Raw genomic sequence first — 121,467 nt, forward strand, 5'->3', positions numbered from 1 at the left:
CAGGGAGAACCGAATTGCATGTAATATTCCAATGGTGACCTAACCAATGTCCTGTACAGCCACAATATGATCTCCCAATGCCAATATCCAATGTACTATCCAATAAAGGCAAGTATATCAAATGCCTTCTTCATTAGCCCTTCTACCTGAGACTTCACTTTCAAGGAACAATGAATCTGCACTCCAAGGTCTCTTTCTTTGTCAAGCTGGTTATTGATTGCTGTGTAGACTCAAACAACGTTGTTTGAATATCAGGCATTGACTTCATGGCAACAGATTATGCTCCATAGTAGGTAGTTTGTGCTCACAGCCTGCTGCATCCTTTGGAAGTGAAAGAACAAGACCGATGTTTAACATTAGGTTATACTGACATCTTTGGCCCTCCTTGTACAACAGCCCCTTTCTTTTGAATCGGTGTCCAAAAACACTGTCAATGAGTTGTTCAGTAATGTTTTTGGAAAACAATTGCAACCTCTGGCATATGAGGTTACCATTCCCAGTGTGGTCATTCACTGCCCCAACTCCAACTTGAGGGCAGGGTGCTCCTGACTATGGATGAAGCCCTATATGAACCATTCATGATCTACCATAACCCTCCCCCCTGCAAAAACTATTGGCTTCTATCACAAGTGTCATTCCCTCACCAAATACCAATTCCCCCAAGTCTTTAACCCTACAGTCCATTAAATCTAATTCGTTGGGTTACAGTCCTTAGCCAACAGTCCTCTTTTAACTCCGCCCTGGTCCACCTCCTCAACACCTTTGTCTTAGGTTAGGCAGACAGAGCCGATGTACTGAATGCAACCTATTGCCTTGATCAATTTAGCTGGATGAGAAGTTATCGAACTGCTGACTATACATTGTCCTACACTTCTCCCCCAGACTGGCCACTGTACAGGTACTGGACTGCACATGGTCCACTTCCACAATTGCCAGAAGCACAGACTCCATGAAAAAGAACAGCCTGACTAAGTGCCACACTCTGGTAAATCCCTTGGAGTGATACATTGGCCAATTTTGCTGGGATCCTGTTTGGCTACTCCCTTGACTTTGGGAGATAGCTGCTTTGCTTGCTGTAAATGCAAAGTATTTTCACATACACGTGTGGAGCTATTGGGAAATTAATATAGTGGACTGCTAGCGCAAGATCTCCAATCTCTTGATGGAGGTCTGCTGACTAACAAGGCTGCTGCGTGCTTGAGTAACTATGCTAATTGACAAGGTAGGGCTGGCTGCGAAATGCAGGTAGGCACTGAACAAGCAAGCGCTAAGACAGCTTTGCCTGGTTTAATCATGAGCTGGGTGATTATCCATAAATACAAAGTATTCCTGTTGCCCTCCACCTCTCACCATCTCCTGGGTTGAGCGCCCCGTCCATCCCGAACCTTCATCTGTCTCTTGCTTCCTACTCTAGTGTCTTCCTCTCTAACCAATGCTTTTTCCTTCCCGTCCCTCACCTCTACCATTCGCCCTCACTCTGACAGCTCGTTTCCTCCTCCTCCACTTAGTGTCTCATCTCCTCTCTCACCACCAACACCCCCGCCTCTCCACCCCCACCCTCACGTTTCCTTCTCCTCTCACCATGATCCCTGTCGCCTTCTCCGTACCAGCCCACAAAACCTATCTTGTCTTGGGCCGCAGCTCCCCAAAACCGTTTAATCTCAAATGTTAGCAAATACAGCCTTTAAACTCTTGACTAATCTGTTATCACTGATAACATCTTGGTGAACACTGTGTGAGCTATTCAATAGCAGTCTGTTCATGTTCTTCTGTGTATAATCTCAGTCCACATTCGCATATGACCATCAGCTGTCCTATACTTGTTTGTTGATCAGTCTTCTGCATCTATCTTTTGTAGAATCCCTACAGTGGGGGAAACAGGCCATTCGGCCCAACAAGTCCATACCGACCCCCCCGCAGAGGAACCCACGCAGACCCATTCCCCTACCGCTCTCCCTTTACCTGATCTACTCTATCAGTTTACACTCACTCCATCCGCAGCAGCCAGTCAATAATTCAATCTAAATCCAAAATTACCGCTCACACGCTCTTTCCGTCACTCATAACCTTTAATATGTACTTCCGGCGGTGGGTGCTGACGTCGGTTCCGGTGGAGGGGGGGGGGTGTTTGTTGGTGTTGTTCCCGGATGTGTAGCGGTTTTTGGTGAGTGTCATCCACAGGCCGCCTCGGAGGGGGAGGGGGGGAATGGGACAGAGACCGACACCGGACACCACCCTCCCTCCCCTCCGTCAGCAACCCCCCAGACACTGACCCCAACACACAGCCCCTTCCCCCAGGCACGGCCAGTCACTGACTCGTCAGCACATACCAGATCCCCCAAATACGGCTGGTCACTGATTCTTATCAACACGCTGCAGATTCCCCGGATATATCCGGTCACCAACCTATGTCAACACTCGAGCAGCCCCCAACTGCATGAGTCCCTTCACTATCCCCGGTCACCTCTTCAGTCCCACTTTCATGGACACGGCCGGTCCCTGACCCCCATCATGACCAGTCTCTTCCTGCGCCTTTACCCTAGTCATGAAGATCAGTCAATATTATATGAATGGCCAGAGTAGTCTACTCTTATTTTCTATGTTTCTGTAATCACCCCGCTTCTTTACTAGGAGGTCAACAACCTTACCTTCACCAATTGGCGTAGCCACTCATTATCTCCCAAACCCTATCAATACACTAACTTCTTGCTGTGATTAGTCACTAACCCTGATCAGCCACCTTCATCCACTCCCAGCTCCAGGCACAGCCAGTCATTGGAGTCGTAGGTAAATATGGTAGTGAAGAAGGTATTTGCTATGCTTTCCTTTATTGGTCAGTGCATTGATTATAGGAGATCTCACATTGCAGGAGAAGGTTGGTCACTGATCCCCATTAATTCCTCATCTCTTGGACTTGGCCGGTCATTAATTCCCAAACACCTACCCCTCCCCTGATATCACCAATAAGTTACATATTTCAAACCTCTTCCTTACACCAACCCCGTCCCTGAGAAACTCTAGTGATGTTCTTGTACAGAGCTAATTGGTCTCCAGCAACCAATTACCATCTTTCTTTGTCTTATGTATGCTTCCAGCCAGTGGAATTTTTTCCTGATTCTATTGACTACAGTTTTGTTAGGGCTCCTTACTGCTATAGTTGATGAAATGCTGCCTTAATGTCAAGAGCAGTCGTTGTCACTGCCTCTGGGATTCAGCTTATTTGTCCATGTTAGAACCAAGGTTACAATGAGGTCAGGAGCAATGTTTCCTCTTAAGTTTGGTATCTATGTTGTTTATAGTATCAACTTCTACTTCAAGAATTCGCTGCCGCACAAGGACCTTAGAGGCCCGTATGCAAGTAAAACTGTTGGTAAGGAGCTTGGGTAGCCCTGACAAAACTCAAAATGAATGTCACAGGGCAGCCTGTTGCTGAGTAAGGGCCCTCGATAGCATTGTTGACAACCCCTTCAATCGCTGTGCTGGTCACCAAGAAAATGATAGTTCCCAGTTAGAATTTATCCTGCTTCTTGTGCACAAAAGAAATATCCTAGCAATTTTCTACAGTACTGCATCAACACTAGTGTTGTAGCTGTGCTGGAACAGCTTTTGCTAGGAATGCAGTTTCTACATTCGATTTGTATACTAATTCTGAGCTCTTTAAGTGAAGCTGCAGTCATCCAGGAAAGCGAATTGTCAAAGACAGAAATGGGAAGTTGAGTGTGGACCCTGTGGAGATTGAAGAGGTGCTAAATGAATATTTCTCATCAGTTTTAACTCAGGAAAAGGGGAATATGGTAGAGGAGAAGAATGAGATACGAGATATTAGACTAGAAAGGATCGAGGTTGGTTACGAACAGGAGTTATCAATTCTAGAAGGAATGAAAGTAGACAAGTCCCCTGGGCCGGATGGGATTTATTTGAGGATTCTCTGGGAAGCTAGGGAGGAGATAGTGGAGCATTTCACTTTGATATTTGTGTCATCGTCTACAGGTTTAGTACCACAGGATTGGAGGATTAGAAATGTTGCGCCCTTGTTCAAGAAGAGCAGTAGAGATGACCCAGGTAATTACAGATCAGTCTGTTGTAGGTAAGGTTTTGGAAAGAAAAGGATTATAAGAGATAGGATTTATAATCATCTAGCAAGCAATAATTTGATTTCAGATAGTCAACATGGTTTTGTCAAGGGTAGGTCATGTCTCACAAACCTCATTGAGGTTTTTGAGAATGTGACCAAGCATGTAGATGAGGGTAGGGCAGTTGACATGGTATACATGGACTTCAGTCAAGCCTTTGATAAGGTTCCACATGGTAGGCTGTTGGAGAACATGCAGAGGGTGATTTAGCAGTTTGGATTAGAAACTGGCTTTCTGAAAGAAGTCAGCGAGTGGTAGTTGATGGAAATATTCAGCCTGAAGTCCAGTTACTAGTGGTGTGCCACAAGGATCTGTTTTGGGACCACTACTGTTTGTCATTTTCACAAATGACTTAGACATAGGCATAGGTGAATGGGTTAGTAAATTTGCAGATAACACTAAAGTCGGTGGAGTAGTGGACAGTGTGGAAGAATGTTACAGGTGCAGGGGGACTTGGATAAACTGCAGAACTGAGCTAAGAAGTGTCAAATGGAGTTCAATGCAGCTAAATGTGAGGTGATGCACTTTGGGAAGAATAACAGGATGGCAGAGTACTGGGTCAGTGGAAAGATTCTTGGTAGTGGTGTTGTGCAGAGGGATCTTGAAGTCCATGTACATAGATCCCTGAAAGTTGCCACCCAGGTGGATAGTGCTGTTAGGAAGGCATACGGTGTGTTAGGGATTGAGTTCCAGAACCACAATATCATGCTGCAACTATACAAAACGCTGGTGCGGCCACACTTGGAATATTCTGGTCGTCCTGTTATAGGAAGGATGTGGAAGCATTGGAAAAGGTGGAGAGGAAATTTACCAGGATGTTGTCTGGTCTGGAGGGAAGCTTTTATGAGGGAAGGCTGAGAGACTTGGGTCTGTTCTCATTGGAAACAAGAAGGGTAAGAGGGGATTTTTAGAGCCATACAAGATGATCATAGGATTAGATAGGGTAGACAATGAAAATCTTTTTCCTAGGATGATGACGTCAGCTTGTACGAGGGGGCATAACTACAAATTGAGGGGTGATAGATTTAAGACAGATGTCAGATGCAGGTTCTTCACTCAGAGAGTGGTAAGGGTATGGAATGCCCTACCTGCCAATGTAGTTAACTCAGCCACATGAGGGAGATTTCAACAATCCTTGTATAAGCAAATAGATGATGATGGGATAGTGTAGGTAGATGAGCTGAGAATAGTTCACAGGTCGGCTCAACATCGAGGGCCGCAGGGTCTGTTCTGCACTGTATTGTTCTATGTTCTATGAATTCCGTCCCACTCATACAGACTCTTTGTGACTATGATCAAATACTGACTGGGTAACTACTTTGCAGAAGTTGTCCATTCATCTCCTGAACATGACCTTGAGCTCCTAATTGCTTCTAAATTCAATTCTCCACCTTGCTTCCATACTTTTGTTGTTTTTTTCTGTGACCTCCAGAGTGGTAATGAAGCAAAATGCACCTTATTTTTTGACAGCACATTGTGTAGTCTTTTGGACTCATCATTTCAAGTTCTAATCTCTGCCTTTGTACTGGTCATCATCCGAGCTGGTTTGGTTTATGTCTCTATTTTCTTTTCTTTCAATTTGGATCCCAGCTTTCATGATCCTGTCACTCTCACATTTAGATTCAATTTGTTGTTTCTTTACTTGATCTATGATTAAATATTTTTGCTTTGTAACGTGTAACATTCTATGATTTAATCTTTCTTGTCCTCTATCCTATTCCTTGATCAGAATCTACTTCATTTTCCTCTTCCTGATACAAGGTCCCAAACCTGAAACATTGCTTCAGATACAAGGTCCCAAATCTGAAATATTGCTTCAGTTTCTAAGAAAATATTTGTATGCTGCACTGATCCACCTTTGATCCATGTACAACCTGTTTCCTGCTTTGTGCACAGCCTGCTGAATTGTGGGCCCTTTACTGTTTGGACTTTTGTCTTTTCAGCATTCTGAAATCTATTAATAAATGGAGAAGGAAATGGAAGCTGGAGAACTTGGGAAAATAAATAGTAATATGTTGAAAAGCCTCTATATTATAGAGGAGGAGTTGCTGGATGTCTTAATATGCATAAAGGTGGATTAATCCCCTGGACATGTCTAGGTATAACCATAAGACCATCATAAGACATAGGAATGGAAGTAAGGCCATTTGGCCCATCAAGTTCACTCTGCCATTTAACCATGACTGATGGGCATTTCAACTCCACTTACCCACACTCTCCCTGTACCCCTTAATTCTTTGCGAGATCAAGAATTTATCAATCTCTGCCTTGAAGATATTTAACGTCCCGGCTTCCACTGCGCTCTGTGGCAATGAATTCCACAGGCCCACCACCCTCTGGCTGAAGAATTATCTCCTCATTTCCATTTTAAGTTGGCCCCCTCTAATTCTAAAGCTGTGCCCATGGGTCCTAGTATTTCTGCCTAATGGAAACAAGTTCCCAGTGTCCACCCTTTCAAAGCCATGCATTGTCTTGTAAGCTTCTATTAGATCTCTCTTCAACCTTCTAAACACTAATGAATACAATCCCAGGATCCTCAGCTGTTCATCATATGTTAGGCACATCATTCCAGGGACCGTCCATGTGAATCTCCGCTGGACACGCTCGAGTGCAAGTATGTCCTTCCTGAGGTGTCGTGCCTAAAATTGGACACAGTATTCTAAATGGGGCCTAACCGGAGCTTTATAAAGTCTCAGAAGCACATCGCTGCTTTTACATTCCAACCTTCTTGAGATAAATGACAACATTACATTTGCTTTCTTAATCACGGATTCAACCTTTAGAGAATCCTGGACAAGCACTCCCAGATTCCTTTGTACTTCAGCCTTATGAATTTTGTGAGAATCTAGGGAAGGGATTGCTGGGCCCCTTGCTGAGAGATTTGTGTCATCGATAGCCACGAGTGAGGTGTTGGAAGACTGGAAGTTCACTGATGTAGTGGTACTATTTAAAGAAAAGTGGTAAGGAAAAGGCAGAGAACTATAGATCAGTGAGCCTGACGTCAGTGGTGGGAAAGTTGTTGGAGGGGATTCTGAGGGACAGGATTTACGTGTATTAGGAAAAGCAAGTGTCATCCCATTCCCACCTCTGTCAAAGCAAAGCACTCAGAGACACAGTATAGTTTTACCTCCTTCATCTTTATTCCAGGCCCTGGAGGGAGACAGCACAATCAGCCGTGTGTGCAGGAACATGAGTTCCCAGTCTTCTCTCTTGAACAGCAGTTTCTTAATGAGTTATACACACATTTTACAGGAGGAGCATCCAGATAAGACAACATACATATTGATTGGATGACCGTTACAATTAGCGAATGTCAATAGTAGAGATTAAGCCTTCTGTTGTTATACAATGAATGTTCTTAACCTTGTTAACTGGCTTCACAGAATGAATACTTTTCCCCTTTTTAACTGACCTTACATACTGAATGCCTCCAATATTGTTAAATGGCTCGACATAATGAATGTTTTTCCACTTTTTTAACCCATTACCCTTCCCTCCAGCACCCCATTGTTAACTGCAAGTTCTTATCTGAACTAAGTCATGCTCAGCTGAGCCTCTTGTTTCACAAAACTTAAAACTTAATTCTCTCCTTACCTGCTCATACCTTATACACTTTCTCACAAGGACTGCTTAGGGATAGTCAGCATAGCAACGTGGGAAATTGTGCCTCACTAACTTGATTGAATTTTTTGAAGAAATAACAAAGAGGATTGATGAAGGCAGAGTGGTTGTTGGAGGTTGCTTTTTGGACTGCAGGCCTGTAACAGTGGTGTGCTGGATCGGTGCCTGGTCCACTGCTTTTTGTCATTTATATAAGTGATTTGAATGTTGATGTAGTTGACAGTGATGAAGAGTCCAACATGACCTTGATCAGATGGGTTGAGGGGTGGCAGATGAATTTAATTTCGATAAATGTGAGGTGCTGCACTTTGGAAAGGCAAATCAGGGTGGGACTTATGCATTTAATGGTAAGGTCCTGGGGAGTGTTGCCAAACAAAGAGACTTTGGAGTGCAGGTTATTAGTTTCTTGAACGTGGAATCACAGGTAGACAGGATACTGAAGAAAGGGTTTAGTATGCTTGCCTTTAGTGGTCAATGCATTGAGTTTAGGAGTTGGGAGGTCATGTTCCATCTATACAGGACATATTTTAGGTCACTTTTGGGTTACTGCATTCAATTCTAGTCTCCCTGCTATGGGTAAGATGTTGTGAAACCTGAAAATGTTTCTGAAAAGGTTTACAAGGATGTCAGGGTTGGAGGATTTGAGCCGTAGGAAGAGGCTGAATAGGCTGGGGCTGATTTCCCTGGAGTTTCAGAGGCTGAGGGGTGACCTTATAGAAGTTTATAAAATCATGAGGGCCATCAATAGGGTGAATAGTCAAAGTCTTTTCCCAGGGTTGGAACAGTCCAGAACTAGAGTGTATAGATTTAAGGTGAAGGGAAAGATTTAAAAGGGAGCTAAAGGCCAACCTTTTCATGCAGAGAGTGATGTGTGTATCAAATGAACTGCCAGTAGAAGTGGTGGAAGCTGGTACAATTATAACATTTAAAGGCATCTGGATGGGTATGTGAATAGGAAGGGTAGGGATACAGGCCAAATGCTGGCAAATGGGATCAGATTAATTTAGGATACCTTGTTTGCACGGACAAGTTGGGCCAGAGGGTCGGTTTCCATGATGTACCTCTCTGTGTCTCTGTTCATTTGCAGGGGTTCGTCTCTTGCAGGGAAAAGGAATTCCTCTAGGCTTTGCACCTTCTAAATTAAACAAAAGCTTGGGAGACAATGTTTCTTGATGCGTTCATGTGACATTTCTCAATCAATCAGAGGTGATTTGCCATTTTTAATAGTTTAAACAGAGTCTTCAGGGTAATCGTAAATGAATCTGCAACCTGTTTGTTATGCAGTAAAATTTGTGCTCTTTTACAAGATAAAAAGCTTCAACATCATTCTCTTTCTCTTAACGATATGAACATAAATAACCATAAAATAACCATAAGTGGTGATACTTTTGAAGTGTTACACTCAACAACTGTCCAGATTTTCACAAGAGTACAAAATTGACCCATTTTATTCCATCCATGTGCAAACAATCTATCGTCACCCTCCCATAACTGATTTAATGTTTTCACAGGTAGGTCTGTGTTTTCACATCAGCTATGTTCATTCCTTTTACTGTAGTGATTGCTGTTAGTGTCAAAGAGAACTTCCTGATATTATGATTTGGAGGAGCTGGTGCAGGACTTGGGTAGACATGGTTAAAAAAAATCACACAACACAAGGTTATAGTTCAACAGGTTTATTTGGAGGCGCTCCAAATTCCTGATATTAATTAGTTCTTTTACCTCCTTTAACTTTACTCCCCCTGTCCTTGTGTAATTTGAATGGAATAATTTTAAATGTGTAACTTTTCATTATTTTTTACCATCTTTAGAATTAGAATCCCTACAGTGTGGAAATAGGCCCTTCAATCCAAGTCCACACTGACCCTCCGAAGAGTAACCCACCAAGACCCATTCCCCTACCCTATATTTGCCCCGACTAATGCACCTATCCTACACATCCCTGAACAATATAGGCAATTTACAATAGACCAATTCACCTAATCTGCACATCTTTGGATTGTGGGAAGAAACCCACGCAGACACAAAGAAAATGTGCAAACTTCACACACAGTCGCCCAAGGCTGGAATCAAACCCGTGTCCCTGGCGCTGTGAGGCAGCACTGCTAACCACTGAGCCACCGTGCTGCTTATGTTCTTTTTTTCTTGTAAGTTCATTCTGTTCAAGAGTCTGTGTTTTTCTGGTGTATCCCCATAATACAAATATATAACATTATAATCATGACTCCATCTTTGACTGTCGCCAGAGCTAACATATTAGTGAACAGAACCAAACAGAATCTTGTTGATGGGAGCACTAAACTTAAAGCATGCTTCTTTGCAACTACCGTTTCATTTTTGGTTGGTTCTTTTGGATGAGCTGAATTTGCTGATGTAAGATACTATATGCATTCTTCAAAAAATTGCAAAGTTGTGTTTAGTCATTGTATGATATAAATCTTGAATTTATTTTGCCTTTGGTGTTCATAGGCAAGGTGCTGCATTTTGGAAAAGCAAATTGGAGCTGGAATTATACACTCCTGGGGAGTGTTACTCGATAAAGAGACCTTGGTGTGCAGGTTCACAGTTCCTTGAAAGTAGAGTTGCAGTAGATAGGACAGTGAAGAAGGCATTTGGTATGCTTTCCTTCATTGCTTAGAGCATTGAGCATAGGAGTTGGGAGATCATATTGCGGCTGTACAGGACATTGGTTAGGCCGCTTTTGGAATATTGTGTGCAATTCTGGTCTCCCTGCTATTGGAAGGATGTTCTGAAGCTTGAAAGGGTTCAGAAAAGATTTGCAAGGATATTGCTAGAGTTGGAGGACTTGAGCTATAGGGAGAGGCTGGATAGGCTGGGGTTGTTTTCCCTGGAGTGTCAGAGGCTGAGGGGTGACCTTATAGAGGTTTATAGAATCATGAGGGGCATGGGTAGGATAAATAGACATGGTATTTTTCCTGGGGTGGGGGAGCCCAGAACTAGAGGTTTAGGATGAGAGGAGAAAGACATAAAAGGGACAGAAGGGGTAATTTATTCTCGCAGAGGGTGGTGTGTGTATGGAATGAGCTGCCAGAGGAAGTGGTGGATGCTGGTACAATTACTGCATTTAAAAGACATCTGGATGGATCTATGAATAGGAAGGGTTTAGAGTGATATGGGTCAACTGGTGGCATATGGGACTAGATGAGGTTAGGACATTCAGTTGGCATGGAAGGGTTGGACTGAAGGGTCTGCTTCTATTTTGTATATCCCTATGACTCTATGTCCTATTCCAAAAACTTGAGTGCATTATTGGATGTGCCATCTTTCAGATACAGTGTTTTCTCAGATGGCTCTAAGATTCACCATTAGCCCTCAGACTCATTTAAAATATTTCACTGCATTATTTAAAGATCAGAGGAGAAAACTCCAATGCCCTGACCCTCACAACAGTGTTAGGCAAACTATTGGAGAAAATAGTGAAGCAGAAAATCAATCTCCATTTTGAAAGGCAAGCTTTGATCAGGGATAGTAAGCATACTTGTGACAGCTACCTGATGAAGGAGCAGCGCTGTAAAAGCTAGTATTTCCAAATAAACCAGTTGGACTATAACCTGGTATTGTGTGATTTTTAACTTTGTGATAGGAGACAGGGGTTAGAGATGAAAGACCTTTTGTGTGACTGGAGCCCTGTGTGCAGTCGTGTACCATAGGCATCAGTGCTGGGGTCCTTCATGCTGGTGGTATTCATTAATGATGTCAATGAGAATGTTGGGGTGATGGTGTTTTTAGGGGAGCGGCATGTGGCAGTGTGAGGGAGAAGAGGTGAGGAGATGATAACTTTGCAGATGTTACAAAGAGTGAGCAAGTGGTTGACAGTAAGGAGTCTCAGTGTGATGATGCTGCCCCTTTAACAAGGTTAGATTGTCATTTTTTTCAGAAGGATTGTAAAGCCAAAGGTTCTATTTCATCTGTGTTTATCTACTTGAAGAAGCTTTTAAGTTTAAAAAAACACACACTTATACAATGAAAGGAGAATGGCCAGTTGTTAAGGCTGCTGGTCAAAGAAACAGCTACATGGAAGAAGGTGTTCCATGCTGAATCTCTCTGACATCTCTCTCTCCTGTAAACCCTGTGTTTGATTTTACCTTTTTTGCCAAGGGGTGTTTATGGGGATTGTTGCAAGAATTTGGAACAGCAGCATTAAGTACTGATAGAATCAATTGGGTTTTAAATTCTGTATTCTGTTCTCCTTTGTTTGTGTTTCATTCAGTACTTTTAAATAACTTCTGTTTTGTTTCAAACTGAGGAGTTTTGGCCAGCTGCATCACTTCTGGAATGTCTACTATACACCTCCTTAAAACAACTAGGAAAATTAGCGTCTGGGCTACTTTCTTGAAATGTTTTGAGGGGGTCTGGCCTGGTCCATAACACTTAGTTTATTGGAGGATTTAAATAGAGTGGTCACATGAGCAGATCAATGGCAAATGGAATTTAATCATGTTAAATATGAGGTGATGCACTTTGGAAGAAATAACAAGACAAGGAGGTGCTCATTGAATAGCAAAACACTAGAAAGCTCATGAATGGGGGATCTTGTGGGGGTGGGTGGGCATATCTTTAGATCCCTGAAGGTGTTAGGGTAAATGAGGTAGTTAAGAAGGCATATGAGATGCTTGCCTTTTTCTGTTGAGGCCTTGATTATAAGAACAGAGAGGTTACGTTGAGCTGTACAAAATTTTGGTTAGGCCACAGCTGGCGTACTGTGTGCAGTCTAGTCAATAATTATAGGAAAGATGTGATTTCTGTGGGATGGCAGTAGAGGAGATTCACAGGGGTGTTGCATTTCAGCTATGAGGAGATGCTGGATATGCTCAGGCTCTTTACTTTGAAGCGGCGAAGATTGAGGGGGTATCTGATAGAGTTGTATAGGGTCGAGGGGCGTGGATAGGTAAGGAAGAAAGCAATTGATCTCACTTGAAAGGATCAAGGAAAGGGGTGGGGAAGGGAAGGGGCAAGGAAGGAATGAAACAAAGTGAACAGCCACAAGTTTAGAGGGGATTTATGAACAGATTTTTCATCGAGAAGATGGTGTGGATCTGGACGCGAGTTGAGGTGGATAATCTCTCAATCTTTTTAAAAGTAATTGAATGAACACTTAGTCTCGCAACATTCCAGGCTGTTAGCCTTGTGTGGGGAAAGTGGGACTACTGTAGGTAATAGACCCGATAGGCTGAACGGTCTCTTCTATAATATATGATGCTGTATAACCAATATTTATCTCTCCAGCACCATAAATAGAACAGATTCTAATGTCATTAACTCTTGACTCCCTGAAATTACAGATTCTGTCAGTCATTTAGTTTTAGTTATTGGAAAAGAGCATTGTGAATTAATTTTTCTTCATGACCAATGAATACTGGATAATCTGCACCTTACCTGTGTGATACAGGGTTTGTACATTATCATAATTGCTGCCTCCTTCAAAAGTTTTGCATAGCCGCATCTACTTGAAACAGTGAGTGAAATTCAATCATTCATTTCTTGCTTTTCTATTTCTTTTTGCAGTTACTGAGTTGATAGTGATCTTATTTCAGAATTTACTCTCAGATAATCTTCTCCCACCCCTAGGATGGTGATGATGCACAAGATCACTCTGATAGAGGAATAAGGGAAGACTGCTTGGTTCAGGTAAGCCTGCTATTTTGATTGATTTCTTCTTGGCTTTTCACCGTACCCTCAATTCTCACTTCACAAATGTAATATTGTGAATGTACTTGCACAAATTCAGTTGATGTTATTTTCTTGTGGCTTTTTTCATAAATCCATTATGAGCAAAACTGCTAGTCTTCCCCCTCTTATTACTAATTCCTACTTTAATCTTTCCCTACTCGAATTAAATACGATTAATTTAGTTCAAGGTATGTCCATGGCATTCTACAACCAAGCTTCTGTGCATGGACTGTGGTAACCACAGATCAATAACATTGTCAGACATGCATGTTTTGTTGATTCAGAGGATATCATATCACTGAGGAAGTGATGGATGTGGATACAATTACAACGTTTAAAAGACATTTGGAGAAGTACATCAATAGGGAGGGTTAGGAGGGATATGGGCCAGGAGCAGGCAGGTGGGGCTAGTTTAGTTTGGGATTATGTTTGGCATGGACTGTTTGGATCGAAGGTCCTGTGTCCGTGCTGTATGACTCTATATATGGCATGCTTGGTTTACCCTCAACTGAAGTATTTCGTCTACTTCTTGGTATTACAATTTGGAAAGGTTGTGAAGGCATTAGACAGCATATGCTAAGGATCTGTGAGAATATTTTCAGTAATGAGAAACTTTTAATTGTGTAGGAAGTTGAGAGAAAAATATGACTTCTTCTTGGAGGTGAGAAAATTGGGAGGAAATATTTAAAACCATGAAGGGTCTGGACAGTGTAGATGGGAAAAACTCTTCCCATTGGTGGCAGGGTTGAGGAGCAAAGGACAAATTTATAGTCATTGACAAATAGTCCAATTTTGACATATTTATGCAGTGAGTGGTTGGAATCTGGAATACATAGCCTGTGAATGTGGTGGAAAGCTGAGTCCATTCAACTTTCGAAATGGATTTGGTTCATTATCTGATCTTTACCCACAGGGCAAAAAGCAGGACTGTGACACAAGGTGAATTTCTCCTTCAGAATGCCAGGATGGACTGAGTGACCTGTCGTGTAATGTTTCAGTCCTTCTACGATTTGACACTTTTTTTTGTTCCTCATTCAGCCTCCTTTATTCTTGTTCGTAATCTGTGGAATGCAAGTCTTGAAGCTAAACTTTGTTTGACTTCTTTGCAGTCTTTGTTTTTGCAATCACTGAATTTTATGCAACATTTCAGCAGCTGCTCCAAGGACTTAAATTGCCTGTGTTAACTAGAAAATAGCAATCTTTGGCAGCCATGTTTGGAATAGCCTTTCAATTTCCATTATTTAAATTCATCCTGTAAATTGGCTATTCTGGCAGGTTTATAAAATCTTCCAGGACTGTTAGTGGATATTAGTAAGAGATGCCTAAACTCAGCATTACATATCTGGTTTTCTGGGGAGACAGTGCTCTTATTGCTAGACTATTAATCCAGAGACTCAGACAATGTGTAGAGGACCCAAGTTTGAACCCCACCATAACAGTGCAATTTGAATTCAGTAAAAATGTGAAAATAAGTGTTTAATGATGACAATGAAGCCATTGTTAATTGTTGGAAAAGCCCATCTGGATCACAAATGCCCTTTAGGGAAAGAAACAGCCATCTGGATCCAGACCAAGTGACTCCAGACCCACAGCAATGTGGTTGACTCTTAACTGCCCCTGAGTAATTAAGATTAGGCAATAATTGCTGGACTAGCCAGTGATATCCACTTCCCAGAAAAGAATAAAAAGAAAATTGATGCTGTTCTCTATACTTGCTTTAAATTTACCAATTGAAGCAGTTTTCTGGCCATTTAATTGCAGTAGACTGATGGCATTTCAAGGCTTCTGCAGTTCTAGTTAGGAAAAATAACAATATTATCATCTGTTGTGAGGAAAATTGAATACAAAAATAAGGTTATGTTCCAGTTATGCAGAACACTGGTAAAAATGTCTGAGGAACGATGCACTGCATTGGTCACCTATCGAAGGCAGGATGTATGTGCATTGAAAACAATTCAGAGAAGGTTTACCAGAGTGATAGTTAGAATGAATGGATTGTCTCAAAAGGAAAATTTGAACTGGCTAGGTTTACAGCTGCTTGAATTTAGAAGTGTAAACAATGACTTGGTTGAAGCATAAGATTCTAAGCAGCCTTGACCGGGTAAATGCAGGGTGGATGTTTCTAATGGCAGAATCAAGAACTAGGGATCATTGTATAAAAATATATGGGGTTATTCATTTAACAGAGATTAGGTGATTTTTTTTCTCTCAATTGGTTGAGAGTCTTAAGTTGCCCTTAAACTGATGTCCTCTCAGTTCATGATTCCCTAACCCTCGGAAAAAGACTGAGTGCATTCACCCTGACCATGCTTCTCAGGATCTTCCAACCACTCCCTATAACTCGGACCGTTGTACATCCTTGTACTTTTTTTTTGTATTCTTTCCAGTTTAATAACGTCCTTCCTATAACAAGGTGACCAAAATTGAACGCACCATTCCATGTGCAGCCTCACCAATATCCTGTACAACAGCAACACAACTTCTATGCTCAGTGCACTGACTGATGAAGGCCAGTGTTCCAAAGGTTGCCTTCATTGTCCTGTCTACCTTGACTCTACTTTCAGAGACTGAACCTGAACTCCAAGGTCCCTCTGTTCCACAACGTTCCTTAAGGTCCTACTATTTACAATGAAACTCCTACCTTGATTTAACTTTTCAAAATATAAGACCTCACACTTATCTGTATTAAACTCCACTTGCTATTTCTCAGCCCATGTCCCCATCTGAACAAGGTCCTGCTGCAATTTCTGATAACCTTCCTCACTGTCCACAATAGCTCCTATTTTAGTGTTATCTGCAAACTTAATAATCATGCCTTGTACATTCTCAACAAAATCAGTGATACAACTAACAAATAGTTGGCCTCAGGCCTCCAGTCGGACAATCATCTTTCCATTATTACCTGCTGCTTCCTACCATCAAACCAACTGTGTATCCAATTTGCCAGCTTGCCGTGGATTCCAGACCAGCCTACCATATCAAACCTTATCAAAGGTCTGATTGAAATCCATATCGACCACATCTGTCGCCCTGCACTCGTCACCCTTCCTGATCATAGAACATAGAAGAATACAGCGAAGTAGAGGCCCTTCGGCCCTTGATGTTGCGCCGATCCAAGCCAACCTAACCTACACTAGCCCACTATCCTCCATATGCCTATCCAATGCCCACTTAAATGCCTATAATGAGGGAGAGTCCACCACTGCTACTGGCAGGGCATTCCATGAACTCACGACTCGCTGAGTAAAGAACCTACCCCTAACATCTGTCCTATACCTACCCCCCCTTAATTTAAAGCTATGCCCCCTTGTAATAGTTGACTCCATACGTGGAAAAAGATTCTCACTGTCGACCCTATCTAAACCCCTAATCATCTTGTACACCTCTATCAAGTCACCCCTAAACCTTCTTTTCTCCAATGAAAACAACCCCAAGTGCCTCAGCCTTTCCTCATACGATCTTTCTACCATACCAGGCAACATCCTGGTAAATCTCCTCTGCACCCGTTCCAGTGCCTCCACATCCTTCCTATAGTATGGCGACCAAAACTGCACACAATACTCCAGATGCGGCCGCACCAGAGTCTTATACAACTGCAACATGACCTCAGTACTCCGGAACTCAATTCCTCTACCAATAAAAGCCAGTACACCATATGCCTTCTTCACCGCACTATTTACCTGGGTGGCAACTTTCAAAGATCTGTGTACATGGACACCAAGATCCCTCTGTTCATCCACACTACCAAGTATCCGACCATTAGCCCAGTACCCCATCTTTTTGTTACTCTTACCAAAGTGAATCACCTCACACTTACCTACATTGAATTCCATTTGCCACCTTTCTGCCCAGTTCTGCAGCTTATCTATATCCCGCTGTAACCTGCCACGTCCTTCCTCACTGTCTACAACTCCTCCGACTTTTGTATCATCCGCAAACTTGCTCACCCAACCTTCTAACCCCTCCTCCAGGTCATTTATAAAAATGACAAACAGCAATGGTCCCAAAATAGATCCTTGCGGAACACCGCTAGTGACGGCACTCCAAGATGAACCTATACCATCAACTACTACCCTCTGTCTTCTTCCGGCCAGCCAACTCCTAATCCAAACCTCCAAATTACCCTCAATGCCATACCTCCGTATTTTTTGCAGTAGTCTACCATGGGGAACCTTATCAAACGCCTTACTAAAATCCATATACACCACATCTACCGCTTTCCCCTCGTCCACCTCCTTAGTCACCTTCTCAAAGAATTCAATAATGTTTGTGAGGCACGACCTGCCCTTCACAAAACCATGCTGACTATCCTTGATCACATTATTCCTATCCAGATGTTCATAAATCCTATCCCTTACAATTCTCTCTAAGATTTTGCCCACAACAGAAGTGAGACTCACCGGCCTATAGTTACTAGGGTTATCCCTACTCCCCTTCTTGAACAAGGGAACCACATTTGCTAGCCTCCAAACTTCTGGCACTACTCCTGTAGACAACGAGGGCATAAAAATCAAGGCCAATGGCTGTGCAATCTCATCCCTTGCTTCCCAGAGAATCCTAGGATAAATGCCATCAGGCCCAGAGGACTTATCTATTTTCACCCTTTCCAGAATTTCCAACACCACTTCTCTACATACCTCAAAGCCATCCATTCTACTTAATTGTGACTCAGTATTCACATTAACAACAATGTCCTGTTCCTGATTGAATACTGACGAAAAGTATTCATTCAGTGTCTCCCCAATCTCTTCAGCCTCCACACGCAACTTCCCACTACTATCCTTGACTGGACCTATTCCTACCCTAATCATTCTTTTATTCCTGACATACCTATAGAAAGCCTTAGGGTTTTCCCTAATCCTACCAACTAAGGACCTTTCATGTCCCCTCCTTGCTGCTCTTAGCTCTCTCTTCAGATCCTTCCTGGCTACCTTATAACTCTCAATCTCCCCAATTGAATCTTCACGCCTCATCTTTACATAGGCCGCCCTCTTGCATTTAACAAGGGATTCCAATTCCTTATTAAACCACGGCTCCCTCACACGACCCTTTCCTCCCTGCCTGACGGGTACATACTTATCAAGGACACTCAATAGTTGCTCCTTGAACAAGCTCCACATATCAATTACGCCCTTGCCTTGAAGCTTACTTTTCCAAGCCACACATCCTAAGTCATGCCTCACCGCATCATAATTTCCCTGCCCCCAGCTATAACACTTGCCCTGTAGTGCACACTTATCCCTCTCCATCACTAGAGTAAAAGTCACCGAATTGTGGTCACTGTCCCCAAAGTGCTCACCTACCTCTAATTCTAACACCTGGCCTGGTTCATTACCCAGAACCAAATCCAGTATGGCCTCACCTCTTGTTGGCCTGTCTACATATTGTGTCAGGAAACCCTCCTGCACACATTGGACAAACACTGACCCATCTAACAAACTTGAGCTATAGCTTTCCCAATCAATATCAGGAAAGTTAAAGTCCCCCATAACAACCACCCTATTACTTTCACTCTTCTCTTGAATCATCCTCGCAATCCTTTCTTCTACGTTTCTAGGACTATTAGGAGGCCTGTAAAAAACTCCTAACAGGGTGAGCTCACCTTTCCTATTCCTAACCTCAGCCCAAACTACCTCAGATGGCGAGTCTTCATCCATCGTCCTTTCCACCGCTGTAATACTATCTTTGACAAGCAATGCCACACCTCCCCCTCTTTTACCCCCACCTCTGACCCTACTAAAACATTTAAACCCTGTGACCTGCAACAGCCAATCCTGTCCCTGTTCTACCCATGTCTCCGTAATAGCCACAACATCGAAGTCCCAGGTACCAACCCACGCTGCAAGTTCACCTACCTTATTTCATATACTTCTTGAATTGAAGTGTACACACTTCAAGCCACTTTCCTGTTTACAGGCATCCTCCTTTGAAATTGATGCCATGTTCCTAACCTCCCTACACTCCAGGTCCTGCACCCTAAAGCTACATCAAAGATCACTTCATCAAAGAACTCTAACAACTTTGTGAGGCATGGTGACCCACTCACAAAGTCATGCTGCCTACTCCTAATCAAACCCCGTCTTTCCAAAAGCACGTATGTCTTAGAAGCTTCTCTAGTACCACCCACCACTGTTCTATAGTTTCCGGGTTTTCTTTCCAATCCTTCTTGAATAATGACACATTTGCTACCCTCCTGTCCTCCAGGACCTCATCCATAGCTAATGATGATGCAAAAATATCAACCAGGGCCCCCACAATTTCTTCTCTAGCCTCTTACTGTGTTCTTGGATATATCTGGTCAGGACACCTTCATATATTCTAATATATTCAACACCTCCTCTAGTGTGATATGGATTGTCCCCAAGTTATGACCACTAACTTCCAAGTCTTCATGTCTTTTTCCATGGTAAACATATAGGAGAAACATTCATTTGAGGATCTCACCCATCTCCTGCTGGTTCTACACATACATGTCCACTTTGGTCCTCGAGAGGTCTTATTCTCTCTCTGGTTATTCCTTTTCCTTTAATATACTTAAAGAACCTCTTTAGATTCACCCTAATCTTCTTAGCCAAGGCTATCTCATGCCCCCTTTTCTCCCTCCTGATTTCCTCCTTCAGTCAACACCGATATTCCCTATATACCTCCAGGGATTCCCTTGATCCCAGCTGTCTGTATCTAAGCCATGCCTCCTTTTTTCTGGTCAAAGCCTTAACATCTCTTGTCATCCAGGGTTCCCTATTCCTGCCAACCTTGCCCTTCACCCTCACAGGAACATATTGACATTGAACTCTAACTGTCTCACTTAATGGCCTCCCTCTTGCCGGAGGTCCCTTTGCCTGTAAACAAACTACTCCAGTTAACCCCTGCCTAATTCCATCAAAATTTACCTTGCCCGAATTTAGAATTTGAACCTGTGGATCATTGTTGTCCCTCTCCATAACTGTTTTAAAATTAATATAATTATGGTCACTAGTCCCAAAGTGCTCTCCCTCTGTCACCTGTCCAAGAATAGGTCAGGTTTTGCTCCTCCCCGAGTATACTGCTTGAGGAAACTTTCCTGAACACACTTAACAAATTCCACCCTATGTCAGGCCTTAATGCTCTGGCAGTCCCAGATTATGTCAGGCCAATTAAAATCTCTTACTATGACAATGCTCTGGCTCCTGCAAGTCTCCCCGGTTTCCCTGCATATTTGTTCCTCTAATTCCTGTTGCCTATAGTACAACCCCAATAACATCAACATCCCCTTCTTATTTCTTAACTCCACCCACAAATGTCTCACTGGATGATCCTTCAGTTATTTCATCTCTGATTGCTGCTGTGATACTTGTCTTAATCAAAATTACAACTCCCTCTCCCCTCTTTTCACCACCTCTGTCCCACCTAAAGCACCTGTACTGTGGCGCACTAAACTACCAGTCCTGCCCCTCCCTTAGCCATGTTTCTGTCGTGGCTATAATATCCCAGTCCCATGTACCTATCCACACCCTGACTTCATTGGCCCTACCTGTCAGTCCTCTTGCATTGAAGTAGGTGCCATTTAATCCTACAGGAATTCCTTGCTCCCTTTCGTGTTTCATCCTGACCTGTCTCTTCAACTTTCTGATTACTGTATCTCATTTCAGCCTCGCACTTGCCTCCCTGCTGTTGAGGATCCCACCCTTCTACCAATTTAGTTTAAATCCTCCCTTGCAGCACTAGCAAACCGGGCCATCACGATATTGGTCATCCTGCAGTTCAGGTGCAACTTGTTCTTCTTGAACAGGTCATCTCTGCCCCAGAAAAAAAATCTCAATGATCTAAAAATCTGAATCCTTGCCCCCTGCACCAATTCTTTAGCCACGCATTCATCTGCCATATCCTACAGTTCTTACCCTCACTCGCACTGGAAGTAATCTGGAGATTATCACTAACATGGTCCTGGTTTTTAGCTTTTTTTTCCCCAGCTCTCTATAATCACTCTGCAGGACCTCCTCCCTATTTCTATCTATGTCATTTGTGCTAACATGCACAAAGACTCCTGGCTACTCATCCTCCCTCTTAAGATTCTGCAGCTGTTCTGAGACATCCTGGTCCCTAGCTCCTGAGAGGCAAAACATCTTTGTGGATTTCCATTTGCGACCCCAGAATCTCCTAAATGTCCGCCTAACTATGGAGTCTACTATCACTGTGTTTATCTTTACCCTTTCCCGCTATGCCCCAAAGCCAGTTCTAGTGCCACCAACCTGGCTAATGCTGCTTTCCCCTGAATGGTTATCCAAGCTTCCTGCACCCCCTGCCAGCAGTATCCAAAATGATGTACTTGTTTTTGAGGGTAGTGGCCACAGCAGATTCCTACACTCTCTGCCTACTCCATTTGCCTTTCCTGGTGATCACCCAGTTACCTGCTGCCTGCATCTTAGGTGTGACCACTTCTCTAAAACTCTTATCTATGAAGCACTCAGCATCTCAGGTCATCCTAAGTGCATCCAGCTCCAGCTCCTGCTCCCTAACATTGTCTCCCAAGAGTTGCATCTGAGTGTACTTCCCACACATGTTGTTTTATTGAATGGCAGAAAGACTCAGAGTTGAATGACCAACTCCTTCTCCTTGTACATTTTAAGAAGCATTTGTCACTATGAGTTATATTTAGTAGGAAGATGGCTGAAGACCCACAGAGAAACTTCCGTTCCCACTATTATGAAAAAGTTGGGTTTCGTGGTGTTGAAGAAAAGAAGTCCCTTGAGATTCTGCTAAAGGATGATCCATTAGGTAAGCTTTGAGCATTTACGTGATTCACTAAAATACTGTTAACTCAGGTAATAATCTGAAGTTGCTGGCTGTAAGATGGTGGTGCTCCTAAATCTGACCCAAATGATCAAATATAGATCTCACTTCTGAAGATTGGAGGAAGAAAGTTTTTAAATTCTTTGTGTAAATTTGAACTTGCTGACCTGCATAAAATTTGTAATAACCATTTTGCAACATTGCCCTGGCAGATGAGAATTTTTTAAAGGAAATGTACATTTGGTAAATTATTACAAGGAGTTGAGACTACATGGTTCCCCCTTAGGATTTAAGCGATCTGATTTTAACTTTGCTGACGGATCATAAGATGGACAGAAGCTGTTCTAATATATTATTAAAACTGCACATCATGGCCAGTTTGAAGACACATCTGTTAGTGATACTGTTGAATAGTTGGGTTTCTGGTGGGTGGCATTAGCTAGATCTCTATTGTCTTTGTTATACAGAGTGGCTGCTGGGCATCTGCTTCTAGGTCCAGTGAATTAAAAGTAACTAACTTTGATTGGCAACTAGCCAGTTTGTAGTGATTCCTTCCATGTAGATAGTACCAGCCTGGCCTGCAAAGCTGAACGCCTGCTCATTCTGATTGACATTGGTCACAAAATTCACGTTACTGTTAGCCTTAGCAAACAACCAATCAACTAACTACCTTGTACATTTGTGGGGTGACCTTGGAGATCCTATACAAGTCTGCAGTGGAAAGATCCAATCATGAAAAGGTTTATGGTAGTGGGACTTGGAGAAGATTTTCTTTAAGGAACCTGCAGAAATCATCTTCCACCCAACTTCATGTCCTGAGACCCGTTTGTCTGCTAGGTAGACTGCTAGGGCCTGCAATTGCACAGGAGTGAGGGAACCTTAGGAATAGCCCTATCCAAGAAACATTTCTGATCATCAGTGTCTCAGGACATGAAGATGTGATGAGGACATACCACAATCTAACACACTAGCCACTCTGCCTTGTATAAAGAAGTCTCAGAACTAGCAGCCAAACTTCTTCAACCACTTGGATTCATAACAGCCCATAAACCGACAGCCACACTCAGATAACTCACCAGAACAAAAGATCCTATACCTATCATGTGTAAGACAAGTGTAGTTTACAAGATTCTATGCAAAGACTGCACGGGTCGCTATCTAGGGCAAGCAGGCGGACAACTAGCAATCCGCATCTATGAACACCAACTAGCCACTAATCGCCATGACCGGCTGTCTCTGATAACCATTCAGACAGACGACAAGAACCACAAGTTTGGCTTGGACAACACAGCAATAATAGGACAAGCTAAACAGAGGACAGCCAGAGAATTTCTAGAGGCATGGCCATGGACGACACCAATAAAAACATGAACCTAAACCCAGTATACCAACCACTGTAACAAACAAGTGGAACTGGCAACCAGAAGCAGCAGGAACGAAACCAAATAAATTCCACAAGGCACAGTACAGCAGCGTGTCACAGGAGGCTCCAAAGCACTGAGGATATCTCCTAGAAAGGGAACAAAACGTCTGCAACTCAACTTCCCAGCTCGGTGAACAATCCCACAACTATGGCATACTACTTCTGCATCTGCTGTTCCTACTGCTCTCGCAGGTGTTCATCTGCTCCAACTGAGGTCCAGTCTAAGATAGCAAAGCAAAACCCATCGTGATGACCTAGCAGATATGAAACCCACCGAGCGTTTCACAGAATCCCAGAAGTGTTAGGGCGCAGAAGGAGTCCATTTAGCCCAATGTACCTGCACCGGCTCATTAAATTAGCCTCATTACATAGTGCCTATCTGTTTTCTCACCATATCCTTGCACGTTATTTTTATCTAAATAATCATCAGTGCCCTCATGAATGTTTCAGATGATAATCACTAGGGCCGTCTTGAACCTGACTCGATCATACTTCCAGGCTGTGTATTCCATACCTTAACTAAGCTAAGCGAAATTTTTTTCTTTATTTTGCCCTTCTTGTACAGATCACTTTAAATCTATGCCCTCTTGTTCTGTTATGAGCAATAACAGTTTCTCCCTGTCTAACCAGCCTACTCAAGAACATACTTCCAAGGAGAATAGTCCCGATTTCTTAAATCTATCATTAAAACTAAAGTTTCATGTCCCTGGAACCATTCTTGTATAAGCCTTCTGCGCTCTCTCCAATTTCCTATGGTTAATCCACTCTGTAATCCCACATTTCCTATGGTTAATCCACTGAGCTAGTGCATCCATGGACACCAAGGGTAATTTAACATGGCCAATCCACCTGACCTGCAAATGTTTAGACTGTTGGAGGAAACTGGAGTACCTGGAGGAAACCCCCATGCAGATACTGGGAGAATGTGCAAACTCCACACAGACTGTTGCCCAAGGGTGGAATCGAGCTTGGCTCCCTGGTGCTTTGAGGCAGCAGCGCTACCTATTGAGCCATTGTGTTGCCCTACAAATGTGTATAAAAAGCATCACCTCACACTTCACTGCACTGAAATTCATCTCTCCACTCCACCTACTTGTCTATATCCTTCTCAAGTTCTACATTGTCCTCCTTACTGTTTGCAATGCTTCCAAGTTTGTCGTCTGCAGATTTTGAAATTGTACCCTGTGTATCAAGATCAAAACATTAATATATGTCAGGAAAATATCTACCATGGGAAATGTCCCAATATCAAACATTCGGGAACTCGGCTACAAATCTTCCTCTACCCTGAAAAATATGTATTACCTTCTGTTACAGATCACTCAGCCAGTGTTTTTTATCCATGTTTCTACTAACTCTTTAATCCCATGACCTATAACTTAGAGTCATAGAGTCCTACAGCCTGCAGACAGTCCTTTGGCCCAAACTGGTCCATGCTGACCAACATGTCCATCCCTGCTAACCCTGTTTTCCTGTGTTTAGCCCATATCCTTCTGAAATTTCCTATCCATGTATTTGTCCAAATACCTTTTAAATGTTATTGTGTGACTTGCCTCAAGTCTGTGTGGCTTTTGAAAGTTCAATACACCACATTAATAACATTGTCCTCATTAAGTCTTTCTGTTACCTCTTGCAAAAACTCTATGAAGTTAATTAGATTTTTCCTAATCATTCCACTATTTTCTCCATGTAACTACTAATTCTCCAAAAAGTGTCACTACGGAAGCCAAATTGGTCAATAATTGCTGGGCTTATCCTTACAACCTTCATTGAACAAGGCCTTAATATCTGCAATTTTCTACTTTTTTTGCATCTACCCTGAGTTAAGGGAAGGCTGAAATGTTGTGGTCAGTGCCCCTGTAATTTCCACTCAAAATTCTTGGTTGCATCTCATTTGGACCGGTGTCATGTCAACTTTACGTACCAAAACTCTGTCCAATACTTCAATCCTATCAATTTTGAATCTTTCTAGTGACTGAGTTCCCTCCCCTGTCCTTCCTACCTCTGCGATTGCCCCATTGAAGTCTGCTGTCTGCTAATTGATTTTTTTCATTCTGGATTAGAGGTCTACAACACAGAAAAAGGTCCTTCAGTTCATCCAGTTCAAAACAAGTACTAAACTTGGTCCATATGCATAATCATATGCCTTAGCTTGCAAGTACTTTTCTAAATACTTCTTAAATGTTATGAGGGTTCCTGTCTTCTACCAGCTACAGGCAGTGACTTCCAGATTCCCACCATCCTCTGAATGAAAAGATATTTTCTCTCATCCCCTCGGAACTTCCTGCTCCTTACCTTAAATATATGCCCTGGTCATTGATCCCTCCAGCAAGGGGAAAAGGTCCTTCCTGTCTGTGCCCCTCAGTTTCATACATCTCAACCTGCCTCCTCAGTCCCCTCTGCTCCAAGGAAGACAATCCAGTTTATCTAATCTTTCTTCATAATTACAATTCTGTAGTGTAGGTGCTATTCTAGTAAATCTCCTTCATACCTTTTCCATTGCAATTACATCTCTCCTAATGTGGTTTCCAGATTGCACACACAACTCTAGCTATGGCTGAACCAACATCTTGTACAATTCCAGCAAAACCTCCCAGCTTTGAAGCTCTATGCCTTGGCTAATAAACGCAATCATTCCATTTTTTAAAAAAAATTACTCCAGTGATGTGGGTTTTGCTGGTTGAGTCAGTACTTTTTGGCCATTTCTAGTTGCCCTGAAGAAATTGGTGGTGAGCTACCTTCAACCACTGCAGTCCATGTTGCTGTAGGTAGATGTTAGCATATTCCAGGATTTTGACCCAAAGACAGTGAAAGGATGGTAATGTATTTCCAAGTCAGGATGGTGAGTGGCTTGACGGGAAACCTGCAGGTGATAGTGTTCCCATGTATCTGCTGCCTTTGGCTTTCTAGATGGAATGAGCAACGGTTTGTAAGATGCTATTTAAGGAGCCTCCGTGATTTTCTGCAGTACATCATGTGGGTACATTCAGCCTCCGACCTTTAGGTAAGTGTCCTCCAAGGCGACCTTTGAGGTATACAACAACGCAGGATCAGCCGGCAGAAACTGATAGCCAAGTTCCGTACCCATGAAGATTGTCTTAACTGTGTTCTTGGGTTCGTATTGTGATACGTGTAACTACACCATATCTGTAAAAACTACACCATATCTGTAAAATCTTCCTTACTGTCCTGTTTTGACACCATCAACTTGATAACTTATGATTTCTCTAACTTAATTAGTTTGTACAGTTTTGGATTTCTTGTTTGTTTGCTTAGATCCTCAGCATGCAACTCACACCTGTCATGTTATTCCAGGCATTTGGTTTGTCTTCAGCACCATTTTATTTTTTAATTTTTCCGAATTATATTTCTGCCTCAATTAATCATGGGCGGCATGGTGACTCAGTGATTAGCGCTGCTGCCTCACAGCAGCAGGGTCCCAGATTCAATTCCAGCCTCTGGTGACTGTTTGTGTGGAGTTTGCACATTCTCCCTGTGTCTGCGTGGGTTTCCTCTGGATGCTCCAGCTTCCTCCCACAATTCAAGATGTGCAGTCAGGTGAATTGCCCATGCCAAATTGCCCATAATGTTAGGTCATTAGTCAGAGGGAAATGGGTCTGGATTGGTTACACTTCGAAGGGTTGGTGTGGACTGGTTAGGCCGAAGGGCCTGTTTCCACACTGTAGGGAATCTAATCAGATCATAGAACATAGAACAGTACAGCACAGAACAGAACCTTCAGCCCACGATGTTGTGCCGACCATTGATCCTCATGTAAGGTAAACCTAATGTACGAACCCTCAGATTTCTGTGACCATATGCATGTCCAGCAGTCTCTTAAATATCCCCAATGACCTCGCTTCCACAACTGCTGCTGGCAATGCATTCCATGCTCTAACAACTCTCTGCGTAAAGAACCCACCTCTGACATTCCCTCTATACTTTCTGCCAAACAGCTTAAAACTATGACCCCTCTTGTTAACAATTTCTGCCCTGGGAAAAAGTCTCTAGCTATCAACTCTATCTATGCCTCTCATTATCTTATATACCTCAATTAGGTCCCCTCTCTTCCTTTTTTCCAATGAAAAAAAGTCCGAGCTCAGTCAACTTCTCTTTGTAAGATAAGCCCTCCATTCCAGGCAGCATCCTGGTAAACCTCCTCTGAACCCTCTCCAAAGCATCCACATCTTTCCTATAATAGGGCGACCAGAATTGGACACAATATTCCAAGTGCGGTCTAACCAAAGTTTTATAGAGCTGCAACAAGATCTCACGGCTCTTAAACTCAATCCCCCTGTTAATGAAAGCCAAAACGCCATATACTTTCTTAACAACCCTGTCCATTTGGGTGACAATTTTAAGGGATCTATGTACCTGCACACCAAGATCCCTCTGTTCCTCCATACTGCCAAGAATCCTGTCTTTAATCCTGTACTCAACTTTCAAGTTTGACCTTCCAAAATGCATCACTTCGCATTTATCCAGGTTGAACTCCATCTGCCACCTCTTAGCCCATCTCTGCATCCTGTCAATGTCACACTGCAGCCTACTACAGTTCTCTATACTGTCAACAACACCTCCAACCTTTGTGTCGTCTGCAAACTTGCTAATCCATCCTTCAATTTCCTCATCCAAGTCATTAATAAAAATTACAAAGAGTAGAGGCCCAAGAACAGAGCCTGTGGAACACCAATCACCACTGACTTCCAGGCAGAATACTTTCCTTATGCCCGAAACGTCGATTCTCCTGCTCCTTGGATGCTGCCTGATCTGCTGTGCTTTTCCAGCAACACATTTTTCAGCTCTGATTTCCAGCGTCTGCAGTCCTCACTTTCTCCTAGAATACTTTCCTTCCACTACCACTCGCTGTCTTCTGTCGACCAGCCAATTCTGTATCCAGACAGCTAAATTTCCCTGTATCCCATTCCTCCTGACCTTCTGAACGAGCCTACCATGGGGAACCTTATCAAATGCCTTGCTGAAGTCCAGATACACCACATCCACTGCTCGACCCTCATCAACTTATTTAGTAACATCCTCAAAGAACTCAATAAGATTTGTGAGGCATGACCTGCCCCTCACAAAGCTGTGTTGACTGCATTTAATCAAGCCATGCTCTTCCAGATGGTCATATATACTATCCCTCAGAATCCTTTCTAACACCTTGTAGATGACAGAAGTAAGACTGTCTGGTCTGTAATTGCCGGGGATTTCCCTATTTCCTTTCTTGAAGAGAGGAATTACATTTGCCTCCCTCCAGTCCTCAGGTACGACTCCGGTGGAGAGCGAGGATGCAAAGATCTTCGCAACGGCGAAGCAATCACATTTCTTGCTTCCTAAAGCAGCCGAGGACAAATCTGGTCTGGCCCTAGCGACTTGTCAATCTTAATGTTTGTCAAAATTTTCAGCACATCAGCTTCCTCAATCTCTATCCATTCCAGCATGCACATCTGCTCCTCAATGGTTTCATTCACTACGAGGTCCTTTTCTTTAGTAAAGACAGAAGCAAAAAACTGAGGTGGCCCCTACCACCTCAGACTCTATATACAAGTTACCTATGCTATCTCTGATTGGCCCTACTCTTTCTTTGATTATTCTCTTATTCCTCACATGCGTGTAAAATGCCTTTGGATTCTCCCTATTCCTTCCTGCCAAGCCTTTTTCGTGCCCCCTGCTGGCTCTCCTCAGACAATTTTTGAGCTCTTTCCTCGCCTGCCTGTAATCCTCTAGAGCTGAGCAAGACCCTGTCTTCCTCCACCTTACGTAAGCTGCCTTCTTTCTTTTGACGAGAAGCTCATCCGCTCTCGTCATCCAAGGTTCCTTTAGCCTACCCCTTCTGGCCTGTCTCAGTGGAACACATGCATCACTCGCAACAACTGTTCCTTAAACAGTCTCCACATGTGCCCTTTCCATGGAACAATTGCTCCCAGTCCATGCTTCCCAACTCACGTCTGATAGCATCATAGTTTCCTTTTCCCCAATTAAATATCCTCCCATTGTGCCTGCTTCTCTCATTCTCCATAGCTATGTAGAATGTGAGGCAGTTGTGGTCACTATCACCAAAATGCTTTCCCACTGCAAGATCTGACACCTGCCCGGCTCATTGCCGAGCACCAAATCCAAAATGGCCTCTCCCCTCGTCAGCCTGTCAACGTACTGAGTTAGGAAACCCTCCTGAACACACCTTACAAAAACAGCTCCTTCCAAACCCTCTGCTCGAAGGAGGTTACAATCAATATTGGGAAAGTTAAAGTCACCCATTACAACAACCCTGCCGACCTATCAATCTCCCTGCTGCTATTGGGGGGGCCTGTAGTCAACCCGTAATGAGGTGACTGCTCCCTCACTGTTCCTAATTTCCCACCTATACTGACTCAGTCGGCAGACCCTCCTCGACAATGGTAACTTCTGTCACTGTGATACCCTCTCTGATTAGTAGTGCTACACCCCCTCTTTTCCCCCCCTCCCTATTCTTTTTAAATGTTCTAAACCCTGGAACATCCAGCAACCATTCCTGCTCCTGAGAAACCCACATCATCCCTTCACTTGCTATTCAGCTGTTGACTCTTTACTCACACCATCTGACACTTTTGGTCACCTGCTGAGACTTATTATTTAGCCTGTTGATCTTTTGACCTGTCTATAAATTCTGTTCCAATAGTGCTTCCCTTTACTTTGCCTGATAAAGAGGCAGCGCTCCAAAAGCTTGTGATTTCAGATAACCCTATACCCTGGTATCGGGTAATTTCTGACCTTGCCCATCTCAGTCCAACACCAGCACCTCCACATCATCATGTGGATAGGCATTCTTAACTATATTTACTACCTGTAACGCTACTTTAAGAGACCGCTTGACATGCACACCAAGGTCTCTCAGATCTTTAGTGCTTCCCAGGATTCTGTCATTCATCATATGTTTGTCCTCCTGCCCAAGTGGTCCACTGACTTATCTGGATTGAATTCCATTTGCCAGTGATCAGACCATCTGACCAATCTGTTTTTATCTTGTTACGTAAGGCTATGCTCCTCACTATTTACCACCCCACCAATTCTTGTCACATCTGTTAAGTTAACTGATCGATTCTTCAACACTCAAATCTCAATCACATATAAATACTACAACAACAAGGGCCCCAACGCTGATATCCGCGGCACCCCATTGTACCAGGTTTCCAGTCACAAAAACACTACTTGACCATCACTGTTTGCTTCCTGGCCCAATTAGCCAAATTTCCTTGTATTCTGTGGGTTCCTACTATCATCTTATCAAAAGCTTTGCAGAAGATCATGCAGACTATGTCAAATACATTGTCCTTATCTACACAGTTGATCATCTCCTTGAAAAATTCAATGAAGTACCTCCCTTAACAAAACCCTGCTGACTGTTTTAGATTAATCCTTACCTCTCCAGTTGCAGATTAATTCTGTCCCTCAGAATTGCTTCCAGTAGTTTGCCCACCACAGAGGTGAGACAGACTGGTCTGTAGTTTCCTTACTTATCCCTTACTCTCTTCTTAAATTGCAGTACCAGTCCTCTGCACCTCTCCTGTGGCCAGAGAGGTGTTAAAATCTATTGCCAGTGCCCCTGTTATTTCTTCCCTTGCCTCAATCAGTAGCCTAGGATACTTTTCATCCAGACCTGGAGATTTATTTTCTTTTAAGCCTGCCAGATCACTCACTACCTCCTCCCTTCCTATGCAGATTTTGTTAATTTATCTCTCAGTTCTTCTCCCTGATTTTTATACCTATATCAACCCTCTCACTATTGAACTGACGCAGTGTATTCATTTAGAAACCTACCTATGTCCTCTGGCTCCACGCACTGAATATCAACATAGTCCTTAATGGCCCTACTGTTGCCCTAGTTATCCTTTTATCCTTATTGTACATGTTAAAAAACTGACAATTTTCCGCCAGTAGCCTTTCATGGCCTTTTCTGATCTCTTAATTTCCTTTTCATGCACATTATGTATTGCATTAAACTTCTGATGTTTTAAGCCCTGTTTCTGCATTAAGCCCCTCGTTGTCAGTATCCCTCGTGTACATCCTTCATTATCTGGGGTTCTCTGAATTTAGGTCTCATTCTTCATCATCCGGAATATTCTGATACAATGATCACAGTCTTTTAAATGGTTGGCAACCAGTTTAAATTAATTGACTTCTTCCTTGTATTCTTTCAACAGTTAGTTTCAGAAAGGTCTTTTTCTTTAATTTAATCTATTTTTTTGAATCAACCTATTCAGAGATGTTGCTACACACCTCTGTAGCAGGTGGGAGTTGAACACAGGCTTCCTGGTTCAGTGGTAGGGAACCTGTCACTGCACCACAAAAGGATCCCAAGAGCTAGTTATTATAGACTCAGTGCTTACGTACAATCAGCTGTGGTTGTGGGAATCCATTCTCATAGCTAGTATTCTCCAGTCGACTATGGATGTCAGGGTAATGGGGCTGTCTCATCACTACCACCACCACACCCCTGTCGCCCCAGGAGAAAAAACACCATACTCTTCTGGAATACAGTTCCACACTAAGTCAGCCGCATTGTGTGCAACAGGACTTGTATGTGGACCAGTCTGGAGAGCCGTGGTAGGTTTTCTTCCCTGAAAGACTTTACTTAATCGATAAGACTTTTTACTACAGGCTAACATCTGATTTACTCAATCTTTCTCATTCTTGCCATGTTTTGGCTGATTTGATTGAGTTCCACAATCTGTCATGGTGAGATTTAAGCTCTTGAACTGTCAGTTTTTAGTCTAGTGATATGACGACTATTATGTTTTCTAAAATTGAATCTAGTGGTAAAATGGTCTGTTGTCTTATACCTCTTGTCTGGTATGCACTTAATTGTGGAACCTGTAGCACTCTGAGACTCTAATCTTGTTCTTGGAGTGAAAAATAAAATATTTTCTTAATTTTCAGGTGATATTCTGTCTTTTGTGTAAATTAGTGGCATTAACAAATTAAGCTTTGCAAACTTCATGTCAATTCTGTATTTTGCAGATGTTGAGAAGCTCTGCACTTTTGCTCAACGTTATCCTCTTCCCTCCATGTATCGCGTCCTTGTTTGGAAAGTATTGCTTGGTATGTCTAAATGATATTATAGTTTGCATTGACAGCCTTAGTATGTGTATTTTGGCTAAAGCTTATAAATATTTCAGGTTTTGTTACATAGAGAATGCATAAATACATCTTTTTCAGATTGGCAGGATATGATGAGTAGGCTTCTGCAGGAGTTTATGCTAGGCCCAACTTAAAATTTATATCAGTACTTAGATGAGGGGCTCCAAGGCAAGATGGATAAATTTGCAAATAACATAAAGTAATATATGTTGTGAAAATGCCAACCAATCTATAACAGTCTGCAACCCTGTTAAGTGAGTGGGTAAGAATAACGTGGATGGAGTATAATGTGGGACCATATGAAGTTGTTCACTTTGCTAGGAAGATTGAGAAAGCAAAGTATTATTTAAATAGAAATTGATTGAAGCAATCCAACTAGGATGGATCTAGGTATTGTAATGCACGAATCACAAAACATTGGTACGCAAGTGATTATGAAGACTCATGAAGTACTATCCTTAATTACAAGGGTGAATTAGTATCATGTATAGAGCTTGTGCTTCAGTTATACAGCGCATTGGTGAGATAGTATCAAATACTGTGTACAGTTTTGATTCCTTATTTAGGATGGATGGAAATGTGGTATAAGTGGTTCAGACTGATACATTGAATGAGTGGATGTCTGGTAGGGAAAATTTGGACAGGCCAGGCTTACTTTCATGAGGTAAGAACTAAAAGAACTGCATATGCTGGAAATCAGAAACAAAAACAGAAATTGGTGGAAAAACTCAGCAGATCTGGCAGCATCGGTGGAGAGAAAACAGAGTTAACGTTTCAGGTTTTTGTTTTCTTTCATCGTTCCTGGGATGACGACGTGGCTGGCTACACCAGCATTTATTGCTGTGGGTCTGGAGTCACATGTAGGCCAGACCAGGTAAGGATGGCAGCTTCCTTCCCTGAAGGACATTAGTGAACCAGATGGGTTTTTCCAACAATGGATTCATGGTCATCATTAGACTCTTAATTCCAGATTTTTGTTGAATTCAAATTCCACCATTTGCTCAGAACAGTACCTGGGTCTCTGGGTTAACAGTCCAGTGATAATATCATGAGCCCATCGCCTGCCCTTTCTGGTCCAGTGACCCTTCCTCCAAACTGATGGTAGCTAGGGAAAAGTTGGTTTTCATGCAGAAGATAGGGTAGGGAGAGGTAGTAATAAGTAAATGATAGGTGGCGATAGAGCCCAAAGAACGTGAAGAAAGCTGGACAGGCAAAGGAAGGGATAACAATCAACCTAGGAGAACTAATAGCTACTAATAGGGGCTATTTGTGACTAACAATGGGTTGTGTGTAATAGTAGACCATGTGATAACAAAGCCTGGTTTGGGGTAAGGGTATGGGAGAAGGTGCCTCAAGCCCTAAAATTGTTGAACTTGACATTAAGTCCAGAGGCTGAAAATTCCCAAATGAAAAATGAGGTGCTGTTCTTCCAGCTTGCGCTGACCTGTGCTGGAGCACTGCAGCAAGCCTGAGAAAGAGACGTTGGCCAGGAAACCGGAAGCTCTGGGTCTTTTTTGCAGACAGAACATGGGTGTTTTGCGAAGCGGTCACCCAGTCTATGCTTTGTTTTCCTCATGTAGAGGAGACCACATTGTGAGCAACGTATGCAGTAGACTAGAGTGAGTGAAATGCGAGTAAGTGTCCAGTGCAATCACTAACCTCATTTCATCTGGTGAACTCCCCTGACTGCATAGTTCACTTCTACCTCCTTCCCAAAATCCACAAACAGGACTGCTGGTGACACTCATTCATAAATTAATTAAGGAGATCATTTTAAAAAACACTGATTTGGGCACAACATCTGGCAATCTATGATCAAAAGCTCATCTCAGGATCAAATGCAGCACTCAATCTGGTTTAGCCTTAAACCAGTAGCTAGTAAGATGCAAGATAAGTATGTAAGTTAGCTCGCTGAGCTGGAAGGTTTGTTTTCAGATGTTTCATCATCATGTTATAATAACATTAGCAGTGAGAGTCTCTGGTGAAGTGCTGGTTGTATGTCCTGCCTCTCTGTTTATAGGTCTTGCTTTCTTAAGGTGGGTGATGTAATTTCCGGTTTTTTTTCAAGGGAAGGTAGGTGGGATCTAAGTCGATGTGTTTATTGATGGAGTTCTGGTTAAAATGCCATGCCTCTAAGAATTGGGGGGTGTGTGGTTGTTTCACCTGTCCTGTGTGTTATTCCAGTCAAAGTGATGTCCTTCTTTGTCTGTATGTGTGGAGACTAGTGATAGTGGGTCATGTCTTCTGGTGGCTAGTTGGTGTTCATGTATCCTAGTGACAAGTTTTCTACAGGGACTTGTAGACCTGTAGCAAAACCTCGCGGCTCTTAAACTCGATCCCCCTGTTAATGAAAGCCAAAACACCACAAACTTTCTTAACAACCCTATCCACTTGGGTGGTAACTTTGAGAGATCTATGTACTTGCACACCCAGATCCCTCTGTTCCTCCACACTGCCAAGAATCCTGTCTTTAATCCTATATTCAGCATTCAAGTTATACCTTCCAAAATGCATCATTTCACATTTATCCAGGTTGAACTCCATCTGCCATTTCTCAGCCCAGCTCTGCATCCTGTCTATGTTGCGCTGCAGCCTACAGTAGCCCTGTATACTATCGATGACACCTCCAACCTTTGAGTCATCTGTAAATTTACTAACCCACCCCTCAACCTCCTCATCCAACTCATTTATAAAAACTACAAAGAGCAGAGGCCCAAGAACAGTGCCATGTGGGACTGACCTCCAGGCAGAATACTTTCCATCTACAACCACTCTCTGCCTTCTGTCAGCCAGCCAATTCTGAATCCAGATAGCCAAATCTCCCTGTATCCCATACTTCCTGACTTTATGAATGAACCTACCATGGGGAACCTTATCAAATGCTTTGCTGAAGTCCATATACACCACATCCACTGCTCGACCTTCGTCGACCTGTCTTGTCACCTCCTCAAAGAATTCCATTTGTGAGGCATGACCTGCCCCTCACAAAGCCATGCTGACTGTCTTTAATCACACTATGCTTTGCCAAATAGTCATGCGTCCAACCCTCAGAATTCTTTCCACAACTTTGCTGACCACAGACCTATGCCAGGGATTTCCCTGTTACCCTCCTTGAAAAGAGGAACAACATTCGCCTCCTTCCAATCCTCCGGTATGACTCCTGTGGAGAGTGAGGAGGCAAATATCCTCACCAGTGGCTTAGCAACCTCCTTTCTCGCTTCCCGGAGCAGCCTCGGATAAATCTGGTCTGGCCCTGGGGACTTATCAATCTTAATATTTTCCAAAATTTCCCGGAACATCAACTTCATCAATCTTGATCTGGTCAAGACTGTATCCCAGCTCCTCAAAGTTTCCATTTACAACAAGTTCCCTTTGCTTGGTGAAAACCGAAGCAAAAAACTAATTTAGGGCTTCCCCTATCTGCTCAGACTCCACGTACAAGTTACCTCCGCTATCCCTGATCGGCCCTACCTTCTCCCTGATCATTCTCTTATTCCTCACGTATGAGTAAAATGCCTTTGGGTTCTCCCTAATCTTTCTTGCCAAGCCTTTATCATGCCCCTCCTGGCTCTCCTCAATCCATTTATGAGCTCCTTTCTAGCAAGCCTGTAATCTTCTAAAGCTGTGCTAGATCCTTGTTTCCTCCACCTGCCTTCTTCCTTTTGAAGAGAGGTTCCTCTGTTCTTGTCATCCAAGGTTCCTTAATCTTAACCCTTCTTACCTGTCTCAGAGGAACAAATTTGTGCATCACTCGCAGCAACTGCTCCTTAAATAGTCTCCACATGTCTGCTGTGCACTTTGTGTGGAACAATTGCTCCCAGTCTGTACTTCCCAACTCCTGTCTGATAGCGTCATAATTTCCTTTTCCCCAATTAAATATCTTCCCTCGGTAACAACTCCTTTCACTCTTCAAGGCTATGCTTAATGTGAGGCAGTTGTGATCACTGTCACCAAAGTGCTCTCCCACCACGAGATCTGACACCTGTCCTGGCTCGTTGCCGAGCACCAAATCCAAAATGGCCTCTCCCCTCGTCGCTCTATCTACATACTGAGTAAGGAAACCCTCCTGAACACACCTGACAAAAACAGCTCCATCCAAACCATCTACACTTGCTAAGTTCAAGTTGATATTGGGAAAGTTGAAATCACCCATAAAAACAACCCTGCTACTTCTGCATTTTTCCAAAATCTGCCTGTCTATGAGTTCTTCAGTTGGTCTGTAGAAAACCCCAATGCGGTGACTGTTCCCTTGCTGTTCTTAGCTTCCACCCATACTGACTCAGTCAACAAACCTTCCTCAACAACCTTTGTTTCTGTAGCTGTGATGCACTCTCTGATCAGCAATGCTACACCCCCTCCTCTTTTTTTTCCACCCTCCCTGTTCTTTTTAAATGTTCTAAACCCTGGAACTTCAAGCAACCATTCCTGCCCCTGTGAAACCCACGTCTCCATTATGACCACAACATCGTAGCCCCAAGTACTGATCCATGCTCTAAGTTCGTCACTCTTATTTCAGACACTCCTTGCATTAAAACAGACACTCTTTAACCGATCCCTTTGTTTCATCGCGTAAGAAACCTTCCTGATGGATTCAATACATCCTGTCACTGCCCCATCTGCAACTGACCCCCTCTCAGACATGTGGCTCTGATTCCCACCCCCTGAGTAGTGTCCATAGTGTTCTTACTATTTAGTCATAGGAAGTTTCTTCTTCAAAAACAATTGAGTGTGGTGGTGCTGAGGTGGAGCCAGGTGCTGTCAATGAATGTGTGGAAAAGCATGTAGTGTTTTGGGTGATGTTGAGAGGTAGCATATAGATGAGAAATAGTAAGATCTTTGGGTCACGTGCACACTGTCTGAAGCAGCCTTGAATAGCCTCATCCCAGATGGATGAAGATGGAGGAGTGGGAGAGAAAGATAATGGAGTTAACCACATCTGTAAGGAACAGTTAACCCGAGACACAGTCACATATTATTTGTAATTTTGATGAAAGTCAAATTAATACCGTGGTAGAGTGGAAACCTGATTGGAGGATTTAAACAGAAACATGCATGGATTTGAGAGGTAATGACAGGCTTAAAGACTTTGGAAGAAAAGGGTATTGGAATTAAAATTTGTAAGGATGAAGAGATCAAAGCTTGGGTTTGTGAGAAGAGGTGAACATTGTAGATTTGAAATTGAAGGGGTAAAAGGTGAGGACAAAGAACAATCAACTATGTCTGCAAATGTGGAAGCCAGAAGAAGTTAAGTAGTGTATACTCTAGTGGGAGTGGGATCAAACGAGCAAATGCTTTGTCTGATATACAATATGAGCTCTGAGAGGGTGTGAGAAATCAAAGACAATTGCATGTTCAGGGGTTACAATGTATCTTTTTATTTTTATGCATTTTTGATTTTGGATCAAAGTGGGCAAAGAACTTTATATTAAAAAAATAAGATTTCTGGAAAAGATTATTGCACTTTTGGTCATAATGTAGAGGTGCCAACATTGGACTGGAGGGAACAGTCAAAAATCACAGGACATCAGGTTATAGTCCAAAAGGTTTATTTGAAACCACAAGCTTTCGGAGCCCCACTCCTTCAGGTGCTAGTGACAGAGAATACATTGGTCACAGAATTTATAAGTAAAAGATCAAAGAGTCATATAACTGATGCGAATGTATTGAACAAACCTAGATGGCTGGTGAGTCTTTAATCAGAGTGAACATGCAGACTTTGATTGATTTAATATGTAAATCTCAGAATTTCTTTTGAGTCCCTGTCCTGAGCTAACTTCAGATTTGATCAATATAAAAAAGGTGACAGCTCAGGTCAGACAATGCATTTTAGGTGTGAAGCCTTGTTTTAAATCTGTCTGTGTCTTAACCTGGAGTCAGACTGGTTTTATTTTTAAAGTAGGAATTTATAAAATGCTATATTGACTGACTGTCTACAAGAACTCACACCTGAAATGCATAATCTGACTGGAGATGTCACCTCTTTTACATTGATTTAAACCTGAAGTTATCTCAGGGCAGTGACTTGAAAGAAATTCTGGGATTTACATGTTAATCAATCAAAACCTGCATCTCCATTCGGATTAAAGATTTAACAGCCTTCTAGGTTTGTTCAGTACATTTGTTGTATGACCGTTGTAAGTCCTTTTACTTATAAATTCTGTGTCCGATGTATTCTCTCACTAGCACCTGAAGAAGGAGCAGAGCTCCAAAAGCCTGTGGTTTCAAATAAACCTTTTTGATTCTTACCCGGTGTCATGTGATTTTTGACTTTGCACATTTTAGTTGCAAGTTCATTACAGCAGTGTACTACTTGAATGTTGTTGTTTGTTCAAGTAGTACTGGACAGTTACTAAAGACAGGCAGTGTATATAAAGGGAGATATGGCTGGCAACAAATAGCTGATTGCTATCGAATGGTAATCAGTTGTTAATGATAAAGTCCTTCTGCCTGTCAACATCTATCACTGGTTCCCAGACAGTTGAAAAGACTGTAGTATGAAATTTTGGTCAGAAACCATCTGACCTCCGAAAAGGAAGGTGTTGTGTCTGTCTCTGTAGTTTAAAAAAAACCCTCAAGCCTGGTTGCTGTAACTATGCCTTTTAACTAGTAACTCAGATGCTTGGTAATGGTGAACCAGTCACTTTGTGGCACCTGCAAGCCAGTGAAATTACCCAGAGAAAGAATATTGAGGAGTAACACATCTTGATAAGCCATAGAGATCATCTCAACGAATCCTGTGAACAGGGCCGAATGAACTGGCTTCTTTTGTTCCCTCTGCCCATTTTGTATTTGCACTGTCCATATCTGTAGAGTGAGATAAGAGGGGTTCAAGTTTTAACTAGTAAAGTTATATGCGAATGGTTCATGATTTTGTAATGAATAGCAGTTAATTTTTAAGGTCCATTCTTTTTGTCAAGTTGTGTCTAAAAGAAAGGAGAATTTGGGAAAATTGGGGAATTTTTGCATACTTTCATAAAAGCTTCACGTTTTATGATGACGATGGAAATAGTGGGGTTTGATTGCCAACACATGACCCTAGTAAGTTTGACCCAGCGGTTTAGGAAGAGAGTTTGAAGCAGCTGGTTATAATAATGGAAAAATGTCCATTGTTGTTATTGTTCAAGGTGAGAGTGTAGGCATATAGAAGATTAAGAAAATAGTTTGCTTTGGAGGCATTAAGCTTGACGTTAACTTTGCTTTCTGGGATGATCTGGGAATAGTGGCAGTTATGATAGAGAAGGACCAAATGGTTCATTGTGTTGTCCAGCCAGATCTGCAGCAAAATGTAAGTCATAAAGAATTAAATACCAACTTGGCGGTGCATACTTTCTTGCCATGTTACTATGAGTCTAAAATTGCTGGGATACTACTGGAGTTTTGATAAATTGCGGAGAGATCTCTTATATTTACCTCCTTTAGCACCTAGGGATACTTTTATGTTATAAAACAAACTGATACCAAGCAACAGAAGTAGATATTCGGTCAGGTGACCAAACATGAGCTTGAAGAATTAGGTTTTAAAGATCATTGTGAAGAATGAAAGTGAGGTAGTGAAGCTGAGATAATTATAGTGATATGGTCATGGAGGGATTGTGAATGAGAATGAGAGTTGCAAAATCAAGGTATCGATGGAGAGCCAAAACGTTTGGTTGAATGGGCCTTCGGTGAATTAAGACTAGAATAGCAATGTTTTGGTTAACCTCAAGTTCACAGAGGGTGGAATGTAGGAGGTTGACCAGGAATGTGTTGGTATAGTTAAATTGGATATTAACAAAGGCATGATCAGGTTTGAGATGAGCTGAGACTGATTAAATCCAACTGGTAATAGACCATCTTTGTGATGATGTGAATGGGTGTCTGTTATGAATCAATGGTTACAAGCAGTCTAGCCCAATCACAGATGTTAGCCAGGGAGAGGAATGAAGTCTGTCACTAGGGGAATAGAGCTTGGTGTGAGGACCAAAAACAACCGCTTCAGTCTTCCAAGTATTTAATTGGAGGAAATTTCGGCTCATTTATCTGATGCTGTATGTTGTACAGACTGTCTGATAATTTAGCAACTGTGGAGAAAAATGGTAGACAAAGGAGAACTAAGAAAATTAGGACAAACATCCCTCTGAAAAAGCCATGCTGACTATCCCTGATCAAATCTTGCTTGTCTAAATGGAGGTACATTTTCTCCGACACAATTTTCTACAGTCATTTCTGTATCACTGAAGTTAGTCTGTAGCTGCATGGTCTATCGCTGCCACTCTTCCTCTGGCACCTCTGCTCTTGCCAGATAAGAGTTAAAGATTTGGATCAGGACTCCTGTAATTTCCTTCCTGATCTTCTGCAGCAGCCTGCAATATACTTATCCCAGTCCTGGGCTTTTATTCACTTTTAAATGCAGTTGCCCCCTTGGTCTTTTATTGTCTTTAATATTGTTGAATTTCTTGGGATTCTCTATATTATCTTCCAGCATTTCTCATGCCTTTCTTTGCTCTCCTAATTGTGTTCTTAACTTGCCCCCACACTTCCTAGACTTCTTTAGGGCCACTGTTATTTTGTTCCCTATTGTATCACTTGCTGTTTTTGTGACTAATACGAATGTGTTGTGAATGAGACTTTTTCAAAATTCAGAAAATGGTCACAAACCTAGTAGTGAGAAACATTGTTACATCATGTGCATTCTCTGGAGCTGAATTTGAACTGACGCATGTTGGTGCCTCTGAAAGAAGGCTGAAAAATAACATTGTACGTGATTCTTAACTGGCTAGCGTCACAATGCTGGTCTTTTTTACAAGGTTATTATGTCTTCAAGTTTTTTTCCCCCAGGGAGGGCGTAATTGGCCAGGCTCCAAATAGGCTGGGTTTGAAAGGTTTATTGGGGCTGTTATTTACCCCTAACCGATAATGCCTCCAGCCTAATGCTTTCATGTCTTTAAAAAAAAGGTGTCATCAAAGGGGAGTGGCCAGCTAGCTGTGTGGGTAACCTTCGTTTTGATTCAGTAAAGAAAGGCTGCTGAAGCAGGTCCAGCCGGTCTCTCGCTCTTGCTCGCTCTCTCCCTCTCTCTCCCTCTCTCTCCCTCTCTCTCCCTCTCTCTCCCTCTCTCTCCCTCTCTCTCCCTCTCTCCCCCTCTCTCCCCCTCTCTCCCCCTCTCTCCCCCTCTCTCCCCCTCTCTCTCCCTCTCTCTCCCTCTCTCTCCCTCTCTCTCCCTCTCTCTCCCTCTCTCTCCCTCTCTCTCCCTCTCTCTCCCTCTCTCTCCCTCTCTCTCCCTCTCTCTCCCTCTCTCTCCCTCTCTCTCCCTCTCTCTCCCTCTCTCTCCCTCTCTCTCCCTCTCTCTCCCTCTCTCTCCCTCGCTCTCCCTCGCTCTCCCTCGCTCTCCCTCGCTCTCCCTCGCTCTCCCTCGCTCTCCCTCGCTCTCTCCCTCTCTCTCGCTCTCTCTCGCTCCCTCTCTCCCTCTCTCTCTCCCTCTCTCTCGCTCTCTCTCTCCCTCTCCCTCTCCCTCTCTCCCTCTCTCTCCCTCTCTCTCTCGCTCTCTCTCTCCCTCTCCCTCTCTCCCTCTCGCTCTCGCTCTCTCTCTTGCGCTCTCGCTCGCTCGCTCTCTCTCTCTCTCTAAAACTTCATACCTGTAATCCCTGGTTTGCTTCATTTTTATCTTTGTGCTAAGGGATGTGTTTATTGGGACCGTTGCAATTATTTTCAGAACACTATCATTAAATCAGGAAAGTATTTAGGTTTTTGCTTAGGATAAGTTATCCGGTATTCTATTTTCTGTTCTTTGCGTTTCGTTCCGTGACTCTGTTTAAAACCTGGCAGTCAGACCAGCTCATTCACTCTGGGAATATCCACTGTACACTTACCTTAAACAAATAGCAAAGTTACGGTCCGGGCTACTTGGACTTAAACATGCTTTGAGGGGTCAGACGTGGTCATGATACACTCAAAATCCCATTGTGATGCTGTGCAATACAATATGTGCATTTATCATATGATGATCTTCAGTCTTAAACATGAAGTAGAACATATCATTAAATTAATATTTTGTAAGGTCATTGGGGAAAAATGTTTGGATTCAATGACTTCAGGTTTTTTTTAAGTCTAACAATGTCATTCCCGAATTTTGTTAAAGGTATTCTTCCTCCTCACTATGAATCTCACTCTGCTGTATTGACGTTTCGGAAAGAACAGTATCAGGATTTGTTGCAAGCATTACAAGTTATTCGGTTTGTTCAAGATTCCACCCCACAAGTTTGGGTTTACCTCAGAATGTACCAACTAGAGTCTGGAACACTGCCACGTCGTGCATCTCAGTCACTGGTCAGTTGTGTTTAGTATATGCTGCTTTTGTTGGATACTTGCGTTTGATTTGCCAAACCTTCTTATTATGGATCATATTTACTTTGTTTCGCGTGTTACAGTTAATTCGTTAGTGAAGTGTGCTTAAGTATGATAATTAATGATACTTCACTAGCAACCCAGGGGTCATCAGTCGATATATTACCTTTGTAAGTTGTAAATTTGAATTGAGTACATCAGCGAACTTATCAGCCAACATTAGAAAAATGGTACAAAACTTGCCTGTAGAACTTTTTTAAATCTCCAACTTACTCACTAACGTTCTGCAGTAAAGGAAACTTGTCATCATTGTCTGGTCAAAGACACTCTGATTATCGTGTTTTTTGGTGCTCAGTGAAGTGACCTGACAAGCTTCATAAGATTTGCTGTAAAGTGGAGTCCATTTCCTTCTCAGGCTAACTAGGGAAGAGTAATACAAATTGCCAGCTTCACCGATGTAGAATCCCTACAGTTTGGAAGCATGCCATTTGGCCCATTGATTCCACACCAAACTTCCAAAGAGCATCCCACCCAGACCCACCTCCACCCCCATCCGTCTAATCCTTCAGTTTTCCCATGGCCAATCCACCTAGTCTGCATATTCCTGGATGCTATGGGTGATTTAGCATGGCTAATCCACTTAACCGGTACACATTTGGATTGTGGGAGGAAGCTGGAGTACCCAGAGGTGCTCACGCAGACACAAAGAGAATGTACAAAGTAGTTGCCTGAGGATAGAATCAAACCTGGGTGCCTGGTGCTGTGAGGTAGCAGTACTAACCACTGAGCCACTTTGTTGCCTATAACAACTTGAGGTCAAATAACTAAAAGAAAAATTGCTAATATTATGATATGCTGACTGTAAAAACTAATGTTATCATTAAATTTCATTTCAGGAACCAGAAGATGTAGTTTTTATTGCAATAGCAGAAGCAATGGAAGAAATGGTGGAAAATGACGTTGATGCCTACTGGCTAGTCAAATATTTTGTGAACCAGTTCAATAATAAATACAGCGATTCAGTAGCTCACTTGGTAAGTGCCATGCTAAACATAAATTGTCCGTGTGTCCAGCAGGAATGGAGTTAGTGAATTAACACAGGTAGCATTTGTCATGAATGGGAATTGTCATGTTCATATATTTCCATATACATTTTGTCTATTTAGGTTTAATTGCTAAAAGCAGGAGGAGAATTTGCCATGGTGTTGTCTGCATGCAAACAATTCTTTATTTGCTGAGTAAACAATACCTTATTAAACAATAGTGCCTCACTTACTTTGCTTCAATTGTGAAAATGATAAATTTGTGTAACTTGTAGATTTACCTGAGCTAGTGTTCTTTTTTGTACCACTGGACATGTGACTTGCCCAGTACATAAAAGCAACATACTGCGAATGCTGTGATGGCTAACACTCTGACAGCTACTCCTCTCTCCCTGAGACTGTGACTTAACTGCCTGACTCTTCCCTTCATTTTCTCTGTCTATTTGCAATGCTAGTTTTTCCAACCAATGTTTACGATATGTCCTGTGAATCCTACAACTACCATGACAAAATTTTCTCTCAACGAATTTCATTCTTCACTTTCTCCATTGCTGCCATATCTGTTCTGACGAAACAGTTTTCCATATTGGTACTTGTGGTATGTCTCCCTGTTTCCTTTAACCAAGCTTTCTGTCCTATACTCCATTGTGTTGTCAGAACCCTTGATGGTGTTCTTTCTATTTCAAGGTCTTCTGCCCTAACATTACCCTCTCTTCCAAAGCAGCGATAGGCTTCACAGAATCATATTGTACAGAATAGACCCTCCGACCCATCAAGTCTGAATTGCCAAAATAGTACAACTACCTATACTAATCCCGCTTTCCTACAGTAGACCCATTGCCATGAATGTTATGACACTTAAGGTGCTCATCCAAATACTTTTTAACAGTTGTAAGGTTTCTTGCCTTAACTATCCTTCCAGTGCATTTCAGAACCCACCCATCTCTGAAAACTTTCTCCTCACATCCCCTCTAAACCGCTTTAAAATTGTGTCCTTCTCAAATCTTCTCAAAACTCATTATGCCCTCTTGTTATTGACTGTTCAGCTAACCCTATCAAATTGTATAAGCTGATTATGCCATCATCGTTTTCTACACCTCCATCAGGTCCTCACCCCCCCCAAGGAAAACAATCCAAACTTATTCACATCTATCCATAATTAAAACAGAGAAGTTGCTTTGGAAGGGTAGATTGCAGATGACACAAAGACTGGGGAAGCTGCAAGTTGTGAGGAGGATTGCCAGAGGATACAGCAAGATAGATAGGCCAGATGCACTTTGGAAGATCGAATGCAGCCAGGAAGTATACAGTAAGTAGCAGGGCTCTTAAAAGCATTAGCATTCAGAGGGATCTAGATCCATGTTGCTCTGAAATGGCAGCACAAATGGATAAGGTGGTCAAGAGGGCATTTGGAGTGCTTTTCTTCATTGGTTAGGGAATAGCATATAAAAATTGGCAAGTATTCTTGTCTTTGTTTAGAACTTTAGCTTGGAATGTTGCATACAATTCTTGTCACCAGTCTACCAGAAGGATGTGGAGGCTTTGGAGAAGGCACAGAAACGTTTACCAAAATGTTACCTGATTTGGAGGGTATTAGCTATAAGGAGACATTAGACAAACTCAGCTTATTTTCACTTGAATGTTGGAAGTGGAGTTTACATGATCAAAGTTTACCTGATCGAAATTATGAGAGGCATGGATAGCTGGAGGCTTTTCCCTCAGGTTAGATATATTAATTACTATGTTTAAGGTAGAAAGGGAATGTTTAAAGGAGATGTGAGAGGTAAGCTTTTCACAAAGGGTGATAAGTGCCTGGAATGCACTGCCAGAGGAGTTAGGAACAGACTTAATAGCAATGTTTCAGAGCATTTTGACAGATACATGAAGAGGCAGAAAATAGAGGGATATTGATGATCTGGAGGCAAAAGATTTTAGTTTAGAAAGGCATCATGTGTTGGCTCATGTTTAGTCGGCTGAAGGGCCTGTTCCTGTGCTGGTCTGTTCTTTGCTATTCAAAATTATCCCTCCCAGGCAACATTCTGGTGAAGCATTTTTATACCCCCTCTAATCCAATCACATTCTTCCTTTTAGTGTGTTGACCGAAAGTGCATACAGTACTCTAGCTGTAGCCTAACTAAAGTCTGTATGCCTCCAGCATGATCTGCCTGCTGTTATAATCTATGCCTTGACTGAAAAAGGCAAGCATTCCGTATGCTGCTTTAATTACCCTATTAACCTGTACTGCTACTTGACAGGATCTGTGGACACACCCTAAGATCCCTCTGTCCTCCTGCTTCCAATCCGATAGACTCTGTACTTTTAGCCTCTGAAAAAACAGTTTTATCTTCCAATATTTTCTCTATTTCCATTGCAGTATCAGGTCTTCTAACTGAACAGGTCTTCTAATTCCTTTATCAAAATTTCGAAGGCATTGCTTCCTGTGTCATGCCCCGACAACCTTGGCATTTTTGCGTATGAGATGCAGCATCTACTTGTCCACCTCTTTCTCACTGCCCAAAGCTCCAAATGCTGCTTCAGGATGAAATATAGATTACTTGTACCCTATTTGATTATGCAAAATATTTTTCACAGCCTAGATATGTCTTCTTTGAATTGGAGTAGACTAAACATGGTTTAGGTGACTGCTTTGCAGAACACCACTGTTCAGTTGCAATCCTTGAGAATATGTCTAGGGTATAAGCAGTTAAGGAAAGAGTTAAGTTCTGAATTTGGTGAAACAAGAGGTTCAGCTGAGCATGACTCAGTTCAGATAAGAACTTACAGTTAACAATGGGATACTGGAGGCAAGAGTAATGGGTTATCAGGTGGAAAAGCATTCATTATGTAGAGCCATTTAACAATATTGGAAGCATTCAGTATGTAAGGTCAGTTTAACAAGGGAAAAAGTATCCATTGTATGAATCCCGTTAACAATGTTATGAACATGCATTTTATAACAGTAATGCATTGGTCTGTGCTATTGATACTCATTGATTGTAACGGTCAGCAGGTCAGGCAGCATCCAAGGAGCAGGAGAATCGATGTTTGGGGCCAGACCCCTCGTCGACTCTCCTGCTCCTCGGATGCTGCCTGACCTGCTGTGCTTTTCCAGCAACACACTTTCTCCTCCCAATTGTAATGGCCCCCCAATCAATATGTATGTTGCCTTATCTGGATGCTCCTCACTGTTAGATGACTATATAGTTCATTGAGAAACTGCTGTTCCAGAGACGACAGTGAACTCCTGTCACTGTGCACATGGGCAATTGTTCTCTCTCCTTCTAGTACCCAGAATAAGGATGAAGGAGGTAAGACTATTCTGTGTCTCTGAGTGTTTTGCTTTGATTGAGGGGAGAAAGCGGAGCAATATCTAGACTCCATCTGTCAGTGGCCTGCCTTTTTAATTCTCTATTCTGACTCTTTTCTATCCTAGCTCTTTTGTTTTCCAGAGGGGCTTGACAATAGCTCAAGAACAGCTGGCTATTTTATAACTTTGCAGATTCAATTGGATTCACAATTTTAGATTGTCAGCTCTACCTATTTAATGCTCTTTTTGCCTAATTTGCTTTTCTGCCATTATTTCCTTTCGTTTTGGATGGTAGCTGTTATCATTCTGGCACTTACACCTTCATGAAACACATCTTTTAGAGTCATAGAGGTTTACAGGATGGAAACAGGCCCTTTGGCTCAATTTGACCATGCAGCCGAGCATTCACAATTAAACTAGTCCCGTTTGCTTGCATTTGATCCATATCCCTCCATGCCTATCCCATTCATGTACCTACCCAAATGTTTTTTAAATGACAAAATATTGCTCGTCTCTACTACTATCTCTGGCAGCTCATTCTTGACACTCACTACCCTGTTGGGGTGCAGGGTGCAGGGGAGGTGGACATTGCCTCTCTGGACCGTTTTTTAAATCTCTCCCCTCTCACGTTAAACCAGTGCCCTCTAATTTTGCACTCCTCGACCCGGGGGGAAAAGCTGTTGGCTATCTACCTTAGCTATGCCTCTCATAATTTTTTTTAGATATCTATAAGGTCACCCCTCAGTTTCCTACATTCCAGGGAAAAAAGCCCCAACCTCTCCTGCCTCTCCTTTTGACTCACATCTTCCAGTTCAGGTAGCATCCTGGTAAATATTTTCTGCACACTGTCTACTTTAATAATATCCTTTCTGTAGTAGGGCAATCAGAACTGCTCACAGTACTTCAAATGTTGCTTTATCAATGCCTTGTTCAGCTGCACCAAGACATCCCAACTCCTTTACTCAATGCTCTTACTCATCCTATCATCTCCAGGTCTGCTGAAACAATGTCAACTTAAAATCGTGGAAATACTCAGCAGGTCATGTTACAACTTTGGTGACAGTTAATATTTTGTGTTTTAGATCTGTCTTGTCTGGTACGCTGATGTAGCAATCAGTCAGTGACGTTACCCCCTTATTTTGCCAAAACTGAAATAATCAGTTATGACATTGATCCATTCTGCCATTATACATTATACAGATGTGCACACAGATACGGACCCTTTGGGCAAACCCATTCGTGCTGACCAAATATTCTAAATTAATCTAGTCCCATTCCTTCATATTCATATACCCATCCAACATCTCTGGCAGCTCATTCCATGCACTTACCATCCTCTGTGTGTAAAGGTTGTCCATTCGGTCCCTTTTAAATCTTTCTACTCTCACATTAGATCTATTGGACACCCTATCCTGGGAAAAGACCTTAATTATTCATTTTATCGATGCCCCTCATGATTTTATAAACTCCTACAAGGTCAGCCTTTTTTCTGAACCCTTTCAAGTTTGATAACATCTTTCCTGTAGAAGGGAGATCAGAATTGCACACAATATTGCAAAAGTGGCCTATTCAATGTCCTGTACAGCCACAACTATACCTCCCAACTCCAATACTTCATGCACTGATCATTAAAGGCAGGTGTATTAAATGTGTTCTTCACTATCCTGTCGACATGCAAGTCCACTTTCAAGGAACTATGAGTCTGCGCCCAAAGTCCCTTTGTTCAGCAACACTCCCCAGGACCTTGCCGTTAGGTTTATACCAAAATGCAGCACCCCACACTTAATAAAACTCCACCTGCAACTCCTGGCCCATTGGCCCATCTGATCAAGGTCCCATTGTACTCTGAGGTAGCCTTCTTCATAGTCCTCTGCACCACCAATTTGGTGTCATCTACAAAGTTCCTAACTGTACGTCCTATACTCACATCCAGAGCCAATTTTGTATAAATTACAAAAAACAGTGGACCCAGCATTGATTCTTGCAACACATTGCTGATCACAGGCCACCAGTCCTAAAAGCAACCCTGCAAAATTTACCTCTGACTCCTACCTTCGAGCCAATTTTATATCCAAATGGCTAGTGTTCCATATGATCTAACCTTGCTAACCAGTCTACCACATTGAACCTTGTCAAATACTTTACTACACTTGGTGACCAGTGAAATCCTCTTTGTGGATCAGCAAACAACATTCTGTTAGTTCTTTGCACTCAATACTTGTCATAGATCTTTCTTTCCAAACTTTGCATACCTTGATTACACTGTGCGTAGATGTACACATATACAGCAAATTACATCATTGGAACAAGGCTTAAGTGAAGTTTCGGGAAGCTGCTGCACCATTCAGTAAGGTTATGGCTGAATGTCTACTGTAAGTTCATATTCTTATACTTTAATTTGTTCAGTGTCCGATCAGTGCTATTCTTATACTCATTAATATAGTCCTCTCAGGTAGGGAAATCAAAAGATTCACCACCTTGTGAGTGAAAAGGTTTCTCCTCCTCTTAGTCCTAAAGGTCTGATCCTCAATGCTGATTAACTGTAGTTCTAAGGTCCCCGGCCAATGGAGACAAACTCCTGGTATCCAGTCCTCCTAGGAATGTTTGTGTTTCTCATTTTGAAACCTACAGAAATTATAGGCTCATTCCAATAAATCTTCCTTTGTCAGATAGCCCTTTCATTGCAGGAAGCGCAATTGGCAGTTGTGGTTTGTGGCAAGCATATTTTTCCTGGTGGAAGTGCTGTACATTAGGTACACTGCATCACACTGAGTGTAGGAGCATTGGATTTAGCTCCTTGAGTTTGTTCTGCCATTTGATGAGATCATGTCTGATTTGAAAACTAGTTCCATGTACCTTGAAAGTTTTTCCCAACAAAAGTTGTCAACTCACATCAATTGCCATTTACAAAATGAAGTTCAAAGCTTGTATCACCCTTTGGGCAAAGAGGTGTTTTCTAATATTTACTTTTGAAAGATCTGTCTCTAATTTTTGACAGTACCCCCTAGTCCTGGTCTCTGACTAATGAAATGCTTTCTCCAAAGCTCCCCTGTCTGTTTTCCTTAATAAGCTGAAAACCTTTATCAAACTACTTTTTAATCTTCCATATACCGGTATCCGCAATCTCAATTTGTGCATCTAAAATAGAAAATGCCAGGAATACCCAGCAGGTGATGCAGCGTCTGCAAAGAGAGAACCAGCATTAGCATTTCAGGTCGACTAATTTCCATTGGAATCTGTATATATAGCATTTCTCACCTGATCTTTCCTCTAACATGACTTCTACCACCTTTCCCTTATGTCCAAGGGACACAGATCTTCTACGATATGATAAATACCTTGTTTAACCATTTGCTGGCATACTTGGTAGAACTGCGAGCACTCCTGGCCTTGTTTACTAAAACTGCTCTCACTTCCAGTATTGTCCCAGAATGAATAGATAGCCCTGGTTTCTTTTCTATCCTTCAGGGTCATGTTATACCACTGCATGTTCCTTCCATGATTTGGAGATGCCGGTGTTGGTCTGGGGTGTACAAAGTTAAAATTCACACAACACCAGGTTTATAGTCCAACAGGTTTAATTGGAAGCACTAGTTTTCGGAGTGCTGCTTCAGATTAAGAAGCGGCGCTCCGAAAGCTAGTGCTTCCAATTAAACCTGTTGGACTATAACCTGATGTTGTGAGATTTTTAACTGTTTCTTTCATGTTCATCTGTATCAATAGGTATGATAGGATTGAAACCATTCTGTCAGCTGCCTTTGTATCCCTTCCTTCCATCAGCCCAAACTTGCTCCACTGTATCCTCTACCTTGGTCTGAGCTTGTCTTTCTCTAATTCCTCTCCCAGTTCTCTTCATAGCTTACCTAAGCTCATCTTGCCCATGAGATTCACCTTCTACGCTCTGAACCTTTTTTCATAAACTGCTGCCCACCCTACTATGTTAACCAATGTTAACCAATATTGTTAGTGTTTCTTTCTCAAGGTATTATTCCTCTTTCAGACAAATCTGCCTTCATTACTATTCTCCTTTAAAATTCTTTGACACCACGGTCTTTCCAAACTGCCAACCTATCCCTGCTGCAGTATTGAAACAATTCTTCTCAAAATCAGAAAAGATTTTCATTGGATGCAATAATCCCTCCCTGGAGGAAATTAAGAAGGTGGCAAGAATAATTAGGCTGGATGAATGCACTTTCAACACCACAACTTCAACAATTAAATGTTGGGCGAAAAGTTTCAACCTTCCTGAATTACTATTATTTTGGACCTCAACTGCACTGTTCTCCCTAAGGCAAGATGAGGTTTAATCCAGACAAATGTGAAGTGATGTATTTTGGAGGATCAAATTTAGGTGTGAGTTATACTGTAAATAGCAGAACCCTTAGGAGCACTAACATGTGGACAGAACTGGGCAGCAGGTCCACGCTTCCCTAAAAGTGGCAACACAGGTGGCCAAGGTGATTGAGAAGGCATATGACATGGTTGCCTTCATTGGCTACGGTATGGAGTACAAGAGTTGACAAACCATGTTGCTGCTGTATGAAACCCTTGTTAGGCCGCATTTAGAATATTGTGTGCAGTTTTAGTTGCCACCCAACCAGAAGGACATGGAGAGAGTGCAGAGAAGATTCACCAGGATGTTGCCTGGTCTCGAGGCTTTTGCTATGAGGAAAGGTTAAAAATATTAGGATTGTTTTCACTGGAAAGACCGCAGCTGAGAGAAGACCTGATAGAAGCCTACAAAATTATGGGAGGCGTAGATAAGGTGGATAGTCAGAGGCTTTTTCCCAGGGTTGAAGTTTCCATTACAAGGGAGCACAGGTTCAGGGTGAGAGAGGGAAGGTTTAAGGGAGATGTGCAAGGGAAGTCTTTCATGCTGAGTATGTTAGGAGCCTGGAACACACTGGTAGAAGAGCTGGTCGAAGCATGTATGTAGGTGACATTTAAGAGGCATCTGGAAGGTTACATGAATCAGGAGGGAACAGAGGGATATGGATTGAATAAGGGTTTGTTTTTTAGTTCAGTTTGGGCATGATGATCGGCACAGGCTTGGAGGGCCAAATGGCCTGTTCCTGTCTAAACTTCTCTTTTTTGTTCATTTGTTCTAAGAGTGATGATTTTTCCAGCTGTGAAACCAGGGAGACCAGCCTGTTAGATTGACCAAGAGAGTTGTGGGAGAGGGGGCTACTTAATTTGCCCCAATTTGGGGAAGTGAGATAGTTGGGAGAGTGGGATGAGAATAGCTGCTCAAGGTCACTCCACTGCCCTTGTCTCTGACCCTCCCTTTCCCTCTTTGTGAACATCACCCTGCACCAAGAGAAATGCACTTATCTTTTCACTATGTAAACTCCTAAAACCTGTCCCTGCAGTGATGAAATCTAGGATGCATCTTACTAGTCAGCACTTAAATGACTAATTGGATCTTGATTGGCATAATTCCTTAATGCTGGGGAGTCTGTCACCCCAGAAGACACCTGCGCCTATCCCATTTGAATCACTAAATCTCAGCCAGTGTGATTGTGATGGAAATAAACTATATCTTTCCTTAGCCACCTCCAGTTTTTGTGACTTCAGTTGCAATTGACCACTCCATTCTACTCCAATGGCTCCCCACTGCCTTCCAGCTTAGTGAGTCTGCTGTCACATGGTCCCATTCTTCTTGTGCTCTCAGACAGAATGCCTCTCCTACATAGTAACCTGTAGTGTTCTCAAAAGAGAAACTTGGCCCCCTCATCTAGGCATGGTTAACTTTTCAATGTATGCTGACAACACCGAGATGTTAAGTCAACACTTCTCTCAACAACTTCCCTGTTGTAAAATATCAGCCTGTTTATTCAACATCCAGTAGTGGATGAGCAATAAATTCCACTCTTAATATGCAATAGATTTGAAATTTGGTTTCTTAGCCATCAAGTTCATCACTGTCTCTTTGCTCCTTTGATGTCATATTTAATTTCAATGAGAATAAAAATGCATTTGCACCACCATTGTCTATTTGTACCTCCATACCATTGTTCAACCTCATCTGTCTCCGCTTACTGGCCAAAACTGTCAATTCATATTTTTGTAACTTCTCTGTTTGACTACTCTAGTGCATTCTGACTAGTTCCCCTGTGTCCTATCCTGTGTATTAAGGTCCTCCAAAACTTCCTGCCTTTGTTTCAAATCAAGCCAAGCTCTGGTAACTTAGCTACATTGGCTCCCACCCCAGTAACATGTTGATTAAAATTCCATCCTTGTTTTCAAATCTGTCCAAAGTTTTGCTCCTCTCCATCTCTGTTGTCTTCTCTACCCATACAATCCTGAGATATCTATACTCAATGTTCAGCCTATTAACCTATATGAGGAATAGTTGAGGACCCTGTGTCTGTACTCCATAGAATTTAGAAGGATGAGGGTGAGAATCTCATTGAAACTTACAGAATATTGAGAAGCCTGGATAGAGTGGGCGTGAAGATGATCTTTCAACCAGTAGGTGAAAGCTTCCAAGTGAAGGGATGACCATTTGGAACTGAGATGAGGAAGAACTTCTTCAGAGGGTGGACAATTTGTGGAAGTTGTTTCCTCAGAAGACTGTGGAAGCAAAGTCATTGCATTTTTTTAAGGCAGAGGTTCTTGATTAGAAAGGGGATCAAGGGTCATGGGGAGAAGGCAGGAGAATGGGATTGAGAAACATATCAACTTAGTAAACCTTTGCTTCACTCCTTCTATTGTAAGTATAGCCTTTCTGAGGTAGGGTGACCAAACCTGAGTAGAGTATTTCAGGTGCACTTTTACCAAGGCCCTGCATAACTGCAGTAAGACGTCCCTACATCAGAATTCAAATCCTCTTGCTGTGAAGGCAAATGTATAATTTCACATTTGTCCATATTATATTGCATTTGCCGTATGTTTGTCCACACACTCAATTTGTCTGGATCACCCTGAACCCTCTTTTCATGCTCCTCTCAACTGTCAATCCCACCTAGTTCTGTGTTGTCAACAAAATCTGATCTATTAATTTGTTTGCTGCATTTAACATGTATAGTTGGGATTCATGTGGAGTGCCACCAATCACTGCTTAAAATCCAAAAAAAAGACCCATTTATATTCACTTTGTTTCCTAATTCTCAGTTCATTCAGGCCCAGTGTACGGCCTACAATCCTGTGTGATTTGTTATGCCGACTAGCCTCTTACATGGGACCTTACCAAAAGCAACCTTGAAATCTAAATAGACCACATTCACTGGTTCTCCCTCATCTACTCTGCTAAGTACATCCTCAGAAAAACTCCAGAAAATTTGTTAAGCACATTTTCCTTTTCATAAACGAATGCTAACTAATATTATGCCTGTGTTTAAGAAGGGAAGGAGGTGGAAGACAGGAAAATTATAAACCAGTTGTGGGCAAAATTTTAGAGTTCATTATTAAGGCTGAGATTGCAGAGTACTTGGAGGTGCATGGTAAAATAGGGCTAAGTCAGCATGACTTTGTCAAGAGGAAATCATGCTTGACCAATCTGTTAAAATTCTTTGAGGAGGCAATGAGCAAGTTGGATAAAGGAGAGCCAGTGACCATGATCTATTTATATTTCCAGAAGCTTTTGACAAGGTGCCGCTTAGGAGGCTGTGAAATAAGGCAAAAAATCCATGGTATTAGGAAAAAGGCATTAGCCATCTACCACCCCCTGAGAAAAAGAACAGGAAATGACCTCACCACAGAAAATGACGTTACTAACCCAAAGAAACCCAAACATAGAAAGCAGGAATTATCAGCGGTGTTTCACTCGGAGGCCCACTGAAGATGGTGCTTAAGGTGACGAAACATCTAGAAATGAGCCTTCCAGCTCAGCGAGCAAACCTACATCCAAAACCTCAACCTGAGCTACAAATCTTTTCTTTTGGGATTTCTTTGAACTGTAATTTGCTCATTTCACTGTCTTTACAACATGTTCCCAAGAGAGGAAACTCTTAATTACCATTTTAAATTATATTTGAAGATTTGTAGAAATTTAATCAATATTCCTTAGTTTTCTCTCCTTTAATCTTACCATCTAATGATTGAAAATATTTATTTGTCTTTGACCAACGGAGCAGCCAAAGAGCCTTGAACATTACCTGAATCTGGAAGACAGCAAACTTCTCACCCATCTTAAGACCTGCTTGGCTATGAATAAACTCCCATATGACTTGTGGTTCATGCATTGTTTTGCAGGCTGTTTGCCTGAATCCAGCCTTCAAAGGTAGGTGCTCGATTGGATTAATGATTATAATATATCATTTTTAAAATAAAATAAAAATGAATGTATGCATTGCATTAGCAATAAATAGGTAGCTTGCGGGATGATGTGGTGATATATAGTCATACAGCATGGAAACAGACTCTTTAGCCTATCTTATCCATGTCAATCAGTTTCCCTAAATGGAACTAGTCCCATTTGCATGCATTTGGCCCATATCTCTCAATACCTTTCCCATCCATGCACCTGTCCAATTTTCTTTTAAATGTAATTATACTCACCTCCACCATTTCCTCTGGCAGCTTATTCCATATATGCACCACACTCTGCGTGAAAAGTTGCCCCAACCGTCCCTTTTAAATCTTTCCCCTCTCACCTTAAACCTCTAATGTTGGACTCCCCTACCCTAGGAAAAGACTTTGGCTATTCATCCTATCTAAGACCCTTATGATATTATAAATCTCTATCAGGTCACCCCCTCAGCATCCTACACTCCTGAGAAGAGAGGTCCCAGCCTACCCTTATAATCAAACCCTCCAATCTTGATAACATCCTTATAAATTGTTTTTGCACTCTTTCCAGTTGAATAACATCCTTCATGAGCCAGGGCGACGAGAATTGTACATATGCCAATGATACTACAATCATTTTGTATGTTGGTATATATCAAGCGTATTTTTAAAAAAGTATGCCCTATTGTCAGAAACAAAGGCAGAAATTGCTGGAAAAGCTAAGCAGATCAAACAGCATTTGTGGAGAGAAATCAGAGTTAACGTTTCTGGTTGAGTGAGCGGAAACATTAACTCTGATTTCTCTCCACAGATGCTGCCAGATCTGCTGAGCTTTGCCAGCAATTTCTGTCTGTGTTTCTGATTTATAGCATCTGCAATTCTTTTGGCTTTTATGCTCCATTGTCATCCTGTTCAATGACAATGGTTGTGTCATTGAAAGATGGCTGTGTATTGATAAACAATAAATTATTGTTTGAAATGGAGTCATTGTTGTCAAGACTAACAACCACTTTCCACATAGCAAGATCCCATAAATAGACATGAAATAAATGATGAGTGTTACTACCAAGTCTGAAGGAATGAATAAATTCCTCTCTCGGTTCCTAAGATTGAAATGAAAAAGTTGGCCAGGTGTAACCAATGAAGAAGCAAGACAACCAGATCTTTTTAAGCAAGATTTTGTTTAATTCATATAGTTAAAAGTATCAACATTATTAAAAGGTAACGCCTGCCTGTAACCCCCCCCCCCCTTTCTTTCTCTCTTTCTCTCCTTTCTTTCTTTATCTCTTTCTCTTTTTCTCTCTCTCTCTCTCACTCACACCCATCCATTAGCATGCAAAAGGAGGGAAAAAATTTAAGTTCAGTAATTAAGAAAGAATTATAAGTTTGTATGTTCTGGTGCTCCTTTAGTTGTGTAGGAGTTCTGGTGGATATTGTGGCCAGTGTATAGTGGTTGTTCTGATGACAATATCTTTTAAATTGCAATTAGTTCTTTTGATTGACTCTGTGCCACTTAACATTCCTGTTCTTTTTTAAAATCTCTATCTCTATGATATATTTTAACTTGGAACAAGTATTGAATCCAAGCTTGGAAAACCTGTAGTAGAGAGAGCTGTTATCTGTTTCATATTGCAGGCCTTCTTGATGTAATTGCCCTTCTGGAGCAAATTAAAAGCTTATATTTCTCAAATTGGCAATGGGTTTCATTTCTGGCACACATTGAAGACATAGAACATAGAACAGTACAGCACAGAACAGGCCCTTCAGCCCATGATGTTGTGCCGACCACTGATCCTCATGTATGCACCCTCAAATTTCTGTGACCATATGCATGTCCAGGAGTCTCTTAAATGTCCCCAATGACCCTGCCTCCACAACTGCTGCTGGCAACGCATTCCATGCTCTCACAACTCTCTGTGTAAAGAACCCGCCTCTGACATCCCCTCTATACTTTCCTCCAACCAGCTTAAAACTATGACCCCTCGTGTTAGTCATTTCTGCCCTGGGAAATAGTCTCTGGCTATCGACTCTATCTATGCCTCTCATTATCTTGTATACCTCAATTAGGTCCCCTCTCCTCTTCCTTTTCTCCAATGAAAAAAGTCCAAGCTCAGTCAACCTATCCTTATAAGATAAGCCCTCCAGTCCAGGTAGCATCCTGGTAAACCTCCTCTGAACTTGCTCCAAAGCATCCACATCTTTCTTATAATAGGGCGACCAGAACTATGCATATTAACAAAGAAACTTTGAACTGTCATTGTTGAACTGTCAAGATGCAAAAGGGTCCCTTTTTTGCAGAATAAGTAACCGTAAGTTTCCTTTTATCTGCTGCCATTCCAACAGACAAAGTGCCTGGTGCTTATTATCAGTTACTTAGCAACGTTGTTTTGGTATCCATTTTCTAATCGCCTGTGGAGCATGGCCAGTTTCAGATCAGATAGCTTCTGTAGCCATTTTAAAATACCATCTTGGTTAATCTAAAGGTGTTTTCTTTCAAATAAAAGTTTCGGGTATGAAATCAGTGAATGGATTGGAAGTTTAACAGTTCACATCTTATAATGTCTCAAAACCTTCATTTCACTAAGAATAAAACACAATTAAATGGTAAGCATTTCATTGCAAGGCATTGGACCTTTTTTTTTAGAAAAAAATAAAATTAGAGAAACATACACAAAAAAAAATGCACTTCAATCTTTTGGTTGCAATTATGATTTACCACTGAGATGGCAACCAGATAATCCTAAACCATTTGATTCTAGGTAGCAATAGCTAACTTTTATGTTTCGGTACGAGGTTGTCAATTGTATCTCGTTTTTACACCACTTCTGTTCCCTCAGTTAAGTGGAGCGTCATTGTCGCTTTCTCTTAGCCTGTTGGAGAATTTTTCTGGTACCATTTAAAGTCCGTCTCCTTTTATTGAGCTCTAATGGACCTTCCTTTCCCTGTTTTGTATTTACTGGCCAAGCTTTAGCCCTTTCTGATTCCTTGAGTTCTGTCCTTACCCTTATGACTCCGCTGGCCTGACATCAACCTTTTTAAACTGGAGTAGTTTTTCTTGAGTTACTGTAACCCATATGGGTTAACTCAGTCCCTGTAGGGCTTTTTGACCACCCTGTTATCTGCAATCCTGCAGATCCCGACTGGCTTTCAGTAGCTTTTTCTGCATTTTGAAATGTCTTTGAAATGTCCAGAATAGAAATAGGCCACTTGGCCTAACAATTCCACACCAACTCTCCCAGGAGCCTCCCACCCAGACTCACCACCTACGTTATCCTGGTAACCCTGCATTTCCCATGGCTAAATCATCTAATTTACACATCTCTGGATACTATGGGCAATTTAGTATGGCCAATCCACCCAAACTGCACACCTATGGATTGTGGGAGGAAACCAGAGTACCTGGAGGAAGCCCACAGAAACATGGGGAGAATGTGCAAACTCCACACACAGCTACCCAAGGCTGGAACTGAGTTAATCAGTATGCCTGGTGCTGTGAGCAGTGCTAACCACTGGGCCACCGTGCTATCCTTTTATGCCCTCTAGTTTTGGACACCCCTACCCTGGGGAAAAGATATTGACTATTCACAGATAGTTCATAGAAACCTGTTGAAGTTAACACCCTCAAATCTGCATGGTCGTTCTTTGGTAAAATTGCAATGTCTGGCCTGGTCAAACTTGACACAATGCCTATAGTTACCAATTCTAGAACCAGCTCTCTCTACAAGTAAATCTTAACCTTTAAATCTTTTAGTTTTAAGTGACATCACGATGCAGTCAAATTTGAGTCCCACTATCAGGACGCTGGAATTTAATCTGTTTTTGGATTTCCTGTCTGTCTTCCATCTGGATTTCTTCGCTTAGAAGTCAGGGACTAGTCTGCAACAAATACAGACAATGATACAAAGACTTAATAGGTTTGGCAGCATCTGGGGAAAGCGAAACAGAATTAATGCTTCAGAACTGACAAGTCGCAAAATCGTGTTTTTATGTTCTAATGAGAACAACTGTTTTCTCACCCACTTCAGATGGCAGATGAAGTTCAGTGTAGATAAGTAAAAGGTCATATACTTTGGTACATGGCAGGAAAGATAGAGACAGCTGTTAATAAAGCATGTAGTTTACTATACAGTAGTCCCCCTGCATTCGCGGGGGATACATTCAAAGAACTAATGCGCATGCCCGAAACTGCGGATAATAATGAACCCATTCATTTATATGGGAAATTTACCTCCCGGCAGCCCCCAGTTCCTGGTTCTGGAATGTTCCATGTGATATTTTCAGGCTGCGGCAAATCGCTGGTAACTGAAACCGCTGAACATGATTCCTCCATTATGGCTGTTGCCCTGTACTTCATTAATAGGTCATAAATTACATGAGTCGAGAGTGTGGTGCTGGAAGAGCACAGCAGGTCAGGCAGTATCCGAAGAGCAGGAGAGTCGACATTTCAGGCAAAAGTCCTTCACCATGCCTGGAACCAGTCACCTGCACTGAAGAGTGGATTGTCGTGGGCTGGTATCAAGGAGTACCTAAGGACCAAACACTGCATCACTGTGGTATTTCCCTCCTCCCCTCCTCCTCTAACCAAAAAAAAAGAGTGGGGGTAGATAAATGTACTATTGGAAAAAGAGATGGCACAGTGGTTTGCACTGCTGCCTCACAGCACCAGCGACCTGGGTTCGATTCCAGCCTTGGGTGACTGTGGAGTTTGCACATTCTCCCTGTGTCTTCCAGGTTCTCCAGTTTCCTCCGACAATCCAACGATGTGCAGGTTAGGTGAATTGGACATGCTAAATTGCCCATAGGTAAGGTGTATGAGTCAGGGGGAAATGTAGGGGTGGGATACTCTTCGGAGGGTCGGTGTGGACTTGTTGGGTCGAAGGGTCTGTTTCCACACTAGGGATTCTATGATTCTGTCTATCTCGTCTTATGTCAATAACTTGTCTCTAAATAGGTCATAAGAAAATATCTAAACGTTGAGAAGATGTTTCCCCACAACCATGACAAAGCAGGCTTGTGGGATTGAATTTCCGACTCCTGTTCCTATTCCATATCATGAGGAAAGATTGGAAAAGTAAAGATTATTTACCTGTAAGAGGAGGAAGCTAATAAAGAAAATAAAAACTTTAGTCAGCTAGATCTCAGTTGGCAGAATAAAAAGATTGAAGTTTTCTAAATCGTGAGGGGTCCGAACAGAGTAGTTTGGGAGAAACTATTCCTCCTTGTAAATTGTTTGAAAAGCAGAGGGCACAGTTTTAAAATGTTTTGGAAAAGAAGTAAATGTGAGGTAAGAAAATAAAATTTCACACTGCCAGTAGTTAAAGTTGGCCTGAAGAGGAGTCAGACCAGATTCAAAACGTTAACTCTGTTTGTCTCCACGGATGCTGCCAGACCTGCTGAATTTCTCCAGCACCTTCTGTGTTTGTTCCAGAGGATACCATAAGACTGAGAGTAATAAGATGTAGAAGCAGAATTAGGCCATTTGGCTTATTGAATCTGCTCCATCAATCGATCACGGCTGATATGTTTCTCAACCCTATTCTCCTGCCTTTCCACATAATCCTCGGTCCCTTACTAATCAAGAACCTTGGTTATGTGCATTAGTCAGTGGTAAATGTAGAGTAATAGGGTAGAGGAATAGAATTGGGTGGGTTATCCTTTGGAAGGTCATTGTGGACTTGTTGGGTCGAAGGGTCTGTTTCCACACTGTCGGGATTCTATAATTCTGTCTATCTCGTCTTATGTCAATAACTTGTCCTTCAGAATTCCACAGAGTCATTATCCTCTGACGAAGAAATTCCTCCTTATTTCAGTTCTAAACAGTTGTCCCTTCACTCTGTGCTCTCGGGTCCTAGTCTCTCCTACTCTTCACATACACTCCATCCAAGGCTTCTCAGTATTAGAGTCATAGAGCAGTACAGCACGGCAACAGACGTTTTGGTCCAATTTGTCCATGCCGGCCAGATATCTTTAGTTAATCTAGTCTCATTTGCCAGCTCTTGGCCCATATCCCTTTGAACCCTTCCTAATCATATACCCATCCAGATGCCTTTTAAATGTTGTAATTGTACCATCCTCCACCACTTCATCTGGCAGCACATTTCATACATGCATCACTCTCTGTGTGAAAAGGTTGCCCCTTAGGTCCCTTTTAAATTTTTCCCCTCTCACCCTGAACCTATGCCCTCGGGTTCTCGACTCCCCCACTCTAGGAAAAAGACCTTGTCTCTTTACCCTATCCATGTTCCTCATGATTTTATAAACCTCAATAAGGTCACCCCTCAGCCTCTGACACTCCTGCTCCAGCCTATTCAACCTTTCCCTTTGGCTCCAATCCTCCAACCCTGGCAACATCCTTGTAAATCTTTTCTGAACCCTTTCAAGTTTCATAATATCCTTCCGATAGGTCGGAGACCAGAATTGCGTATAATATTGAAAACGTGGCCTAACCAATGTCCTGTACAGCCGCAATATGACCTCAGAACTCTAATACTCAGTGCTCTGGCACGCATACCAAATGCCTTCTTCACGATCCTATCTACCTGTGACACCACTTTCAAGAAACTATGAACCTCTACTCCAAGGTCTGTTTGTTCAGCAAAACTCCAGGATCTTACCATTAAGTGTTTAAGTCCTGCCCTGACTTGCCTTTCCACATTTATCTAAATTAAATTTCATCCATCACACCTCTGCCCATCAGCCTATCTGATCAAGATCCCATTGTACTCTGAGGTAATCTTTTTTGTTCTCCACTACACCTCCACTCTCCTCCTCCCTCCCCCGCCCCCTCCACCCCCCTCCAAACCCCTCCACCCCCCACCACCCCCCTCCACCCTCCTCCTCTCCTCCTCTCTCCCCCCTCCCCAAAATGGCTCCTATTAAGTCATAAATGATGTCTTGTATAGAGTCATAGAGATATACAGCATGGAAACAGACCCTTCGGTCCAACCTGTCCACGCTAACCAGATATCCCAACCCAATCTAGTCCCACCTGCCAGCACCCGGCCCATGTCCCTCCAAACCGTTCCTATTCATATACCCATCCAAATGCCTCTTAAATGTTGCAGTTGTACCAGCCTCCACCACATCCTCTGGCAGCTCATTCCATGCACGTACCACCCTCTGCGTGAAAAGGTTGCCCCTTAGGTCTCTTTTGTATCTTTCCCCCCTCACCCGAAACCTGTGCCCTCTAGTTCTGGACTCCCCGATCCCAGGGTATAGACTTTGTTTCTTCATCCTATCCATGCCTCTCATAATTTTGTAAACCTCTATAAGGTCACCCCTCAGCCTCCGACGCTCCAGGGAAAACAGCCCCAGCCTGTTCAGCCTCTCTCTAACTCAAATCCTCCAACCCTGGCAACATCCTTGTAAATCTTTTCTGAACCCTTTCAAGTTTCACAACATCTTTCCGATAGGAAGGAGACCAGAATTGCACACAATATTCCAACAGTGGCCTAACCAATGTCCTGTACAGCCGCGACATGACCTCCCAACTCCTGTACTCAATACTCTGACCAGTAAAGGAAAGCATACCAAACGCTGCCTTCACTATCCTATCTACCTGCGATTCCACTTTCAAGGAACTATGAACCTGCACTCCAAGGTCTCTTTGTTCAGAAACACTCCCTAGGACCTTACCATTAAGTGTATAAGTCCTGCTAAGATTTGCTTTCCCAAAATGCAGCACCTCTCATTTATCTGAATTAAACTCCATCTGCCACTTCTCAGCCCATTGGCCCATCTGGTCCAGATCCTGTTGTAATCTGAGGTAACCCTCTTCACTGTCCACTACACCTCCAATTTTGGTGTCATCTGCAAACTTACTAACTGTACCTCTTATGCTCTCATCCAAATCATTTATGTAAATGACAAAAAGTAGAGGGCCCAGCACCAATCCTTGTGGCACTTCCAGTGGTCACAGGCCACCAATTGAAAAACAACCCTTGACAACCACCTTTGAGCCAGTTCTGTGTCCAAATGGCTAGTTCTCCGTGTATTCTATGAGATCTAACCTTGCTAATCAGTCTCCCATGGGGAACCTTAAACGCCTTACTGATGTCCATATAGATCACATCTACTGCTCTGCCCTCATCAATCTTCTTTGTTACTTCTTCAAAAAACTCATTCAAGTTTGAGAGACATGATTTACCACACATAAAGCCAAGTTGACTATCCCGAATCAGTCCTTGCCTTTCCAAATACATGAGGAGAAAGTGAGGTCTGCAGATGCTGGAGATCAGAGCTGAAAATGTGTTGCTGGAAAGGCGCAGCAGGTCAGGCAGCATCCAGGGAAGAGGAGAATCGACGTTTCAGGCATAAGCCCTTCTTCAGGAATCCTGAAAAAGGGCTTATGCCTGAAACGTCGACTCTCCTGTTCCCTGGATGCTGCCTGACCTGCTGCGCTTTTCCAGCAACAAATTTTCAGCTTTCCAAATACATGTACATCCTGTCCCTCAGGATTCCCTCCAACAACTTGCCCACCACTGAGGTCAGGCTCACCGGTCTATAGCTCCCTGGCTTGTCTTTACTGCCCTTCTTAAACAGTGACACCATGTTTGCCAACCTCCAGTCTTCCGGCACCTCACCTGTGGCTATCGATGATGCAAATATCTCAGCAAGAGGCCCAACAATCACTCCTCTAGCTTCCCACAGAGTTCTCGGGTACACCTGATCAGGTCCTGGGGATTTATCCACCTTTAACCATTTCAAAACATCCAGCACTTCCTCCCCTGTAATTTGGACATTTTGCAAGATGTCACCATCTATTTCCCTACAGTCTATATCTTCCATATCCTTTTCCACAGTAAATACTGGTGCAAAATATTCATTTAGTATCTCCCCCATTTTCTGTAGCTCCACACAAAGGCCACCTTGCTGATCTTTGAGGGGCCCTATTCTCTCCCTCGTTACCCTTTTGTCCATAATATATTTGTAAAAACCCTTTGGATTCTCCTTAATTCTATTTGCCAAAGCTATCTCATGTCCGCGTTTTGCCCTCCTGATTTCCCTCTTAAGTATACTCCTACTTCCTTTATACTCTTCTAAGGATTCACGCGATCTCTCCTGTCTATACCTTCCTTCTTTTTCTTAACCAAACCCTCAATTTCTTCAGTCATCCAGCATTCCCTATACCTACCAGCCTTCCCTTTCACCCTGACAGGAATATACTTTCTCTGGATTCTTGTTATCTCATTTCTGAAGGCTTCCCATTTTCCAGCCGTCCCTTTACCTGCGAACATCTGCCTCCAAACAGCTTTCGAAAGGTCTTGCCTAATACCGTCAAAGTTGGCCTTTCTCCAATTTAGAACTTCAACTTTTAGATCTGGTCTATCCTTTTCCATCACGATTTTAAACAAATAGAATTGTGGTTGCTGGCCCCAAAGTGCTCCCCCACTGACACCTCAGTCACCTGCCCTGCCTTATTTCCCAAGTGTAGGTCAAGTCTTGCACATTCTCTAGTAGGTACATCCACATACTGAGTCAAAAAATTGTCTTGTACGCACTTAACAAATTCCTCTCCATCTAAACCTTTAACACTATGGCAGTCCCAGTCGATGTTTGGAAAGTTAAAATCCCCGACCATAACTACCCTATTATTCTTACGGATAGCTGAGATCTCCTTACAAGTTTGCTTCTCAATTTCCCTCTGACTATTAGGGGGTCTATAATACATTCCCAGTAAGGTGATCATCCCTTTCTTATTTCTCAGTTCCACCTAAATAACTTGCCTGGATGTATTTCCAGGAATATCCTCCCTCAGCACAGCTGTAATGCTATCCCTTATCAAAAATGCCCCTTGCAGCGTGGGTTGGTACCTGGGACTTCGATGTTGTGGCTATTACGGAGACATGGGTAGAACAGGGACAGGATTGGCTGTTGCAGGTTCCAGGGTTTAAATGTTTTAGTAGGGTCAGAGGTGGGGGTAAAAGAGGGGGAGGTGTGGCATTGCTTGTCAAAGATCGTATTACAGCGGTGGAATGGACGATGGATGAAGACTCGCCATCTGAGGTAGTTTGGGCTGAGGTTAGGAATAGGAAAGGTGAGGTCACCCTGTTAGGAGTTTTTTACAGGCCTCCTAATAGTCCTAGAAACGTAGAAGAAAAGATTGCGAGGTTGATTCAAAAGAAGAATGAAAGTAATAGGGTGGTTGTTATGGGGGCTTTAACTTTCCTGATATTGATTGGGAAAGCTATAGCTCTAGTTCGTTAGATGGGTCGGTGTTTGTCCAATGTGTGCAGGAGGGTTTCCTGACACAATATGTAGATAGGCCAACAAGAGGTGAGGCCATACTGAATTTGGTTCTGGGTAACGAACCAGGCCAGGTGTTAGAATTAGAGGTAGGTGAGCACTTTGGGGACAGTGACCACAATTCGGTGACTTTTACTTTAGTGATGGAGAGGGATAAGTGTGCACTGTAGGGCAAGAGTTATAGCTGGGGGCAGGGAAATTATGATGCGGTGAGGCATGACTTAGGATGCGTGGCTTGGAAAAGTAGGCTTCAAGGCAAGGGCGTAATTGATATGTGGAGCTTGTTCAAGGAGCAACTATTGAGTGTCCTTGATAAGTATGTACCTGTCAGGCTGGGAGGAAAGGGTCGTGTGAGGGAGTCGTGGTTTAATAAGGAATTGGAATCCCTTGTTAAATGGAAGAGGGCGGCCTATGTAAAGATGAGGCGTGAAGGTTCACTTGGGGCGATTGAGAGTTATAAGGTAGCCAGGAAGGATCTGAAGAGAGAGCTAAGAGCAGCAAGGAGGGGACATGAAAGGTCCTTAGTTGGTAGGATTAGGGAAAACCCTAAGGCTTTCTATAGGTATGTCAGGAATAAAAGAATGACTAGGTTAGGAATAGGTCCAGTCAAGGATAGTAGTGAGAAGTTGCGTGTGGAGGCTGAAGAGATTGGGGAGACACTGAATACTTTTCGTCAGTATTTACTCAGCGACAGGACATTGTTGCCGATGTGAATACTGAGTCACAATTAAGTAGAATGAACGGCTTTGAGGTATGTAGGGAAGAGGTGTTGGAAATTCTGGAAAGGGTGAAAATAGATAAGTCCCTGATGGCATTTATCCTCGGATTCTCTGGGAAGCAAGGGACGAGATTGCAGAGCCATTGGCCTTGATTTTTATGTCCTCGTTGTCTACAGGAATAGTGCCAGAAGATTGGAGGCTAGCAAATGTGGTTCCCTTGTTCAAGAAGGGGAGTAGGGATAACCCTAGTAACTATAGGCCGGTGAGTCTCACTTCTGTTGTGGACAAAGTCTTAGAGAGAATTGTAAGAGATAGGATTTATGAACATCTGGATAGGAATAATGTGATCAAGGATAGTCAGCATGGTTTTGTGAAGGGCAGGTCGTGCCTCACAAACCTTATTGAATTCTTTGAGAAGGTGACTAAGGTGATGGACGAGGGTAAAGCGGTAGATGTGGTGTATATGGATTTTAGTAAGGCGTTTGATAAGGTTCCCCATGGTAGGCTACTTCAAAAATACGGAGGTATGGCATTGAGGGTGAGTTGGAGGTTTGGATTAGGAATTGGCTGGCTGGAAGAAGACAGAGGGTAGTAGTTGATGGTAAAGGTTCATCTTGGAGTGCCGTTACTAGCAGTGTTCCGCAAGGATCTGTTTTGGGACCATTGCTGTTTGTCATTTTTATAAATGACCTGGAGGACGGGCTAGAAGGTTGGGTGAGCAAGTTTGCGGATGATACGAAAGTCGGAGGAGTTGTTGACAGTGAGGAAGGATGTGGCAGGTTACAGCGGGATATAGATAAGCTGCAGAACTGGGCAGAAAGGTGGCAAATGGAGTTCAATGTAGGTAAGTGTGAGGTGATTCACTTTGGTAAGAGTAACAAAAAGATGGGGTACTGGGCTAATGGTCGGATACTTGGTAGTGTGGATGAGCAGAGGGATCTTGGTGTCCATGTACACAGATCTTTGAAAGTTGCCACCCAGGTAAATAGTGCGGTGAAGAAGGCATATGGTGTACTGGCTTTTATTGGTAGAGGAATTGAGTTCCGGAGTCCTGAGATCATGTTTGGGCGGCACGGTGGCACAGTGGTTAGCACTGCTGCCTCACAGCGCCAGAGACCCGGGTTCAGTTCCCGCCTCAGGCGACTGACTGTGTGGAGTTTGCACGTTCTCCCCGTGTCTGCGTGGGTTTCCTCCAGGTGCTCCGGTTTCCTCCCACAGTCCAAAGATGTGCAGGCCAGGTGAATTGGCCATGCTAAATTGTCCCTAGTGTTAGGTGTAGGGTAAATGTATGGGTGGGTTGCGCTTCGGCGGGTCGGTGTGGACTTGTTGGGCCGAAGGGCCTGTTTCCACACTGTAATCTAATCTAATCTAATGTTGCAGTTGTATAAGACTCTGGTGCGGCCGCATCTGGAGTATTGTGTGCAGTTTTGGTCGTCATACTATATGAAGGATGTGGAGGCACTGGAACGGGTGCAGAGGAGGTTTACCAGCATGTTGCCTGGTATGGTAGAAAGATCGTATGAGGAAAGGCTGAGGCACTTGGGGCTGTTTTCATTGGAGAAAAGAAGGTTTAGGGGTGACTTGATTGAGGTGTACAAGATGATTAGGGGTTTAGATAGGGTTGACCGTGAGAACCTTTTTCCACGTATGGAGTCAGCTATTACGTGGGGGCATAGCTTTAAATTAAGGGGTGGTAGGTATAGGACAGATGTTAGGGGTAGGTTCTTTACTCAGCGAGTCGTGAGTTCATGGAATGCCCTGCCAGTAGCAGTGGTGGACTCTCCCTCTTTATGGGCATTTAAGCGGGCATTGGATAGGCATATGGAGGATAGTGGGCTAGTGTAGGTTAGGTGGGCTTGGATCGGCGCAACATCGAGGGCCAAAGGGCCTGTACTGCGCTGTATTCTTCTATGTTCTTGCCTCCCTTTCTATCCTTCCTGTAGCATTTGTATCCTGGAACATTAAACTGCCAGTCCTGCCCATCCCTGAACCATGTTTCTGTAATTGCTATGATATCTCAGTCCCATGTTCCTAACCATGTCCTGAGTTCATCTGCCTTCCCTGTTAGGCCCCTTGCATTGAAATAAATGGAGTTTAATTTATTAGTCCTACCTTGTCCCTGCCTGCCCTGACTCTTTGACTCACTTCTGTTCTTAGCTGTACCCATCTCAGATCGATCTCTTTCCTCACTATCTCCCTGGGTCCCACTCCCCACCTTACTAGTTTAAATCCTCCCGAGCAGTTCTAGCAAATTTCCCTGCCACTATATTAGTCCCCTTCCAATTTAGATGCAATCTGTCCTCCTTGTACAGGTCACTTCTACCCCAAAAGAGATTCCAATGATCCAAAAATGTGAATCCTTCTCCCATACAACAGCTCCTCAGCCATGCATTCATCTGCTCTACCCTCCTATTCCTGCCCTCACCAGCTCATAGCACTGGGAGTAATCCAGATATTACTTCCCTTGAGGACCTCCTTTTTAAATTTCTGCCTAACTCTCTCTAATCTCCCTTCAGAATCTCAACCTTTTCCCTTCCTATATCGTTGGTTCCAGTGTGGACAATGACCTCTTGCTGGCCCCTCTCCCCCGTGAGAACATTCTGCACCCTCTCTGAGACATCCTTGATCCTGGCACCAGGGAAACAGCACACCATTCTGTTTTTCTCTGCTGGCCACAGAAACTTCTGTCTGTATCTCTAACTACAGAATCCCCTAACACAATTGATCTCTTGGAAGCTGACGTACCCCTCGTTGCATTAGAGCCAGTCTCAATACCAGACACTTGGTTGTTCGTGCTACATTCCCCTGAGAATCCATCACTCCCTACATTTTCCAAAACAGCATATCCTTTTGAAATGGGTATATCCAAAAAGACTCCTGCCCTAGGTGCTGACCTCTCTTACCCTTCCTGGAGTTAACTCATCCATGTGACTTTATCTGAGACTTTCCCCCTTTCCTATAACTGCCATCCATCACATATTATTGCTGTTGCAAATTCCTCATCGCTTCTATCTGTCTCTCCAACCGATCCACTCGATCTGATAAGATTTGCTTCCAACAGCATTTATGGCAGATATAATCCGGAGTAACCCTTAAACTCTCTTTAAACTCCCACATCTGACAAGAAGTACATATCACTACAAAGGCCATTTTTGCTCTTTCACCATCTACAGACCCAGAAAGTAACACCGTCTTATTCCTCTACAAACACTGCCCCAGGTTAAATTAATAGCTATGGCTTATATTTTAAGTTTAATCAGGAGACTTATCTCCAAACACATATAATCAAGAAAGAACCCACTGTACTCACTAATATAGCCTTTCTCTTGGACAGACTTAAAACAACAGTTAACTTCTCTGATTCTGTGTTGAGAACTTCGCCCAAACCGGATCCTCCAAGATTAGTTGTGAAATTCACTGTTTGTTAATTTTCCCAGATGCACTCCGATGTCCAGCGATACACGAATTCAAAAACAGCAATGGCAGTAACTGTGCAGGTTCTCTCTCTCCTGCACTGTCCTCCCCATGTGCTTCCTTTGTCTGCTCTTCTCCCTTTTAAAACTGCTGTTGTTTTGACTTTTTTTTCCAAAGTTCTAAAACAATGCAACAGCATATAAAACAGTAATCGATGCTCCTGGAATTCAAGGAAATCACCTCCAGTACCTAAAATACCTCAAAAAAAGGAGCAGCTCTTACAGCTAGAAATTTTTCCAGTTCTCCATCTTGGATTACCCAGAATCCTCATGTTTGCAACAGAGTTGAGCTATCCCTCCTAGTCCTTTTTGACCTGTCTGTAGGTTGGACACAAGTGGCCACTCCATGTCAAACTTCTTTCACTTATTCACTCACTATGAGAGAACTTCTCTCTCAATTACCAGATTGTTCACTCAGCATTCAGTGCTAGATGAGCAGAAATTTTCTCCAAATCATTGTTTTCAATATCCATTCCAAACATTATTCCCTAGCTAATAAAAGAAAGAACTGCGGATGTTGGAAATTTGAAACAAAAACAAATTGCTGAGGAAATCCAGCAGGCCAGAGAGCAGTGACCACATTTCAAGTCCAGTGACTTCTTCAGTTCTGAAGCCATCAGAGCTAGAAGACTTAGCTGTTTCAGCCCCATTAGATTGTGTAATGCTACTTCTCTGGCGATGGTATTTAATTCCTCCCTGAACTGTTTTTTTAGTATTAATGAGATGTTTGAAATATCTTCCACTATAAAGACCGTTGCAAAATATCTGTTTAACACATCTACCATATTCTTGTCTCCCCGATTCGTTTTTGAAGGGATCTTTGTTCATTTTGACCTTCTTTTCTTTTATATTATTAAAAAAAGCTCTTATTGCCAGTTTTTGTATTCCTTGTTAGTTTGGTCACGTTTATTTTGTCTGTCTTTATTATCTTTTTAATTCTTCTATGCTAGATTCTGAATTTATCCCAGTCTTTGGGGCTGTCACTGACTTTTGCCACCTTGTATGCTTTAGTTTAAGCTTCCTTGGTTAACCATGATTTATCCCTCTTAGAATCTTTCCTCCTTACTGGAATGTATTTGTGCTGAGAGTCATGGATAATCTTAAATGTTGACTGCAATTTGTTTTACTGTCTTTTCCTGCTAATGTATCTGCCCACTTTAGAAAGCACATCTGTCATGTAGGTATGAGCTATCCTGTCAAAGACCTTCCCCTGGTCCAGGCTGATGTGGCAGGTGTCAACCATCCAGTGAAGCCACTAGATGCCTTCAGTACCTTCCCTAAATGACAACGGAGTCCAGAGAGTGTATGTAAAATATTATTTGATTATGGAAGCAATTACAGTTCAAAGCTGACCCTGTTTTTATTTTAATCATGTACACGTACCTATTTGCTTGCTAAAGTCATAGGATTGAATTTGCGAGCTTCAATTTTTGGTAATTTTGAGTTTTTAATTTCAAACTCATTTGTGACCGTTGATGTCCCAGCTGATAGAGTTAACTCAAAATGGACTGAAAATAAAATTAGATGTCTATATGATTTAGTGAAACGTCAGGTAGTGTTTTGTCTGCTTGACTGTTAAGAAACCTAATTTCAGATCTGCTCGTTGAGAGGCTAACAGTATCATTTCGTGTAGCAGCCCTTAGATGAAACAAAGTTTTAATAAGGAAGGTGAATGCAGTTGAGGAACAGACTTTTAAATTTTTTTGAAGTTTGACAAGAGATAGCAAATAAAATAGCTTTGAAACAGAATTTTAAGGCAGAAACATAAATATTAAAGCATCAGTCTTCCATAGTGAAGCAGAGAAATGAACAATATTCTCATGAATTCTGAAATGTGAATTCTGCAGACTGACACTTAGACCTGTAGGAGTCTCTCCAAATAGGGTCAGTAAGGCCAACATCTAATCCTTTATGAATTCAACAAAGTAAAGAACTTCAGCTTGGATTGATCCGCAGGTTAAATGTGAAGATTTGCTTGTACAAAGTAGAGATGAATTTTGTAATACTCCAAAGACGTGGGCTCAGTGGTTAGCACTGCTGCCTCACAGCGCCAGAGACCCGGGTTCGATCCCAGCCTCGGGTGACTGAATGTGTGGAGTTTGTACATTCTCCCCGTGTCTGCATGGGTTTCCTCCCACAGTCCAAAATGTGTAGGTTAGATGAATTGGCCATGCTAAATTGCCCATTGTGTTAGGTGAAGGGGTAAGTGTAGGGGAATGGGTCTGGGTGGGTTGCTCTTTGGAGGGTTGGTGTGGACTTATTGGGCCGAAGGGCGTGTTTCCACACTGTAAGTAATCTAATCTAATCTAAAGTCCAGACAACATCTATAGATTCAGGACATGGTCAAAAAGAATTTGCATGTTCTGAACTTCCAGGGCACTGCAAAAAAGTGAATACTTCCAAGTCAACAGCAATTGCCTGGTCCTGAGTGGAGGATATTTTAAGAAAGTATTTATTTCATAAGAGCAGTCATGTTGCAATTTGTATATTTGTGAGATTAAAGATCACCTGGGGATGATATAAGGCAACTACAGGGATGAGCAAGAAAAACAACCTCTGTGAAGGATATCTAATAAAGAAAAGATTCTCTAATGGAGAAGTGATCCACAGAAAATCCTAATTAAGGTCAGACGATCTAAAGCCAGTCTTCTAGATCAGATGGAAATGTGGTCTGGAAGAATTCCATAACGGTTAGACTGACTACATTTGTGAAGTTGATGTCTTAGAAGGGGAAGGGAAGATAGAGGAGTTGTAAATGTAAAGTACTTGCATGCAGTAATCACATGGTAGGACAAAGCATCAGGGAAGACACTATGGGAGTTTGTCAAAAGCAATGATCATGGGGATTTTTAGTCTACAGATATAAACTAAAAAAAAACAGAATAAATAGTCTAGATTAGGAATTAATTGAATTTTTTGGAACAATTTCTTAAACCAGTATGCTATGGCATCAACCAGAGACCAAACTGTACTAGACCTGGTTTTGACAAACGAGACAGGATTAATTATTGAGTACATACTGAAAGCACCTCTGGATAGCGGAAACCATAATATGATTAAATTTTGCATACAGTTTAAGGGAAGAGTACTGTGAAATCCAAGGATGTGTCATATTTAAATTTCCAGAAGATTAAGTGCCATATTATGGTAATTGCAAAAAATAAAAGCTTCTGCTGGTGAAGGCAGCTATTGATATGAGTAGAGTATTGGCTTCTTAATAAGAAGCAGCAAATAGGAATTTGTGTGCCCTTTTTAGACTGGCAGAATGCCACAAATGGTGTGTCAGAGGACTGAGTGGTAGGGCTACAATTGTTTCCATAAATGATTTGGATGAAGCACGGTGGCTCAGTGGGTAGCACTACTGCCTCACAGCACCAGGGACCCTGGTTCAATTTCACACTCCAAACTGTGCAAACTCCACACAGGCATTCTCCCTGTGTCTGTGTGGGTTTCCTCTGGGTGCTCTGGTTTCCTTCCACAGTCCAAAGATGTGCAGGTTAGGTAAATTTGCTATGTTAAATTGCTTATAGTGTCTAGGGTTGTGCAGCCTGGGTTGATTAGCCATGGGAAATGCAGGGTTACAAGAATAGGATAGGCGGCATGGGTCTGGCGGCAATGCTCTTCGGAAGGTCAGTGTGGACTGGATGGGCTGAATGGCCTGCTTCCACACAGTAGAGATTCTATGATTTTATGAAGAGATACATACAGTACAGTAGCCAAGTTTGCTAATAAAACAAAGATTTGAAGAGAAGTCTATTGTCAAGAGGACTTAAGGGGTCTACAAAGAGACATAGATAGGTTGTGAGTGGTCAAAGATCTGAGAAGTGGAGTATATGTGTGAACAATGTGAACATGTCCATTTTGGCATAAAGAATAAAACAACCATATTATTTAAATAGCGAGAGTTTGCAGAGCTCTGAGATGCAGAGAAATTCAGAAATTGGGCATGAATCTTAGGAGTTTAGTGTGTGAGTACAGCAAGTAATCAGGAAAGCTAATAAAATGATATGCTTTATTGCAAAGGGAATTGAAAACGAGAGTAGGGAGATTATGTTTCAGTTCTACAGGGCCTTGATGAGATTGTATCTGAAATATTGTGCCATTGTACTTGTGGGAAGATATGAATGTGTTGGAAGAAGTTCAGATAAGGTTTACTAGATCAATACCTGGATAGAGCACATTGCCTTATGAGGAAAGGCAGACTGTCGGCTAGGACTGTATCTTCTGTAGTTAGAGGAGTCAGAGGTGATTAAATTGAAATTTATAAGACTGAGGGAATTTGACCAGGTGGATGTTGAAAGCATATTTCTCCTTGTGAGAAAATCTAGAACTGTGTCATAGTTTAAGAATAAGGAATCACTCATTTAAAACAGATGAGGAAACAATTTTTCTGAGAGTTGGGTGTCTTTTAGAATCTCCATAATCAAAAGTCATTGGATACAGAATCTTTAAATATTTTCAAGACAGAGGTAGATAGATTCTTGATTATTAAGGGGATGAATGATTATCAGAGATGTGCAGGAATGCAGAGTTGAAGTTAAAATCCAGATGTATGATTGCTAACTATGATGAGAAAAGCTGAGTGGATGCATAGAAGGTAATGGTTCTAAAAGGATTACTGTTGAAGTTGTCTTAGCTTCACTAAACCTTGTTTCATACAGCCTTTGGGTGAAACAACAGTTAACTGTGCATGAAATCTTGTTCGAGACAGAGGTAACAGACCAGGCTCCTGATAGTTGTAATTTTGTCTGTATAACTTTTAACTGTACCTTCTGCTATCATGCAATGAGCTATCCCTTCTTATGTCAGACAATTGCCTCTTGTGGAAGATGGACATAATACTTGGACAGATTCTTAGGTATGGAAAGGGAAATTGCTGAAACCATGCCACCCCAAACACAAGTCACCGGCAGTTGATAGCCAGTGCCCAATGTGCCTCAGCCAAGTGCCCGAACTTAGATAATGTTAATTGATTTGTAGTGGTATTAGTACCATGGCCAGTGACCAATCCTAATAAATGATCCCTGTGCACATGAAAAGGACATTGAATAGTGACTTGGTGGGGGAACCTTCTTAATCTGAGAAGCTCTGGCCAATGATACCACCTCCAAAGATACCCAGGTTAGATCTGTATAAGAATTTAACCTGGGATTTGCTATAAAGGCATTATTTCAACATAGAAGATAGACATTTGGCCGATTTGAAGTCGGAGCCAACTCTCTGTAGTGCAACCCAGTCAGTCCCCTTTCTCTGCAAGTCTCACTTCCCTCAAGTACTATCCAATTTCTTTTGAAATTACTGATTGGACCATCTGGAGCCACTGTACAGACAGCAAGTTCCATGGCTTTTCCCATTGCTCTTGGCATTGACCCAATCTCTCTGTGATCTTAGATAATTTTCACTGTCCGCTAAACTATCAATTTTGATGTCATCCACAAATTTGCTAACCATGCCTCCTATCTTCTCGTCCAAATCATATATGTAGATGACAAACAAAGTTGTACAGACTTTCAAAATAGTAACTGTTACTATTTGTCAATCTAATTGTGAAATATTTAGTATTTAGTCTTATGCAACTTGTGGATATAGAGCCATATAAAAGCTGTCTGAGATGAAGAAAATGTGACAGGATGTTATGTAACTTGTTGAACTCCACAAATAACATACATCCTAATCTAGGCTAATGTTGAGGTCCAGATCTGCTGAAAACTGCATACATTTATTAATGTATAAGTGGCAGCAGTGTACAGCAAGGAAGTGGTAATTCATAATTTTGAGGTGCTACAATTTACGGGCCAATTGTAACTGTTTGATGAAAACTGTATCGCCCTTTAAACATACCCATAATTTTCATGTAGTTGCTGAATTTGCACATTAATTGCCCATAAAATACACCACAAAAAGTTAAGTAATGAACAATGTAAGTAAATATCCTTGTAAGCATGGTGAGGAGGTGCTGGTGTTGAACTTGGGTGGACAAAATTAAAAATCACTCAACACCAGGTTATAGTACAGCAAGTTTATTTGGAAACACTAACTTTTGGAGTGCTGCCTCTGCATCAGGTGGTTGAATCTGATGAAGGAGCAACGCTCCAAAAGCTAGTGCTTACAAATAAACCTGTTGAACTATAGTGTTGTGATTTTTAACTTTATCCTTATAATGTGATTTTTGATTGACAGTTATTCATATTACTCCGTATCCAGAAAATGAAAAATTAAGGATGGCGCTTCATTCCTTCAGCTGCAATACTGAATGTAAAAGCAGAGATGTACTTCTGAGATTGTATAAGAGTCTGGTCAGACCATATTTGGAGCATTGTACATAGTTTTGGGCCCCATATCTCAGGAAGGATATACTGACCCTGGAGTGGGTTCAGAGGAGAGTCAGGAGAACGGTCCCAGGAATGAAAAGCTTAACATATGAGGAAAGTTTGATGACTCCAGGTCTATACTCTATGGAGTTTAGAAGGATGAGACAGGGTCTAATTGAAACGCACAGAATACAGAATGGCCTCAACAGAGTGGATGTTAGAAAGATGTTTCCATTGGTAGGAGAGACAAGGACCCGAGGGCACAGAGTGAAGGGAAGACCTTTTAGAACGGAGATAAAGAGAAACTCTTTCAGCAGAGAGTGGTGAATCTATGGAATACACTGCCACAGAAGGCTGTGGAGGCCAGGTCATTGAGCATATTTGAGATGGAGATAGATAGTTTCTTGATTGTCAAGGGGATAGAGGATTATGGGGAGAAAGTGGGAGAACAGAGTTTGAATATTTATCAGCCATGATTGATTGGCAAAGCAGACTCAATGGGCTGAATGGCCAACTTTCTATTTCTATGATTTATGGTGTTATGAATTGTTGCAGATAATAAAAATGCCAAATTTTAAATTTTGCAAGAAAAAATGTATCTAATATTCTGTTTCCGTTTTCTCCCTCAATCTTCAATCCAGTTTTTCCATCTCTGGCGTTAAACTGACTGTCCTGAATTCATCTTTCTTCCTCTGTTTAGTCTTAATCCTTTAATCTCATTGGTTACAATGAGGCCCATCATTACCAAATCTCACTTTTAGCAATTTACAGGACAAGACGTGTGAGCTGAAGGATATATAAACAAATCTAATCCAGCAAACTCAGTGTCAATGTTAGGAGTGCCATCCTTTTATGTCAGAGCCTAAACAATCTGTTTTACTTCAGAATCGATGTTACAACTTATTTCTCACTATCTGAGGATGAACATATAAATTTCTTCGTGACCTAGCCACAAGCAGCAATATCCAAAAATCTATTGATTGTGTGTCCTATCTTATCTTATGAACTTCAAATATTGTTTGAATGTTTTGATACATTTCATTTATTTAGTCTGTGAAACCATAACAACAGCACTTCTGATTTTTAATTTTCAGGGTTTGGGACAAAATCATAAGTGGATCTTGCAAAATTTTGGTTTTTGTAGCCATGGAGATTTTATTAACTTTTAAAATTAAGCTAATGGCCATGAATAAAGCAGAGAATATTGCACAGTTCTTGCAGAATGTAAGTATCTCTGAATCTTTAATTCTTCATAATACTACATTATGTGCTATAAGTAACATGACAATGTACATTGCCTCCCAGATGATGAGAATTGGAAAGTAAAGCTCAATACCTTATCTGGAGTTTGCGTTGCAAAATGCATCTTTTGGCTCGTGTGAATTTCTCTTAATGGCAGTATAGGCAATTTAAGTTATCAAAACTAAGTTTTTTTCTATCAATTACAGTCTCTGATTTTTCAAACAAATAACTTTGTATAATTATCATATAAATGACACAATAGGTGTAGTTGAGAATATGAGAGAACCATGAGACTGAGGATGAGCAGACACATTCACTCACATCTCATGCATGCTGCATGGGTGTGCACAGCACATGCATTTCACACGCTTGTGCGCTTGACCCCCAAATGTCCTGCAGTTTGTGCACTCTCCACAGCCCTAACCCACCCCCACCCTCCCAACACCCCAAGACCATGAACATGCCACACATCAAGGAAGACCTCCCTTGTAATAAAAGAAAAATATTGCATATATTGGAAATCTGCAGAATATCTGCATTTGCAGAAAATTCTGGAGAAACCTGGCATATCTGGCAGCATCTGTGGAGAAAGAAATAGAGTTAATATCTGATATGATTAGATTAGATTACATTACAGTGTGGAAACAGGCCCTTCGGCCCAACAAGTCCACACCGACCTGCCGAAGCGCAACCCACCCACACCCCTACATTTACCCATTACCTAACACTACGGGCAATTTAGCATGGCCAATTCACCTAACCTGCACATCTTTGGATTGTGGGAGGAAACCGGAGCACCCGGAGGAAACCCACGCAGACACAGGGAGAATGTGCAAACTCCACACAGTCAGTCACCTGAGGCAGGAATTGAACCCGGGTCTCGGGCGCTGTGAGGCAGCAGTGCTAACCACTGTGCCACCGTGCCACCCATATCTATGACTTCTGAACAATTCTTCCACCATAGTTTTGAAGAAGAGTTGTGTTGGACTTGAAATGTCAATTCTATTTCTCACTCCACAAATGCTATCAAGATGGCTGTGTTTGTTGCATCTCCACCATCTCAGCCCCAGAATATCACTACAGTTCCTCAAGGCAGTATTGTAGGTCCAATCATCTTGGGAAAATAGGAGTAGGACTAGGCCAGTAGACCAGAAGTCTGCTCTGCCATTCAACTACTTTGTGGCTAAGCTTCTATTTCAACACCTTTTCCTGCACAATTATCATTTTGATAACTTTAATATCTTGAAATCTGTTGATCTCTGTCTTGAGCATATTCACTGACTGAGCTTTCAAAGCTCTCTGGTGTATAAGTTCACAAAGATTCCTTTGAGTGATGAAGTTCCTCCTCATCTCAGTCCTCAGTCACAATCTTTATTCTATGACTGGCCTTTGGTGTCAGATCTCTAGCCAGAGGAAACATCACCTTGCATCGACCTTGGTGAGCCTTGGAAGGATTTGATTTTTTGTTACCTTATCAATCACATTCCCTGCGTCCAAAGGTCAGAAGTGGGCATGTTCGCTGATAATTACACAATGTTCACTACCATTTGCAGCTGCTCAGATATTGAGACATCATTTAGTCAGATCTAGACAACAGATAGGCTTGAGCTGATGAGCAGATAAAATGCATACCAGGTGTGACCATATCTATCAAAAGAGAGAAACTAAGCATTTCCCTATGCCATTGTTGAATCTCCCACTATATTTCAATGTCTACAAGAGCAGAGTCTGTGAATTATACAGAAGTAACTCACTTCCAAACTCCCAAAAATCTGTCCTCCATCTACATGAAATAATTTAGGAGTGTAATGAATTCTCTCCAATTGGCTGGATGAGCTCCATTCCAACAACACTCGAAGGTAAAATCAGCCCAATTTATTGACCATAAAACCACAAGAAATAGCAGGAGTAAGTCATTCAGCCCTTCAAGCTTGCTCTGTCATTCGGTGGTTGATCCAACATTCCACACAATCCCTTTCCTACCCTCTCCCCATAACCTTGACTGTCTGCTGATCAACAGACAGTAATTGTGAAGCCATCAACTGCCATTTAATTCTCTCCCCTAACAGTGCACAGTTGAAGCACTGTGTGCTGTCTACACGGCGCACTGCAGTAACTTGTTAAGGCTCCTTTGATAGAAGCTTTTAAACCCCAGATCTATTTCACTTTGAAAGACAAGAGCACAGGTGGAGAGGAACACCCAAATTTTCATGTTCCCCTCCAAGTTATGTACCATCCTGACTTGGAAATGTTGCAGTTTGTTTTTTTTTGTAACTATTATATAAATTATAAATTCACTGTTGGAGTCTACCCACGTGGACTGGAGTCGGTAGTGAAGAGCCAGGTACAGTATGCCAAGAGTCTGTGAGGAGGGATAGGCACTTGATAGGGAAAAGGTGCAGTCAGATTGATGGGTTGAAGTGTGTCTATTTTAATACAAGAAGTATCAGGAATAAGGGTGATGAACTCAGAGCATGAATCAGTACTTGAAACTACACTATTGTGGCCCTTGTGGAGGCTTGGATATCATAGAGGCAAGAATGATTGATGGATGTTCCAGGGTTTAGATGTTTCAAAAGGAGTAGGGGGTAAGGTAAAAGAGGTGGAGAAGTGGCATTGCCAATCAGCGTTCGTATTACAGCTGCAGGATGTCATCCAGGAGGGTTTGTCTACGGCGTCAGTATGGGTGGAAGTCAGAAACAGGAAAGGCGCAGTCACTTTATTGGGAGTTTTCTACAGACCTCTCCCCGATAGCAACAGAGACATGGAGGAGCAGACTGGGAGGCAGATTTTGGAAATGTGTAGAAGTAACAGGTTTGTTGTCGTGGGTGACTTTAACTTCCCTAATATTGATTGGAACCTATTTAGTTCAAATAGTTTGGGTGAAGCAGTTTTTGTCAGGTGTATTCAGGAAGGGTTCCTGACGCAATATGTAGATAGGCCTACTCGAGGGGAGGCCATATTGAATTTGGTGCTTGGCAGCGAACTGTACCAGGTATCAGTTGTCTTGGTGGGAGAGCTTTTTGGTGATTGTGCTCACAACTCCATGACCTTTACTATACTCATGTAGAAGGATAGGAGCAGACAGTATGGGAAAGTATTTAATTGGGGGAGGGAGAATAACAGTGCTATTAGATAGGAAGTGGTGCTCCTAAATTGGGAACAGATGTTATCAGGGAAATGATCAGCAGAAATTTGAAGGTTGTTTAGGGAGCACCTGCTGATAGTGATGGACAGGTTTGTCCCACTGAGGCAAGGAAGGGATGGTAGGGTGAAAGAACCTTGGATGATAAGAGATGTGGAACATGGAGTCAAGAGGAAGAAGGAAGCTTACTTAAGGATTAGGAGGCAAGGATTAGACAGGGCTCTAGAGGGTTGCAAGCTGGCTAGGAAGGAACTGAAGAATGGACTTAGGAGAGCTAGTAGGGGGCATGAAAATGCTTTAATGGGTAGGATTAAGGTAAACCCTAAGGTATTCTACACTTATGTGAGGAACAACAGAATGGCCAGAGTGAGGGTAGCGCTACTCAGGGACAGTGGAGGGAACTTGTGCCTAGAGTCGGAGGAAGTGGGGAGGTCCTTAATGGGAACTTTGCTTCACTGTTCATTATTGAGAGGGGCCTTGATGTTTCTGAGGACAGTGTGAAACAGATATGCTACAACAGGTTGATGTTAGGAAGGAGGATGTGCTGGAAATTTTGAAAAACATACGGATAGATAGATGACCTGGGCCAGGTGGGATATACGAAGTGAGGGAAGAGATGATCCGTCAAGTCTTTGGCGATGATCTTTGCATCCTCACTACCAAGAGTAGTACCAGATGATTGAAGGTTGGCAAATGTTACTCCTTTGTTCAAAAAAGGGAATAGGGATAATCCTGGGAATTACAGACCATTTAGTCTTACGTTTGTGGTGTGCAAAGTATTGGAGAAGATTCTGAGAGACAGGATTTAAGATCAATTGGAAAACCATAGTGGCTTTGTGAGTGATAGGTCATGCCTCACAAACCTTGTTGAATTCTTTGAGGATGTGACAAAACACGTTGACGAAGGTAGATCAGTGGATGTGTTTTAGCAAGTCTTTAATAAGGTTCCCTATGTTAGGCTCATTCATGAAGTAAGGAGACATGGGATACAGAATTGGCTAGCCCATGGAAAAGAGAGGGTGGCGGTAGATAGAAAGTATTCAGCCTGGAGCTCGGTGACCAGTGGTGTTCCTCAGGAATCAGTTCTGGGACTCTGCTCTTTATGATTTTTATGAATGACTTTGATAGCAAAGTGGACAGGTAGGTTTGTAAGTTTGCTGATGGCATGAAAGTCGGTGGAGTTGTGGATAGTGTGGAAGGCTGTTGTCGGATGCAACGAGACACTCGAACACAGAACATTACAGCACAGTACAGGCCCTTTGGCCCTTCACGTTGTGCCGACCTGTGAAACCAATCTGAAGCCCAGCTAACCTACACTATTCCATTATCATCCATATGTTTATCCAATAACCATTTAAATGCCCTTAAAGTTAGCGAGTCTACTTCTATTGCAGGAAGGACATTCCACGTCTCTTATACTCGCTGACCTCTGACATCTGTCCTATATCTATCACTCCTCAATTTGAAACTATGTTTCCTCGTGCTAGCCATTACATCCCGAGGAAAAAGGCTCTCACTGTCCACCCTGTATAATCCTCTGATTATATTATATGTCTCAATGAAGTCACCTCTCAACCTTTTCTCTAACGAAAACAGTCTCTCAGTCTTTCCTCATAAGACCTTCCCTCCATACCAGACAACATCCTAGTAAATCTCCTCTGAATCCTTTCCAAAACTTTCACATCCTTCCTATAATGCGGTGACCAGAACTGTACACAATACTCCAAGTGCAGCTTCACCAGAGTTTTGTACGGCTACAACATGACCACATGGTTCCAAAACTTAATCCCTCTACCAATAAAAACTAACACACCGTATGCCGCCTTAACAACTCTATCATCCTGGGTGGCAACTTTCAGAGATCTACGTGCATGGACACAGAGATCTCTCTGCTCATCTACACTATCTAGAATTTTACCTTTAGCCCAGTACTCAGTATTCCAGTTGCTCCTTCCAAAGTGAAGCACCTCACACTTTTCCACATTAAACTCCATTTGCCCAGCTCTGCAACTTATCTATGTCCCTCTACAACATCCTTCGTCATTATCTACAACTCCACCAACCTTAGGGTCATCTGCAAATTTACTACACCATCCTTCTACGTCCTCATCCAGGTCATTTATAAAAATGACAAACAGTAGTTACCTGAAAACAGATCTTTGCACTACCCCATGAGTCGTTGAACTCCAGGATGAACAATTCCAATCAACCACCACGCTCTGTCTTCTTTCAATTAGCCAATTTCTGATCCAAACTGTCAAATCACCCTCAATCCCATGCCTCCATATTTTCTGCAATAACCTACTGTGGGGAACCTTATCAAATGCCTCACTAAAATCGATGTACACCACATCAACTGTTTTACCCTCATGTGAATACTGACGAAAAATATTCATTTAGCACTTCTCCTATTTCCTCGGACTCCCTGCACAATTTCCGACTACTGTCCTTGATTGGCCCTAGCCTTTCTCCAGTCACTCTTTTATTCCTGACATACCTATAAAAGCTTTATGGTTTTCCTTGATCCTAACTGCCAACGACTTCTCATGTCCCATCCTGGCTCTCTTAGCACTCTCGTTAGGTCTTTCCTAGCTAACTTGTAACTCTCATGCACTCTATGTGAGCCTTCACATATCATCCTTACATAAGCTGTCTTTTCCTCTTGACAAGAGATTAATGTCTTTAGTAAACCACGGCTCCCTCACTCGACCACTTCGTCCTTGCTTGACAGGTACATACTTATCAAGAACACGCAGTAGCTGTTTCTTGAATAAGCTCCACATTTCAATTGTGCCCATCCCTTGCAGTTTCCTTCCCCATCCTATGCATCCTAAATCCTGCCTAATTGCATCATATTTGCCTTTCTCCCAGCTCTAACTCTTGCCCTGCAGTATATACCTATCCCTTTCCATCAGTAAAGTAAACATAACCGAATTGTGGTCACTATCACCAAAGTGCTCACCTACCTCCAAATCTAACACCTGGCCGGGTTCATTAACCATTGCCAAATCCAATGTGTCCTCGCCTGTTGTTGGCATATCAACATACTGTGTCAGAAAACTCTTTTGCACATGTTGGACAAGAACTGGCTCATCTAAAGTACTTGAATTGTAGTATTTCCAGTCAATATTTGGAAAGTTAAAGTGTCCCATAACAACTACCCTGTTACTCTCACTCCTATCAAGAATCATCTTTACTATCCTTTCCTCTACACCTCTGGAACTATTTGGAGGCCTATAAGAAATACCCAACAGGGTGAACTCTCCTTTCCTATTTCTAATCTCAGCCCATACTACCTCAGTAGACAAATCCTCAAACATCCTTTCTGCAACTGTAATACTGTCCTTGACTAACAATGCCACACCTACTTCTGTTTTATCAACTTCCCTGTTCTTACTGAAACATCTAAATCCCAGAACCTGCAACAGCCATTCCTGTCCCTGCTCCATCCGTGTCTCCAAAATGGCCACAACATCAAAGTCCCATGTACCAACGCTTGCTGCAAGTTCACTCACCTTATTCCGGATGCTCCTGGCGTTGAAGTAGCCACACTTCAAACCACCTTCCTGCTTGCTGGTGCACTCTTGCGACCTTGAAACCTTATTTCTTACCTCACTACTCTCAACCTGCCGGACACTGGTACCCCTCTGGTTCAGTTGTAGACCATCCTATTTGTAGAGGTCCCACCTACCCCAGAATGAGCCCCAATTATTCAGGTATCTGAATCCCTCCCTCCTGCACCATCCCTGAGCCACGTATTCAACTCCTCTCTCTCCCTATTCCTCGCCTCACTAGCATATGGCATGGGTAACAAACCAGAGATTACAACTCTGTTCTAGCTCTAAGCTTCCACCCTAGCTCCCTGAATGTCTGCCTTAAATTCCCGTCTCTCTCCTTACCTATGTCGTTAGTGCCTATGTGGACCATGACTTCGGGCTGCTCCCCCTCAAGGATCCCGAAAACACAATCCGAGACATCACGAGCCCTGGCACCTGGGAGGCAACACACCTACTGTGAGTCTGTCTCTTTCCCACAGAACCTTCTATATGTCTCCATAACTATGGAGTCCCCAATGACTGTTCCTCTTCCCCCGCCCTTCTCTCCAGAGCAACAGGGATAGACTCTGTGCTCTGTGCAGAGACCTGTACCCTATGGCTTACCCCGATCATCCCCCCCCTCCCCCCCATTACCAGTATCCTTGTTATACTTGTTATTGAAGCGATCGGCCACAAGGCATTCCTGTCTGCCGGTTCCCTTTTCATCCCTTGACTGTAACCCATCTGCCTTTTTCTTGTGCCTGAGGCGTGACTACCTCCCTGTAACTCCTCTCAATAACCCCCTCTGCCTCCCGAATGATCCCAAGTTCATCCACCTCCAGCTCCAGTTCTCAAACACAGTTCTGGAGGAGCTGGAGTTAGGTACACTTCCCGTAGGTGAAGTCAGCAGGGACACTACTGGTGACCCTTACTTCCCCCATTCTACAGGAGAAATATTCAACTGCCCTAACCTCCCACTATTCTAAATTCCCAAAGAGACTATTAAAAAATAAAAAATATTTTAAAAAACTTGTTATCTTACCAATCCAGCGCACAGCTGTCACTTGTCCCACTGCTGCTGCTATGGGGAAAATGGACAGGATGGAGAACTGGGCTGATGAGTGGCAGAGGTACTTCAACCTGGAAAAGTCATTCACTTTGGAATGTCGAATTTGAACGTAGAATACGGGGTGAAAGGCAGGATTTGTGGCATTGCGGAGGTACAGAAGGATCTTGGGGTCTGGTCCAAAGGTCCCTCAAAGTTGCCACCCAGGTTGATTGCATTATTTAGAAGGTGCATGGTGTGTTGCCTTTCTTTAGCAGGGGGATTTGGGTTTAAGAGCTTCGAAGTTATGCTGCAGCTCTATCAAGCCCTGGTTAGATCACACTTGAAATATTGTGTTCAGTTCTGGTCGCCTCATTTTTGGAAGGATAGGGAAGCTTTAGAGAGGGTGCAGTGGAGATTTACCAAGATGCTGCCTGGACTGGAGGTCATGCCTTATGAAGAAAGGTTGAGTAGCTCGGACTTTTCTCATTGGAGCAAAGATGGATGAGAGGTGACTTCATAAAGGTGTACAAGATGTTGAGAGGCATAGAATGGATGGCCAGAGACTTTTTCCGATGGCAGAAATGTCTATCACGAGGAGACATAATTCCTCAATAATTGGAGGAAGGCTTAGCGGAGATATCAGAGGTCAGTTCTATACTCAGAGAGTGGTGGGTGCGTGGAATACACTGCCAGCAGTAGTGGTAGACTCAGATACATTAGGGATATTCAAGCGACTCTTGGATAGGCACATGGAAGCTGGTACAATGAAGGGTAAGTAGGTTAGTTTGATCTTAGGTAGGAGAGGAGGCAGGCATAACATCGAGGGCTGAAGGGCCTGTACTGTGCTTTCATGTTCTATGTTCTTAAGAAGACAGCTCACTACTACCTCAAGGACAGTTAAAGGTGGGCAATAAATGCTGAACTTAAAGATAGAAAGTGCTAGAGCAAATCTGTAGGTCTGGCTCCATCTGTTGAGAGGGAAATAAAGTTAATGTTTCGAGTCTGAGATGACACTTCATATCTCACAGATCCCGCCTCAGGCGATTGACTGTGTGGAGTTTGCACATTCTCCCCGTGTCTGCGTGGGTTTCCTCCGGGTGCTCCAGTTTCCTCCCACAGTCCAAAGATGTGCAGGTCAGGTGAATTGGCCATGCTAAATTGCCCATAGTGTTAGGTAAGAGGTAAATGTAGGGATATGGGTGGGTTGCGCTTCGGCGGGTCAGTGTGGACTTATTGGGCTGAAGGGCCTGTTTCCACACTGTAATGTAATCTAATCTAATCAAAAAAAAATATAATCTAATCTGTTGAGGTAATCCAGCATTCTCTATTTCAGAATTCTAGCATCTGCAGTATTTTACTTTAATTTAAATGACACCTTGCCAGATGTCCCTAGCTGTAATTTTATGTTTCATTTTTGCATCTTTAAAAATTATTTTGCTATTGTAACATTTAAGAAATAATTGGAAATTATGATTGTGTCAATATGATGTTGACAATGTTAATTTAATTTTGCTGAAAAATGATTTTTTAGCAGACCTTTTTGTCTTGCAATTGCAGGTAAAGGATAAACAACATTCACACTGTATGATGATTGGTTGGTAAGTGAACATGATTGCTAAGAGTATTTTCCTGGAGAATGCACCTGTTAATGATGACTGACAGTTAAGTGCAAAGCTTTGTTCACAATTAAAATGGAGCAGGTTAACTCTGACCGTAGCTTTTCCATGAAGGATGAAACCTGAGAGTGACTGTCATTGACTTTGATGAGTTGAAACAGGTTCAGTGTTTTTTCTTTCTGTCTGTAATAATCGGAGTCCCGTGTATTAACATACGTAGCTACCAGTATAAACAGTGTATCACACTGGAAGCTCAACTGACAATCCTAACTTGGTTTCAGGCATAAGCCCTTCATCAGGAATTAGCCTCATTCCTGATGCAGGGCTTATATTTGAAACATTGATTCTCCTGCACCTCGGATGCTGCCTGACCGCCTGTGCTTTTCCAGCACCATACTCTTCGACTCTGGTCTCCAATATCTGCAGTCCTCACCTTCTCCAATCCTAAATTGGTTGTCAGTATTATTCTGCACATACTTAGAATTATGTGGCAAATCACAAACGGGTGCAGTCTCCATGTCAATGCCTCTACCAGTCAGAATCCACTTGTTAACCAACCAACACAGTCCCCTCATACAGTATAAATGTTGTTTGCCCTTTACTTTGGTACTCTTGAGAATTGTCGTGATGAGTGCAAAACGAAAAGCTTTGACCAAATGTCTTTTCAACAGTTTTCAAGTTCTGTACCACCAAATAAACATTACTGTATTTACTCCCTTGTGACAGTATGCTAATTCTGTGTTCGTTTAGATTCCACAGGAGAATACAGATGCCATCATCAGCAAGGCCATTGACCTATGGCACAAGTATGTTGGAACTCCTGTGCACTCTGTGTAATTAAAACTGAATGAAATTAATGTAATAATAAATCTTCTATTTAATAATTTATTAAAATAATTTTGCACAAAACTGAGTAATAGATTTTAAGTGACAAAGACAATGATGTAGCAAAAGCAAAACACTGAACATTAGACTTCAGAAATAAAAGCAGAAACTGCTATAACTGTTCAGGTCTGGCAACAAATGTAGACAGAGAAATTGGAGGAGCAAGACAACCCCCGACCCCAAAGGCCAGAGGATCTTCCCCGAATCTGGCTTCAATGTGAAAATACAATCGTTTTCTTAATCTTAAACTCAGATCAAAAGAGAGATCAGTGACACTCTGATTTTCTGCAAAATGTTGTATTTTTATATATTTTATGTTACAATGATCATACACAACATGGTTACTGTACTCTCCCCTTCCCTTCTGTGGGGCCAATCTTGTTAAACCCCTGATCAATGGTGGGCATTCCTATAGATAACCCTTCTTAGTTGTTTATGATACTCAACAGTTATTGTAATCTCTAGGTCTTGGGATCTTGCTGTGTTGCATTCCAAAGTTACTGGCTGTTGTCTATTAGTCATGCTTTTCTCTAAGGGTTGATTGAATTCTATTATCATTGTACTTGCTATCTCTTACCAAATTCCATTATCCATTTTTATATTAAAAAATGTTGAATATAAGAAAAAGTCGTAATATTAATAATTGTTTTTATTATTATTTCTGTTAACATTTTTTAGCTCATCAGATAAGATATGCCAGACATCTCTTTAATGTCTTATAATTAGGTTGGAATCCAACTCTGATTTAAAGAATCTTTATGTAGAACATATTAATTTGTAAATAATTTCAAAGAGACAGATAATTTCTGCAAGATAACTTTAGCTGCTGTTTTTATGGCTGAACATATCCTTAATGAGACTAGAATTAATAATTTGCAGTTTTTGAGTTACAATTTCATTTTGTTACAAATCTTCCAAAAGTTTTTTTTTAAACCATCACCTTCGCTGTCTTTGCATTCTTTGGTATTGTTACGACATGGTGGTGAACTCTTCTGCTAATTAAACAAACACACAGAAAAGCTCACCTCACCATTACACAACTATCTAAATTCCACTATTTAAAGAAAAAATAACAATTTTACTCTTTCACTCCACAAGTGACCATTAAGCAACAACATTTACAGCTCTAAGCCTTCTTTTGTCTTAACGATATGTTATCTAACTCCCACTTTATAGCAATACACTGATCCGATAAAGCCCCTATTAAATTTATAGCAAATCAATTTTCAAAACCAGGCAGCAGCTGTCATCTTTGGATATCGATTCTCCTCTATAGCTCTCCCTGGATCCTCTTTGGTCTTCTGCACAGATTTTTCTTATGAAAATGGTACCTTTTAGAGAGAGGGCTTTCGGGCAGCCGGTCTGACAATGCCAGGTGGTGCTCTTTCTCTGGCTAACTGTCCAATATGCCTGCTTTTTATACCCCAAATCATCAGATCGTCTCATTGGTTCGATGTTGTCAAACAGTTAAACTCAAATTTAATTGGGTTTTAGTAGCTTGGGGCATAATTTAAACTGGTTGAATTCAAACTGCTGTGAAAGCATTGAGGTATCTAGGTTACCACAGTATGTTGCATCTTTCAATTTTCCAGCACACTCTGTGACTGCTGTCAGTAACATGACAGGTACCTGCATTGACTCTTTCTTAAAGCACAGTACACGCTTTCAACTTCATAACAGAATCTTGCCAGTCAGATAATGCTTTATTTTAGGATTCCTGAAGAAGGGCTCATGCCCGAAACGTCGATTCTCCTGCTCCTTGGATGCTGCCTGACCTGCTGCGCATTTTCAACAATGCTTTATTTTACTTTGGAATAATCCCCTTGAGAAGATTCTGAGGGATAAGCTATGCATGCATTTGGAAAGGCAGGGTATGATTAGAAGTAGTCAGAATGGCTTTGAAAGTGGGAAATCATGCCTTACAAATTTGTTAGAGTTCTTTGGTCAAGTGACCAGGAAGTTTGATGAGGGCAGAGCGGTAAATGTAGTCTGTATGGATTTCAGTAAGGCCTTTGGTAAGTTCCACATGGTAGGCTACTCTGGAAGGTTAGATCACATCAAATCCAGGGAAACCTGGCAAATTGGATACACAATTGGAGGTCTGTGAATTGTGGAGTGCTAGGCCCATTACAGATTGTTATCAATATCAAGGATATGACATAATTGGTGGCGTAGCAGAAAGCATAGGGGACTGTCAAAGAATACAGGAGAATATAGATAGAATGGAGAGTTGGGCGGAGAAGTGGCAGATGTGGGGAGCACGGTGGCAAAGTGGTCAGCACTGCTGCCTCACAGCGCCAGAGACCCGGGTTCAGTTCCTGCCTCAGGTGACTGACTGTGTGGAGTTTGCACATTCTCCCCGTGTCTGCGTGGGTTTCCTCCGGGTGCTCCGGTTGCCTCCCACAGTCCAAAGATGTGCAGGTCAGGTGAATTGGCCATGCTAAATTGCCCGTAGTGTTAAGTAAGGGGTAAATGTAGGGGTATGGGTGGGTTGCGCTTCGGCGGGGCGGTGTGGACTTGTTGGGCCGAAGGGCCTGTTTCCACACTGTAAGTAATCTAATCTAAGATGGAGTTCAATCCAGGCAAATTTGAGGTGATGCATTTTGGGAAGTCTAATTCTAGAGCAAATTATATAGTAAATGGAAGAGCCTTGGGAAAAGTTGATGAGCAGAAAGATCTGGGAGTTCAGGTTCATTGTACCTTGAAGGTGGCTGCACAGGTGTGTAGAGTGGTCAAGAAGGCATATGGTATGCTTGCCTTCATTGGACGGGGTACTTAAGTATAAGAACTGGCCGGTCATGTTAAAATTGTACTCAACGTTGGTTCGGTCGCACTTAGAATACTGTGTACAGTTCTGGTCGCCACACATCCAAAAGGATGTGGACGCTTTGGAGAGGATGCAAAGAAGGTTTATAAGGATGTTAGGAGAAAGTGAGGACTGCAGATGCCTGGTGTGGAAGCTGCCAGCTATGAAGAGAGGTTGAGTAGGTTACGGTTGTTTTCATTAGAAAAAAGGAGATTGAGGGGGGACTTGATTGAGGTCTATAAAATTATGAAGGGTATAGACAGGTTAGATAGGGATAAACTTTTTCCCAGGCTGAAGGATGCAGTAACAAGGTGTGAGGAGAAAAGTTTAAGGGGGACACACACGCAGCAAGTACTTTACACAGAGGGTGGTTGGTGCCTGGAATGCGTTGCCAGCAGAGGTAGTAGAGGCAAGCACAGTAGATTCATTTAAGGTGTGTCCAGACAGATGCATGAGTAGGTGGGGAGCAGAGGGATACAGATGCTTAGGAATTGGGTGACAGGTTTAGACAGTGGATTTGGATCGGCTCAGGCTTGGAGGGCGTAAAGGCCTGTTCCTGGGCTGTAAATTTTCTGTTCTTTGTTCTTTGGTATCAGGAATTACAGCAGGACCTTGATCAGCTGGGGACGTGGGCCGAGAATTGCAATGAAGTTAATATTGATGAGTGAGAGGTATTGAATTTTGGAAAGTAAAATCAAGGTAGGAGTTTCATGGTGAATAATAGGGCAGTAAGGAGTGTAGTGGGACAGAGGGACCTTGGAGTTCAGGTGCACAGTTCTCTAAAACTTGAGTCACAGGTACTTAGGGCAGTGAAGAAGGCTTTTGGCACACTGGCCTTCATCAGTCAGGGTATTGCGTATAGAAGGTGCAAAGTTATATTGCAGGATACTGGCGAAGCCGCATATGGAGTATTGTATTTAGTTTTGGTCACCTTGCAGAACGTGAAGAAACTAGAAAGAGTGCAGAAGAAATTTACAAAGCTTTTGCCAGGATTCAAGGAACTGAGTAGTAGGAAGAGGTTGGACGAGCGGAGGAGACCAAGGGGAGGGATTCATATATACCTCTGTAAGCTCATGAGAGGCATGGATAGGGTCAATTGCTTTCTCAAGGTTGGGGTATCAAGGACTAGAGGTAAGAGGGGAAAGAATAAATGGGAATCTGAGGGGCAACTTTTTTACACAGAGGGTGATACACATATGGAATGAGTTGTTAGTAGAAGTGATGGAGGCGGGTACATTAACAACACAAATACATGGATAGGAAAAGGATTAGAAGGATATGGGCCAAGTGGAAGGAAATTGCGTTAGTGTGGATGAACATTTTGGTCAACATGGACCAGTTTGGGCGGAAGAGCCGTGCTATAGGACTCTTTGACTGTCATGTCTCAAAGGCACCGGTTTTTTTGGCTGACATAGGCTTGTTAAATTTTGGTCATTTTGCATGCCTTAAAAATAGGGAGCTCCAATTAAGAAATTAAATTTAAGTTACATTTTCCTGACCTTGTACATTCTCCCTGTGTCTGCGTGGTTTCCTCCGGGTGCTCCGGTTTCTTCCCACAATCCGAAAAATGTGCAGGTCAGGTGAATCAGCCATGCTAAATTGCCCATAATGTTAGCTGCATTAGTAAATGTAGGGTAGGGAAATGGGTGGGTTACTCTTCGGATGGTTGGTGTGGACTTGGGCACTGTAGGAAATCTAATCTAATCTTGCTGTGCGTAAATTAGTTGCTGTGTTTTCAGTCATAAAGCAGTGAGGACGATAGAACATTTTACAATAATGACTACATTTAAAAATGCTTTATTACGTGAAGAGCACTTTTGAAATGTCCGAGGGTCATGAATGGCACTATATAAATGCAAGATATTTTGATCCAAGCAATTTTTACAGTAGGTATGTTATTCAGAATAGTCCTGTTTCAATTCTCTCATTCTGATGCACATCGTGTGTAGTCAAACATGAACAGTAGTGCAGGGGAGCTGTTGAGAATTTGCAGGAATCCGATTGGTCAGTCTTTAAATGTTGGTTTCTGTAGGTGTTGGTTAGCTCAGTTGACTGGCTAGTTTGTGTGATACCAACAGTGCAGGTTCAACTCCTACATTGGCTGAGGTTATCATGAAAGGTCCACCTTCTCAACCTTACTGCTTACCTGAGATGTGGTGATCCTCAAATCAAACTACCACCAGTCATGTCTCTCTAATGAGAGATTAGTCCTATCGTCCTCTGGGAGTTTGGAGACTTTGCCTTTTATTTTATTCCAGACTGACTTAAACAGTCTGAAGATTCTGCTACTTCGATTGAATGTATGATATTTAAAGTATCTATCTAATTCACCAGTCGATGTGTTGACAATTTCCACTGTGACTATACCAACTCATCAGGAAGAGAGAGCTGGGGACAACAGACAGTTTGTGATTCAAAAATATTCTACGATCACAATATAAAAGGATAAATCTTAACTAACAAGGCAGCACCTATCAGCTGATTAGAATATTTGCGTTTTGCTCTGTATACTACAGGGTTACTTATTGTGCTCTAGGCTAGAAAGTAAAGCCTGTTGAATAGAGGATTCTCGGATTTGTCATAAAGCCAGAAGAAAATGGAAAGCAGAATATTCAATAAGACAAGTGAATTAATTCCTTAGTTTGTACTTACAAGTCATTTATTCTTTCGTAAACACTTAGAGTCATAGAGATTTACAGCGTAGAAAAAGACCCTTCAGTCCAATTCGTCCACACCAACCAGATATCCTAAATTAATCTAGTCTCATTTGCCATCACTTGGCCCATATCCATCTAAACCCTTCCTATTCATATACCCATCCAGATGCCTTTTAAATGCTGTAATTGTACCAGGCTGCACTAATTCCTGTGGCAGCTCATTCCATACACACACCACCTTTTGTGTGAAAAAGTTGCTCCTTGTGTCCCTTTTAAATTTGCCACCGCCCCACCCTAAACCTATCCCTGCTAGTTCTCGACTCCCCACCCCAGGGAAAAGATCTTGTTTATCTACCCTTTCCACACTCGTCATGATTTTATAAACCTCTATAAGATTAGATTAGATTACATTACATTACAGCGTGGAAACAGGCCCTTCAGCCCAACATGTCCACACCGACCCGCCGAAGCGCAACCCACCCATGCCCCTACATTTACCCCTTACCTAACACTACGGGCAATTTAGCATAGCCAATTCACCTTACATGCACATCTTTGGACTGTGGGAGGAAACCGGAGCACCTGGAGGAAACCCACGCAGACACGGGGAGAACGTGCAAACTCCACACAGTCAGTTGCCTGAGGCGGGAATTGAACCCGGGTCTCTGGCGCTGTGAGGCAGCAGTGCTAACTGCTGTGCCACCGTGCCACCCACAAGGTCACTCCTCAGCCTCCGACACTCCAGGGAAAACAGCCCCAACCTATTCACACACACAGACACATGCTCACAGACACACAGATGCACACACACCTACAGACCCATACACAAGCTCTCTCTCATATGCTCACACATACATTCCCACACTTACACAAGCACTCTCTCAGTGACATTTGACCTCAGACCTTCAGGTGACCATCCTCCAAGGCGGACTTCGGGGCAGGCATCAGCGAAAAGTGGCCGAGCAGATAGCTAAGTTCGGTAGCCATAGGGAGGGCCTCAACCGGGACCTTGGGTTCATGTCACATTACAGGTGACCACCATTGCACTATATACACACACACAGATACTCCTACACACAGACACACACACACACACAGGCATTCCTATACACACATACACACGGACACACATATACACAGACGCGTGCACAGACATCCACACACACCCTTACAGACACACACACTCCCACACTCTCACATGCACTCCCTCACAGACTTAAGACACTCTGCACTCACTACACACACACATACACTTTCTCACACTCACAACCCCCAACCCAGACAAACCCACACACATAGACAAACAAAGACCCACATGCACACATATATTTTGTGGGGTGAATTTGTACTTGCAGGGTTACATTGTACTTTGCTCAAAAACTGCATGAATTCATGTAAAACTCCGTTATCTCACTTTTTAGATTAGAATCAATCTAAACATCATGGCATAGACAGAGAACACAGGGGGCTAACACCTTCAACATATTGTCTAGCTATCACCATTGTTAACAGCTAACCCAAGAATGCAGCATTTTAAAAGAAAGGTTTTGTGATTTACACATGAAAGAAGTGAAACTATCACTGTATTCTAACAGATGAAAGGCTTAACAGAAAATCAATTTTTCAATGTATGATTTCAGTTACATCACACTGTAAATTTTTGCTATAAATTCTGTGTTAGGATTAGGCCCTCCACTACCACCTGATGAAGGAGCGACGCTCCGAAAGCTAGTGTGCTTCCAATTAAACGTGTTGGGCTATAACCTGGTGTTGTGTGATTTGTCTCATCTTTTAGAATGGGCATGTTAGTTTCAGTTCTTCCATAAGTAAATCCCAGAACTTTTTTAAAGTTACATTCTTAAGCGAACTTTAACAATAGGAGCCATGGTGGCCCAGATAATGCATTGAAGGTGTGAGGTGCCCTGTGTGAGGTTGTCTGTGCCCCAACGTTCAGACTGATTCTAAAGGGATTTACAGAATTTTACATGGATTTAAGCAAAATAAAATGTAATTCTGCAAATACAAATTCACCTCACAAACTTGTGAGTGTGGGGTGGGTGTGTGTTTGCCAGGGTTGTCCTCATTCCTGAAGAAGGGCTTATGCCCAAAACGTCGATTCTCCTGTTCCTTAGATGCTGCCTGACCTGCTGCGCTTTTCCAGCAACACAGTTTCAGCTCTGATCTCCAGCATCTGCAGTCCTCATTTTCTCCTTGTGTGATTTTTAACTTTGTACACCCCAGTCCAACACCCGTATCTCCAAATCATCTCTCAGACTTATACCCCTTTACACTCACGCCCACATCCACACATATACAGACACTCATCCCCTCCCCCTCCCCCACCCTGTAAAATTCCATGTAAAATTCTGTAAATCCCTTTAGAATCAGTTGGGGCACAGACAACCTCACACAGGGCACCTCACACCTTCAATGCATTATCTGGGCCAACATGGCTCCTATTGTTAAAGTTCGCTTAAGAATGTAACTTTAAGAAAGTTCTGGGATTTACTTATGGAAGAACTGAAACTAACATGCCCATTCTAAAAGATGAGAGACTTAGCAAACAATCCAGGTCTTTTTCAATATATAATTTCAACTATATCACATTGTAAACTTTTCCTATAAATTCTCTGTCCTACCATCTTATTCTCCACAACCACCTGATGAAGAAGCAGCGCTCCAAAAGCTAGTGCTTCCAAATAAGCCTGTTGGATTATAACATGGTGTTGTGTGATTTTTAACTTCTTAAGTGTAATCCTACTGCCTTTATAATCTTCTAAAGATTCACTCGAACTCTGCTGTCTATATCTGACACATTCCTTTTTCTTCACCAAAACCTTAAATTCTCAAGTCATCCAGCATTCCCTACACCTACCAGCCTTGCTTTTGACCCTAAAGGAACACATGTCTCTGGACTCTTGTCATCTCATTTTTGAAGTGTTCCATCTTTCAACTGTTCCTTAACCTGCAAACATCTGACCCCAATCAACTTTTGAAAGTTCTTGCCTAATACCTCCAATTTTGAACTTTAACTTTTATATCTGGTCTAACCTTTCCCATCACTGTTTTAAAACTAATAGAATTATGGTCTCTGACCCCAAAGTGCTCCCCCACTGACACCTTAGACACTTCCTTTGCCTTATTTCCCAAGTATAGGTCAAGTTTTACACCTTTTCTAGTAGGTACATCCACATATCCTTTCACATAAACCCTTAACCCTATAGCAGTCCCATTCTATGTTTGGAACGTTAAAATCTCCATTACCAACTTATTATTACTGATAACTGAGATCTCCTTACAAATTTGTTTCTCAATTTCCGGCTGATTATTTGCGGTTGCGAGGGGAATGGGGGGAGGTAGATGTTATACCACAATCCCAGTAAGGTAATCATCCCTTTCTTATTTTTCAGTTTCACCCAAATAATGTCTCTGGACGTATTCCCAAGAATGACCTCTCTCTAAGTACAGTTGTAATTTTTATCCCTCATCAAAAACACCACTGCTCCTCCTCTCTTGCCCCCCTGCCCTTTCCTTTCTATTGCATGTTAACAATGCAGATGAATGCAAAGGAAATAGATTAAGAAGGGCCATTTTCATGTGGTAATGTTTTGTAATGAACCCTTTCACAGCTTTAATTAAACAGATTACAGTCGCTTCCTTAGCAACTCAAAATGTATACAAAGCATGCTGACCTCTAAGTTTATCTGAGTATCAATAAAAACAGTTCATCTAAAATAGCCTCACTAAAAAATGTAAATGTAATTGTAGTTCAGTTTCTCTGGTATAGAATGTAAAAGCCACGAGGGAATTATTCCTATATAAAAAGTTGGGCACAGCGGTTAGCACTGCTGCCTCACTTCGGCGGGGCGGTGTGGACTTGTTGGGCCGAAGACTGTAAGTAATCTAATCTAATCTAACCTCGGTGCTGTGATCTTTTGGTGAATGTGATCTTTTGGATATGGTACATTGCAAAATCACTAAAATGTGTCTGGTCTAAGGAAATATAGGTATGCAGATAAACTTAAAAGAAAATATTTATTTTTCATAGATCAACACTGATTAGGGGCAAATAATTGAAGCAGTTAAATTATTGAAGGATGTGATGGCAGAATCAAAAGGTGAGCGAGAGAAATCAGGGAATTGAGTAATGAAGGCAGAATTCAAACAACAATGACCCAAAACAATGCTACTGATCTTTAATTGCCTTCTAAAATGCACAACCTGTCAAGATACTTGATGACTTAAATGATAACTTGATTTTCCATCCAGTTTTATAGTTTTGACTCAGGCAACAAACACAACAATGGCACACTGCAATCAGTTAGTCTGGAAACTACTCACTATGTCTGGTGTCTGTGCTAAAGTTAAGAGTGTAGTTTCAGAAAATTGTGACTCAAAGAATCTGACATCACCATACTGAAAGAACCATCCAGTTCAGTCCAAACCCACTTGTCACCAGAGATAGCACAGTAGATCCAGAGAGTTTTTCATGTGAAAGCATGTGAAGTCAAGTCACATGTAGGAATCTGATTATCAACTGCTCCTAGAAATCAATGTGATGGCAGGTGAAGAGTGGGAAGACAGATAAATGTATAATGGGAAACAGTGGCAGCAGCAATGAAAAGGATCACAGAAATGTCAAAGTGAAAGTGTGGGAACACAATATTCTTGTTCATAGTTGCTTACAAGATGATAAATTCAAGGTTCCTATGGACAAGTGTTGGAATAGACACCACACCTACTAAGGATTCCTCCCCCAGCCTCCTTCATTATTGAGTTCAATAATTTTAGAGCTTGAACACGACCTTCCACCTGTAGTTTGCCCATCCCAACAACCCAGATCCTATCATATCATAGATTACCTTCAGCACTGCCAATCCATTTTAACCCACACACAATCTCCATTATCACCTGTCTATAATTTTCTCCTTCCCTGATTTATATTGACAATCCTAACTTTTTTCCTTATCCCCTCTCTAGGCTATGTCTCCACACATTTGCTCAATCCCCGCTTCATCCCACGACTCCCTGTCATCATGATAATGTATAGGAAAATGTGGTATTTATCAGTTTTCTACCATATCCACTGTACTAGCTCATTCAAATGGAAAACCACACCACCAACCTCAGAATACAACGCATCATCTTCTGCCATTTCCGCCACCTACAAACAGACCCCACTACCAGAGATATATTTCCCTATCTACATTCTACAGAGACTATTCCCTCCACAGCTCTCTTGTTAGGTCCACTCCCCGCACCTTCCCTTGCCACCACAAGAGGTGTAAAACCTGTGCCCACACCTCCACCTCCATCCAAAACCCCAAAGGATCCTTCCACATCCGACAGAGATTTTCCTGCATCTCCACACCCGTCATCTACTGTGTCTGTTGCTCTCGATGTGGTCTCCTTTCCATTGGGGAGACAGGACGCCAACTTGCAGAACATTTTGGAGAACATCTAAGACACACGTACCACCACCCTGTGCCCGAACGCTTCAACTCTCCCTCCCATTCTGCCAAGTACATGCAAGTCCTGGGCCTCCTCCACCACCAATTTCTAGCCACACAAAACCTGCAGGAAGAATGCCTCAACTTCCACCTTGGGACCCTCTAACCACACAGGATCAATGTCCATTTCAGCAATTTCCTCATCTTCCCTCCCCCCACCTTAACCCTCCAACTCAGCACTGCCCTCTTGAACTGTCCTACCTGTCCAAATTCCTTCCCTCCTATCTACTCCAGCCATCACCATCACTCCCCACCTGCATCTACCTAATGCATTCCTGGCTACTGTCCTCCCAGCCCCATGCCCCTCCCATTTTTCTCTCAGCCCCCTTGTCTCCACTCCCCCCATTCCTGATGAAGAGCTTGTGCTTGAAACATCAACTCTCTTGCTCCTCAGATGTTGCCTAACCAGCTGTGCTTTTCCAGCACCACACTTTGACTCTGACCTCCAGCATCTCCAGTTCTTTCTCCTTCTCTAAAGGACATTAATGAACCAGATTTTTTATCCCAGTAACAGTTTCATGATCAGCATTAGCTCCTAATTCCAGAGTGTTTTCATTAAATTTAAATTACACAATCTGCCACAGTGGGATTTGAACCCTTGTCCCCAGAATATTAGCTGTTAGTAGTTTATTAATAATACCACTAGGCCATCGCCTTCCTCAAATTGAGATTTGGGATTGAATTGGGATTGAGACTGATGTTCTCACCACAGAAATACACAATTGTGAATAAAAACAGAAATTGCTGAAAAACTTCAGATTTGGCAGTTTCTGTGGAGAGAAAGCAGAGTTTATATTTCAGTTCTAGTGACCTTCGTCAGAACCTCTTCACCATTGTGGTGGAGGATATTTAAACCAAATTGCCAGGAGGGTGGGCACTAATATAAAAGCAGGAAAGAGAAATAAGGTGCATAAATTGAGTGTATTGGACATGACTAGAGAAGCTCAACATGCCATGTAGAAGCAGACTTGACAAGGACTAGAGGAGCTGAAGACAGGATTATAATGCAATTACATAAATGTGCCTAGTACAATGAATAAGGATCATGAGATACAAGCACAAACAGTTAGAACATAGAACAATACAGCACAGAACAGGCCCTTCGGCCCACGATGTTGTGCCGAACATTTGTCCTAGCTTAAGCACCCATCCATGTACCTATCCAATTGCCGCTTAAAAGTCACCAAAGATTCTGACTCTACCACTCCCACAGGCAGCGCATTCCATGCCCCCACCACTCTCTGGGTAAAGAACCCACCCCTGACATCTCCCCTATACCTTCCACCCTTCACCTTAAATTTATATCCCCTTGTAACACTCTGTTGTACCCGGGGAAAAAGTTTCTGACTGTCTACTCTATCTATTCCTCTGATCATCTTATAAACCTCTATCAATTCACCCCTCATCCTTCACCGTTCCAACGAGAAAAGGCCTAGCACTCTCAACCTATCCTCATACGACCTATTCTCCATTCCAGGCAACATCCTGGTAAATCTTCTCTGCACCCTCTCCAAAGCTTCCACATCTTTCCTAAAGTGAGGCGACCAGAACTGCACACAGTACTCCAAATGTGGCCTAACCAAAGTCCTGTACAGCTGCAACATCACTTCACGACTCTTGAATTCAATCCCTCTGCTAATGAACGCTAATACACCATAGGCCTTCTTACAAGCTCTATCCACCTGAGTGGCAACTTTCAAAGATCTATGATCATAGACCCCAAGATCCCTCTGTTCCTGCACCTCACTAAGAACCCTACCGTTAACCCTGTATTCCGCATTCTTATTTGTCTTTCCAAAATGGACAACCTCACACTTGGCAGGGTTGAACTCCATCTGCCACTCCTCAGCCCAGCTCTGCATCATATCGAAGTCCCTTTGCAGCCGACAACAGCCCTCTTCACTATCCACAACTCCACCAATCTTCGTATCATCTGCAAATTTACTGACCCACCCTTCGACTCCCTCATCCAAGTCATTAATAAAAATTACGAACAGCAGAGGACCCAGAACTGATCCCTGCAGAACTCCACTTGTAACTGGGCTCCAGGCTGAATATTTACCATCTACCACCACTCTCTGACTTCGACCGGTTAGCCAGTTTTCTATCCAATTGGCCAAATTTCTCTCTATCCCATGCCTCCTGACTTTCCACATAAGCCTACCATGGGGAACCTTATCAAATGCCTTACTAAAATCCATGTATCTACATCCACTGCTCTACCCTCGTCCACATGCTTGGTCACCTCCTCAAAGAATTCAATCAGACTTGTACGGCAAGACCTACCCTTCACAAATCCGTGCTGGCTGTCCCTAATCAAGCAGTGCCTTTCCAGATACTCATAAATCCTATCCCTCAGTACCCTTTCCATTACTTTACCTACCACCGAAGTAAGACTAACTGGTCTGTAATTCCCGGGGTTATCCCTATTCCCTTTTTTGAACAGGGGCACAACATTCGCCACTCTCCAGTCCCCTGGTACCACCCCCGTTGACAGTGAAGATGAAAAGATCATTGCCAACGGTACTGCAATTTCCTCTCTTGCTTCCCACATAATCCTAGGATATATCCCATCAGGCCTGGGGGACTTGTCTATCCTCAAGTTGTTCAAAATGTCCAACACATCTTCCTTCCTAACAAGTATCTCCTCTAGCTTACCAGTCCATTTCACACTCTCCTCTTCATCAATACGGTCCCTCTCATTCGTAAATACTGAAGAAAAGTACTCATTCAAGACCTCTCCTATCTCTTCCAACTCAATACACAGTCTCCCACTACTGTCCTTGATTGGACCTACCCTCGTTCTCGTCATTCTCATGTTTCTCACAAAGGCATAAAATGCCTTTGGGTATTCCTTGATCCTATCCGCCAAAGATTTTTCATGCCCTCTTTTAGCTCTCCTACTCCCTTGGTACCGTTGGTCCCTTCTGGCTGTCCTGTATCCCTCCACTGCTCTGTCTGAACCCTGTTTCCTCAACGTTATGTAAGCCTCCTTCTTCCTCTTTACAAGACATTCAACCTCCCTCGTCAACCAAGGTTCCCTCACACGACCATTTCTTTCCTGCCTGACAGGTACATACATATCAAGGACACGTCGTATCTGTTCCTTGAAAAAGTTCCACATTTCCACGACATCCTTCCCTGACAGCCTATGCTCCTAACTTATGCTCCTCAGATCCTGTCTTACAGCATCGTAATTACCCTTCCCCCAATTGTAAAATCTACCCTGTTGCACGCTCTCCATAACCAAGGTGACAGTCACAGAATTCTGGTCACCATCACCAAAATATTCACCCACTAACAAGCCCATCACTTGTCCCGGTTCATTACCGAGTACCAAATCCAAAATGGCCTCCCCTCTGGTCGGACAATCTACATACTGAGTTAGAAAAGCTTCCTGGACACACTGCACAAACACTGCCCCATCCAATCTACTTGATCTAAAGAGCTTCCAATCAATATTTGGGAAGTTGAAATCGCTCATGACTACTACCCTGTGGCTTCTGCACCTTTCCAAAATCTGTTTCCCAATCTGTTTCTCCACAACTCTGCTGCTATTGGGGGGCCTATAGTAAACACCCAACAAGGTGACTGCACCTTTCCTATTTCTGACTTCAGCCCATACTACCTCCAAAGACAGATCCCCCTCTAACTGCCTTTCTGCAGCCATTATACCATTTCTAATTAGCAACGCCACCCCCCTCCTTTTTTACCACCCTCCCTAATCCTACTGAAACATCTGTAACCAGGAACCTCCAGCAACCATTCCTGTCCCTCTTCTATCCACGTTTCCATGATGGCCACAACATCGTAGTCCCAGGTACCGATCCACGCCTTAAGTACACCCACCTTATTTCTGATACTCCTTGCGTTGAAGTATAGGCACTTGAACCCATCTCTGTGTCCGCAAGTATTCCCTGTCAGTGCTACCTTCTTCATAGCCTCCCTACATTCTTGGACATCCTGACAAACAGCTAGCCTACTTCCTGGACTACAAGTCCGGAGCCAAATTAGTTTAAACCCCCCCGAAGATTGCTAGCAAACCTACCCCCCAGGATATTAGTGCCCTTCTGGTTCAGGTGCAACCCGTCCTGCTTGTACAGGTCCCACCTTCCCCAGAATGCAGTCCAATTGTCCAAATACCTGAAGCCCTCCCTCCTACACCATCCTTGCAGCCACGTGTTCAACTGCACTCTCTCCCTATTCCTTGCTTCACTGTCACGTGGCACCGGCAACAACCCAGAGATGACAATTCTGTCTGTCCTAGCTTTTAGCTTCCAGCCTAACTCCCTGAGCTCTTGAATGACCTCCCCACCCCTCTTCCTACCTATGTCGTTGATGCCAACGTGCACCACAACTTCTGCTGCACACCCTCCCCCTTAAGGATTTTGGAGACACGGTCCGAGACGTCTCGGACCCTGGCACCCGGGAGGCAACAAACCATCCAAGAGTCTCGCCCATGCCCACAGAACCGCCTGTGTGCAAATGTAACGTAGTGGCAATAACAGAAAGGTATCTTTAAAATTGTAAAGATTGAGTGCTTGATATTCAAGAATATGAAGTGTTCAGAAAGACATATGAGAAATGGGAGCTGAGGTAACAATACTGTTTAGACATTGGTATAGCTTTGTAAATACAAAATGCCTTTGAGAGAGAAAAGACAAATGGTCAAATTTGTGTTCAGTAAAAATTTGGATTTAAGAGTCTAATAATGACAATGTCATCACTATTAATTGTCAGATCTGGTTCACTGATATCCTTTATGAAAGGAGACTGCTGAACGTACCTGGTCGAGCTAGCATGTGAAGCCAGACCCAATAAGTGCCCTCAGGAATGGCCAAGCAAGAAAAGGAAAAAAAAATAAAGACATAGAAAAAGGACCACCTGGTATCAACCATGGCACCAGAGGCTATCATGGCAAACACAGCTCTGTGTCCCGGCAATGTTCTCTTTAGTAATCCGGGCCTAAACTGGGAGTTTTGTCTCACTGACTGAAATAGTCATAGAATCATACCTTACAATGCCTTAAACACCACATCATGGATGTGTCCTGACAGGTCACATGGCATGCAGGCAGGAGAGACTTGCATTTAGAGTCCTAAACGTTGACTCTGAACACCATGAAATCTCACAGCATCAAGTCAGACACAGAACATTGAACAAGACAGAACAGGAACAGGCCCTTTGTCCCACGATGTCTGTGCCAACCATGTTGCCATTCTAAACTAATCCCATCGCTTGCCCATTGTCCATAGCCCTCTATCCTTTGCCTGTCCCAAGTGTCTCTTTAACATTGCTGTTATATCTGCTTTTAACAACTCCCTGGGAAGCACAATCCTCTTGTAAACAAACATACCCATTAAACTTTACCTCTCTCACCTTACAACTTTGCCCCGTGGTATTTGACATCTACATCCTAGGAAATAAGCTCTGACTATCCACCCTGTCCATGCCTCTCATAATTTAATATACCTCTATCAGGTTGTCCCCTCAGCTGCCAATGCTCTGGTGAAACAATCAAGGTTTGTCAAATCTCTCCTTACAGCTAATACAATTCAATCCAAGTATTCTTTTGCATCTCCACATCCTGTCCATAGCATGGTGACCAGAACTACACACAATACTCTATGCTAAGTAAAATTTTACATAGCTGCAACATGATTTGCCAACTTCTATAATTAATGCCCTGACCAATGAAGGCAAGCATACTGTACATCTTCAGTACCACCTGATTTCCTTGAATTGCCACTGCAGCACATTATTGACTTGCACCCCAAGATCCCTCTCTATATCCATGCTCCTAAGAGTTCTGCCATTTACTGTATAGTATTTGACCTCCCAAAATGCATCAATTGTCTTGATTAAACTCCATCTGCCATTTCTCCACCCATCTTTCCGAGTGATCTATATACCACTGTATCCTTCCTCATTATCCATAACACCACTAATTTTCATGTTATTTGTAAACCTACTGATCAGACCACCTACATTTCATCCACATCATTTACATACATTACAAACAACAAAGATCCCACAGCACTGATAGTTGCGGAACACTGCTGGTCACAGAACCTTCAGTCCATAACTATTGTCTTGTCTTCTATGGCCAAGCTAAGTTTGTGTCCAACTTGCCATGATCTCACCTGACTTAATTTTCTGGGCGAAAATGAGGACTGCCGATGCTGCATATCAGAGTCAAGATTACAGTAGTGCTGGAAAAGCACAGCAGTTCAGGCAGCATCCGAAGACCAGCCTACCATGAATGACTTTGTTAAATGCTTAAGTAAAGTCTATACAGACAACATTCACTGCCCCACCCTCATCAATCATCTTTGTTACTTCCTGAAATGCGACAAATTAAAGTCATATCTCAAAATCATCAGCATTGGTGACAACATGCATTGAACTCATTCACATTATTAACACTAAAGTCTAACCATCTCAGCTAAGTAGCTACCACTGTTAATGTGGACTAGGAGAGCCTCTGTCCTCCCTCAGCTATGACTGTATGCTCCTCCGTATTGAGCAACACTTGGAGGAAGCAATGAGTACGACAAGGGGCAGAATATACTCTGGATGGGGGATCTCAGTGTCCATCACAAAAAGTAGCTTGGCAGCTTGTTACGTTCTTGAGAACATTACTTCTAGACCTAGTATGCAGCAGGTGGTGAGGGAACCAAGAAGCGAGGGAAAATATATTTTACTTCATCCTCACCAATCTGCCTGCTGCAGATGCAGTTGTCCATAACAATATCAATAATAATGGTGACCACACAGTCCATGTGGAGATGAAGTCCCACCTTCAAATTGAGAATATCTTATATACAGTATTGTACAACTGTATTTGAAAAAAATGAACCATCATTATGAAAAGATGGTCTCTTTTTAAAAATGTTATCATTATTACTAGATACATAGGTCATTAATCTTAAGTTACACATTTCATATTAATTCTATGTGTACATATAACATTGAATCCTACCTTATGTGTCTTATATACACATTTTCTTTTAAACCCACAATAATGCTTCCACAGCAACATTTTTATGACCTGCGTCTCGTACAATCCACAAATTAAATGTTTGTGGCACTATCAATGAGACAGACTTCAAATGGGTCACAATTCAAGACTGGGCATCTACGAGGCACTGCGAGTCATCAGCAGCAACATAATTATTGTCTAACACAATCTACAAACTCATGGCCTATTATATTTAAACCGAACGTGAGGTAAATGGAGGGTAAACATGAACAGGGAATATTTTATTGTGTATCCTCTGAGCTCCACACTTATTCCAACACTACCATTGTAACTCCCCTACCAGCTCATATGATCTGCTCTCTTAAAGGGGCACACACTCCCAACTGCTAACATAACAGTCCTCCCCATACACACACTGTTACAGAGTGGAGGTTGACTCCACCTCCCCCCGCTCCTAAACACCCAAAAGGAGCACCTTACCTTCGAATTTGTGATAAAACAAAAATGGTTAAATTAAATGAAATCCTTTCACTCACTCTACAATCAACAAGTAAGAATTTGTTTATCTAATTCCACCAGCGAACAAATTAACAGAACCATTAACAAACTGAACAATTCTCCTCTAATTAGTAACTATTCCCTAATAAAACAGAATCTTAATTTTTTTGTGTAAATTTCCAAACTTTGAAAAACACATCACCTCTTAAAGGAACTATGCGCTGTTTCAATAAAATATACATATATAAATAAATAACTTAAATAACAAAAAAAAGAATTTAGTCTCTCAAAATTACAGCTAAAATGCTCTCATCTTTCATACCCCTGATAACCTGATTTCTTTACAATCAGATTGGTTCTGGAGAGTCAAAACCATCAGATTTAAATTTAATGGCATTTGGTATCGAGAGCCTGGTTTAGGTTAATTGGCTAATATTCAAGCCATTTTGCCTTAACATCAAAGCAAGCCTAGGTTGCCAACCACACAGCCATTGATTTATATGTTTCAATTTCAGAGTTGTCTGTGCATCTACAGCTGCTTGCAGACATTTTTTTGTGCAAATTTCCAAACTTTGAAAAACACATCACCTCTTAAAGGAACTATGCGCTGTTCCCCCTTTCATTTCTCCAACCAAGTTCAAGCTTCCTGCATTCCAATTCACAAATACTCTATACAACTTCTTCACAATATCCAACAATTACAATACTATGCAAATATTGAAACTAACAAATAAACATTGTCAGGAATTTTTATTAAAAAAGTGGAAAACAACTCTTCCAAAGTTTATATCGACATGACCAATCTGCCAAGGAGATGGTGATTCTTAGAAGACCATCTCCTCATCTCTGGAAGCTCTTTTAATGTAGTCTCCCAGGTTTCTGGAAACTCCCATTGTTACAGAATACCTTCAGCCCAACAAGTCCACACCGACCCTCTGATGATTCTCCCATCCAAACCTATTCCCCTACCCTACTCTCCATATTTACCCCTGACTAATGCACCTAGCCTACGCATCCCTAAACACTATGGGCAATTTAGAATTACCAATTCACCTGACCTGCACATCTTTGGGAAGAAACCGGAGGAAACCCATACAGACATGAGGAGAATGTGCAAACTCCACACAGACAGTCACCCGAGGCTGGAATTGAACCCAAGTTCCTGGCACTGTGAGGCAGCAGCGCTAACCGCTGAGCTACCATGCTGCCCCTGTTCTGCAGGTAAATCTCCCTCTGATTAGCTATTGTCCTGTTATGCAGCTGATGTCTCTTCCCTGGGCATGGCCAAGCCTGGCTTGGAAAGGTATGACTTAATTGATATCACTGGTCCCATCTGGACCTGCTGGATATTCTGGGGTACCTCCCCCACTGAGTTGTGGTGACCAGCTGGTCCAAATGTCTCCTCCAGAGCAGTTCATCCCTTGTCTGCATCATATATGACAACTATCTTATTTGAGCTGTGATCCACTTTTCTCCAGATGTATAATTCCAGGCTCCTCTTGGAATGCTCTTGACTGTGATGTTCCCCCACCTTGATTTTGCTCCACCACATCTCCGATCTCTTCCGACTACAGTAAGTCAAACATGGTTCTCAGCTGGTAGTTGCACATTAAAGATGCTGGTGAACAGCGGGCCATCACATGTGGCATGTTCCTGTATGTGCTGAGGAGCTTGCTAGTCACTGTCCAAGAAAAGCATCATTTTGTGAAGTCTTTAAGGCCTGCTTGAAGGTTTGTACAAATCTCTCCACCTGACCCTTTGTTGAAGAGTGATAAGGAGTGATCTCAGGTATCTGACTCTGTGATTTTCGAGGTACTCCCCATACTCTTGCATCACAAACTGTAGACCATTGTCAATCATGACTTGTTCAGCGTACCCAAACCTGGCAAATATTTCATCCAGTCAGTTTATCACTGCTTGCATTAATACCAACTTTATGACCATCAACTTGAACCACCCGGAGTGGGCATCCACAACAACTAGTCGCATTTGTCCCTCTTCTGGTTCCACTGCCATGGTAATTGGGGCCACTTTCTCCTCAAATGGGAATCCACATTTGGCCACCAGAAGTAGCTCCTGGCTATTTATTTCACTTGTTCTTAATGGTAAAGGGATATCCCCACATTAAACAGCCATCTGATTTGGTCACCTCTCACCTCCTGGATAGGTAAGGGTGTAATTCTGGTTTCTATGACAAGACCTTCCTCTCAGGACTAAGTTCACCACTAGGCTCAAGACCTGGTCATTTCATATCTGATTTCTGACACTGTACCTTCTCTTCATACCTGGGAAAACTACATAATTTTCAGGTTCCAGTTGGGAACATCTCCTTTTCCCAGTAGTGGTGACCTTGACAAAGCAAATGTTTTGCATGCTTCTTGACTGTAGGTTGTGTGTAGGTTGTAGGTTGACAGAGCCAATACCTAAATCTGCAGGCATTCTGTCGCTATTGATGACAATCCTGTAAATGTGTCAAAAATAGAAATTAGCAGTCAGTGGTCTGTCAGCTGCAATGAATGCCTGCCATAGAGGAATTGGATGAAGTTCTTAACACTGAACACCATGCCCAATCCTTCCTTTTCCACTTGATCATACTACTCCTCTGTCTTCAATAGTCATCTCACTGTGAGTATAATAGGCTTTCCTCTCAGAGAATCATACATTCCCTATAATGTGGAAGCAGGCCATTTAGCCCATCTAGTCTACACTAATCCTTTGAATAACATCCCAGCCATACCCATCCCTGTAACCCAACATTTCCCATGGCTAATGCACTTAGTCTGCATATCCCTGGACATTATGGGCAATTTAGCATGACCAATCCAGCTAACCTGCACATCTTTGGACTATGGGAGGAAACCAGAGCATCAGGAGCAAACCCATGTACACTTGGGGAAAATATGCAAACTCCATACAGTCACCTGAAACTCCCATCCCTGTCACAGTAAGGCAGTAGTACTAACCACTGAGTCACCGTGCCACCCTTCTCTGTACAATGCCAATCCCATAAGGTGATATGTCACACACCAACTGCAGTGACAGCTATGGGTCAAAATGAGCCAACACATCTACCCTTTTTAGGGATTGTTTCACCTCCCAGTAAGCCTCATCATAAACCTGGACCCATTTCCATGATTGCCCTTTTCTCAGCAATCAATGCATGGGTTTGAGCACAGTTGCCAGAACTTGCCATTGTAATTTACAAGTCCCAAGAATGATCTCAGTTGAGACACATTCTCTGGTCTTGGGGCCTTCATGACAGCTTCCATCTTCTTGGGCAACTTGTGTAGGTCCCTCACCATCAGTTACGTGGCCCAGATACTTTATGGCACATTTAAACAACTTGTCTTTCTCTGTTTTTTCTTGTTGGTCGTGTTTAAGGTTTCTTCTAAGTTTTTCAAACCCTCCTCTTCAGAGGATCCAATAACAAAATATCATCCAGATAACACAGGATATCTGGCAATCCACTCAAAATTTGTTCCATGACCCTCTGGAAAAGAGCCGGCACTGATCTGATGCCAAAAGACAGCCACCTTATATTGGAACAGTTCCCTATGTGTCACTCTTGTCAGGAGCAGCTAGATCTCCTTCATACCTCCAATTAACAAGTAGATCTGCAATTTTTGAGAATTTTTTTCAGACAAGTCCTCACTGTGCCATCTGTTTTAAGATCAGAACAATTAGATTGGTCCATTCATTGGTGGTTACTGGTTCCAACACTCCTGGATTCATCAACTGTTTAGTTCCATCCCCCACTTTTAAGCTGGATGGTGTCTGGACGTGCCTTTAGAGCTCTTGGATGAACCTCCTGTTTCAACCAAAGTTTAATTTCTACTCCTTTCATTTCCCCCAGGCTTCCCTTGAAGACATCCTTATACCTATCCATAATTTCTGTAACCATGACCATCCAAAGGATACTGTGGCACTTTCACAAGTGTGCATAGCCACTTGTGGCACCATTTATTGTGTGTATGTTCATCATGAGTCTGGGTTGGTTTCACTGGCAGAGCCTTTAATTTTTTTCTATAGATTGATTCTGCTGCACCTATATCTACTTTCATCTTTATGGTCTTACTCTCATCCCATACAACAGGATGTTTAACTGAAACACTGTTGACTCTGGGCCTTCTGCTTCTCCTGCAACCCTGACTGACGTGGTCTACTCTATGGCAGGCTGCATGTAATCTTGCTTGAGTTCTATTTTGCAATTTCGGGCAATGGCCGATTTGTTTACACCTGGCGGACTGGGCTTCTCAAGTCCTTGTGGCCACAGTTCCTATTTTATGCACCCGATCACAATCACTCAAACATATTCCTTCAGTGACAGCCAATTCCATTGAGGTAGCAATTTCAAAAGCTACCTTTAAATCCTGGGCCCTTCTTCTTAGGAGTTTCTGTTGGATGGCTTTGTGTCGGATGCCACAAATCAAGTGGCCCCGCAAGGATTCTTGGATAAACTCTCTGACTTAATAATATTCTGTTAATATCTTTAAGGCAACCACAGATTGGGCAATGGACTCTCCTTCATGCTCTACCCAATTATAAAAACAGGAATGTTCTGCGATTGTCTGTGGCTTTGGTGCAAAATAACTCCCCAACACTTCGCATTGTTCTTGGTTTGTCTTTTCTACAGGTTTCTCTGATTGCATCAGACTTCTCCGAATCAGAAGGTCTTGCTCAAGAAAACTGGAGCCATTATATTTTCAGCCACTTTATTTTACACATCAAAATATTCAGTGTCCAATTTTCATCAATTGTTCCCATTGTTCCAAATTGGCCCGCCATTTTGTTTTCCCACCACAGCTCAAGTCCCCTTGATGTAAACTCCCCATATCAGCTGCTCCCTCAATGATTGTACGAGTCTACTGTTCTTCCCTGGCTTTTAATGCAACATGAGTCGCCTCATGACTACTTCCCTCAACATTACCTCTACAATCCCATGCAATGGTCACACAAATGACAAACGGAGGTTGTGAGGTGATGCATTTGGATGGATAAAAAGAGAGGTAAATTAAGATTTAGTGGCACAGATGTAAAGGGACAGAAGAACCTGGGGAAACCGGTGCATGTACCAAATACATATAATCTGCAGCATACAGGGGCTCAGATCTCCTGCAGATAATATAAAAGTGCAGATTGAGCTATAACAGTAATCCTTGGAGAACTGCATGATCCATGAGGATCAATCAATTCTGAAAAAAATCACATCGAGGCACAAGCTCGCAAATCTGCAGGTAGCGAATCAATAAATAACAAGGAATGAATATAAATGTTTGAAGGTGGCAAGGCAATTTGAGAGAGTTAAGTTTTTATTAACAAATAAAAAATGTTCTCTTTGATTTAATAAACTTTGGGTTATTGAGTATGAAGAAGGATAAATTATGCTGAATCTTTATACGGCTCTCGTGCGGGTTATAGGGTTATAAGAGATAGGATTTATAATCATCTAGAAAGGAATAAGTTGATTAGGGATAGTCAATATGGTTTTGTGAAGGGTAGATCGTGGTTCAACAAAACTTCTTGAGTTCTTTGAGAAGGTGACCAAACAGGTGGATAAGGGTAAAGCAGTTGATGTGGTGTATATGGATTTCAGTAAGGCATTTGATACGGTTCCCCACGGTAGGCTATTGCACAAAATACAGAGGCATGGAAGTGAGGGTGATTTAGTGGTTTGGATCAGAAATTGGCTAGCTGAAAGAAGACAGAGGGTGGTGGTTGATGGAAAATGTTCATCCTGGAATTCAATTACTAGTGGGATACCATTAGTTTTGGGTCCACTATTGTTTGTCATTTTTATAAGTGAGGATGAGGGTGTAGAAGGATGGGTTAGTAAATTTGCGAATGACACTAATGTCGGTGGAGTTGTGGATAGTGACAAAGGATGTTGCAGGTTACAAAGGGACACAGGTAAGCTGCAGAGCTGGGCTGAGAGATGGCAAATGGAGTTTAATGCAGAAAAGTGTGAGATGATTCACTTTGGTTGGAGTAACAGGAATGCAGAGTATTGGGCTAATGGTAAGATCCCTGGTAGTGTAAATGAGCAGAGAAATCTCAGTGTCCAGGTACATAGATCCTTGAAAGTTGTCAGCCAGATTGATAGGGTTGTTAAGAAGGCATGCAATGTGTTAGCTTTTATTGGTAGAGGGATTGAGTTTTTGAACCATGAGATCATGCTGCACGGGTACAAAACTCTGGAACATTTGGAGTGTTGCGTACAGTTCTGGTCACCGCATTATAGGAAGGATTTGGAATCATTGGAAAGGGTGCAGAGGAGATTTACTAAGATGTTGCCTGGTATGGAGGGAAGGTCTTACGAGGCAAAGCTGAGGGACTTGAGGCTGCTTTCGTTAGAGTGAAGGTTGACAGGTGACGTAATTGAGACATGTAAGATAATCAGAGGGTTAGATAGGGTGGACAGTGAGAGCCTTTTTCCTCGGATGGCGATGACTGGCTTAAGGGGACATAGCTTTAAGTTGAGGGGTGATAGATATAGGACAGATGTCAGAGGTAGTTTCTTTACTCAGAGAGTAGTTGGGGCATGGAACGCACTGCCTTTAACAGTAGTGGACTCACCAACTTTAAGAGCATTTAAATGGTCTTCGATAATCATATGTAGGTTAAATGGGCTTCAGATTGTTTCCAAAGATTGGCGCAATGTCGAGGGCCAAAGGGCTTGTACTGTATTGTAATGTTCTAAGTTCTTTGTTCATAAGGCTAGACCTACCTGTTCTAGTCACCACACTTTAGGAAAGATATAAGGGATGTTTGGAGAGGTTTGAACCAGAATAGTTGCAAGGTTGATGCAGATTGGTTCCACATATCAGCGCAAAATCGAGGACTGAAGGGCCTGTACTGTGCTGTAATGTTCTATGTTCTATTTTCACAGCAATGTTATTTTGAAGAAGCTGAGGACAGGGTGAGAGGGGAAAGTTTTAAAAGGGACCTAAGGGGCAACCTTTTCACACAGAGGATGGTGTGTGTATAGAATGAGGAAATGGTGGAGGCTGGTACAATTACAACAACTAAAAGGTATCTGGATGAGTATATGAATAGAAAGCATTTAAAGGGATATGCACCAAGTGCTGACAAATGAGACAAAATTAATTTAGGATATCTGGTTGGCATGGACAAGTTGGTCCAAAGGGCCTGTTTCCATGCTCTACATCTCTATGATTCTAAGATTTTTCAACCAGAAATTGTTGGAGAGACTCAGCAGCTCGGCCTAATGGTCACCCAATAACTTCCTGCTTAAAGAGGATTAGCCGGTATGAACACCTCTCTCTACACGCTATTCAGAATACTCTCCACCTCACAGGGGCTCAAAAGTGACAGAGAACAGAGAATAATAACAAAGAGCAGTACAGGCCCTTCTGCCCTCCAAGCCTATACCAACACATTTTGCCCTTCCATACTGAAAGGATCCATATCCCTGTATTCCCTTCCTATTCATATATTCATTCAGGTGCTTCTTGAATGCTGCTATTGTGTCTGCTTCCACCACCTCCTCTGGCTGCATGTTCTAGATACTCACCACTCTTTGTGTGAAAAACTTGCCTCGCACATCTCTCTTAAACATCCCCTCTTGTATCTGAAACCTGTATCCCTTAGTAATTGACCCCTTCACCCTAGGAAAAAGCCTCATAATTTCCAATCTGTCCATGCCATTCACAATCTAATAAACTTCTGTCATGCTGCTCTTCAACCTCCTGCATTTCGTGTGAAAACAAACCCAGGAGCAGTAAAATCGACATTCATCAGGAGTACAGGCAGAGAGGCCTGAAGGGTGAAGAGATAAATGGGGGTGGGGAGGAAGTAGCATAGAGTACAATAGGTGAGTGGGGGAGGGTGGAGTGGATAAGTGGAAAAGAAGATAGGCAGGTAGGACAAGTCATGGGGACAGTGCTGAGCTGGAAGTTTGGAACTGGGGTGAGGTGGGGGAAGGGGAAATGAGGAAACTGTTGAAGTCCACATTGATACCCTGGGGTTGAAGTGTGATTGATTGGTGTGGGTGTCCCGGAAATGTTCCCTAAAGCGGTCTGCTAGGAGACATCCAGTCTCCCCAATGTAGAGGAGACCGCATCGGGCGCAACGGATACAATAAATGATATTAGTGGATGTGCAGGTAAACTTTGATGGATGTGGAAGGCTCCTTTAGGGCCTTGGATGGAGGTGAGGGAGGAGGTGTGGGCGCAAGTTTTGCCAATCAACCACACCACCCTGTGGCCCAACATTTCAACTCCCCCTCCCACTCTGCCGAGGACATGGAGGTCCTGGGCCTCCTTCACCGCTGCTCCCTCACCACCAGATGCCTGGAGGAAGAACACCTCATCTTCCGCCTCGGAACACTTCAACCCCAGGGCATCAATGTGGACTTCAACAGTTTCCTCATTTCCCCTATCCCACCTCACCCTAGTTCCAAACTTCCAGCTCAGCACTGTCCCCATGACTTGTCCTACCGGCCTATCTTCTTTTCCACCTATCCACTCCACCCTCCCCCCTGACCTATCATCTTCATCCCCTCCCCCACTCACCTATTGTACTCTATGCTACTTTCTCCCCAACCCCACCCTCCTCTCAGTTATCTCTCCACCCTTCAGGCTCTCTGCCTGTATTTCTGATGAAGGGCTTTTGCCCGAAACGTTGATTTTACTGCTCCTCAGATGTTGCCTGAACTGCTGTGTTCTTCCAGCACCACTAATCCAGAATCTGGTTTCCAGCATCTGCAGTCATTGTGATTGTCATTGTACCTTGAAAACAAACCCAGTCTACCCAACCTTTTTTCATTACTAAACACCCCCATAACAAGCAACACCTTTTTGAGTACTCTCTCCGAAGCATCCACATCCTTCTGGTAGTCTGGTGACCAGAAGTGTAGTGGAGACTGTGGTGTGGAAAAGCACAGCAGGTCATGCAGCACCTGAGGAGCAGGATAATCAACATTTCGGGCATAAGCCCTTAATAAGGAATGGGATCATAGCTCGGATTTCTGATGAAGGGCCTATGCCTGAAACATCGATTCTCCTGCTCCTCGGATGCTGCCTGACCTGCTGTGCTTTTCCAGCACCTCACTCTCGACTTTGATCTCCAGCATCTGCAGTCCTCACTTTCTTCTGACCAGAAGTGTAAGCAATATTCTAAGTGTGATCTAATTAAAGTTTTTTCAAGTTGCAGCATAACTTGTTTATTCTCACAACACCAGACTGTAGTCCAACAGATTAATTTGGAAGCACTAGCTTTTGAAGCACTGCTTCTTCATCAGGTCATTGTGGAGCAGGACCATAAGACACATAATTTATAGCAAAAACTTACAGTGTAATACCACTGAAATGATACATTAAACAAACCTAGATTAAGTCTTTCGTTTTTTAGAATGGGCTAGCTGGTTTCATATGTAAATCCCAGAATTTATTTTAAGTGGCATTCTCAAGATAACTTAAGGTTATAACAAAAGGTGCCATCTCAGCTCAGACAATGCATTAAAGGTGTGAGGTTAGAGTCTGTCTCTGTCCCAATCTTGAGTCAGATTGGGACAAGGAAATCTGTCCCAACTCTGTTTAAGTGCAGCCCCTCTGGCTTGTGCTAACTTCCAAGGACTCAGTCCCAGTTTCCAGAAGTTTAAAGTGTTCCCTCCTACACCACCTAGCCAGCCGTGCTTTCGTCTGCCTTATCATTTCTGTATTTACTTGCATGTGGAATTGGGAGTAATTCAGAGACTACTACTTTTCAGGTCCTGCTTGCTAACTTTCTACCTAGTTCCCTAAATTCTCATTGCAATTCCGCATCCATCTTCCTACCAAAGTAATTTGCACACACACGGACCTCAACATCTGGCTGTTCACACTCCCCCAGAAGAATGTTCTTTGGTTGCTGATGGATGGTAAAGCAGCTCAATGGTTAGCACTGCTGCCTCACTGTGCCAGGGACCCAGCTTCAATTCCAGCCTCGGGTGACTGTCTGTGCAGAGTTTACAGATCCTCCCTATGACTGCGTCGGTTTCCTCTGGGTGTTCTCATTTCTGTCCACAGTCCAACGATATGGAGGTTAGGTGGATGAGCCATGGAAAAATGCAGGAGTACAAGGATAGGTAGGATGTGGGTCACGGTGGGATGATCTTTGGACGGTCTGTGTGGACTTGATGGGCTGAATGGCCTGCTTCCATACTGTAGGGATTCTTTGATTCTGATACTAGGGAGCCAATATACCATATCCACTAATCCATGGAGTCATATTGATGGCTTATTTGTTTCCCTAACTAGTGAATCCCCTATCACTATCAGTCCTTCCTGTACAGTTAGGCTGCTCATGGTGCCAGAAGCAGTATTTTGTGCAGTATTCAGACACTGAGACCTCAAAACAGAAGAAACCTTGGAGAAGTATAAATTGTGCAAAGGTAAGTTTAGAAAGGAGATTAGAAAAGCTAAAAAGGGGACATGAAAAGACACTGGCAGGTAAAATGAAGAAAAATCCCGAGGGATGCTTTCATGACTGGATCCAAATCAGGATCTGCAGAGATCAGTGCTGGAACCTTATGGTATATATAAATGAGTTAGACTTGATTGTGGAAGGGTTGATCAGTATATTTGCAGATGATATGAAAATTGGAGAGGTGGTAAATAGTGAGCAGGATGGCCTTAGAATATAGGAGAATATAAACAAGCTGGTCCGAAGGGTTAAACAGTGGCAAATGGAATTCAATCCAGATATATATGAGGTTGATCATATCTGTAAAGAATGTTTAGGCCCTTGGATGGTGAGCAGGGAGGAGGGGCAAGTGTTGCACCTTCTCAGGCTACATGGGAAGGGAGGGAACGAACCTTGAGAAATGCAGATGGGGAGTGAGGGAAAGATGTGTTTGGTGGTGTTGTTTTATCTGAAATGATCCAGATATATGTGCACTTGGTCAGACAAACAAGGTAAGGGAATACATGATGAATGGTAGAAACCTAGGAAGCACTATTGCGCCTTGATGAGTCAGTACACCAGTCCCTTAGGACAGGTGAATAAAGTGGGTAAGAAGGCAAATAATTTACTTGCCTTTATTAGCAGAGAGATTGAATTCAAGAGTCGTGAAGTGATGTTACAACTGTACAGGACTTTGGTTAGGCCACATTTGGAGTACTGTGTGCAGTTCTGGTCGCCTCACTTTAGGAAAGATGTGGAAGCTTTGGAGAGGGTGCAGAGAAGATTTACCAGGATGTTGCCTGGAATGGAGAATAGGTCGTACGAGGATAGGTTGAGAGTGCTAGGCCTTTTCTCGTTGGAACGGCGAAGGATGAGGGGTGACTTGATAGAGGTTTATAAGATGATCAGAGGAATAGATAGAGTAGACAGTCAGAAACTTTTTCCCCGGGTGCAACAGAGTGTTACAAGTGGACATAAATTTAAGGTGAAGGGTGGAAGGTATAGGGGAGATGTCAGGGGTGGGTTCTTTACCCAGAGAGTGGTGGGGGCCTGTGGGAGTGGTAGAGTCAGAATCTTTGATGACCTTTAAGCAGCAATTGGATAGGTACATGGATGGGTACTTAAGCTAGGACAAATGTTCGGCACAACATCGTGGGCCGAAGGGCCTGTTCTGTGCTGTATTGTTCTATGTTCTATGTTCTATTAGTCGAGGCTAACAGCAGGGAGACTATATTGGAAACGGGTAGGAGCAAATCACTGCAGATATTGGAATCTATACTGAAAACAATGGAGATCACAACAGGTCAGGCACAACAGGAGAGACAGCAAGATTTAAAAGCTGATGTTCTAAATTGGAGAAAGCCGATTTTGATGATATTAGGCAAGAACTTTCAAAAACTGACTGGGGACAGGGAAAGGGACGCCTTCAGAAATGAGATAACGATAATCCAGAGAAAGTATATTCCTGTAAGGGTGAAAGGAAAGGCTGGTAGGTATAAAGAATTAGATTACTTACAGTGTGGAAACAGGCCCTTCGGCCCAACAAGTCCACGCCGACCCGCCGAAGAGCAACCCACCCAGACCCATTCCCCTATATTTACCCCTTCACCTAACACTACAGGCAATTTAGCATGGCCAATTCACCTAACCTGTACATTTTTGGATTGTGGGAGGAAACCCGAGCACCCGGAGGAAACCCACACAGACACGGGGAGAATGTGCAAACTCCACACAGACAGTCGCCTGAGGTAGGAATTGAACCCGGGTCTCTGGCGCTGTGAAGCAGCAGTGCTAACCACTGTGCCACCGTACCTAAAGAAATTGAGGGTTTGGTTAAGAAAAAGAAGGAAGCATATGTAAGGTATAGACAGGATAGATCAAGTGAATCCTTAGAAGAGTATAAAGGCAGTAGGAATATAGAACATAGAACATAGAACATAGAACAATACAGCACAGAACAGGCCCTTCGGCCCACGATGTTGTGCCGAACTTCTAACCTAGATTAAGTACCCATCCATGTACCTATCCAAATGCCGCTTAAAGGTCGCCAATGATTCCGACTCTACCACTCCCACGGGCAGCGCATTCCATGCCCCCACCACTCTCTGGGTAAAGAACCCACCCCTGACATCTCCCCTATACCTTCCACCCTTCACCTTAAATTTATGTCCCCTTGTAACACTCTGTTGTACCCGGGGAAAAAGTTTCTGACTGTCTACTCTATCTATTCCTCTGATCATCTTATAAACCTCTATCAAGTCACCCCTCATCCTTCGCCGTTCCAAAGAGAAAAGGCCGAGAACTCTCAACCTATCCTCATACGACTTCCTCTCCATTCCAGGCAACATCCTGGTAAATCTTCTCTGCACCCTCTACAAAGCTTCCACATCTTTCCTAAAGTGAGGCGACCAGAACTGCACACAGTACTCCAACTGTGGCCTAACCAAAGTCCTGTACAGCTGCAACATCACTTCACGACTCTTGAATTCAATCCCTCTGCTAATGAACGATAATACTCCATAGGCCTTCTTACAAACTCTATCCACCTGAGTGGCAACCTTCAAAGATTTATGTACATAGACCCCAAGATCCCTCTGTTCCTCCACCTGACTAAGAACCCTACCATTAACCCTGTATTCCGCATTCTTATTTGTTCTTCCAAAATGGACAACCTCACACTTGGCAGGGTTGAACTCCATCTGCCACTCCTCAGCCCAGCTCTGCATCATATCTAAGTCCCTCTGCAGCCGACAACAGCCCTCCTCACTGTCCACAACTCCACCTATCTTCGTATCATCTGCAAATTTACTGACCCACCCTTCGACTCCCTCATCTAAGTCATTAATAAAAATTACAAACAGCAGAGGACCCAGAACTGATCCCTGCGGAACTCCACTTGTAACTGGGCTCCAGGCTGAATGTTTACCATCTACCACCACTCTCTGCCTTCGACCGGTTAGCCAGTTTTCTATCCAATTGGCCAAATTTCCCTCTATCCCATGCCTCCTGACTTTCCGCATAAGCCTACCATGGGGAACCTTATCAAATGCCTTACTAAAATCCATGTACACTACATCCACTGCTCTACCCTCATCCACATGCTTGGTCACCTCCTCGAAGAATTCAATAAGACTTGTAAGGCAAGACCTACCCTTCACAAATCCGTGCTGGCTGTCCCTAATCAAGCAGTGTCTTTCCAGATACTCATAAATCCTATCCCTCAGTACCCTTTCCATTACTTTGCCGACCACAGAAGTAAGACTAACAGGCCTGTAATTCCCGGGATTATCCCTATTCCCTTTTTTTTTTGAACAGGGGCACAACATTCGCTACTCTCCAGTCCCCTGGTACCACCCCCGTTGCCAGTGAAGACGAGAAGATCATTGCCAACGGTACTGCAATTTCCTCTCTTGCTTCCCACATAATCCTAGGATATTAGATTAGATTAGATTAGATTAGATTACAGTGTGGAAACAGGCCCTTCGGCCCAACAAGTCCACACCGACCCGCCGAAGCGAAACCCACCCATACCCCTACATTTACCCCTTACCTAACACTACGGGCAATTTAGTATGGCCAATTCACCTGACCTGCACATCTTTGGACTGTGGGAGGAAACCGGAGCACCCGGAGGAAACCCACGCAGACACGGGGAGAATGTGCAAACTCCACACAGTCAGTCGCCTGAGTCGGGAAATGAACCCGGGTCTCTGGCGCTGCGAGGCAGCAGTGCTAACCACTGGGCCACCGTGCCGCCCATATATCCCGTCAGGCCCGGGGGACTTGTCTATCCTCAAGTTGTTCAAAATGTCCAACACATCTTCCTTCCTAAGAGGTATCTCTTCTGGCTTACCAGTCCATTTCACACTCTCCTCTTCTACAATACGGTCCCTCTCGTTCGTAAATACTGAAGAGAATATACTTAAGAGGGAAATCAGAAAGGCAAAAAGGGGACATGAGATAGCATTCCAAAGGATGGATAGAATCCAAAGGGTTTTAACAAATACATTAAGGACAAAAGGATAACTGGGAGTGAATAGGGCCACTCAAAGATCAGCAAGGCAGCCTTTGTGTGGAGCCGCAGAAAATGGGGGAGATACCAAACGAATATTTTGCATCAGTATTTATTGTGGAAAAGGATATGGAAGATATAGACTGTAGGGAAATAGATGGTGACATCTTGCAAAATGTCCATATTACAGAGGAGGAAGTGCTGGATGTCTTGAAAAGCATAAAGGTGGATCCAGGACCTGATCAGGTGTACCCTAGAACTCTGTGGGAAGCCAGAGAAGTGATTGCTGGGCCTCTTGCTGAGATATTTGTATCATCAATAGTCACAGGTGTGGTGCCGGAAGACTGGAGGTTGGCAAACATAGTGCCACTGTTTAAGAAGAGTAGTAAGGACAAGCTAGGGAACTATAGACCAGTGAGCCTGACATCGGTGGTGGGCAAGTTGTTGGAGGAAATCCTGAGGGACAGGATGTATATGTATTTGGAAAGGCAAGGACTATTAGGGATAGTCAACATGGCTTTGTGTGTGGGAAATCATGTCTCACAAACTAGATTGAGTTTTTTGAAGAAGTAGCAAAGAATATTGATGAGGGCAGAGCAGTAGATGTGATCTGTATGGACTTCAATAAAGCGTTCGACAAGGTTCCCCATGGGAGACTGATTAGCAAGGTTAGATCTCATGGAATGCAGGGAGATGGGTGGCACAGTGGTTAGCACTGCTGCCT

The 121,467-nt window shown here is 42.6% G+C and overlaps 1 protein-coding gene across 8 annotated transcripts; it reads left to right on the forward strand.

Annotated features, from left to right (window-relative positions):
- The first annotated feature begins 2,139 nt into the window (after positions 1-2,139).
- On the forward strand, positions 2,140-88,511 carry tbc1d7 (TBC1 domain family, member 7). Of its 8 annotated transcripts, none has more exons than XM_043719002.2 (9): positions 2,140-2,164; positions 13,281-13,403; positions 22,081-22,199; positions 32,638-32,718; positions 42,873-43,060; positions 43,975-44,112; positions 55,501-55,649; positions 71,256-71,397; positions 87,743-87,819. In XM_043719002.2, exons 3-8 carry the CDS (start codon positions 22,088-22,090, stop codon positions 71,377-71,379), a joined length of 792 nt encoding a protein of 263 aa, XP_043574937.1. In that variant the 5' UTR covers positions 2,140-2,164; positions 13,281-13,403; positions 22,081-22,087; the 3' UTR covers positions 71,380-71,397; positions 87,743-87,819. The 8 variants fall into 8 exon arrangements, with proteins under 8 accessions (XP_043574937.1, XP_043574936.1, XP_087834789.1 ...); XM_043719001.2 differs by lacking the exon at positions 87,743-87,819 and adding an exon at positions 77,500-77,629; XM_043718995.2 differs by lacking the exon at positions 71,256-71,397 and adding an exon at positions 77,500-77,629 and having other exon boundaries at positions 2,147-2,164; positions 87,743-88,511.
- The last annotated feature ends 32,956 nt before the right edge of the window (positions 88,512-121,467 follow it).

This window comes from Chiloscyllium plagiosum, unplaced genomic scaffold, assembly GCF_037043375.1.
Source record: "Chiloscyllium plagiosum isolate Xiang-an unplaced genomic scaffold, Cpla_swu_hap1 HiC_scaffold_34, whole genome shotgun sequence".
NCBI classification, from domain to species: domain Eukaryota; kingdom Metazoa; phylum Chordata; class Chondrichthyes; order Orectolobiformes; family Hemiscylliidae; genus Chiloscyllium; species Chiloscyllium plagiosum.

Bases quoted from the DNA above. Each gene is read 5' to 3' on its own strand.
- tbc1d7 (XM_043718995.2), top strand. From the start codon at position 22,088: ATGGCTGAAGACCCACAGAGAAACTTCCGTTCCCACTATTATGAAAAA. The intron at 32,719-42,872 runs GTATGTCTAAAT...ATTTTGTTAAAG, and splicing joins TGTTTGGAAAGTATTGCTTG to GTATTCTTCCTCCTCACTAT. The intron at 55,650-77,499 runs GTAGGTGCTCGA...TTTAATTTTCAG, and splicing joins CCTGAATCCAGCCTTCAAAG to GGTTTGGGACAAAATCATAA.